Source organism: Phocoena sinus, chromosome 2 (genome assembly GCF_008692025.1).
Source record: "Phocoena sinus isolate mPhoSin1 chromosome 2, mPhoSin1.pri, whole genome shotgun sequence".
In the NCBI taxonomy this organism is placed as follows: Eukaryota; Metazoa; Chordata; class Mammalia; order Artiodactyla; family Phocoenidae; genus Phocoena; species Phocoena sinus.
The window spans coordinates 62,023,143-62,162,148 of NC_045764.1; the positions used below are offsets into that span (position 1 = coordinate 62,023,143).

The 139,006-nt window shown below is 50.6% G+C and overlaps 4 protein-coding genes across 26 annotated transcripts; 1 reads left to right on the forward strand and 3 right to left on the reverse strand.

The window, feature by feature from the left end:
• Positions 1 to 18,864: 18,864 nt before the first annotated feature.
• ISLR2 (immunoglobulin superfamily containing leucine rich repeat 2) lies at positions 18,865 to 25,391 on the reverse strand. 2 transcript variants are annotated; one of them, XM_032624569.1, is made up of 3 exons: positions 25,090 to 25,391; positions 24,003 to 24,116; positions 18,865 to 22,569 (listed from the first exon to the last, which is right to left on the reverse strand). In XM_032624569.1, exon 3 carries the CDS (start codon positions 22,559 to 22,561, stop codon positions 20,318 to 20,320), a length of 2,244 nt encoding a protein of 747 aa, XP_032480460.1. In that variant the 5' UTR covers positions 22,562 to 22,569; positions 24,003 to 24,116; positions 25,090 to 25,391; the 3' UTR covers positions 18,865 to 20,317. The 2 variants fall into 2 exon arrangements, with proteins under 2 accessions (XP_032480460.1, XP_032480459.1); XM_032624568.1 differs by lacking the exon at positions 25,090 to 25,391 and adding an exon at positions 24,560 to 24,650.
• Positions 25,392 to 37,392: 12,001 nt separating this feature from the next.
• PML (promyelocytic leukemia) lies at positions 37,393 to 80,246 on the reverse strand. Of its 6 annotated transcripts, none has more exons than XM_032621095.1 (9): positions 80,030 to 80,246; positions 77,836 to 78,302; positions 59,588 to 60,168; positions 57,989 to 58,059; positions 51,754 to 51,873; positions 51,092 to 51,350; positions 49,327 to 49,379; positions 41,862 to 42,012; positions 37,393 to 40,833 (listed from the first exon to the last, which is right to left on the reverse strand). In XM_032621095.1, exons 1-9 carry the CDS (start codon positions 80,156 to 80,158, stop codon positions 40,079 to 40,081), a joined length of 2,586 nt encoding a protein of 861 aa, XP_032476986.1. In that variant the 5' UTR covers positions 80,159 to 80,246; the 3' UTR covers positions 37,393 to 40,078. The 6 variants fall into 6 exon arrangements, with proteins under 6 accessions (XP_032476986.1, XP_032476991.1, XP_032476990.1 ...); XM_032621100.1 differs by having other exon boundaries at positions 40,685 to 40,828; XM_032621099.1 differs by lacking the exons at positions 37,393 to 40,833; positions 41,862 to 42,012 and adding an exon at positions 47,452 to 48,516.
• Positions 80,247 to 82,666: 2,420 nt separating this feature from the next.
• STOML1 (stomatin like 1) lies at positions 82,667 to 97,739 on the forward strand. 11 transcript variants are annotated; one of them, XM_032621539.1, is made up of 8 exons: positions 82,675 to 83,011; positions 84,551 to 84,657; positions 84,812 to 84,921; positions 85,722 to 85,871; positions 86,152 to 86,355; positions 89,362 to 89,557; positions 90,019 to 90,231; positions 97,468 to 97,739. In XM_032621539.1, the coding sequence occupies exons 1-8, from the start codon at positions 82,794 to 82,796 to the stop codon at positions 97,542 to 97,544; spliced, it is 1,275 nt and encodes a 424-aa protein (XP_032477430.1). In that variant the 5' UTR covers positions 82,675 to 82,793; the 3' UTR covers positions 97,545 to 97,739. The 11 variants fall into 11 exon arrangements, with proteins under 11 accessions (XP_032477438.1, XP_032477436.1, XP_032477430.1 ...); XM_032621536.1 differs by lacking the exon at positions 97,468 to 97,739 and adding an exon at positions 90,760 to 91,685; XM_032621537.1 differs by lacking the exon at positions 97,468 to 97,739 and adding an exon at positions 90,760 to 91,685 and having other exon boundaries at positions 90,022 to 90,231.
• A 12,608-nt stretch (positions 97,740 to 110,347) lies between these two features.
• Positions 110,348 to 133,776, reverse strand: LOXL1 (lysyl oxidase like 1). 7 transcript variants are annotated; one of them, XM_032621530.1, is made up of 8 exons: positions 132,284 to 133,775; positions 118,630 to 118,738; positions 115,720 to 115,857; positions 115,075 to 115,231; positions 114,388 to 114,483; positions 112,665 to 112,780; positions 111,075 to 111,143; positions 110,348 to 110,687 (listed from the first exon to the last, which is right to left on the reverse strand). In XM_032621530.1, the coding sequence occupies exons 1-7, from the start codon at positions 133,434 to 133,436 to the stop codon at positions 111,080 to 111,082; spliced, it is 1,833 nt and encodes a 610-aa protein (XP_032477421.1). In that variant the 5' UTR covers positions 133,437 to 133,775; the 3' UTR covers positions 110,348 to 110,687; positions 111,075 to 111,079. The 7 variants fall into 7 exon arrangements, with proteins under 7 accessions (XP_032477421.1, XP_032477422.1, XP_032477420.1 ...); XM_032621531.1 differs by lacking the exon at positions 111,075 to 111,143; XM_032621529.1 differs by having other exon boundaries at positions 110,348 to 112,464.
• Between the last annotated feature and the right edge of the window lie 5,230 nt (positions 133,777 to 139,006).

Consider the following 139,006-nt stretch of genomic DNA (forward strand, 5'->3'; position numbering starts at 1 on the left):
GAATGACAAACAGGATGACCAACTTTTTAGAAAGACAATGCAAGACAGCGATGCCATGCCGACCAAAATAAGAAAAAAATTCATAATAATATAATATGTAATAAATAGACACAGATGAGCTATTACTCTTTAAATTTTACTATACAAATATAAAAATAGGTGCTTATTTGAAATTATGTATCATTCTGTATTGTTTACTTTCTGCTACCTAAATGCTATTATTTAAACAAAACAATTAATAATAGCAATTAGTGGTAATTAATAGTAGAATTAATTGACATATGTATGAGAAAAAAATAATATTTTCATACTCTTTCTATCCTCTGATACAGCAATTTATTCGAACTTTTAAGCTCTATTATATATTTAAATTTTATAGACTAGGGACTTCCCTGGTGGTGCAGTGGTTAAGAATCCGTCTGCCAATGCAGGGGATACGGGTTCGAGCCCTGGTCCGGGAAGATCCCACATGCTGCGGAGCAACTAAGCATGTGCGCCACAACTACTGAGCCTGTGCTGTAGAGCCCACGAGCCACAACTGCTGAAGCCCGCGTGCCTAGAGCCCATGCTCCACAACAAGAGAAGCCATCACGATGAGAAGCCCGTGCTCCGCAACTAGAGAGTACCCCGCACGCAGCCACAAAGACCCAACGCAGCAAAAATAAATAAATTTATTTTTAAAAATTTTATAGACTAATTATTGTATATTCTTAAGATACATACATGTAACACTTCTAAAAAGGAATATATAAATGTAATAGTATCAGTTAAACAGATATTACCTATATTTAATAAAAAGTAACGACATACTTCCTTCTATCCCATGCTCTGGTGGCATATTTTTACTCTTTCAGCTTTCTTTTCCAGTAACACCTCTCTGAATTGCCTGCAGCCTTTATGACATCATTCTTTTCCTTTATGTAGTGGTAAAATGGAATAGAGACAAATGTACACTTTGACCTGCAGCTCTGCTTTTATCAAGCCCGCACTACACTGGTTCCTAGTGTCAGCTCAATGTGATGACATCGTGCTAGACAGCCTCTCAAGAAAAGTGTTTGAGACTGGAATACTTAGGATTTAACTTATTAGCATCAGCAGATTTTTAGACTTGTAGGAATTAATCTCCACCACTCCAAAAATGCCCATGCTCTTTGTATGTACAGGCTCATTATGGGAGACTAGCTGTTTGCCAATCAGGTCCTTTGTGTCCATAAATTCCTCCTGTAAGCTCTCCATGTCTAAAATGTCCATCATTTTAAAACATCTTGAAGCACATCAAATGTCATTGCAAGTTAAACCTCATTTCTCAGGAAAAAATGGTTTTAAAGCACAGAGGCAATTTGAACTTGTGAAATTGAACTTGGATTTCAAATAAGTGACAGCAAAGGAATCGAGAAAGTCTTCTTCAACTTGGCTGTCCTTTACTGATGATAATTTTTTGAGTTCTGAAGCAGTCTTACTTCCAAGAAATGAGTCATTTTTTTCACTGGATGAGTTTTTGTCCAACCTACACCTGAATGGAACTAGTCAGGTGCCCTCAGTTCATCCTTTTCTGCAGCCTCTTCAAAGATCATCAAACAATTTTGGAGAAATGGCATGTAGACTTCCATTTCACAGTAACCCCTTTCTCCATTCTCATGCTCAGTGTAATTTTTTTTTTCTTGGCCAAGCCAAGTGGCTTATGGGATCTCAGTTCCCCGACCAGAGACTGAACCTGGGCCGTGGCAGTGAAAGCCCAGAATCCTAACCACTAGGCAACCAGGGAACTCCCTCTCAATGTACTTCTAAGTTAGAGAAGGACATCCTTCTGGTCCCATACTTGGAAAATATTATTTTAGAGCAAGCCAGTGTTTTTTTTGCGGTACACGGGTCTGTTACTCTTGTGGCCTCTCCCGTTGCGGAGCAGAGGCTCCGGACGCGCAGGCTCAGCGGCCATGGCTCACAGGCCCAGCCTCTCCGCGGCACGTGGGATCTTCCCGGACTGGGGCACGAACCCGTGTCCCCTGCATCGGCAGGCGGACTCTCAACCACTGCGCCACCAGGGAAGCCCGCAAGCCAATGTTTTAACGTCTATTCTATAAGACATCTTGTAAGCATATGTCTAAGGAGGCTAGCTCCTTCTGCTTCTATAAATTAAAAATGTCATTAAGTGCTTCTTCATGCTTTCAGGAGATGGAAAAGTGACCTAAAATTTCATTATGAAAATCTCAATATCATAGGTAAGCAAATCAGATCTCTTTTTAGCAGTGTTATGTAAAAGGTGTGCAGGACATTTAGCTGGTAAGATTTTTAAATTTTTCTTTGGTGAGAAATTTTTCTTTGGTTCAGAGACTGAATGGAATTTTCCAACATTTACATTTGCACCGTTTGCCAATATGCAGACAGATGAACAAAGTTAGCATTTGGGTAAGATAACAATCTTTTGTTTCATATAATCTGTGATTTCTCTAAGATCTTCAGAGAAACCCAGAAAACACTTTAAAACTCTATCTTTCAACTCAAAATACCTTGGAGCTTGGGAGAACCTGTTTTGGTTGCCATGTTCAGCGCGCTGCTTGATACGCTACAGAATGTGTGCTTGTTGGAACTGCTTGCAGAATCAGTTCTGCTCTGCAAAGGGCCGACACATCTGTTAAGCAAAATTTCCCGGGCTTCCCTGGTGGCGCAGTGGTTGAGAGTCCGCCTGCCGATGCGGGGGACGCGGGTTCATGCCCCCGTCTGGGAAGATCCCACATGCCGCGGAGCGGCTGGGCCCGTGAGCCACGGCCGCTGAGCCTGCGCCTCCGGAGCCTGTGCTCCGCAATGGGAGAGGCCACAACAGTGAGAGGCCCGCATACCGCAAAAAAAAAAAAAAAAAATTTCCCCATTTGTTTCCCCAAAGGACATTTTCGTCACAACCTCTGAATCAGGAAATGTGACTTTACTTAGTTTCACAAGGCAATCGAGAAAACGATACAATAATCAGAGTTCATTTGGGTGATGTGCCCAGTCTAATTCAGTGGCTGCCGTGTTCACCTGTGCATTAGTGTCTTTTGGGATATGAAAAGTTTTGATTGATTTAGAAGTACCTGTCTCATCCCAGACTTGTAAACAGATCCCTCCCTCCCCAGCCAGGCTGCTGCACTCAGCCTGTAAGGTACTCCCCATTGCAAGGACCACAGAAGATCATCTCTTGGAACAAAACAAGAGTGTGTCATCTCCCCAAACTAGAGCTGGGTTTCAGGGTGACTTTCCTAGACTGATGTGCAGCTGGTCAGCTGTGTAGCTGGAAAGGTAGGAGGTGATGCTGTAATCAGTGTAGCTGCTTCTGGGCCTTACACGTGACGGAGAGAAGAGGATTTCACTAACATCGTATCCTCAATTCTCTGCGTGGGGGAGGTGGGCAGGGAGAGTGAACAGATGCAGCTACTGGAATGCAGCCCACATTCATGGAAGAGGGAGCACGTTGGGTGCACAGATCAGTTGCACCTTTGTCATCAGTTACCCATGGGCAGGCCTCTCTCTGCTCCATTCAGCTGCTCCTCCCCTACCATCCCACTGGGGAACAAGAAGATGCTCTGTCAGAGTGAGTTGGACCAGGCAGAGGTCAGCTGTTTGGAAACAGGCTAGGCCACCAGACTACAGGTTAGCTACAAGTGAGGTCAGTGGGAGGAGAAAAGTAAACGCCAGCCTGCGGGCTGATCACAGAGAGCCCACACCAGATGACGGGGAAATAACTCTTGCTGTTAATAATTACATTGTCTCTAGCTGTTCTAGGAACAGCTCAGAGAAGGAATAATCAGCTAAAATGGATTTAAATGATTTTTTTTCATTTAAATCGTCTCATTTAAATCAAGTAAAGGGGAGAGAAAAATCCATCAAAATTAACATCAGAGCATAAAAATGCATGGAGATGGGTGTTTGCAAAACCTCTCCATGGGGAAAACCAGCGATTGGGGATGTTTAGTGACTAGGGACATTCACGTGTGCTCAAATTGCTTTGGACAAATATACTTTTTTGCCACAGCGGAATGCTGGTTCAGTTGGACAATGTCATTTTTCCATGCCTCTCAGAGTTACAGACACCAAGGAGCTGGTGGAAATGTGGGATTTGTCAGAGGACAGATATGGGATCCAGAAATAGTCCAGAGCCAGTCAAGAGAGATGAAAAGATAAACAAGGCCTGACAAAGCCACCAAGGGAATGGGGACTTGCCTTAGCAGCAGCTCTGGGGGAAGGGTGAACAGATTTTAGCCTACGGGGCTTTGTCAAGAGCAGCTGAGACTAACAAACCAGCTTCCTGCCTCAGTCACTAGGTTGGGCCAGGCTGCTCCTGAAACACATACATGCAATCTGGTTGCAAGACGTTGGAGATGGTAAACGTGGAGAAAGCAAGGCAAAGGTGACAGGGAACTCAAGTAAGTGGCAAAAATGTTTGCATCTCTAGCTATTGTTTTGGCTTTACTTGAGACTGTCATCATTAACCGTGTGACTCCACTGTTGTCACCCAGTCACTGTCTCCTGCAGGAGCAAGGACTTTAGAGATCTTCTTCCAAACGATGTAGCTCTTTTAAGTAACAAAATTTCCCACTCTGTGACTACGCGTATTTCCAAGGTAGAGGATATGTTTCCAGATCTCTGGTAGTTACAGCTGTGAACGGGCAGAATCTAGCTTCTAGGGAAAAGAAGGACGAGGGACCAGGCACCAGGTCTCCCAGCCTCCTTCTCTGTCTCCTGAGTTGAGCAACTGTTTGTTCATGCATTCATTCATTCATCCATCCATTCAGGAAACACATATTTAGTACATCATGTTTCAAGAGCAGTCTAAGTTCTTGGAAAGAAAAGTAAGGGGACTATTCCTTCTGCCCTTAAGGAGTATACCTTCCAGGTTTCTGATGCTATCCAGGATTTTGGTCTCAGCAAATGATGACTATATCTTGTCAAATAAACTCAAATCCGTGGGCTTCTCCAGTGGCGCAATGGTTAAGAATCCGCCTGCCAATGCAGGCAACACAGGTTCGAGCCCCGGTCAAGGAAGATCCCACATACCGCGGAGCAACTAAGCCCATGCTCCACAAATACTGAACCCGCATGCCACAACTACTGAACCCGCGTGCCACAACTACTGAAGCCCGTGCGCCTAGAGCCTATGCTCCGCAACAAGAGAAGCCACCACAATGAGAAGCCCACGCACCACAATGAAGAGTAGCCCCCCACTCACTGCAACTAGAGGAAGCCCATGCACAGCAACGAAGACCCAACGCAGCCAAAAATAAAATAAATAAATTTATTAAACAATAAATAAATAAATTAATTAAATATGCAGTTTAAAAAACACACACAAATCCAGACTTAGGTAAGAGACTTAGATAGAGACTTTAATTAGAAAGACTATTGCAATAGGGAGAACACTCGCATCTCAGAAATCTGCAAACGTATTAAAATCAAACAGAAAAAGGGTTTTCCTTTATAGGGTAGAGGAGAGGCAAGTATAGATAAGCATAATCTTTGGAGGGAAAGCTGAACATGCAAGGGGAAATACCAGTGAGGTTTGGCAGGAAAAGTGTTCCGTTGTGGTCGGGCAATTCTCAGGAGAAGCTGATGGTGGGGGGCATATCCCAGTGTTTTTGTGCTTACTCAAGCTTGGGGGAAAGCAGGGTTCAGGGGCCTGGAGTGAAGACAGAAGCCTGCCTAAAGCGTGGTCAAGGTAAAGCAGAGGTTAACCAAGAGGCAATTGTGGATCCTTGGTCCATCTGCAGACACTTTTTTTTTTTAATGTTGGGGGTAGGAGTTTATTAATTAATTAATTAATTTTTGCTGTGTTGAGTCTTCATTTCTGTGCGAGGGCTTTCTCTAGTTGTGGCAAGCGGGGGTCACTCTTCATCGCGGTGTGCGGGCCTCTCGCTATCGCAGCCTCTCTTGTTGCGGAGCACAGGCTCCAGAAGCGCAGCCTCAGTAGTTGTGCCTCACGGGCCTAGTTGTTCCACGGCATGTGGGATCCTCCCAGACCAGGGCTCGAACCCATGTCCCCTGCATTGGCAGGCAGATTCTCAACCACTGCGCCACCAGGGAAGCCCTCTGCAGACACTTTTGATAAGTGTCGGGTGGGTGGCCGAAGTCCAAGACCAGTGCTAATGAGCTGCCCTCCTGCCATTTTCCAATAACCATCCACTCACACACGCACACACGGACAGACCCATAGGGCTCCTCTCCTGTGGTGATTTTGATTGCTTTACTCTATATTTTATATTTTTCTAGGCCACAAGCAGTAGCTTTGCTTCCAATGGGTAAAATTCAACCTAGTTATCCCCAAAGCACACCCTATAGCCAAAGAAAATGAGGAAACAGGTTCAGATATATTCTTCTGTCTCCTGGAGAGAAAAGTCAGAAGAATGAGAATAGAATTTGTAACTTTCAAATCATGAGACGAAAAATAAAATAAATAAAACTTGACCAATCTAACAAAAAGCAAGAAATAAGGAGGGGAAAAAGGCAAGAAAAAAAAAACATGGTAGAGAGAAAACTCAAAATAAGGTATTAGGAAGAGATATGAACATATTAAGTACAATAAATTATGAACAATTTGTTATCAAAGAAAAGAAAGGTGTTCAATCTGGATTTTGAAAATCCAGTTACATGGAATTGTGTGATTTACAAGCGTTCAGTTATCTATTGCTCCATGACAAACCACTCCAAAACTTAGTGGTTAAAGACAAAAATGTTTCTCACAGTCTTGTGGGTTGGCGATCTGGGCAGTTCTGCTGGTCTCACCTGGGATCACTCACGTGGCTGCTGCGTACCGCAAAAAAAAAAAAAGGAGACATAAATAAACAGCATTAGGAGCAATACTGAGGACTTGATCATGTGGATAAATAAATACAAGAATTGGCTATAAAAACAACATTAACACATCACAGAGGAAATCCCAAGGAATCTGCAAAACATTCTTAGAATAATAACTGAGCTCAACAAGGTTGCAGAATGTAAGACTGACACACACAAATCATCACATTTTTATATACTAATAATGAACATGTGCAAACCGAAATTAAAAACACAGTACCTTTAATGATCACCCCAAAGAAAATGAAATACTTATGTATACACTTAGTAAAATATGTACAGAATCCACATGCTGAAAATTACAAAATGCTCATGAAAGAAATCAAAGACAACTGAAACAAATGGAGAGACATATCATGTTCATGGATTAAAAGACTTGACATAGTAAAGATGTCCATAAGTTTAATACCATTCCTATAAAAATCCCAGCAAGTTTTTTTTTTTTTTTAAACATAGACAAGCCTATTCTAAAAATGTTAGGGAAAGGAACAGCCCCTAGAATCATTACAAGGAAAAGTAAAATGGAAAAAAAAATCACTCTACTTGACACTCAGTACTAGTGTCTAGCTACAATAATTCATTGAGTACGGTATCAGTCAGTGGAGGGATAGATACATAGATCAATGGAAGAGAATAGAGAACCCAGAAATAGACCCATTCCAATATGCCCAACTGATTTTTTTTTTTTTTTTTTTTTCCGGTACGCGGGCCTCTCACTGTTGTAGCCTCTCCCGTTGCGGAGCACAGACTCCGGACGCACAGGCCCAGCGGCCATGGCTCACAGGCCCAGCCACTCCACGGCATGTGGGATCTTCCCGGACCGAGGCACGAACCCGTGTCCCCTGCATCGGCAGGCGGACTCTCAACCACTGCGCCGCCAGGGAAGCCCCCCAACTGATTTTTAACAAAGGTGCAAAAGCAGTTCATTGGAGGAAGGATAGCCTTCTCAACAAATGGTGTTGGAGCAATTGGATATTCACAGGCAATGGGCTCTCCGCCTAAACCTCCCACTTTATACAATAATTAACTTAAAATGAATCATAGATGTAAATGTAAAACCTATAACTAGAAAACTTTGGGGGAAAAAATAAAAGAAAATCTTCAGGATCTAAGGCTTGGCAAAGAGTTCTTCAACTTGACAGCAAAAACACGATTCATAAAAGGAAAAATTGCTAAATTTGACCTCATCAAAATTAAAAATATTTGCTGTATAAAAAACTCTGTTAAGAGGATAAAAAGAAAAACTACAGTGTGGGAGAAAATATTTACAAGCCATATATCCAACAGAGGACTAGTATATAGAATATACAAAGAACTTTCAAAATTCCACAGTAAAAAAACCCAAAAACTCTAATTAGAAAATGGGCAGAAGACATGAACAGTTAGCTAAGAAGGATATGTAGATGGCTCATAAACACATAAAAAGATGTTCAGCATCATTCACCACCCAGGGAACTGCAAATTAAAACCATACAATGAGATATCACCACACACATATCAGAATGACTAAAATAAAAAACAGTGACGGCACCAAATCCTTGTGAGGATGCAGAAAAACTGGATCACTCATTACAGTAGGAAGAATAAGGGCCCTCCAAAGACATATATGCCCTAATCCCTAGAACCTGCGCATACGTTAGGTTACATGGCAAAGGGGAACTAAGGTTGCAGATGGAATTAAAATAGTTAATCAGCTGACTTTAAAATGTGGAGATTATCCTGGATTATCTGGGTGGACTCAATGTGATCGCAAGGACCCTTAAAAGTAGAAGGGCACAGAAGAGAGACACAGAGATATGATGACAGAAGTAGGATCAGAGAGTCTAGAAAAACACACACATATATGTATGTGGTCACCTAACCAATGACAAAGGTGTCAAGGCCTTCTACTGAGGGGAAGACCATCTTTTCAATAAAAGATGTAGAGTCAACTGGCTATCCACATAGAAAAATATGCATCTGGACCTCACCTTACTCCATACACAAAAATAACTTCCAGATGACTTGTAGATCTAAATGTAAAAGGCAAAAAATAATGCTTTTAGAAGAAAACATAGGAGAATACTTTCATGATCTTGGGATGTGCAAAGATTTCTTAAACATGGTCCAAAAAAGTTCTAACCCTATAGAAAAAAAATCAATAAATTGGAATACATTAAAATTAAGAACAGCTTTTCATTAAAAAAAAAAAAAAAACCACATGAAAAGAGTGAAAAGAGAAGCCATAAAGAGGGAGAAGACATTTTAAATACAAAGGCTTCCTATCCAGAATATATAAAGAACTCAGGAATCAATAAGAAAAGGATAGACAACCCAACAGAAGAATGAGTAAAAGACATTTTACATAAGAGGATATCCAAATGGACAATTAATAAGTGTTCAACTTATTAATCATCAGCGAAATGCCAGTTATAACCACAGTGCAATGCTGCTGCACATCTAACAGAATATCGAAAACCCAAAGCAGACAGCTCTGAGTGTTGATGCGGACTCACTGCTGGTCCAAGTGTCAGTTGGTACCTATTGCAAAACTGTTTGGCAGTACCCACCAAAGCTAAGTATATGCACACTGTATTGACCTGCAATTCTTTATTTCTTTATTTATTTTGCGGTATGCGGGCCTCTCACTGTGGTGGCCTCTCCCGCTGTGAAGCACAGGCTCCAGACGCGCAGGCTCAGCGGCCATAGCTCACGGGCGCAGCCGCTCCGCGGCACGTGGGATCTTCCCGGACCAGGGCACGAACCGGCGTCCCCTGCATCGGCAGGCGGACTCTCAACCACTGCACCACCAGAGAAGTCGTTTTTGTTTTTTTTTTTTAAAGGAAGTATTCCCTCTGCTTTTTCTTTTCCATTTTTTTAAATTGGAGTGTAATTGTTTACAATGTTGTGTTAGTTTCTGCTGTACAACGAAGTGAATCAGCTATATGTGTACACATATCCCCTCCCTCTTGGACCTCCCTCCCTCCCCATCCCACCCATCTACGTCGTCACAGAGCACCAAACTGAGCTCCCTGCGCTATATAGCAGGTTCCCACTAGCTATCTATTTTACACATGGTAGTGTATAGATGTCAATCCTAATCTCCCATTTGTCCCACCCTCCCCTTCCCCGCTTCCCTGTGTCCACATGTCTGTTCTCTATGTCTCTATTCCTGCCCTGCAAACAGGTTCATCTGTCCCGTTTTTCTAGATTCCATATATATGCACTAATATACGATATTTGTTTTTCTCTCTTTCTTTGCCTTGCAATTCTGCTCCTATAAAAATGTACAAATTCTCCAAAGATATATACAGGAATGTTTATAACAGCACTATTTGTTTTGTTTTCTTTCTTTTTCTTTTTTTTTTTTAACATCTTTATTGGGGTATAATTGCTTTACAATGGTGTGTTAGTTTCTGCTTTATAACAAAGTGAATCAGTTATACATATACATATGTTCCCATATGTCTTCCCTCTTGCGTCTCCCTCCCTTCTTTTTTTTTTTTTACAAAACTAAACTAACTCTCAAAAAGTTTATTCATATTAATTTCTTTTAATTTATTGGAGTACAGTTGATTTACAACATTCTGTCAGTTTCAGGTGTACAGCAAAGAGATTCAGTTATATATATACATATATCCATTCTTTTTTAGATTCTTTTCCCATATAGGTTATTATAGAATATTAAGCAGAGTTCCCTGTGCTATACAGTAGGTCTTTGTTGATTATCCATTTTATATATAGTAGTGTGTATATATAACAGCATTATTTCTAATAGCCCCAAGCTGTTGCATAAATGTCCAGCAACAGTAGTACGAATAAATGAATTGTGGTATATTCACATGATGGAATACTATACAAAAGTGAGAATGAATATATGCAATGATGTGGATGAATCAATCTCACAGACACTATAAATACAGGCAAAACTAATCTATGATGTTAGAAGTTAGGATAGAGGGGGAAGGGGAGTGACTGGAATAGAACATGCGGAGGCTTCTAGGTGCTAATAATTTTCCTTTTGTTGATGTGAGTGCTGGTATACATGGTTTCTCTTTGTGAAAATACATTTCTGTATGCATGTTATACTTCGATAAAAATCTAACTGAAAAAGAATACATCTTCTGACATGCCTCAAAAATACACAATGTGTGCAGCTCTATTTACAATAGCCCGGAGATGGAAAGAACCTAAGCGCCCATCATCGGACGAATGGATAAAGAAGATGTGGCACATATACACAATGGAATATTACTCAGCCTTAGAAAGAAATGAAATTGAGTTATTTGTAATGAGATGGATAGACCTAGAGTCTGTCATACAGAGTGAAGTAAGTCAGAAAGACAAAGACAAATACCGTATGCTAACACATATATATGGAATTTAAGGGGAAAAAATGTCATGAAGAACCTAGGGATAAGACAGGAATAGAGGCGCAGACCTACTGGAGAACGGACTTGAGGATATGGGGAGGGGGAAGGGTGAGTTTTGACAGGGCGAGAAAGAGTCATGGACATATACACACTAACAAACGTAGTAAGGTAGATAGCTAGGGGGAAGCAGCCGCAAGGCACAGGGATATTAGCTCGGGGCTTTGGGACAGCCTGGAGGGGTGGGAGGGGGAGAGTGGGAGGGAGGGAGACGCAAGAGGGAAGACACATGGGAGCACATGTATATGTATAGCTGATTCACTTTGTTATAAATCAGAAACTAACACACTATTGTAAAGCAATTATACCCCAATAAAGATGTTGAAAAAAAAAAAAAAAATACACAATGTGAAATGAGCAAAATACAAGGAAAAATACATAAAGCCACAATCATAGAAGGAGATTTTAATACATCTTTCTCAGAAATTAATAGGACAAGCAAACCAAAAAACTGGTGAGGAAATAGAAGATGTAAACAATAAAATTTAAAAACTTGATCTAATGAACATATAATCATGAACCCAACAATTCAATAGTAAACATTCTTTTCAAATATATATAAACATTTACAAAAATTAACTACATACTATTCCTCAGAGCAAGTTTTAATAATCAAATAACCAACATCATACAGTCCTTATTCTCTGAATATAATACAACTATTAGCATCAAAAACAAAAGTGATGGGGAAAAATATATACATTTGGAAATTTAAAAGCACATGTCTAAATAATTCATGAGTCAAGGAACAAATCTCATGGAAAGAAAATATTTAAAACTAAATGACAACGCAAACGCTCTCTATCAAAAATTGGGAGATGTTGTTAAAGTGGCACTTAGGGGGTCATTAATAGCTATAAATGCATACATTGAAATGAACAATTAAAATATATTAAAATGGAGAAAGTTTTAAAATTAATGAATTAAGAATGGAACTCAAAATGTAAACACCTTGGGACTTCCCTGGTGGCGCAGTGGTTGAGACTCCGTGCTCCCGATGCAGGGGGCCCGGGTTCGATCCCTGCTTAGGAAACTGGATCCCACATGCATGCCGCAACTAAGAGTGCACATGCCACAACTAAGAAGCCCTCAAGCCACAACTAAGAACCCAGAGCAACCAAATAAATGAATAAAATAAATTTTAAAAAATGTAAACACCGAGAGTTGTATTGGTTTGACTCAGAGGAAGCCTGTGCCACGAGTCCCTGCTGTGCTGCTCAGAGAGAAAAGTATGTCGTTGGTACCAACAGGATCCTGGGCAGCCTCACAAGAGAGTTCCGTGCTCCACTGTGGTGTGAAAGCAGCAAAAGACCTTTGTGCGAGGCCTCAGTGGAAGCTGAGTCCTGCCTGCAGACCTCCCAGATTTCACCCTAGCAAGCACCACCATCAATCAGGCTGGCCCTGGGCCACGGGCCAGCTCCCTCTCCTGGGAGCACCTCTGCGCTGAGACTGTGCTTGGTCCCCTGTCTGACTTGCCCCAGGTGACGTTTGTCCTTACAAAACCCTGGGACCACAGTAGCTCAAGATGGAGGGGAGTAGAGCCCTAGACCCCTGGTGGGGTGTGGATAGTGGAGGTAACACCCTTCACATGCACTGGGGGAAACTGAACTGAACGAGATGGAAGCTCCCTGAGCTGGGGTTGTGTTAATGACACTGCTTATATTTCCATACAGATACATACATGTTTACAAATACAAGCAAAAAAGGTCTGAAAAGATACATGCTACCCCAGTAAGAGTGGTTATCAATGGGGAGAGCTCTGAGACTGTGGGTAGTGGTCAAGGGGTTTCAGTTAATCGGCATTTAATTTAGGGCAAGAATGCATTCATATGTCACTTAATTTGTCACTAATTTCATAAAAATTCTTTCAGAATGAGACTGGATGGTTTTCGTTCCATGGGGTACTATAAATAATGCTATTTTTCTATATACTTCTGTATTTTTCAATTTTCTATTGAAACACTACCAATAGAACTTTCTGTGATGATGGAAATGTTCTCTCTCTCTGCTGTCCAATATACAGTAGCCGCTAGCCATGTGTGACTACTGAGTACTTGAAATGTGGCTAGTGTGACTGAGGAACCAAACTTTTCATTTCATATTTTAACTAAGTAAAATTTAAAACTAAATAACCACATGTGGCTAGTGGCTGCTGTATTGGACACTGTGGTTCTATAATGACGTATGACTTTGTTGCTTTATTTCCAAGGGTTATTTTTCCACTTTTAAAACTCGAGGTATAGGGCTTCCCTGGTGGTGCAGTGGTTGAGAGTCCGCCTGCCGATGCAGGGGACACGGGTTCGTGCCCCGGTCCGGGAAGATCCCACGTGCCGCGGAGCGGCTGGGCCCGTGAGCCATGGCCGCTGAGCCTGCGCATCCGGGGCCTGCGCTCCGCAACGGGAGAGGCCACAACAGTGAGAGGCCCGCGTACCGCAAAAAACAAATCGAGGTATAACATACAATAAAGTGCACAAATTTTAAGTTTGTAGCTTGATGAATTTTGACAAACCACCACCCAGATCCAGATAGGAAACATTTCTTGCACCTCAGAACACTCCTGTGATGGCTCCCACTCCTAGTCAGTGCCTTCCAATACTATTCTGACTTCTTTCACCAAAAATTAGTTTGACCCGTGTTTGAACTTCATGTAAATGAGATCATGCATTGCATATTCTTCTTTCGCTCAACATTATGACATCCACGCCATTGTATGTAGTTGTAGCTTTGTTCTTTTTCCTGGTTGTGTGGTATTCCATTGTACAAATGAATATACCACAGTTTCCACTCCCCGCCCCCAAATCTACTCTTGGTGGATAGTTGGGTTATTTCTAATCTGGGGCTATTACAGATAAAGCCACTGTCAACATTCTTGTACTTGTGTCCACCAAAAGACTCGTTTGTCTTTGGTGGACCTAAGCGTTCATTTCTATTGGGTATATGCCCAAGAGAGAAATTGCTGAATCACAAGCTATATGTATCTTTACCTTTAGTATACTGTCAAAATTTTCCCGAAGTGGCTATAACCATTTACATTTAGTCATGCATAACTTTTATAATTGGGGGGAAGCTATTTTGAGAAATGAGAGAGACAGCAAGAGAAACCCTTTTTCTAGACAAACTCCATAATTAGCAGCAAATTTAGCAATACTGTGTAAAATACATCATCCCTCGCTGAAACTGATTTATATAAGTATTGGGAGGGAGTTTGGCTTGGTGTCTAAGAGCTCTGATGTTGGAGTCAGATAACGGAAGTACAAACCTCAACCCTGCAAATCACAGCTGTGTGACCTTCAGCAAATGACTAACCCTCTTTGCTCTTTGGTCTCTTTGCCTATAAGTGGAAATAATATCACCTCACAGGATTATTTTAAGGATTAATAAAATAATGCTTATAAGTTCCATAGTATGTGTCTTAAATATTGTAAGAGTTCAATAAATGTTAGCTACTATTGGTATTATTTGGTTAATTTTTTTTTTTTTTTTTTTTTTTTTTTTTTTTGTGGTACGCGGGCCTCTCACTGTTGTGGCCCCTCCCGTTGTGGAGCACAGGCTCCGGACGCGCAGGCTCAGCGGCCATGGCTCATGGGCCCAGCTGCTCCGCGGCATGTGGGATCTTCCCGCACCGGGGCACGAACCCGTGTCCCCTGCATCGGCAGGCGGACTCTCAATCACTACGCCACCAGGGAAGCCCTGGTTAATATTTTTAACATTTGGTGACCAGTAGCATTTTTAGCCCGTCTTAATACATGATAGGCTACTTTTATTACAAAGCGTTGATAATTAATTCTCCATTCCCATTCTTTCCTCATTTCACCACTGACCAATTCTTATGAAGTTCCTATCTGAGCTCTATGATTGTGGCAGTTTTTCTCTCAAATGGTTGGATGCCTTGAATGGCTTTTAGACTCAATTTAAGGACCAGTTTGCTCGAGTGTTGCTGAGAGAAAATGCATCTAATTTGCCAAAACCAAATTAACTCCTAATACACAAGGGGAAATGTTTAAGTAGTAAACAGTTGATAAAAAATATAAACACTTTTATTCTCCTTATTCCATGCGGGCTTAAACTTAATTATTGAACTTACATTCACATGTCCAGACAAATCATATGCAATTACCACAATTTAAAAAATCATACCATCTTCAAATTACCTAAATTACGTATTCAACCAACGGATGATGCAAAATCTTTCCAACTAATTTAACCCAACAAGTCTTCCCATCATGGGGTCCTTGGATGGCTCTTTTTTTTTTTTTTTTAAATCCATATCAAGTCTCATGAGGAATACTGGCCATATTTTGAAACAAACACTAATATTGTAAGACGTTTTATAATTCAATCTCTTTTATATGCCAGTCACAGTAGATCTTTCATTTTCAATATAACATTATTCTCTATTGAGTCATAAGGCAAAATCTTGTCACTGAACACATACGCGTGGGTGGGAGTGTTGTAAATGCAATCAATTAATTGACACATTACAACTGAAGTGGCTCTGCTTGCTCCATCCTCAATTTTCCAGAATTTCTCTTCTCAGTATCTTTATGTTGGAGATTTACAAGGTAAAGGTATTTGTTAGGTCAGACTTGGCAATTTATGGTCTCTACTTGGGGCCTTTCTTATATCCTAGTACCTGGGCTTGGCTTTTTCAGGAGAAAATGCATCTAATCTCTAAAAGAACAAGGTCTCCCAGTTTCTTTTGCTCAGTGCTCTTGCAGTCATGGCTCTTTCTCTACAGATGATGCCTCCTGTTGTGCAGACAGAAGGTTCCTCTCTCCCTGTGGAGTGTCTCATAACTGGGGCTCTGATATTGACAAACCCGGGGCAAGGCAGTGGTAGCAAGATGCTACCTCACTTTCCTCTATGTACCAAAATGCATCATTCTGATATCCCGGAAGGAAAACCAAGATTAGCATCACAACCAGGGAATAGCAGTCCAAACATTTACTGACCCAAGTAATCTTCAGAGATGTTAGCTTTAGCTGTGGTTGTTATTCAGGTGTCGTGGGCAGGGCTGCATTCCAGACACAAGATCAGGAAGCAGAGGACCCTACACCAGCTGCTTCTTCCTCAAAGAAGCCCTGCCTCCCTTTGTCCTTCTATTAATGGACTTTCTCAAATGATCTTCAAGATGGTTCTCATTCCAGCTGATCTTTAGGAGACACTTGTTGGGGAGGACTCCTTTCAAATCACCTTTCTGCAGACAGTTTTCCAATCTGATTCAAGGCCACATCCTGGGCATCTGGTTTCTGTAGCTCAAAGAATTACTGCTCCTGACAAATTGCTCTGAGTTCCAAGGCTACTGCTGTCATATTGCATTCTCTGACCATTTTCCAGGTCGACTCTCTCTCTCTGTCTCTCTCTCTGTCTTCAACCCATTAGACTCCATTCCCATCCACATAAGTTTTATGACAAAATACACTGGAGAGAGTTAGCTAGCACAGCACCTGAAGCATATAGCAGAGGTTCAAAAATAGGCATTGAATAAAAAGCTTTGGAGCCCTGAAGTGAGGGATGGAGGTGGGGATCACATCTCCACAGCTCTGCAGGTTCTCACAGAGCATGTACCGATTGCAACATCAGGCCCGGGGGGTGGAAGTGAGGAAACACATTTTAAACTGCTCAACAACTGATTCCTTGGCGGGAGGGAGTGAATAGTGAGTCCCCATGTCTGGATAAATATAAACTGAAGTTGCACAACCAGCTGATGGGGACTGTGTAGAAAAGAATTAAACCTCAAGTGGGTAGTTGAATTAGTAAGTATTCAGTGTCCCTTCCAACCCTGGGATTTTATAAGATTCCTTGAGGAAGAAAAAAAGGAGAGGCAGAGAAAAAAGAGAACAGAGAGGCGAGAAGGGGAGGAAATGAAAGAATAAAATTTAAAAGGAGATAAGAAGCAAGGCCAGAGGCTGGGGACCGTTCTGTTCATGATCCAAACATTCGGACAGAAGATACAGAGTTCCTGAGAGGGCTGGTATCTCAATGGGCAGTCGGTAGAGCGTCACAGCACCGTGGTCCTCAGCCTCCGGCACCCACCCATTCCTGCCTATGGGCCAAGCCTTTGGGCCTGGCTTCGTCCAGGGAGCATGAGGTCGAGCAGAGCAGTGATGTGTTCATTAGAAAGCTTGGCCTGGGACAAAGAAGGGGCAGAGCTCTCCACAACTCTGCACAATCCCTGGGGGGCACTCGGGATCCTAGGGGGTCTCCAGGAGGGTTCTCAATCCTTAGGATGGGGGGAACAAGAAGGAGGCCTTCCCTCTACCCCCTCCTCCCATGAGGAGAGGATTGGGTGGGACGGACATTGGTAAGCACTCACCAGCCCAGCCAGGCCTGTGCCCAAATGCAGCTGTGTGGGTGGCTTCCTGAACCACAGGAATTGGGCCAGTCCCTGCCCCCTGCTCAAAGGCAGCATTTCCAGATAGAACAAAGCAGCCCTCTTGCTAAAAGATATTTCTGAGCTATGTCCCTGACAGTGGTGTGGGCTGCAGTGGTGGGGCTTGGGCTGTGGTCCTCAGAGGGGAATTTTTCTCAGAGACAGCTTTGCTGGTCTGGGAAGGGAACCTGGGCTCTGGCCCTGGGAAATGTCCCAGCTACTGCCTCTGCCAGGAGACAAGCTAGGACAGGATGCTGGGTGTCTGGACCTGGGCCTGGTCCCGGGTCCCAGACTGGCCTGGTCCAGTTAGGAAGACCTGCTACCCACAGAGAGGGTGAGGGATGACAAGAGATTAGAAGCAGGAAGAAAAGAGAGTAGAGATGGACTCTTCACCTGCCCCCCTCATTTCTATTCCTTTCCCCTTCCATCACTCTTCCTGGCTGCTCCCCATCCCCTGGGGGGATTCAGCTGAAATACAACCGGCCCAACCCCAGCACTGTAGGCTGGACAGGAGCATCCACTTTGGATCTCTCTGTCTCTCCTGTTCCCCACCCAAGAAGCCCCATTTCTAGGACTATTAAATCAGTGTGCTTCCAACCCTGATGGTACATGCGCACCCACCTCAGCCCACACCAACAGTCACACGCCCTGCCAGGTGTCCATGCATCATTCACTGACCATAATCCCCCAGCACACACACATACACACACAACCACACGCGCACACATGCATGGCTCCTGGGTTAAAAGCGTCAGCTTGTTCTGTGGAATCAACCTTGCCGATTTCCCCCTTTGCTGCTCTCCATCATTTGCCTGCTCTGTAATTTGTGTTACTTGTGACATCTTTTGTGCACAAGTCTTGCCCCATGCATCTTCAGAGAACCAAAGATGGTGTTGAGACACAGAAACTAGGCAGTCCTCACACGCACAGCCACACCCCATCATAGTGACAGTGTCATCACACACACACACTCTGGAGCTCCCCGCGTTCAGTCTGCAGAGAGCCACCCCTCCCTCTCTGCAAGCCCTCCCCACTCACTTCCAGCCTCCCCCATCCCACCTGGTTTCCCCCCTCCATCCCAGAGCTGGAGGCACCAAGAGCAGGCACCAGGTGCAAACACCTGGTAAAATCACAAGCCAGTCAAACAAAAAATCACACAAAGGATCCCAACGGGAGGATCCTATGGGCTCCTTCCTTCTGCTCTTTCCTCCTGCATCCTCCAGGCTTCCTCCCTCTGTCCCCCGACAAAGAGTCACCAAGGCCAGTTCAAATCGATTGTTTTATTGACTGTTTACATACAGACGCCTTTAGAAAAGGGTGCGGACTCCAGGGGGCTATTCTGCCCCGGGCCGCACTTGTGCTGCGCTTCACGGACAGGGCTGGTCCCGATGCCACAAACCCCCCACCCCAACCCAACCCTTAGGCTTTTCTGCAAGAAAGAAAAAAGACCAGCGCCCGAGTCGTCGCGCCGCGTCCCCTCTCCCCGCCCTCCCTCCCGCCCGCCTCCCTACACTACCCTTGACACACTTTTACAGGACACAGACTTTTCTCCTACAGAGCACGCTCGTCTAGGACTACAGCCGCGCAAATGTTACTATTCTCGCGGAAGGAGGGGCGGGGCGGGGGGGTGGCGCGAGGACCGAGGGGCGTTTCTCCATCCGGATCCCGCCGCACGGTCACGCGCAGGCTTTGTGCGAACCGGGACGCTCGCCCCTCACCAGAGACCCGGTCCAGGAGGCCGGGGTTGGCTTCCGGCGCCCCTGGTGCTTCTCGAGCTGAGGTCTGGGCCGCATGCAGCAGCGGAAGAGGAGCTGTCGAGTCTCCAGAAATTCCCGACTAACCTACAACGAAATTGGCCCGGGACCAAGGCCGCACCCTCCGCGGAAACAGGGCGCGTGGTTTTGCGGCGCTTTAAGTTAGGAGAGAGGGCGAGAGAAGACGGATTCCCCCCATCCCCAGAAACACACACACCCAGTTTTCCCAGAGGCTAGCAAGGGAGTGTTAGCACCAGATCCGGAGTGTCACTGTCTTTGAAAACAACGAAAATATGAAAATCGGAGCGCGGAGCTGAAAGGCGCCGCAGGCACCCGGCTCGGCTCCAGCTGGTCAGAAGAGGAGTGGGGGACGGGGGACAGAAGCGTTTGGTTCCCAGTCATAAGGGGGCTTTGAAACTAAAAACTGGGGAGTTGCCACAGAATCCTGGCTTCTGGGATGTGCACCCCGGAAAGGGCGGAGTAGGGGTTGAGGCGGGACCCCATAGCGCTCCACGCTAAGGACATCTCCTGGGGGACCCGGGCTGACCCCCGAGCCACAGCATGCCCATCAGATGTTTCCAAAGTCTTCTCCCATTTCCTCTGGCTTCCGAGCCCACTGTGGAGCGGGTTCGGGGCGGATTTCGCAGATAATTGCAGTGGGAACGGAGAGGCTTGGATTTCGCCTCATGGTCAGCGGGTGGTGTCTTACACAGGGAGGGAGGAGCGGGGAACTGTGCTCGCCATGGAGGGGAATTCAGCCCACGAGGACAATGACCGTCGTGGGTGGGACTGGTAAAATCGTCCCACTCCCCACTAGAAGTCCCCAGTAGTCAAGGTTAGGGGGTGGTAAGGGGGTGGAGTAAGTGAAAGTTGCGGGTCATAAATCCTGCCAGCCCAAGGCTTCTGCTCCCAGGCACCCGAGGTGGGGGATGGGAATGGGCTGCCAGACGGGCTGGGGGTCAGCCCGCTGTCTGCCTGTAGTTGCCGTTAATCTCCTGGGCGATGTTGACCGCTTCGGCGCCCAGGGGCAGCCGATCATTGTACTCGGAGCCCGCCTCGAACTCCTCTTGGTTGGCCTTGGACTGGGATTCCACCAGCGAGCAGGCCGCCAGGCTCTCCTCCCTCTGCAGGTCCCCACCTGGGTCCCCCTGCTCTGCTTCTTCGTCAAGGCCCTCCCCGGGGGTCTCCTCTGGCTCCTCGCCGCCCGCCTCGCCGCCTGCAGGGTAGCTTTTCTCGGACTCGAGGTAGGAGGCACGTGGGTCGAAATCGGCGGCGATGCGCTTCTCCATGGGATCCGGGGCCTGCGGCCTCAGGATAAGACGGTAGGGCTTGCCCGGGTGTTTGGCCAGCAGATGGCAGCAGGCGGCGCCCAGCAGGGGCACGGTGGCCAGCACCAGGAGGAACACGCTCACCGCCACGATAACCAGCAGTGAGGGCAACTCTTTCTTGGTGGCGAACACCACTTGCACGTGGCAGGCCTCGCCTGCCAACGCCAGGCACACGGAGTAGTTGGTGCCGGGCCGCAGGCCACGGAACCAGTAGGCGTTGACGCCCTCCTCTACACGCGACCACTGCACGGCTGCGCCGCCCCCCGCCGGGCACAGATAGAGCAGGCGCAATGGCCGCCGTCCGGGCCGCCCTGCTCCCGCAGCCCCGCCGGGCCCAGGGCCCCATCTTGCCGCCAGTGGCGTCAGCTGCACCCGCGCCTCGCGCTCCGCCACGTCCAGCGCGATGACGCCCAGCTCAAAGACATGCGGCTTGAGCTCGGCGCTCTGGTTGAACGCGTGGTTGGACACGTACCGCGAGGGGTCCCCGTGGCCACAGCGCTGCTCCTCCACCGGGTCAGCAGAGACCTGGTCTTCCGTCTCTTCACCCTCACCTGCCTCCTCGTCCCCCTCCGGCCCCGCCTGTGTCTCCCCGAGGACGCTAGCCCGGCCCAGGCCTTGGCTTTTGATTTTGCCCTCGGGCTTGGAAGGTAGGACACTGTTGCCCCGGGCTTTGGCTGTGGACTTACGCTCAGAGGTTGGAGCCTGCCCATCAGGGTCTCCCCCTGCGCCAGGAGCGTGCTTTGGGGGCCCTGCAGCTGCCACTGCCACGCGAACTGACGTGGAGTTGGCACCCAGCTCGTTGTGCGCACGGCATGTGTAGATGCCTGCCTCCTTGGCACTCAGGAGGGGCACCAACAGGGAGCCGTTTGTAAGGGCCAGGAAGCGCGGGGTAGCTGGGGGCGCGGGCCAAGCGGGTGCTGGAGTCGGGGTTGGAGCCTCTGTCTGCGTTGGCCCGTCCTCATCTCCTTCCTTCTCACCGTCTTCCCCTCCGTCCCCGTCGTCCTCCCCGCTCAGGATCGGCGGCACTAACACTACGGTGCCCCCCGGAATCTGAAGCTGCCATTGCAGGCGGGGCGTGGGGTGTCCTTCGGCGACGCAGTGTAGCATGAGCGTTAGGCCGGAGCGCAGGGGGCTGCCCGGCGCCTCAGGCGGCGGCTCAACACTCAGATGCACACTGGGAGGTGCACAGGACAGGGCGGGCAGGCGGTGCACCGGCACCCCCTGCAGAGCAGGAGGAGAGGCGCACGCGATGGAGTCGGGCTCTGGTAACGAGACCCGGGTGCTCGCCGCCCAGGCCTGTAGCCACACAAGGCTGCAACCGCAGTGGAAGGGGTTGTGATAGAGTTGCAGATGTGACAGCGCGCTTAGCGCATCGAAGGTGCCAGGAGCCAGTGTACGAAGCCGGTTGTTGTTGATGCGTAGGGAGCGCAGGTCGGGCAGTGCACCGAGTGCGTCCCGGGGCAATGAGCCCAAGCGGTTGTGGTTCATCTTGAGTAGCTGTAGAGCGCTCAGGTTACGCAGGTCGCTCCATGGGAAGCTGGATATGAGGTTGTGGCTCAGGTCGAGGTTCTTGAGCTGGCTCAGCACCGCCAGCGAGCCCAGCTCCACGGTGCGCACCTCATTGTGCGCCAGCCACAGCGACGTGACCTGCGTGACGTCGGCGAAGGCCCCACGCCGCAGCACGGTGATTTTGTTCGCCGACAGACTAAGCGTGGTCACGTTGGCCGGTAGTCCTTCCGGCACCTCGCGCAGCTCCTTGTAGGCGCAGTCGGCGAACTGGTGCGCGTACTTGTCCACACAGGCGCACGGCTCTGGGCACGCTCTGGCCACTCCTAGCAGCGCCCAAGCCAGCCACAGGGCCCTCAAGGGCACCATCGCGGATCCTGCAGGTGGAAGCCGGGGGAAGAGAGGAGAAGGTGACTCACTGAGCCCCAGCTTCCCTTCCTTATCCATCTGCCTCCTCCGTAAACCCGTCTAGGGCAGGTCCCAGGGCTGCGGTAACTTTCTCCTCTGTGCCCAGGAGCCTCTCTTAGACACGAGTTGGAGCTCAGTAAAAGTCTTGGGATTCAATGCTTGCTCCCTCTCAGGGCCCTGACTTCCTCTTCTAGCCGCCTCGTATCTTGCTCTTTTTTCTCTACCTATCCCATCAGCCTGGGGCTGAGCCCTTCACAGAATGGGCCGCTAGCAGGTCTGCCCTGGGCTTTGCATCGAGCCCTGACTATGTTTCTAAGCCTTCGTTTAACTCAGTGAAAGGGATACATAGAAAGGGTATTTTTGTCCGTGACCGCCTGTCTTCCCTTGAACTCTTTGTCCCATGGCACGGCACTCGCCCACACACGCCCATACACGCCCATACAAGCGCACAACAATACAAACACACGCCCAGGCACCTGCCGTCAAACCAACAACAACTGCAGGGGCTTAGGGGTTCACAACACATTTCCTAGACATACAAACACAAAGACGCCCAGACACAGACACAATATATCTGGAGACCTCATTGTTCTCTCAACTGAACACAGCATTTGTCCAGCGTTCGGGGCAAAGTGCTTTCCTGTTCATTGTGAGAATTGACAGACACCAGGGCACAAGTCCTCACACAGACCAGCCCACACAGAGGGACACAGGCGAGCACTTGCGCCTGTACACAGCCCTCTCAGACTGAAATCCCAGCGGATCAGCAAATGCTGAGAACTTGCTGCAGGTGGCAAGAGGCTCGTGACCGGGGAAACAGACTAGTCAGGTCCCTTTTCGGCCGCAACTGAAGCCGCCTGCCCTGGGCTGCAACTCCTAGGAGGGGAAAACCATCAGGGCCCCTCGATCAACCTTCCTTCTGAGGAAGGAGGTCCTCCGAGCTGGGACCAAGAGCAATGGAGGAGGTCACTAAAGATTCTCGCTCCCCCCTCTGCATCTTCCCAGACGGCTCCCATGGGGGCAGGGGAGTCCCTAGCCGATGGGTCAAGGGGGCTGCCACTGGCTAATCAAGTAGAAGTTTCAAGATTCTGCCTCTTTTCTGCAGCCCACAATGCCTGAGGACAAATCCCCCCCCCCCCAATAAAAGATTCGTATCCGCAGTCATACAAACGCACTTACAAACAGATTCTCCGCTCCCACTTAGGGCTCCTGGCAGGTTCGGCAGAGCCCCTCCCACCCTCTGGTCTTTGGAACCCGCGTTCCCCACTCCCTCTCGCTCCGGAGGGAAGGCCCCTCCCCTCTTCTCCCCGGTCTCGCCTAGAGAGAGCCGGCAGGGTCTGGCGCCCTGGACGGGATTTACCCCCATCTGGGTCAGCGTTACGGGGTGGTCTCCGCTGCTTACCCGCTGCTCGCCGACTCTCCGTGCGCTGCCCTCGGGCTGCAACCCCTTCTCCAGACTTGAGGTCGCGGAGCCAGGACGACAGCTTAAGGGCGCTTCCCACATCTGTTGCTGCGACTGTGGGGAAGATGGGGGAGAGGCAGAGAAAGGGACAGGTAAGTTGTGGACTCCCCTGGCCCTGAGGTCCCACTTCAGTTTTTCCTTTCGCCTCTGTTCCCCCCACCTCTCACTGGCTGCAGATTGAAGAGTCCTTGCGCGCTCCCGGGCTCAGCAGGGACGCGCACAGCCTCTCCCACCTCCCGCATCATCTACATTTGTTAAAGCCATAGAGACTTCCCCTGGCCAAGAGACGTTGGTCACAAAGGGGCACCCCCACGCCCAGCGCCCCGGCTTGGCTCTTTCCAGTTCACCACACTCCCATAACCCTCGCCCCCCCATTCACACATCTGCAGACATTGTCACTATCCCTAATCACACGACTCCCTCCCCATTCAAACGCGTTGGCACAGACACAGACCCTCGCACCCTCCACACAGTCGCTCTTCATATGTTAGAATTACCCATCATCATGTAATAATCGCATCAATGTGTTGAGATCTCGCTACGTTCACACACATTTTCAAAGGCACACCTTCACCCGGGACGCTCAGCATTCCCCCCTCCTGCACGCACACACATTCATGCGCACTCACCCTCACGCGCGGGTCCCGCCAGAGCCCGTTAGCTTTGCTGCTTAATTGAATGCGAGCCTCTTTTACGCCCCGCAACACGTGAGACAAACCATCTTTAAGGAATTTGGGGGAAGGAAGAGCTCACGCCTGAAGGGGGAAAGCGTGTCTTTGCCTTAAAACTCTTTTTGCAAAGGCAGGCGGTGGGGCAGAGAGTCCTCGCGCGGGACCGGGTGAGCTGCGCGCCGCAGGGGTCGCGCGGACTCTTCCTTCCCGCACCCCCGCTGCTATCCGCCTCCTCCCCGAAGCCACGTTCAACACGATGCATAATTGATAGTGTTAGCAGAGCGCCTCACCCTCCCTGCTATTTTTGCCTGGCTCTGGTCAGCTACGAGCCCTGGTTTCCCCAGCTCCCACCTCACCTCTTGCCAGTCCAACCTGAGGACTAGAACGCACCGCCCTACTGGGCTCTGCCCTGCCCAGCCTCCTCAGGTCGACTCTGTACGTCTCGCCTTTTGTGGCTTAAACCAGCGCTGGAAGCCCACCGCCCAGCTCGAGGGCCCGTGCGCACCGCTGGGTGGGGCAGGGCGCGTTGGTACCAGCCTCCGCTCCCAGGAAGCCGGCCCGGGCGCAGCCAAGCGCCTCGCCCTCAGGACTTGCCAACTAGGGGCGAATGGGGCTCCGGGGCTGCAGCAGGCGGCGGTATGGAAAGGGATGGTTACAAAACGTCTGCTCCTTTTGAGCACTGTGGGTTGGAGACTTCAGGCTTGAGCATCTCTCTCCCTCCTCCGCCCCCGCCATCATCTTCACGGTCTAACGAGCAAACACACCATCAACCCCACACACTATCCCGCAAAGCCTCTGCGGCCCGATACCGCCCTAATGTTTCACACCCTCACACAACAACGGGCCCCAGCAGACTCGAATATTTGCTATTCCGGACTCTCGCTTCCTGTCTCTGGTGAAACCCCGATATTTCTTTTGGCGACAAAGAAGTGGAAGCCCAGGGATGTCGAGGCATTTGTATAAAATACGATTTCTGTTCCCCCTCAGTGCCCACGGCAGCCCTGGAGACAGAGTTGCTGACCAGCATCGGAAAAGGGGTGCAGGCTTCGGGAAACACGCAGAGCGCCTGCCTTCTCCGTTTTTTCCATAGACACTGAGCGCTCCGGGCGCACGTGTCCCCCCAGCCCTCACTCGGGCCGTGGCGGTCTCTGGAGGTGGGTCGGTCTGGGGCCTCTGAGATCAATCTTCCGATTTCAGTGTTGAGCATTTTAATGAGCTGGGGAGGTGGGGGAGAGAGACGCGTGAGGAGCTCTGCCTCTAAAGAGACCACCCGATCGGGGTTCTGAGGAGCCTTTATAAATTAAATATGAACAGACTGGCGCACACACACTTCGCGTCCTTCCCTCTCTTCTATTCCTGCGGTCGCTACAGGCAGCCCAGCCATCTGGGACCAGCGCATCTCGCTCAACCCAGAATTCAGAACCCAGAACTTCATTCCACCTGCCTGTGCCTGTAGTTCCCACAGACGCCCCGGGGGAGGGGCGCGGGGGCGCCCTGAGGGAGAAGGTGTCTTCGAGGAGTAAGGAGGAGTAAGAGGATCTTGACCGTGCGGTGGGGGCAACGAGAGCAGGTCCCGGGCGGTTTGGGCCTGACTGGGCGGGGGAATGGCGCGGCCGGCTAGCCTGGCACAGACTCTTTGTCTGCGGAGCAAGGGGGGCGTCCTGGGTGTGTTGTCCACGCGTCTTGGTAATCCTGAAGGGCAAATTCGAGGAGCCTTGGCCGAGGAAGAGGGATCTGGGGAGCCGGGAGCCCAGCAGCGAGGTTAGAGAATAGGGTCCTGTATAGGGTCCTGGAGACTTTCCCTGGCGGGGGGAGGGGAGCCTGGCGTAAAGGCAGTGACCGAGGCTCAGGCACGGAGGCGCGCGACTTGTGGACCCTCCACCCATTTTTCACCTCCCTTTATTTTGTGTGTTGGGGGGTTCTCTTTGCTTTCGGCTAGGAGGCGTACAGGGAGGCAAGCAGGGGATAACTTGGAAGGGTTGAAGGACTGGAAGACAGAGGCTGGGGAATGGAAGGAAAAATGAGCTCGCTCACTCTCAGCGGAGAACTTCCCGGACCACAGGGACCCCATCCGCCCGAGTCCTGGGAACCTTTGGGGCCCGAGAGCCAAGAAAGACCCACTTTCCTTGCTCTTTTGCCGGGGATGCAGAAGCCAGGGGAATTCTGCAGGGAGACAGGGCGTCAGGCGCCTGGAGGGCGACTTAGGGCGCAGTGGTCACCCAGGCGAGTGCGCCGACTCCCGCGGACCCCCGCAGCTCCCGCCCACTCTCCAGCAAGCGCTTTTGTTCCCCAAGCCTGCCCTGGGGGAAAGACAACCCTTACCCCCGCCTTGGACCCCGAAGAGGTCAGTGCCCGCCCTAGCAGGGCTAGACCCCGAGTCGCCCCGGGCAGAATCCGCCGAGGTCTGGGACGGGAGGTACGACTCCAGGATCAGCCTCCGAGCTCAGCTAGAAGACTGAGAGCATCTCGACTGGCGCCGCCGGGCGCGCAGGGGCCTCTAATGTCTGTAATGTTGATAATGGTACAGTTACTGAAGGGCTGGGGAACCGGGAACGAAGATAGCACCCCCACCGCCGCCCAAGCCTTTGATGGTTAAAGAAACAGACACCTAATTAGGTGTGTGGAAGTAGGGGAAAGGAGGGATATGAGGTTCCACCAGCGTGGAGGGCCCAGATTTGGAATCTACAGAATCCGGGCTAAGGCTTTTTGACCAGGCGGGGGTGCCGACCCTAGATACACCCAGGGCGGAGAGCTGGAGCTCTGGGCAGATTTTTGTGGACCTCTAACTTCGACCTTGCCGACCCGCACGGTCCCGAGAGTAGGGCGGGTTAAAACCCCCGGATCCCGGCACCAGCTACCCGGGTTCTGTCTATTCAAAGTCTCGGGCCCAGGCCTGGTTCGCGCGCTCCCCCTGCTGGAAACCGCCTGCCGGGCTCAGAGGCGCGGGGCAATGGCTGGGGTACCCTGGGCCCCGAGGATGGGCGGCTTGAGCCCGGGACCCAGGCGTGCACTGCTCCCGGCTCTGCATCCTGTGACGCAAAGTTCCGAAGTGGGAGACGCTAAACCAAGGCACCGAAGCTTTCCTTCCCATGCCCACCCAGAGTGTGTCCCAGGAATCTGCAGCCTCCTCACCCCTGCCCAACACAGGCACAGCCCCGGCTTCACACCCCATTGTGTTTTCAACGCCCAGGGCACAGGAGGCACCCTCTGGATGCTCGTTGAGCAAAGCCAGTAAGTTTAGTTCTCCTGGGACGAAACCGGCCTGTACTCCTCCCCAACCTTCCCTGTGCGGCGTGAGCGCTTTCTCTTTGAGTCCAGTACCCAGGCCTAGAAGGCAGTCCTTAAGTCTTCTGACTTTGCCAGGGACTTATAAAATGCCCGAGATCCGAAAAGGAAAATCTTTTTCAGTCTCTAAGAGGGGAATAGAAAACTGCAAAGTTGGAAGTAATAGATGTTTGATTAAAGGTTTAGGACACGTAACACTGTGCAGACAATTCAGTTGCACCTGTGCTCAGAGCTGTACGTGCCCTTGTATTTAACGTGCCAGGTGGGTGATTTAATCAATGAGGGAGAGCCCCTGAGAGTAAGGAAGCCAGGACCCAGAAGGGCGTCACAGATCCCCAGCATAGCAGCCTACTCAGCAGACCCTTCCCACCTGCCCTCCAGCCAGAATCTCCTAAACACACAGCTTGCCACCTTTCAGCTTCTGAAGTCCCCGTTTATAAACACCGCCCCCGACCCCTGCCAACTTCCATCTCTCCTTTCCCTCATACACATGCTACATAGTGGTTAAGAGGGAAGGTTCTAGCATGAGGCTCCACCATGTACTCACTGTGTGACCTTGGCCAAGTTACTTAACCTCTCTGTGCCTGGGGGTGGGGAAGGGGTATAAATAAGAATACCCATTTTATTGGGTTGCTTGAGGATTAAATGAGTCAATGCATGCAAAGCACCTAGTACCTGGTGCTTAGGTAGTGCTCAGAAATGAGCTTTTTTTTTTTTTCAACAATAGCTAGAATTAGCCATCATTATTACCTTGCAGCATTGGGTACAGGTATGATGAGATGTTCTGCTGAACCTGCTCCTACATGCTTGTGTCCTTCTTCCCCAGTAGGGGGAAAGACCTTGGCCCTTCCCCCAAATATCTCTCTTCACGCCCCCCTACACCTCCCACACACCATGGCATAGGTAAAAATCAGAATTACTATTATTATTTGTAAAGATCTCTAGTCTCAGATACTTAAACCCAGATTCTGACGTTTGCAGCTGTCACCAGTGTGCCTCTTTGGGAAGAGAGACCTGCAGCTGCGGGCTTGGAGAAAGGTTTTTAATTAAAACCGCAATCTGTTTGAGTATTTATTGGGCTCTGTAACTTTAATTATTTTCTAGGGAAAAACAGAAAACTCCACATCTGCATATGGGAAGACTGTTGATTTCTGAGGAGAGTAGCAACCTGTGGCAGTTTGCTGGAGGCAACTGGGAGGAATTTCCTGAATGGTTCAAACGAAGCTCCACATTATTAATAAGCTGGCATCCAGATCATGACCTTCCTCCCAGTGCTTTCATGAAATTAGCTTAACTTTCTGGCAAGGCTCTTTATTGCCATCAAAATTAAAGACAGCTCTTCCAGTGGCATCTCATGTAATTATCTGGCTCTGTGCTTGTCTCACCAAAGATGGGGAACTCCTGCCTGGAAGAGGCAACACTCCTGCCTGGGCAACGTGCTTAGCTATTCTACCCAGCCCAGGCAGGACTGGTTCCCCCAGAGTGGGAGTCCTGGGCAGCCAGCCCCTCCATGGCAGGGGGAAGCAGGGGAAGGGAGGTCAGGGAATTATTTACGATGCTTCCATCTGCAGATAACAAAATTCCTATCTCAGTGTTTTAAACTATTAAGTGTATCATCTCACAAGCAGGAAGCCAGTCTGGCGGCTTCAGGGCTGGTTGATTCAGTAGCTCAATGACATCGGCAGGCTCGGGTTCTTTCTGTCTCTCTCCTCTCCTTTAACAGGGCTTCAGCTTGAGACTCATGTCCCTCAGTGTCATTGGAGGGCTTCAGCAGCAGCTGGAGTAGCAGATTAGTGGAAGAGAGAGACTCGATTCCCTTTCCAGAAGCCATCACCTCTCCTGAGGTCTTCTTGATACATACTGGCTTAGGACTCCCCATCTCTGAGCCAATCACTGGCAAAGGGGATGGAATTGATTGGCTTAGAGTAATCATCTAGCCCTGAAATGGATGTTGAGGAGTCAATCCCCAGATTCACTACAAGAAAGAAATCCCCTTGAAATAGAGGTTGGGGAATTGCAGGATCAGAGTAATCTAACGTTGTATCAAAATGAGTTGAGAGTGACATAATTATAATGAACTGTAGTAGATACCCCCTTACTTGGAAGTTAGACCAGTCTACGGCCACAGTCCGTGACGAGGGTCAGGGCTCAGTGTGTGACCAGGATCAGGGAGCTCTTTTGGGTAGACATACAAACGATTCTCTGCTTTCATAGAATTCTTGAAAGGATAAAAATCTGTTCTTGGAAATGCCTGTGCTGGGATCCAAAGCTATTTTGGGAGCAGTGGAAGTTTCAGTCGTTAGTTGGATATTTATGAACAGGAGACTTTTCTGAATTCAGAGATGTTCCTACATGACTTCACATCCTGAACATGTCACCGGGTCCCATGGCAGAGGAGAGAGGCACGTTACTGTCGAGGTGGAAAACAGGAGGAAGAATTCTACTGGTCTTATGAAGAATGCAGAGACAGCACAAAGGTGCCAGCTTCACAAATTTGCTGCGTGATCTTAAGCAACCCCTTGGCCTCTCTCATTCTAAGTCTCTACCATCGCGAAGGTAGAAGAATGGGCTAGATGTGCTCTGGGGCCCTTCCAGGGCTGCTGTCCTGGGGTGCTGTGGCTTGAGAAGCAGGTTTGCAGGTTGAATTGGGGCCTCTAGGGAGCGTCTGCCGGGGGCTTCCTGCAGGAGGAGGTCTTCAGAAAGTCTGCGGATCACCGCTTACCCTCCTCCTCATGCCCCTGGGCGGTTTCTTTGTTTTCCCCACCACACTGCAGCCTGCCTCATCTCTTGAGACCATCAGCACACCTGGGCCCAGGAGCTAACCACCCCCTTCCCCAAACTGCTGCGTACAACTCTGTGGGTAGGGGGAGTCCTGCTACAAAACACTTCCTTCACATAGTAGGAGTGGGGGGGGGGGGGCAGAGCAGGTGATGTGATTAGAGATTAAATCTGACCAATGAATGTTTCAGGAGCCTGGTGTGTAGGCCCAGGAAGAAAGGCCAAAGCTGCCAGGAGCTCCCTGGCTGCTGGGGTGGGGTATGGGGGGGCGTGATGCAGAAGGGAGACACAACTCTTCCAGAAGCTGAGGCCACTCCTCTCTGTTCTGGGGCCCTCGACTGTCCATTGCCTGGTGCCATCAGAGGACATGGAGAGAGGTCATAATAGATATGTAGTCAGAGACTCCCTCCCCGCAACCCAGTGTGGTCCCCAGCAGAGCCCACAAGGGCAGGGCCCAGGGAATCTCTTCCTCCATCCCTCAGACTCAGAGCTCTTGGAGGGTCACCCAAGGTCTCTGCATCCACCGTCCCCATCAAAGCCCATGGGGGCACATGGCGGCATGGACTAAATTGAATTTCCTCCTGGATATCTTCAGTCTCTTGCTGTCACCAGGCTTTTCATTTGTTTTTGGATGTGGTTTCCCAGAAGCAGAGCTGAGACAAGGATTCACCCACCAGTGATCTATTAAGGAAATGCTTTAGCAGAAACCAGCAAGGGAAAAGGGAAGCCACGGAAGGGGAGGAAGCCAAGCCAGGGTGTGATTTCAGGCAGTCTCAGCCTGACCCCAGGAAGCTCTAGGCATAATCACACCTCAGTTTGCCCTGATTTAGGTAGGGAAGCTTGGCTTCCACAGACGCACAGCAACCGGACATTCGCTAGGGGCTGCCCTCGGGGATGGAAACTTCCAGGCATTTCCCTCTCTCTGTGCCTGTAGGCAATCAGTTCCAGTAGCTGAAGGACAGGCCTCGGAAGAAACTCACAGGTATGAGCTGTCAGAAGTAAAGCACACAGAAGCAGAGGGATGGGCATGCAGAAACAGGTCTGCTACGCCATTCATTCCACAAATAGTAATTCAGTACCACCCCCCAACCCCCCCAACCCATGTTACCAGGTGCCCTGATTGGCCTGGGTGCCGCTGTGAACCAGGCAGAGAATGTCTCTGCCCTAAGAGAGCTTACAGGCTCCCGCATCTCCCAACATGTTCAGACATGCTGTGTGCGTGAACCTTGGGGCTTCTGAAAGGCTAGCGTCCCTTGGACAGGCTCCATCTCCTCCATCAGGTCACCTGGGGCCAAAGCCGGAAGGACTCTCTGAAACCTACACTTGTCTTAGACAAAGGACAGACAGGGAGTTGTCCAGAGTTGCAGAACATCAGAGCTCAGGGCCTGGAGGTCTTCTCTCCCTACCCCTCCGCTTTATTGGAGAGAAGACAGGCCAAGAGGGAGGTCACAGAGCAGGTAGGGCCAGGAAATGCCCCCAGCACTCAGCTTCTCTGAGATGCCCTCCCCAGGGCAGTCTGGTCAAAGGCAAGCTGACCTCAGTGGCCATCGCTGACCTTGCTGGTTAGGAAGCCCTTGAGACTCTCTGGAGATGTGGCCTCTCCAATGGCAGAGGGCAGCTGTTTCTGGAGTGGGACGGGTGCCCCTACTTCAGGTCTCTTGTATTAGCCCGCTGCAGTCCTCCTCCAGGGCTCGTGGGCACCAGAAGCAGAGCCATGCACATGTCTGGGAGGGACGAGGTTGTGCCCTGGATTGGAGCAGCCCTAATCGCAGCACGCTGCTCCCCAGCCAGGCCTCCAGCTGGGGCAGAGGTTTGGAGGAAGGAGAGCCCCGCCTAGGGTGGGTCTTGGCCCGATGCAGACGTGCCTTCAATCTGCACCCGGGCAAATCCAGTTCTAATGGCCACATCTTGGTAACAACCAGGCAGAGTTCAGTGTAAGGGGATCCAGAGCAGGAGATCAGGGGTTGGGGGCTTTTCCACTGACTTCCTGTGAGACTTTTGGAAAAGATTCTCTCCCTTCTTGGTTCCAGTTTCCTCTTCTGTGCCTTGGCGCTAACAATCCCTCCCCACTGGTCAGCTGGGACAGTAGCTCAGATCTGTCACATTCTCCCTCATCAGGCCTAACCCTACCCAAATTCATCCCCAGGAGGGACAGCCTCCCCGCAGTTCTCTGCAATGTCCTCTTTGAAGTTCCCCCGATAGGCTTTCCTGCCGCCTGCAAAACCAGCATGGACAGGCTGGGAAGGGCGAACCGGTGCAGTGCCTGAGATACCTCAGCCTGTCTCCCCATCCCCACCGCCCCCCAGCCCTTATCTCCAGACCCAGCTGGAAACTTGATGTGTTTATTTGCTTCTCCCAGGACCTCCTCTGTTCAACCCACATCTTTGTTGGTGCTGCCAGAAAGTGACCTGCTTGTAGATGGCTGTGTCTGGTACCCAGGTCGGGGCTGAGGAGGGAGGGGACCGTAAATCCCTCCAGCCTGTAGGGTGACCCCGTCGGGGTAGAGGAGACAGTGGAGGAGGTTTGGAGAGATGGGGACAGAGGCACCTGGAGAAGGATTTAGGGACAGAGTTGCCCAAATCCTAAATGGACTGGAACCAGAAGGGAGGGAGGGGAGGGAGGAGAGGAGGGGAGAAGCCTTGCAGTGCTTTCCGGGAGTCAGCAAATGCCTTCTCCTCTGTGGCGTTGGATGTATAGAGTTATTTTTTTTTATTGAGGATTGCCAAGTCACAAATTTTAGTGCTTTATGTATCTCATTTAATCTTCACAATTTTCTAAGTTGGGGGTATTGTCACCCCCAGTTTGCCTATGAGACCACAGAGGCTAAGTAGTTTGTTCAAGGTCACACAGCAGAGCTGGGATTTGAACCAGGTCCCTCCAAAGCCCACGTCCTAACTACTACTCGGCATCCTTGCCCACCCCAAGCAGACTCAACGAGGGCACCACCACCGTGGGCCCAGCCTCACCTACCCACTGCCTCCTCTTTGGTTGGTCTGATTTACTCTAGAATCAGTCCACTGTGGTGTCAAGCCAGGGCTTTATGGCTGTAGAACTCCAGGAGAGCGTCAGCCCTCTGGTTAATTCTACCCCCGGGCCCTCTGAATTTGGTCCGCACAAAGAACTCAGTTTTAGACAATCAGACAAGCGACACAGGATTTCACAATATTTCCCATCACACTGGTTTGGCTGGATAACTTTCTGGAAAATTTCTGTGGTTTGCTAGCTAGCTTTTGTAATCTGCTTGGCTATCAAGTTTGGGATATTTATAATATTTATAAACTGACTTTAGCAAAGTCCAGGCAGCTGGTCTTTAAAGAATTCTTCTGGGCTGAGTTTAAGGAAGTTCCTTGAGCCAAGAATGAAGGAATTTTTCCCTGTGTTGGCAGCAAATGCATTTTGTAGGAGTGGGTAGAGATTTTCAAACTTTTTGTTTTGTTTTTCGAGAGGGGGAGTCAGTTGAAATTCTTGATCCTTCTCTCAGTAGAGTCCCCACAGGCATTTGCTTTATTCAGGTCCAAAAGGTTTGGAGCTGACACCTGGTTTCCGAGACAAAAATAAGTGATGGTGCTGACCCCGTCCCTCCCTGTCCCCAGGCTCATCCTGGACCTGGGCCTGAGACTGAGTCCAGGACCAAGGCCACCCCGGGGAAGCATGTCTTCAGAGACCTTTGCCCACGTTCCCTCCCAGCTCCCTGTAGCCTACTCTCACCTCACCGCGACCTGTGAACTGAGCCACATGGAGGGGCTAACACCTACCATGACACTTCTTACTTGCATTATAACTGGGGATAGGCTTTTACCCTAAATCATGCATTCTCAACGGGGACATTGCCCCAGAGAGGATGAAAATTGGTCCAGGGTGGAGAGGGCACTAACAACCTTAGATAGTCCAGTGGTTTCTGACCCTCCAAAGGACCACAGAACATAAACAGATATACAGTACATCTGTGTAAGGAAGAAGCAAAATGATCTCTATTTGCAGATGACCTAATCTTGTATATAGAAAATCCTAAGGAATCACAGTACTAAAATTTCATTGGGGGAGTCATGACTAGGAAAAAATTTGTCTAAAAAGGCTCCTCAGGGGGGGCAGTAATGGGCAAAAAAGTTGGAGAAGCACAGTCCTTAAAGAAAAAAATAGAATTAGGATAAGTTCAAATTCTGGGACACTGGGACCAGAAGGTTGGGGTGTGAGTTTGCTGGGCCCTGCATCATGTGAGATCAACAGACCAGGAGGGCATGGGAAGGAGAGGGTGGAAACCCACCACCCCCAAATGCATGGCAACTCATCGGGCAGTGTGGCCCACAGAGGGCTCCAATGTAGGCACAGTCTCCCTGTGGGGCAAATCCCAACTCTGCCACATTCAAGCTGAATGACCTAGAGCAAGGTACTCCACCTTCCTGCCCTAACCCCCATCCCATGTCCTGGACAGAACGAGGATGACGATGTAACCGCATAGGGTGTCTGGGGAGACTAAATGAGGTTAGCTGTGCTAAATGAGAAGAGTGCCCAGCACGTAGTTATCTTTCAGTCGTGTTAGCTGGGAGCTTTATTCACCTGGTTGTCCAGGAGGCTTTCACACCTGGATGGGATGGGTCATTGTGCTCTCTCCAGGGTTCAGTGAGCTCAGGTGGAACCCCTGCTGGATGCTTCTAGAAGAGGATAGGGAGGGAGTCTGACTACGCTTGAGGCTCTGTATTAGGGGTCCTCCTCAGAAGCTCCTGCCCATCTGTCCACAGTTTCATGGACTTTTCTGTTGCTAAAGTGACACCTGTATCTTGAAGAGTGACTCTAACTCCGTTCCTTTTTTTTTTTTTTTTAAATATATATTTTGGCCATGCCACGAAGCTTGCAGGATCTCAGTTAGTTCCCCGACCAGGGATTGAACCCAGGCCACAGCAGTGATGGCACCGAATCCTAACCATTAGGCCACCAGGGAACTCCCTATCTAACTCCATTCCTAATTAAATTCCTAACTCAGTTCGTAACCTTAATGACCAAATATGACCCTAAATTTGATATAACCCCAAATCTTAACCTTAGGCCTCACCCCAACTCCTAACCCCACCCCATCCTATTCCGGTTCTAATGTGGGCCCTAACCTTAGCTCTAATTCTCACTCGAATGCCCCTGGTAACCCAGTATGTCCCAAAATTAAGTCCCGCACTTCCACAGTCACAAGTTTTGCTATACCTGTGCTCCTTCTAGCTTCTAGTTACTTCATATTTGTCTTTGAATTAGACCTGTAAAGAATCCCATTTTAGCATCATTCTGAGCAACCATGTTCCAGAAATCACGGTGTTGATAGGCTGGCTCTATTTTTTCTAATAGATGTTAAAATAAATACAAATATATTTATATTATAAATATAAATAAAATAAATACAAATACACGTTAAGAATGTTTCTCCAGGGCTTCCCTGGTGGCGCAGTGGTTGAGAGTCCGCCTGCCGATGCAGGGGACACGGGTTCGTGCCCCGGTCCGGGAAGATCCCATATGCCGCGGAGCGGCTGGGCCCGTGAGCCATGGCCGCTGAGCCTGCGCGTCCGGAGCCTGTACTCCGCAACGGGAGAGGCCACAACAATGAGAGGCCCGCGTACTGCAAAAATTAAAAAAAAAAAAAAAAAAAAAAAAAAAGTTTCTCCATGCACCATCTACCTAAAGATATCTCCCACACCACCGGAAGTATGCGTGGCACTTTGAAAAAGACTGCTGCTACCCAGAGCCTTTATCTGACATCACACCCCTCGCCCTCCGCGGGGAACAGCAGCCTCGACACCAGGTCCTGTGGGGCTGCAGCGCCCTCTGCTGGTAAGTCTGGGAGCTGCTCTAGCTCAGCTCCCCTTCCATCTGGGCAGGATCCGCAAGGGAGGACTCTCTCTGACTTGACATTTCACGTCACTAGCTGTGTAGTTCCCTTAATTGTGAGGACTGAAGAGAGGTGAGAAAGGATCCCTTCCTCTAGGCATAGGGCAGTCGGGGTGTGAGGTGGAGACAAGCCTAGGGTCAGAGGAGGTGGAGGGGGGAGCGGCGGGGGGGGGGGCGGGCGGGGCCTGCGGGAGGTGTAGGGTGAAGGGTCAACTCTGAATTATGGAGAATTGTCAAGGTTGGGACTAGGGGTCAGAGTGAGTCTAGGGTAGGAATAAGGGTGGAGGTGGGGCCGGCCAGGGCTGGATGAGGGGAGGGTGCAGGGTGGGGGAACAGCAGGGCCAAGCACTGGAGCAGGGGCTGAGTTTTGTGCAGTTAAAAGGAAGAGCACGGTTGAAGTTAAAGCAGATTTTCAAGCGGCCTTCCTGGGGGTGTCACTGAGCTCTTGGGCCTCAATAAGGGGCCTGAGAGTAGGGGAGGGCTGGGAAGGGCTGAGCTGGGCTGCCACAGGAAAGCTGTTGTCTGCTCCAGGTCTGCGTGGCTGAAACCTCCCATCTGGGTATTTTGGGACACAAAGCCACCTACTGCTCAACCACTCCAAGGCAGACTCCCCTGCTCTCCTTCCTGGCTCCCTGGGACCCAGGACCCTCCAGCCCCACTAAGTTGTCTGCTGCATGACAGATCTTGTTCTTTATTCCCCTGAAGACAAGCCGAAGTCCTCTGTTTGCTAAGATCCAATATCTGTTTATTTTTCTATAACTTATAAAGCAATAACACTGTCATCTTTGTTGTCAGTAAAATAAGATCTTACATTTGTGTCGTTCTTCACACATTAAAAGGCTACTTTCAGAAACATTTTCTCATTGGTTCACACAAGATCCTATGAGGTAAAAACAACCCATATTATATACCATTTTACAGAGTCAGAGCCTAAGCATCGACGAGTTTGATGCACCAGACTAGAGTCAGAGGCAACTAAGTGAGGATTGAAACTCAGCGTCCTGACTTCTAGCCCAGCAAGCTTGTGGTTAGTTGACATGGATAAACCTGAGATAGAATTCAAAGATGAAGCACAAGAGACATATTTGGATTTGCAATTAGACGCTAAAACTCCAGCACTGGAATTTGGGCACCTGGGACAGGTAGGTGGGGCTAAGGGCAGTGGCACTGCTCAAATCACATTACCTGGCTCGTCACCCAGTCCAGGGGGGTTGCTAATTCCTACACTGCCTGTGCCAGGGGAATCCCTGCAGGCACTAATGAGAACTCCATCTGTGACAACCAGGGTACAGGATTTTCCAGCAGAGGTAAAGTTCCTACAGACCCTGGTCTCTGGTCCCTGACTCCCTCTAGCGGGTAATTCTTGAAGTTGGTGCTTCTTTCCCTCCAGGTGGCTCCCCGCTTTGGACATGATCCCAGACAGGCCCACCCTGGTCTGCCCACTTGGAATGGGGTTTCTTATCCTTGAGGCCCATACCTGAGCAACAAGGGCCTCTCAGCTCTGCTAAGTCCTGAAAGACACCCCACAAAGAACAGCTATGCCAGCAAGTGCCCCCTTCGCCAGGCAAGAGGCTGCTCAGTGGCTCCTGGGGTGGGTTGAGCAGAGTTTGTGATTGGTGCATCAGGCTTTGACGATTCACATCTTAATTAGAGGCTGTGACAGTGGAGAGAGGGCAGAACAGCCCTTTGCTGTAAAACCTGTGAGCAACTCCATCTGAAGGTAGAAAGCATTGTGAGGCTGGGCTTGGCAGGCTCAGTCCCGAGGTGGGGCTGAGGGGAAGATGCTGTGAGGGGTGGTCCAAGCGCTGCCTTGCTGTTGCCAAGATGGTCATCACAGCCAGACTGAGGCTCCAGCCCCCTCCTCCCCTCACCCACCAGCCTGTTTTACTGAGCTTCAGAGCCAGCGCCTACTTTAAATCGGAATCTTATTTGAAATGCATCAGAGTTCACTGTTAGAGCCAGCACTCTCAACGTGGCGGCACGTTCCTGTGTGATCCCTCAGTGGGTCTTCAGGGGCCCCCCGCTGGATGGGGGCAGGGGTGTGGGCGCAAAGCCTTCACCCACGTGAAAGCTGAAGCCATGGAGGCATCCCAGGATCAGGGGGCCAAGGAAGAGGGATGGGAGAGGGGCAGAGGGGAAGGAACAGTGGTTCTGCTAGTCAGACGAGACTGGCCTGACCTGCCTGTGTTCTGCTGCTGACCTCTAGTGTGACCACAAGGTTGGGGACCTTAGCTTAGGGCTGGGACCAAGGGTTCAAGAATGAAAACCTCCTGACCATTGCCTCAGAGGCCTGCTGTCCATTCCTAAAACCCCAGAATGGCAGAGCTGGATGCGAGCTCTAGGACCATGCTGGCTAACCAGCCCTTTTTATAGGTGGGGATGTGCGGGCTCAGGAAGGGGCCCTTCCCTGGGTTCCACTCAATGCACACAGTCAGGGCCAGGGCCAGGACCTTCTCTGCTTCTCCCTGGAGGAGCAGTCTATCAGAGCAATGGTTCTGAAACTTGGCAGGCATCAGAATTGTCTGGAGAATGCACTAAAGCAGCTTGCTGGGAGATTCCAATGCTGTGGGTCCCTGGAGTCCACTGAAAGCGGCGCTGGGTTGGAGGACACACCTCAGGAGGGCTGGGGGCCGGGGACAGTGCAGAGAACGTGAAGGGCAAAGCCTCGACTAAGGGGAGGCATCTGTGTGGGCAGGAGGAGGGAAGCAGGCTTGGAAGGGTCACAGTCTGGAAGCACGGACAGGCATGGAGCAGCAGCCCCTGTCTCTGCTGATAGGAGGCCCTTTGTGGGTGAAAATACTCCAGAGGGGAGGTGAACAGAGCTGTCCTCCGGGCAGGCAAAAGCTAGGAGAACCCAAATCCCTAAGGGGTGGTTTGGTTTGAAAGGCACTTATGTACCCATGGAACCACTGGTGTTGCAGGCAGTGTCTGTGGGTGCTGTCAGAAGGTCCCCCCTGGGGCCACGGCCAGGGGTCAGGGAGGAGCGGCAAGGACACCCTTGGGAGTGGGAATCGGGTGGCTGGGGCAATACGGGGGCCACTTCGAGAGCCCAGCGGCCAGGCCTTCTTCACCAGGGACCTCCCTGGTTCTGGCACCTGGAGGAGAGGGGCCAGGGGTCTGGTGAGTTAACTTTCCCGTGCTCCCAGGGCCGCACAGGGATCTGTGCGGTGGCTGCTTGGCAGGTGGCTGCTTGGCCTTGGAACCTTCTCTGTGGGATTTTTAGAGAAGAGGAATTTGGTCCCAGAGAAGGAAACTGATTCTGGACCAAATGACAAAGGAGAACTGGGGACCAGGACCTGGGAATGCTGTGATGGGCAGGGCCTGGCTCAGGGACACCATCCCTCTCTGTCCCCAGAAGGGTCTGAGCCAGTCATCCCTTCCTCTCAGCTCTGCTGGGAAGCCCTTTCTGCCAAGCTACGGCCAGCCAGAGGGGGCAGCAATGCCTTCTGCCCCCGCTGAGGCCGGCCCTTCCAGCAGACCTTCGAAGTAGGTGCCCAGAGCCTGCAGGTTGAGTGCAGGCTGGCTTGCGGGCAACGAGTGGGTCTGTAGGCTCAGGAAGCGGTTGTACTTCTTCAGGCCCCCCTGCGGGTCATGGCGGTGTGCGGTCAGCAGCTCCTTGAAGCTGACCAGGTGGAGGGCCAGCAGGCGGGCCTCAGCCCGGGGCAGGACAGCCGCCCGCACCAGGGGCTGCAGGGACGCAAAGCACTGCAGGCTGCTGAAGGAGTGGACGTGCGGGGCCAGCTGGGGGCCCGGGGACACCTCGAGGAGGCGGCACAGGTCGCGCATGGTCAGCACGGCTGCCAGGGCGCTGCGTTCGCTCATGTTTCTCGCCAGGTAGGTCTTGGCCAGACTCTTGAGTTTGAAGCTGCTGGCCCCGGGCACGCACTCCCGGATGAGGGGCAGGGTGGCCAGGAAGCCTGAGATGGCGCTCTGGAACTCCCCCAGCTTGTTCATGTTCTCCAGGGCCTGGAAGAAGTTGGGGAGGCCGGGCCCCCACAGCCTATAGCAGGCCAGGATGGGCCGGCGCATGCTGCCCAGGAAGCACAGGAAGTGCTGCAGCCCCACCTCCAGGGAGACGGCCTTGGAGTAGATGTTGAAGGCCTTGGGCTTGATGATCACGCGGAACTGGCTTTCCTGGTTCACGGCTGCCAGCTGGCTAATCTTCTGGGCTGGGCAGGAGAAAAGGGCAGCGTGAGGCCCCAAGGGCACCGCGAGGTACCACCGGGAGCAGGGGGTCCTCTAGGGCTGCCGATCCCCCCATCCAGAGACCCCACCTTGGGGCCTGCTGGCAGGAAGCAAACATCAGCCTCACGTGCGGCTCTGACCCTGGCTCAGAAGGGGAGGTGGGGCTGCACTCCACGCCCTGCCCCCTTGCTCCCCTGCTGGGAGTCCAGCTCCCTCCTGCCCTGCCACCTTCCCGAGCTCACCAAACGCTTTCACTCCGGGCCCCTCCTGTCTGTCTTCTGCCAGCCTCCCCCCACCTGCACTCGAGACCCATCGCTGCCTCTGCCTAGCCCTCCACTCCCTTTCCCCTGGCCTCCAATCCCATCAGTCACATAGCTAAGGCCCTCGGCTGTCAGAGCACTGGGTCAGACAGCACACCTGCCCAGTCCACTCCATGCAAAGCATGGCCCAGAATCTTCCAGTGAGGTCTGCAAACTGCTTCTCCGTCCTATGGAAACACCTGCTGCTTCCGCCTGCCTGGGCTGGCACGACATTGAGTCCAGGCCGCAGGACAGGGCCTGGCCTTCTGCAGGGCCAGGGCAAGCATTGTGGAGTTGAGGGAGAAGGGGTCATACTTCTCTGGGACCTTGGCTCTGCTGGCCTCCCCATGCAGCTACCGTGGAACGAATGGGCCCTGTATTCAGAAATGTACAGTCATGGCCTGAAGCTCTGCTTGGACTGCTGGTCTCACAGCAGCGACTTTTCCCAAGGCTCCCTAAGATGGGGGTGGGGTGGGCGGGAACCCCTGGAGGCTCTTGCCTTAAGCCTTTAGGCACTGGTCAGAGCCGATGTCCTTATTCAAAGAACCAAGTTCAAATACCTGGGAGGCCCAGTGCTCTGCCCACTCTCTGGCTGCAGCCATCGGCCAGAGCTCAGGGCTCTCCCGGACTCGCAGATGGCTCTGTCTGCACTTATCCCGGGAACTCAGGGACTAAGCTAGAAAGGGGTGGGGCGTGGTCATTGGAGAACCCACTTTCATTGTCAATCTTGAGGTCAAAGAAAACCAGGGGCCTGTCTTCTGCTCGGGAGTCCTCAAGGCTCTTGTCCAGGACCCCAAGGGATGTGGGGCCCTCCAGCTGGAGGTCACTGGACTCGCTGCTGCTGTCGGCCAGCTCTCGGGAGGACTGCAACACAGAAAAACCAACAGGTCAGGGGTCTGCGGGGGGCGAGAGGGAGTGCAGTGACGATGTGAGCCTGCGCCCGTGAGCGGGTGTGCATGCTTGTGCGTGCATGAGTGTGGCAGGGGGGACTCAAGCACATGGGTATGGTGGGGGCATCTGTGTGCACCTGAGGGAGGGCATGGTACTGGGAAAGGGAAGATGGGTCTCCAGGTGAGCGCGTGAAAGGATGTGAACGTGCACGTGTGAGGGCTGTGCTCGGGAACCAGGACATGTGCGTTAGTGCGTGAGTAGGATGAGATCACGTGAGCGTGAGTGTGCGTGAAAAATGTGTGGGAATGAATGCAAATATCGTGTGTGTGTGCGTCTGGGTGTGCACGAGGGGTGTGGGGCTGTGGACCTGTGTTGACACAAGTGTGTGTGAAAGTGTGATACTTTGTGGGTGAGTGCATGTGCGAGCAGGGCTGGGTGTGGAGGATTAGGGAAGGTGCCAGGGCCGAGGCTGGCAGGGCCCGACGTGTCTGCTCCTGACGTCGTCTCTCTGAGCAGACTCAGAGCAAACATCATAAACCTGGGACAGGGGGAAGGAGGCTCATCTCGAACCTCAGGTGTTTCTCTGGAAGGGGCAAGGTACCTGGCTTTTCCTGTCCCCCAAGCGAGCTGAGGTCCCAGTGTCCTGCACAAAGGAGAGGGGAGGGCTGCTGGGCCTCTGGGACGCCAGCCACATCTAGGGGGACACACAGAGCCTGGCTGTGAGAACAGTCGAGAGAAGACTCCCCAGGTTTGGCGTCCAGGAGATGGTGCTTAGGGAAGCCGGAGGCCAGGCCTCCTCCAGGCTGGCACCCGAGGGTCTGTTCTCTCCCGCGCCAAGGCAAGAACACTGTTGAAAGGCCTTGGGGCTGGGGAAGAGCTCTGGCTATAAGAGTTTAAACCCCGGGGCTGGAACTAAAGAGAGAGGTGGAGTCTTTCATAATGTAGAGTTAATCGCTTATCATTTGCACACCTGCCAAAGCCAGACGTTCAGTCTTTGGTGGCCTGCTCAGAACCTCCTGTGAATGCCACCTGTGGACACTAACCAGACACTGGGAGGGACATGGCCAATGTCACAGGGCCAGCTGGGGGCACTGCTGGGACAGAGTCCAGAGAAAGCCTCCATCGTTCCCCCTTAGGGACTGTCCCTGGTGGCTGATGGAGTCAGCCTCACGTGGGGCCATCTGAGGCCTCCCTGAACTCCGGCCTCTGGCTAACGTCCCTGGTCTGGGGCAGAATTAGCATACTTTCTTAGGCCCTTCCACCCTCCAGGTGAAACATTTGTTTTACCAAAACTTCAGCCAAGGGCAAAGTCTTTACTAATCACAATTAAAATGTGCTTCCTGAGAGGGGCTGATCTGTATTTGGCTTTCACAGCCCTACCCCAGGCTCACCAACTTCCTCCTACTCACTGATAGAAACAGACATTCACTACGAGTCCGTCTAGAGCTGGTGTTTCTTACAGCAGCCTGTGAGTTCTGGGACTTTATACCTGAGGCCCTAATTTGACAAAAGATATGCCTTGCATATCTGTATTCTCGATTTGACCATACATCCACTTGGCCTGTCTTGCTCTGAGTCTCTGTCTCGCTGTCACGGCTCCCTTGCCTCCCTATGAGGAACCTTCTCCAGGAGTCTTCCTTCAAGTTGCTAGCCTGTAGACAGGAGACGCCGCCTTCTTCCCCCATGGGAGAATCAAGTTGTTTTCTATCTCCAATCTTCCAGTGCCTGTTCTGATCACAAGGCTGGGGTGCTCTCACACTTGGGCTGGTGGAAAGAGCTGGACTCCCCTTGCTATGGCCTCCCCTGGGCTTCGGCTGAAGAGCTGTCCCCTTGGCCAAGTCCTCTCTGCCACCCACTGACACAGTACGCTGGGCTTTCCCTTCTTCCTTCTTCTCTTTGCTCTAAACTGCAGAAGTCCTTGCAGTGGCCCAGGGTGCTTCCATCTGTCTTCTGGTACTGTCTTCTTGGTACAGACCAAGTCAGTTAGAATCTCTCGGGGGTGGGACCCAGGAATCTGTCCTGGGTAAAACCCCCCAAGTGACACCAGTGTGCAGCCAGGATTGGCAACCACTGTCCTAATGACCGATTTATTCCACGTTCGGCATCAGCAAATCAGACAGGAGCCAAACTCTTTGATATTTAACATCCTCACCTGAAGATACCTATCTAGTATCTGACATTAATACTAATCAAGAGTCCGCAGCTCCTGAGGAACTTTCTTAGCACCCGAGCTTAAGCAACAGCTGGGATCAGTGTGGCAAGACACACACTGGTGTATTTTGCAGACACAAAACCACAGCTCTTGCAAAGCCTGAAGGCCCCAGAGATACTTCACGTGTTATCTGTTAACCTAAATGATCCCATTAGCCAGCCGGTGGCCCCTACTGCCCTCTGCCCACTGCTCTGCAGGCTGCTGGTGCCCATTGGAGGACACGGCTCCCATCGTCGCAGCTGAGCACCTGTTTACTTTTCTGATACACTCATTCACCAGCATCACGGTCCCTCACCTGGATCAGGTGCTCCCCACAGGCCTCCCTTCCACCGCCGGTCACCACTGCCACTTCTGCCAGGGGCTGCCCCCTCGGCTAGGCCTCCTGCTGATTCCACTTGGTCCTGCTGCTATCGGGCACTGGGGTGAGTCTTCCGTCCGAAGAGTGGATGAGAGCATCTATCTTTTTCTGCTTCGGATCCGTTAACACAGGGCCCGCAGCAGACATGTGTCTGACCCACCTCATTTTTAAGCACAGTCCTCACTCCAGGTCTCCAGCATCAGACCTGTGTCTCGCCCCTCCACCCCAAGACTACAGCCCCACTGCCTCTCCCAGCAGGGGCGAGGTCTCCTACAGAGCACTCCTGCTGCCCAGGCAGCCTCTCCCCAGCCCTGCCCACCACGCCAGGTCTGTGCCAGAACCGACCTGCCCCCCGCGTCTCGATTCCAGCCACTGACACAGCTGCAGCCCGAGCAGGGGGCCTACACACCCTGGTACACTTGGAAACACACTATCTTAGCAGACCAGTTTTCTACAGCTCTCACACACTGGCAGGTTAGATAAAGGCTGCAGGGAGGGGAGGACAGGGGAGTCTGGAGCACCCTGCAAATGTTGCCCTGCTCCCTTCCTCCAAAGAACTCTGGGAGCACCAGGGATCTGGAAGGGGGTATGGAAGGTGGGTGAAAGATGCACCTACTTAGGGGGATCTAATTTGTGTTCTTTTTAATTTTTTTTTTCCCCAACAAGTTTTGGACTCGTGTAATGGTTGATTTGAAAAACTTGTCTGAAGAAGCCCTACACAAGGCAGTGATCCTCTGGCTCTCTTGCCTCCCGACTGGCTCTCCAAAGGTGAGCAGCTGCTTCTAATCGTCTAATTCTTCCTAACCTGAAATGTGCTTCTCCTTCCTGAGTTGATCAACCTCAGATAGCATCCAGTGGCTCCTTGCTGACAGCTGAGCACTAGACTAACCACCCCTGTCCACCCCACCCCCAAAATATTGCTGGTTTCAGTGCCTCCACCTGGCACTCATGACGTCTGGCAGGACTAAGGGCGTTCCAATCCTTTTCTCGCTCTTTCCTTCCCAGGCTTCTGTCTCTACCCAAGGTCAGTCTTATTTTATCAAGATTATGGAATAGAAAGAAGTGTCCGGATTTCAGAGGAATTTAGAACATGGACAGACTCAAAAAGTGATTGGCTGTGAGGAATAATAAAAAGCACAGGGGGAGTCCTGGGCAGCTCTGGGGTCTTGGCTTCTGTAACTAGGCAGATGGCGCAATTTACTGAGAGGAGAGGAGGAGAGGCGAGTTCGAGGCTTCTGTGGAGCATCTGAGTGGAGCTGTCAGGACGCCATTGGCTCTGTTGGTCCTGCGGGCATGAGCCTATAGTGAAGACGTGGGTGTGGCTGAGATCACGGGGAGTGGTGGTGGTGGGGGGGGGGGGGGGAGTACACAGACTGGAAAGAGAAGAAGGCCCAGACCTAAGCCAGAGAACAACAGTTAAAAGAACACGGAGACCTGAAGGGGGAGTAGGGAGGAGCAGCCAGAGCTGCAGGAGGAAGTGTCCTGAACCCAAGGGAAGCAGAGGCTTTCGGGGAGTTAGGACTGAAGGCGACCACTGGACTAGGAGGTGTGGAGGTTATCTTGGCGCTGGTGGCAGGGCTCACTGGCATGGTGGGGAAGGGCAGGGGAGTGGAGTGAGGAAGGAGCACCAAGGGGGTGAACGTCTGGGGTGGGGGTTGCCGAGATAGGAAAGACTTTCTTCAGGGTGCCTAGCTGTAGCCCATAGAAAGTGTTTGAAGACACAAATGAGCATGGGGAGATGCAGTAGGCTCCCAAGGAGACAGGAGGGCGGAGAGAGTCCTACAGGGAGGTGGCCATCCCCACCACCCTAACAGAAGGAACGGGGGAAGGATGTAACCAGGTCGGGTCAACCTGTCATCAGAGAGCGAGACGGGGGCTGCTCCCATGCCACCTGTCAACCTCCGAGGGCAGAAGGTGCAGCCACCTGGCAAGAGCAAGCGGGGCGGGGATGAGGGACCAGAGCTAGGGCAGTGGAGGTGCGGCGAGGGGCCTTGGAGAGCAGAGGGGCGTGCTGAGGCAGGAAGCCAGGGAGCCCAGGAGACAATCATTTGTAGCTTTCCTCGCCTTGACTTTTCTCCAACACAAGTCGGCCTCCTGGTGGCGGCGTGGAGCAGGGGAACGCTACCAAATCCTTCCAGGGTTGTCTTTGGAGGGCAGGCTACCAGGACGCCGGCGGGTGGGGGAGGCAGGGCACTGAGATCCTGGTGAAAGGTTGGCTGAAATGGGGGACCTTGCCGGTTGGTGGGCAGGAGGCAGAGGCAGAAGGAGCTGGGAGGGAGAGGGCAGAGGTCCTGGAAGGAACGGGTTGAGAGCTCAAGCAGGAGGCTGTGGTCAGAGTCTGCATGGGACAGTTTAGAGATGGAAAGTTCTCAGTGATGGCGAGGTCTGGTGGGAGGGGGCATGGGGGATGGGATTGGCAGCTGCAGGGGAATGGGGCAAAGATCCCTGAAAGCTCAAGGTGAGGAGAGACCAGGGTGGCGGATGTTGAAGTCACCCAGGAAGGCTGGACCTGCGTGGGGAGAGGAAACCTAGGAGGCAGTCTTCCTACGTGGGGGAAGGCAGGAGGATGTCTGATATGAGCTGGGGCAAGTGGGGTTCACCTGGAGAGCCCAAGCCTCAAAGGCACAGGGGATCTTGCCAGACGGTGGGACCCAAACAGGAGGCACAGAGGGCCTGGAACCTACCTCCCACCTCTGATGCTCCCAGGGTGTGGGGGAAAGAGGGACATAGCAGCCCTACAGGTGAACCAAGCGTCAGTGCAGGGAGGAGACAAAAAACACCTGCAGGGAAGGGCTAAGCCCAGCAGGGAATGTGATGGTCATGGAAGAAGGGTTTGCAAGGGTGATCGTTCAACAAGTATTTATTGAGCAGCCGTACCTGCCAGGGCCTGGGAGCGACACAGTCCCTGCCCTCAGTGGGCTTACATCCTGGCAGAGGCCCAGTGGGAAGGCTTGGGGTGGGGGGATGGGGCAGTGGGAGGTGCAAAGCGTGAGAGAAGCTTCCTTGTCTTGGGCAAAGAGGCCTGAGGATGTGAGGAACAAGGGCCTGAATCTCAGTCACAACCCCCTGGCTGGGGAGGACTTGTCTCTTTACCCAGAGGTCCATGGAGCCATTCATTCCCTTGTTCACTCTCTGATGATGTATTGGATGCCTACTGTGTGTAGGGCCTTTAGGTGCGTGGGCTGGGCTGGGTAGCAGGGTGGAGGGGCTTGGGGAGCAGAGGGGGGTGTGTTGGCCACATGGTTACAAGAGGAAGGTGACCAGGGTCAGGGCTGCAGAGGAGGGAGGCACTTGGGCTCTCAGAGGCTTGTCTGCGAGGGGCCCGTGCTTGTGGGAGGCCTATTTGGAGGGTGGGGTGGTGGGAATGCATTTGGAGGGACTTCCAGTGGGACTTGGACTTGAGGATTCTCCATGGGGGCTCTGCCAGAGTCCCCAGGAGAGACTCCTGCTCCAAGAGTCTGGGGTGCTCTGCCTCTCCCGAGCCCCCCCCTGAGAGAGGCATCAAGTTGGGAAGACACAGAGGAGAGCGGAAGGGCAAAGAAGTTGTTGAGCCACTGGGCCACACGCGGGGCGCCCCGGAGGGAGCGGCCGCGGGATCGTGCTGCCCGTCCCGCCCGGCGGGGTTGGCTGTTGGCCGTTGTGAGGCGGGCGGGACACTCCTGGGGACCCGCAGGTTGGCTGGGAGTCCCGGTGGTGGCCGGGGTGGTGGCCTGGACCGGCCCTTGGGAGGGAGAACAAGTCCACATGGGGGCACAATACACTCTGAGGGGCAGGCGGAAGATATGGCGAAGGCGCGGGTTTCTTTGTGCTCTGCGTGATAGGAAGTTGATCCCACGGTGGACGGCAGCTTGCTCCTGGTGAGCGGCAGGCTGTCCGGGACACTCAGCATCAGGGACGGCAGCTTGCTCTGCAGGATGATGGGGAGGCCAAGCGGGGGGTCGGCATGTGCCACGGGGCAGATGAGAGGCCCAGCAGGGGCGGGACGCTCGGCGAGCTCTCGGCGTAGGCTGGGCTGGCGAGGAGGGAGGGGCGACGGTCTCCGTGGGCTCCATACGCTTTCCAACACAGAACCTCAGACTGAGGGCTGGAAGGGACCTCAGGGGCCACCCAGTCCAACCTTCCACTCTATTCCGATCCCTTTTGCCCCTGGACAGGTGACAGCCCAGCCTCCATTAACAAACCTCCAGGGACAGAAGGGTCACAACCCGTAAGGTCACTTGTTCCATTGTGGGATGGCTTTAAAGAAGTTCTTCTTACATGGAGTCACCACGTGCTTGTTTGGGCCCTGCATGGGGCTGCCCTGCGCCCTCACACCCCCAGAGAGCCCTCAACAGCTGCCATTAACCAGGGAATGAACGCTTGTCCGCCCTCCTCACCGAGGACTTAAGAGCGCAGAAAATGCATAAGGAAGCTCCAGACACAGGCATTGGCTAGTCCAGAAATGAGACAGAGCCCTGGAAGGAAGCCCTCTCCCAGCTTTTCAGAAGAGTACATGTGATTACTGAAGGCTCCTGCCCTGGTATGGAGGGAGGGTCAGAGTGATCCAGACCACAGCTGGCATTTGGAGACTATCCTCTGGACAGCTCAGGACTCACTGCCTTGCTGGTAAATTCCCCAGGCGCAACGCGAGTCTGAGAGTCACCTGCTGTGGCTGCGCCCCCTGGGACCTGGAATGGGGGGAGGCAGGAGTCCTAGGCCGAACTTCTGAGCCACTCACCGAGTTTTCGGCATCTGAGTCTTCCGAGCTGCTGATCACCACGACACGCTCCTCTGAAACGGGGTAGGGGAGACAATGTTAGGGCCTGCCAGGGATGCCCGTGGATGGGGCCCAGGGTGTTCTCCCGTGGGAATCCTTGCAGGCCAGTGAACTGGGTGGGTGACGTGTGCCCTGCAACGGGGGATGTGAACGTTCAGCATGTGTGCCAGTGTGGCTCTGCTTGTGCAGAGGGGTTATTCAAGGTGGCTTTCCATCACTGCGTACTGTGCCTTGCCTGTGAACACTTAACTCAGCTGTTGGCCCTGGAGTGATTCAGAATTTACTACCTGTGGAGGGGGCGTGACAAGCACCACCTGGTTTGGAACCTTTTGCCGTCCTAAAGCGGCACACTGGTTCGTTCACTTCTCAGCTCCGTAAGCCACAAGATGTTTGAGTTAAAAGATACTTTATCGGGCTTCCCTGGTGGCGCAGTGGTTAAGAATCTGCCTGCCAAGGCAGGGGATACAGGTTTGGAGCCCTGGTCCGAGAAGATCCCACATGCCCCAGAGCAACTAAGCCCGTGCAACACAACTACTGAGCCTGCGCTCTAGAGCCCACGAGCCACAGCTACTGAGCCCGCGTGCCACAACTACTGAAGCCTGCGCACAGAGAGCCCGTGCTCCGCAATAAGAGAAGCCACCGCGGGCTTCCCTGGTGGCGCAGTGGTTGAGAGTCTGCCTGCCGATGCAGGGGACACGGGTTCATGCCCCGGTCCGGGAAGATCCCACATGCCGCAGAGCGGCTGGGCCCGTGAGCCATGGCCGCTGAGCCTGTGCGTCCGGAGCCTGCGCGTCCGGAGCCTGTGCTCCGCAACGGGAGAGGCCACAGCAGTGAGAGGCCCGCGTACCAAAAAAAAAAAAAAAAAAAGAGAAGCCACCGCAATGAGAAGCCCGCGCACCAGAACAAAGAGTAGCCCCCGCTCGCCGCAACTAGAGAAAGCCTGTGTGCAGCGACAAAGACCCAACGCAGCCAATAAATAAAGAAACAACTTAATTAGTTTTTAAAAAAGATACTTTATCTAGGTTAATCAAAACCTTCTGATTACCAATAGTATTTGTGAGCAAGGATTAACAGTCAGGGCTGAGTGTGTGACCAGGGTCGGGGTTCAGTGTGACCAGGAACAGGGGTCAGTGTGGGACCTAGAATGAAAATAAAGCTGGACTCTGGGTAAAACAGATCCAGGAAGAACTGTCTTGAACATTCCAGAATTCTGTGAGTTGACCTCAACTCACATGAAAGGACTCCCTCTCTGGCAGGGGCCGTAAAAGGTACCTAGGACAAACGAGGTACCTTAGGCAGGTGGCAGAAAAATTTGGGAACTGATGGGTGTGGACTTTACCCAAGTCCTCTCTGGGTACATACCAGGCACCCACCAACAAACATTGCTTGGGGAGACCCACCCCATGCAGAGGCACAGTGCTGGGTTCTGTAAGAGTGCGAAGACTGTGTTAGGGGAAGGAACTAAGGAGATGTGGTCTTTGGCCCGTCACGCTCGTCTCACTGGCATCCCAGCAAAACACAGGCTAGCTAAACTATCTACTCTCATCCCCCAGACAAACCCTGGGCTTTCCCTTCCCCGTTTGGTGGCAGCTGAGGGCAGGACACACAGGGAATGCTGTTGGCTTTGGGCTCCGTGGGTAGGGTCAGGATGCAGAAGAGGGGTCCCACCCAGCCCCTGGAGGACAGCGTGCAGGCCTCAGCCTCTGCTGCCCACCCACCTCCCTACCTGCCTCCCCAGGGTCGTTGGTCGCATGGTTGCTGTCGGGCAGGAAGGTCTCATTTCCTATGACGGGGGTCTTGGGGCTGGGGGACCTGTCCAGGTGGGGTGGCGAGACTGCCTTGGAGGTGCTGGGCCTGGGCTGCTCAGGGGAGCTCCGAGCCAACCTTGACTCTTTCTCCTCCTCAGACTCCATCTTGATGACCTTCCTGGGGCACTCGGTCTGGCAGGACTTCCTCTTCTGTGGTGTGGCTGTGTTGGAGACCTCCTGTGCAGCGGGGAGTCACAGGGTAGGGTCAGGAGCCTCCCACTGGGGCAGCGGGCAGAGACCAAACCTGGATGGCAGGAACATGTGCCCCCCGTGCCCTTTGCTCCTGCTCTTCTCTCTGCTATCTGCCACTCAGATCACGCCTCTCTATAAAGGATGCCCTCCCAGGTCAGCATGCACACTGGCCCTGCTGGTGACCACTGACCACCGACCTCTGCTGGCCTCTGACTGCCCTGGGAGGGGCTCATGCTTGGAGAGGAGCTTCCTGACAGGGCAACCAAGAGCAGGGAGAACGTAGAGTAGGTGCCTATTGAGGTCTGGATTCTCACTTCAGCTCCACCTCTTACCGCCTAGGAGGACCTGGGCCCTCGGGAGGGGAGGGGAGGGCGGGGGAGAACCTTACCTCTCTGCAGGAGGGGTCTTTGATGGAGTAGGCGTACACTGGCACAGGGTGTGCCCCTGGCACCGGCTGTACCACACTCAATCCTGGGGCCTGCACCTGGGCCTTCTGCGCCTCCTCTGGCTGCAAAGTCAGGAAATGAGGGTAGTCAGAAATGACCAGGCAGCAGGACAAGGGCCAGGTTCCCAGGCCTGGGGTCAGCCCAGTCCCCAAGGCCTCACCCAGAAACAGGTGCAGGCTGCCCAGTCCAAAGCCCAGAGCCTATTGGGCACCAGAAATCCTCCCCACAGCCTCCATGACTTCACTCCCTTGTGACCCTGAGATGCTGGCATCCAGGGACCACTTCAATGCCTGCGCATCCTAACGGGGCTGAAAGATGACCGCAGGGATCACACTGCCCAACAACTCAAGGCTCGTGTGACAACAGGCCCAGCCTAGACAACTCCAGGGACAAAGTGCTCACTACTAATGGAAGCAGTTCGTCTCCAGCTGCAAAGTCATAACAGGGAGGAAATCCTTCCACTGAGCTGACACTGGCCTCCCTGTCACCTGTTCACAATAGCCAAAAGGTGGAAACAACCCAAATGTCCATCAGCTGATGAATGGATAAACAAAATGTGGGATAGCCATTCAGGGGAATATTATCCAGCCACAAAAAGGAATAAAGTTCTGACACACACAACGTGGATGAACCTTGAACACATCAGGCTAAGTGAAAAGCCAGCCACAGAAGAATACATACTGTATGATTCCATTTATATGAAATATTCAGAGGTGCCAATGCACGGAGACAGCAGATTGGTGGTTGCCAGGGGCTGGGGGAGGGGAAGTGAGGAGTGACTGCTTCATGGGTACTGGGTTTCCTTTTGTGGTAATGAAAGTACTCTGGAACTAGAGGTCGGATGGTTGTACCAGACTGTGAGTGTACTAAATGTCACTGGATTGTACACTTTAAAATAGTTAAAACGGTGAATTTTCTTATGTGAATTTTACAATAAAATTATCGTTAGAAAAAGAGGATGGTACTATATTACGATTATTGCCTATCTACAGAGAAGGAAACCGAGGCACAAAGAGGTGAAGTGATTTCCTAAGGTCACATACCTAATAAGGGCCTGGACCAGGGCTTGAATCGTGTTTTTGAAATGCAAGTTCCCTTCCTGCACCCACTGTATCCTTTAACATCCCTCTGTACCATCTTTCTCTACCGTGTGACACTGAAGAATAAGCCGGACCTTTTGCTGGAACCAAGTGGGTGACGTGGCGAGTGTCCCTCCGAAAGGGGAGGCCCGGCCTCCGGGGCTCAATCCAGGGGCCCTGGCCTGCCACTCCTGCCTGCAATCCTGACCCCTTGGCACCTCACAGGCCCTGTGCGCTCAGTGGATGACCATCCATCAGTAGCCTGCGGTCGGCCCACCCAGTGAAGGAAGGGGATTCCCACACAGCTGGAGGGGGCTCTGGGTTGAGCAGAGAAAAGCCAGGCACTGGGCTGTAAGAGGATGAGGCCAGGGATGTGCCTTCCTCGGGACAAGCTCTGTCCCTCCCATGTGGTGGGCGACATGGTCAGGCCCACCCTCACGGGGCGAACAGCAGGGATTACCTGGCCGAGCCCAGGCTGGGGAAGGCAGGGAAAGCCCCGCACGACAGGCCATGTGCTGGGGACCGGGACCCTGAGGTGGGGCTCTTCTTGGTGTCGAGTGCTTTCATGTGAAATGTGGGCTCCCAAATCATTGGCTATAATGGACTGATTTCCTTCCCTCCTCCTTGTTTCCCGGGTTTCTTTTTCTCAACATCTTTACAGAAAGGGAGGAGAGCTGGATCAGAGAGCGCACCTGTGTGTGGGAAGGGGCGAGGGGATGATCTCCCAGGTCATATTCTCCCAGGCCTCTAGGGAAAGTACACAATCTCCACAGCACTCCCTGTGCCAGTGTTCTGCGAGCTACAGTTGTGACCCATGAGTGGATCATGAAAGCAATGTCATGACTAGCATTTTTTTGTATTACATAGACTAGTACAGAACAGAAAATTAGAGTACCTCCCATGTTTATAAGCGTAATTTGTTTTGCAAAACTTCTGTTTCAGCTACAGGTATGTGCATGTATATACCCTGTAGGTTAGATGTAAACTATATTTTTTACAGTGGGTGGTGGTCAAAAAAGTTTAAACCACTCTTCACATTCATTAAGACGGCCACTATTAAAAAAACAGTGTGAATGAGAAATGTAGAGAAGTTGGAACCGCTGTGCACTGTCGGTGGTCACGCAGAATATGACGCAGCCACTAAGGAAAACCGTATGGTGGTTCCTCAAAAATTAAAAACAGAATTAGTATATGATCCAGCAATTCCACTTCTAGGCAAATTTTATGTTGTATGTATTTGATCACCATTAAAAATGAAAGAGTTGAAAAGGTCCTGGTCTGTCCTTCGTGTGTGTCTCCGCAAACTGCTGGCATGTAAGAGAACCTCTTTCCACCTGGGCCGTGAACTCCCCCAAGACAGGGCTGGGCTCCTCTCCACCTCTGTCCCATCCTCCCTGACACCCCCTGCAATGTTAATGAAGCAGGGGACACACATGGGGGCTCAGTAAAGAAAAAAAATCATGATGCCTGATTTATAGTTGTTTTACAGTTTTAAAACAATTTATTTTTTTTCCATTGTATTGTGACGTCACTGCAAAAAGAGCCTGTGAGAAATAGAGGAGGGAAAATGTCCGAGCCACTGTCCCACCCACGTGCTCCTAGTTAAGCCTGTTGGTGTTTTTCATCCTCTCTGCCTACAGGCACAGGGTGGCGATGAAAGTACACCAGCAGTTTCAAGAGGGATGAGTGTTGGCCCTAGGAGCCCAGTTCCTGCCTCCTAAGGCAGGAATGTGGGTCCAAGAGTTGCCTTTCTTCTGGCACAACCAGACCATGCCTGCCACCCTCAAGCGGCCACACCTGTCCTTTGCACGCGTGGCACGTGACCCACTTCCATTCCCCAGCTCTATCCACCCTCACCCCCAAGCCTATTACCAAAGTGAAAGCAAGAGACTTTTCAGGAAGAGGATTCTTCTGAGGCTCCAAGTTCAAACTGCTTAGTAGGTGGTAGTGAGAGGTCACAAGACAAGACCTGGCAAAACGCCTAGACCTTATTCACACAAGAGTACGGGCTCTCTTGCTGTTCATTAACCAGCGACTGGCACCTGGAAGACAGTGCACTCTGTGGACCCAGGGCACTTTCAACTATCATTCATATGATTTCTTTGGGGACATTTTTCATTCTAGCACTGTTTGTAATGCCAAAACAACCTAAATAGCCAAGGAGTCAGCTAAAAATAAACCATGCTACATCCGCCTAATGGACCACTGTACAGATGCAAAAAGGCATCAGGAAGCTCCCTGTCTACTGATAAGGTAAGAATTCCCAAATACTGGGGCTTCCCTGATGGCACAGTGGTTAAGAATCCGCCTGCCAATGCAGGGGACACGGGTTTGAGCCCTGGTTCGGGAAGATCCCACATGCCGCGGAGCAACTAAGCCCGTGCGCCACAACTACTGAAGCCCGCGCCCTAGAGCCCGTGCTCCGCAACAGGAGAAGCCACTGCAATGAGAAGCCCGTGCACTGCAACGAAGAGTAGCCCCCGCTCGCCGCAACCAGAGAAAAGCCCACACGCAGCAATGAAGACCCAACGCAGCCAAAAAAATTAAATTAAATTAAATTAAATTAAAAAAAAAAAAGAATTCCCAAATACTATTATGCCTAGGGCACAATACTATGTATATGTGGTACTGTGCTACTTTTGGATAAAAAAAAAAAAGGAAAGCAAATATATATAGTCATATTTGCTTGTAATTACATAAAGAAATTTTGGAAGGATATGTAAAAATTAATAAAGATAGGAATATGGGTATAAGAACTGGACAGACAGGGGACAAGGTGGGAGAGAGACATTATTACTTTTAGGTTTTTGTTTCTGACCATGTGATTGTATTGCTTATCCAAAAAATGGGCTAACTGAAACTTGAACCATCTGTGCCTCTAAGAGGCTGAGAATGGGAGAGTTTCAGAAAATAAGGAGTGAAGTATGCCTGCAAGTAAAGAATTGAGTGTGTGTGCAAAGCTTACTTTCTTTTATCTGGGCAAAAATTAAAACACATTCCTTGGAACAGAGCTGTTGCCGCCTGTTCTGCAGAGAAACTTTTCTTTTTGAGGGCTGTGGTGAATGGATGAACATACATAATAAAACTCACAAAATATTTTAAAAGTATATAAAACAAAGTTAAGTTGCTGGTCAGTCTTAGTGTTTTACAGTGTTTGGGAAAACAACTGTTACAGTTTTATTGCTCTGAGTAACTGACAAAGCAGAAACTACCCAGTTTTTGTAGCAAAGGCGTCACACGCAAACAAGCAAAATGAATGAAAAAGTCAAATGGTTTGCCTCATTCTCCAAGAGCCACAACTCAAGCTGAACTGTGAAAGTGGTTTAACACTATCCTAGGTGATCTTTTTTTTCCCTCTTCTGGTTTATTTTTTTGTTTTATTTATAGTCGGATTTAAAACAATCAGATTCAAGTTGGTTAATTTTAGTTATGTAACAACCTGACATGATGGAGGAAAACAACCTTTAAAGGGATTGTGTCTATGGTTTGGTTCACTTAGAAATTTTATTTTCTTATAACTTAAGTGCAATAAAATGTGTTTTTTCATGTTAAAAAAAATGGGCTAAAATGTCCTTTTTTAACTTTTTTTTTTTTGGCTGCACCATGTGGCTTGCGGGATGTTGAACCCAGGTCACGGCAGTGAAAGCCTGGAATCCTAACCACTAGATCACCAGAGAACTCCCCTGGTGTTTTTTTGTTTTATTTATTTTTTTAATGGTTTTTATTTTATTTATTTATTTATTTTTATCGTTGTTTTATTATTTTTTTTAATGCACCATCTTATTTTATTTTTATTTATTTATTTTTTTAGGGTGTGCTGCGAGGTACATGCAATCTTAGTTCCCCAACTAGGGATCGAACTTGCACCCCCTGTAGTGGAAGTGTGGAGTCTTTACCACTGGACCACCAGGGAGGTTCCCCCCTGGTGTTTTTTACTTTTGTATATGGGTATATGGGAATGCAGTACCCAAGGCAGTTAGGAAGTGGCTTCAAGTCCTGCCCCTAGCTTGCTGTGTGGCCTCAGGTTAAGTCACACCCTCTCTGGGAGCCTTAGCTTCATTCTCTGTACAAGAGAAGGTCAGAATCCAAGATACCTCCTAGCTTTGAAACTCTCAGATCCTAAGTTCTGCCTCCTAACAGGAAGCCTCTCCTGATTGCCTCAGCGTACAGCAATCTCTCTCTCCTATAGGCCATGCCATGGCAAAGCTAGAAAGGCTGAACACCCTCACCATAAGACTTGCTTTCCACGGAGGACCAGTCAGTCCTGGGCCCAGATCCTCGATAGGCACGTACACCTGCATGACCAGGATGGGGAGCAGACCAGATGCCCGGTCCAAGAAGAAACTGAAGAAGCTTATCCTGGCAGAGAGGAGCCATGCATGCAAGCACCCAAGAGGACAGGCTAAAGGGATGCCGTTGCATTTCCACCCAGGGACGCACTCTAAGTCAGAGCAGTCCAGCGATGGGAGTGGCTGCCTCAACAATGAGTGAGCTTCCTGTCCCTGGAGGGTGTGCATGATAGCTGGACAGCCACAGGTCAGGGGTGCTGCAGAGGTAATGCCAACATTAGAGGGAGTGTGGGCACTTCCAAACCCTGAAAACTATGGTCCTTGGAACTATGCTGGCCCTGAAATCACACCGATAGAACCCAGGCTGCTGTGATCACTGTCTGACTCCTGGCCCCATTCTCCATTTGTCTCCAAGATCCATGTGTGGGGGGAGACGAGGGGAAGGTCCACATACCTGGGGTGGGGCACACGGAGGGGAGGGTCATCTGCCGCATCTATCAAGGGCCTGCCTACCAGCGACCACCTCCTTTATCTCCTGTCCATCCCTGGGCCTAACCCCTCCTGAACCCATCAAGAGCTACTTTGGCATTTAGGAGCCCAGAGCCAGCCAGCCAGCCCTTCCTTTGTTCCCTCCCACTGAAGGCTCCAGTCCAGGTCCTTGCTGTCCCTCTCTCAGGTGCTCTCTCTCCTCTACTGCCTGCAGACACAGGGAGAGCAAGACTCAGTTTCCTTCCTTACACAGGGGAACTCCCAACCCACCTGACCGGCAGGACATACCACCTCCCCTTCAGACCTCAAGCCCATCTCACCAGGGGAACGTCAGAAGTGTCTCTGGGAGTGCGGGCAGCTTCTGGGCTGGCTCTCCTGTTAACAGCTGCATCTGGAGAACACAGAGAAGGTCACAGGCAGGTCAGAGACATCCCTGGTGAGAAGCATCCTGTCTCAGGACAGTGACAAAGGAAACATTCCCGTTGCTTTTCCTGGAGACCCATTCTCCAGGGCCTCTGGCAGCACTGAGGAAGCTCCATGGAGGGGCTGTAACTGGAAAGAAAGCTCCCTGACTATAATGGGCATGAACTCAGCCAGAAGGAAGAGAAAGGTAGCACTAGAGAGTGCTTGCCTTTGGCTCCAAGCCCCAAGCACAGCTCTCTCCATCTTGGGGCTACCACCAAGGCAAAGCATGGACAATCCTAACACCGTTTGCTGCTCACTGATTTCTCTGCATAGTGAGAGCTCCGTGATACTCTTCTGACCTGCACCCTGTTTTTATTAAATCTAAATCTCTCATGCTTCAGAATAAAATAACTCCTTTCTCTGCCACTTCCCGGTTACAACACCCAAGGCAAGCTGTTTAAACTCTATGCAGGTCATTTCCTGTACATGGGGTAACAGTCACCACCTAGGTGGAGAAGGCATAAGTCCATGCTCACTCTAGTACTGCACTTTTATAAGCCCACGTCCACTGTCTCCAAGGGCAGGAGTGAGCAAGGTCTCCATCACTGGCACCTACCTGAGAACTCTCAGATTCTGCAGCCTCCCTCCCCTTACCCAGTAAGGGCATCCTCACACCAGCTGACCAGACCTCAGAGTCCAGCCTAGAGATTTTGTCAAAGAGCCATTAAAGCCTCCCCACCCTGGAGACCCTCTAGTGTACCCCCTGTGTCTCTTGGAACCCCCCTGATATCTCCAGCTCCTATAAAGGTGCTGCAACTCCTGGATTTGTATTACAGAGCCAAGCACTGTCTCATTCCTCAGCTATGTAATGTGCCCCACCCAACCTTGTCTCCCAGTTGGACTGGACAACTCCAGGTCAGGAACTGGTGTGCTGTCTCCATACTTCCCAAGTGCCCAGTACAAGGCAGGGCCCATAAAGGTTGGCAGCTGGTCCAGATGGCGGGCCATCCCAGGGGAAAAAGGTCTCCTCCGCTGAGCCCCAGCATGGTTCTGGGTAAGCACCCAACCACAGGGGATAGGGGGAGTGGTTTTCAGCTCCTCTGCCCATACCTCATGTTCAAGTTAACTTCTCTGTTGCTGGACACAGGTGGCTTAAGAGAACCTCCTAAAGTGGTTGGTCCCTCTGGGGCTAAAATGATACAGGGTCTGGTTCTCAGCTTTGTCGTTTCTTAACTTCCTCTAGGGTCACAAGATCGCAGCTAATCCATAGGACCTTGTTAATCAGTCAAACGTGACCCCTCTGGGTGGCTTCAGCCTCATGTCAGTGCCTCCTCTCCCCCAGATTTATCCTGCACCCTGTAACCTATGATGTGATCAAACCCAAGAGACAATAAAAACCCCAGTTTCCTTTCCTGTCATACGGAACTGATCTTCTCTACCCCGCCTTTCCCAAGGGACAGTGGCAAGGCCCAAGCCCTTAAACGATAAACAGGCCAGCCATGAGGGTGGCTTACCTGTGCCCTGGGTGATACAAGAGGCGAGATCCTGCAGGCGCACCTTGAATTCGTCGAAGCTGTCCGTGCGCACAGCAGCTTGCAGGCTCTGGGGCTCCTCGTGGCGCAGCTGGTGGAGTGCCTCACGCAGGAAGCCGTGCATGTCCAGCACCTCCTGGTCGGAAGCATAGAGCCTCATCCTCTGCACAAGCATGCTGCCCGTACGGATGCGCTGCAGCACAGCATCCAGGCGGCCCAGTTGGCCTGCTATCTCTTGGTAATCACGCTGGTACCGTGCATTCACCCCCTCCAGCAGTTGACGCTCCAGCTCCAGCACGTGCTCCACCACCTGGCGCACGCGCGCGCGGATCAGCTCCTCGATGTCCGCGCGCACTTGGCCCAGCTGGCTGATGGCCGAGGTCATCTGCGCCTGCGCCGCGCCAAAGGCGCGGTCCTGCTCCTGCAGGTCCTGGGTCATGACGTCCAGCTCCTCCTGCCGCTGCTGGATCTCCGTCCTGATGTCGCACTTGAGCTCGCTGTGGCCCCTATCCAGGAGCGCACACGAGCAGCAAAGCGGCTTGGAGCAGCCTCGGCAGTAGATGCTGCGGACACATAGGGCTGGCCTGATTTAGGGCTCGCCTGCTTTTTTTCTCTTTATATTTGTTATTAAATTCCTCTTCAAAAATTACAAAACTTTGAATCATGGTATGTTTCTACGTTCGTGCTTTTCTCAATTCAGCGTTTGTGGTTATGGTGATAGTATCCAAACTACCAATAAAACGTATTAGAACATCAAAAGTTACTAAAGTAATAATAGCTAGCCTCCATCCGTGGAACAATGCAAAGACGTACAACAAGAAAGTGAATCATCTCTTCCCAGCCTTTCCGAATTTCCTTTCCTTTCCCCACCTCACCTCGGAGGCAACCAGGTGAGCACCCTGGGTGCATCCTTCACACCTCTCTCTATTCAAACAGCTTTACATAGATATGCAGATTATGGGGCTGCTAGCAGAATTCTAAAGACTTGATACATTTCATTCCACTTAATCCTCCGTAGAGTTTCTTAAGGGAGAATTACTGTTATCCTCATTTCACAGATAAAGAAACCAAGACATTCAGAGTTTAAATAATTGGCTCAAATATCTACAACACTTTTGGGCAGGTTGATGTTCTTAAAAACAAAAATATGAGCATGCTAAACCTTTGTAACTTCCTCCTTTAATTGAACTTTTGTTCAGGACACTCCTCTAGGTCTACAAGTATGGATCTGATGTATTCTCCTTAATAGCTTCTTTACATTCCAGATGGACCACACTGATTCATTCATCCTGTTAATGGACATTCCAGTGATTTCCTGTTTGTGCATTTCTCCCCAATATGCACAATGCTTTCTGTAGCCTAATGCATGCATCCTTTTGTTTCTATGAAATACATTACAAAATAATAGGATTGCTAGATCAAAGAGTATGTATATTTTTATCTATTTAATATATTTTAGCCAGCAGACACTTCCATAGCATTTACTATGTGTCAGACCCTATTATGAGCATTTGACAAATATCAACTCATTTAATCCTTCTAACAATCCTATGGAGTGGGGATTATTATTATCCCTATTTTAAGGATGGGGAAACTGAGCAAGAGGTACAATAACTTGTCCAAGGTCACACAATTAGTAAGCGGTAGAGTCCAGGTGCAAATTGTAGTAGGCAGAATAATGGCCCCCATCCAAGTACTAATTCCTGGAACCTGAATATGGTACCTTACATAAAAGAGACTTGACAGGTGTGATTACATTAAGGATCTTGAGATAGGGAGATTATCCTGGATTATCTGGGTAGACCCAATGTAAGCACAAGAGTCCTCATAAAGGAAAGAGGCAGGAGGCAGGAGAGTGAGAGAAGGGAGAGGTGATGATGGAAGTAGAGGTCACAGTGACACTACCCAGCTGGCTTTGAAGACGGAAGGGGATCATGAAATACAGAACGCAGGCAGCCTCTAGAAGCTGGAAAAGGCAAGACAATGGATTCTCCTCAAGAGCCTCCAGAAGGAACACAGCCCTACTGACGTCTTGATTTTAGCTCAATGAGACCCATTTCAGACTTCTGACCTCCAGAGGTACAAAACGATATATCTCTAATGGTTTAGGTCCCTAAATTGGTGGTAAATGTTACAGCAGCAACAGGGAACTAATATAAAAACCCAAGCAGCCTGGCTCAGAGTCCATGCTCTGAAACACTGCAGTGCTGCTTCTTCAAATATTACCAGGAAAAATATTAGTTACTTCCCTAGAAATACTGCTGTAATTTACTCTCACCAGGAATGAAAATAATAAGTTAGCTCACCTGAGGCCAGGAGAAAGGATTTTAGCTGGGGCCACTTCGGCTTGAATTACTGAGATCAACTTGTCCCAGAGAGCCTGCTGGCCGACCCAATTCTAAAATCTTGAAACCAGGTACTAAGTCCCTCAGCTTTGCCAGCTCTCAACCTTCCCAAGTCACCCAATGTGGTAAGGTCCCAGGGCTTGACCCTCCTGCTCAAACACAGGAGACTTATGCCACGCTAGCAAAGCTTTTCTGGAGACAGAGAAGTGTGTGGAAAGTGGGATGGGGGTTGCCACTGGGTCATGAGCCTGGAGCTCCTCCAGCCTCAGGAAATCGGATCTAAGTAACAGAGACCCACATCACCCAGAGGCAGGGCCAGTGGCTGTGGTAAGCGGCAGGTGGAACAGAGAAAAAAGCTGGGCAGATGTGGATCTGACCTCAGCTCTGTGCCCTTCCTTGGCAGGTCATTTAACCTCTCTGCACCTCAGTTTTCTTACCTGTAAAATAGGGATAATTCCTACCTCATATGGGAGTGCTGGAGAGGATCAAATGAGGTAAGCCCTACATGAATGTTTTTTTAGAAGACTATGATTATAATTGCCTGAAATATTAGTGCTCCCTAATTAGACACTACTAATGAGAAATGTTAAGCAATTATGAAAGGAAATGAATAACTCTACAGAGGGCAATTTGGCAGTATTCATCAAAATTACAAATGTATTTATCCTTTGACCCAGCACTCTCCCTTCTGGATATCTTTTCTGCAGCTCTATCTCCATACATAAAAAATAACATTTGTACAACGTAACACAGTCCATAATAGCAAAGAATAGAAACAACCTAAGTGCCCATCATAGGCAATGACTTACATAAATGACAATGCACCTGTACAATGGAGTACTATGAAGCTGAAAAAAACTGAGAAAGTTCATTATATGGAAAAATCTCTCTGGCAAAACAAGGATGATAATAGGAGTATTAGGAGGATTCGATGAGTTCATATATATAAAAGGTTAGAACAGTGACTACCATATAATGTGTTCAATTATGACAATGTATATTTTAAGTAAAAAAATCAAGGCGTAGAAGTGTATTATAGGGGACCTCTCCTGGTGGCGCAGTGGTTAAGAATCTGCCTGCCAAAGCAGGGGAGGACACAGGTTCGATCCCTGGGCCGGGAAGATCCCACATGCCGTGGAGCAACTAAGCCTGGGCGCCACAACTACTGAGCCTGCGTGCCACAACTACTAAAGCCCGTGCGCCCTAGAGCCCGCACACCACAACTACTGAAGCCTGTGTGCCTAGAGCCCATTCCCCACAACAAGAGAAGCCACTGCAATGAGATGCCCGCGCACCACAATGAAGAGTAGCCCCCGCTCGCCGCAACTAGAGAAAGCCCGCGTGCAGCAACGAAGACCCAATGCAGCCAAAAAACAACACAAAAGTGCATTATAGGATGCTGCTTTTTGTGTAAGAATGGAAAAAAATAAGAATATATTCATATTTGATTGCATTTGAATAAAGAAACCTTGAAAGGATACAAATTAATAAAAGTATTTACAGGATGGGACAGGGAAGAGGTGGAGTGAGGCATTTCACTGTATGCCTTTTAGGTTGCTCTCGCGTTTGAACCTTGTGAATGTATTGATATTACCTATGTTTTTAATTAAAGAACAGAATTCTAATAGATGTGGGCAATTAGATACGCTATAGAAATAAAGGGAGAACTAGAACCAGTTGTCATTTTCCTAGCTTTGGATCCATGGGAGAGGGGCTGAGACCGAGGTGAGTGACCCTTCCTTAGAAAGAGTGTTCCAGGCCTGGGAAGGGGACCCCTAGGGTGGCCTGGCTGGAGGGAGAGCAAGACTTGCTGGGGGGACCACAGTCTCTGCTGGGTCCTCTTCTTAAGCCCCTTCTGCCCCAAATGGGGTCTCCCCAGGGAAACCAGCCACCCCTGCCCCTCTGGATGGAAGGAGACAATTGGCTTCAGGTCTCTATTGAGGGGCCTGCATCAGACGCCCTGGGGTCCAAAGCCCCCAACTTTCTGATAAGACTGAGATGCAAACCCTGAATCAGAATGACCCATTGTGGGCCTGCACCCAAGACCAAGGATGACCTCCTTGGCCTACGGTTCCTTCACCCTCATTCAAAGGACACTTACTGAGCACCCACTGTGTGCTTGGCACTTTTCGGGGAGACAGAGGTGAGGTGGGCACCTACCCACAAGGAGCTCCATGACAAGGACCCAGACTTAACACAGACAGAGAGGTGTAGCTCTGGAAAGCAAAAGGGCACTTATTTGCTTCTGGAACACTCGAAAGAATGAACTAAAACACCACAGAATCAATAAGAAGTTGCTCAGCAAAGTGGCTGGATTGTACGAGAATTAAGAGAAGAAAACAGCTTAATTCTATTCCAGCAAAGCAAATGAAAAGACATATGGAAAAATTTTCCATGTTTTCATTCACAACAGCAATTTTAAAAATGCTAAAAAAAAAAAAAAAAAATACCTAGACATAATCCTAGCAAGAAATACATAGAACTTATATGGAGTAAATGACAAAAACCCACTAAGAGAGAAAGTCTAAAAACAGAAAATTGTATCAAGGTCCCGACTGGAGAGACTACATAGTATAATATTAATTTTCCTCAAGTTAATATAAAGGTTTAAAGCAATTTGAGCCAAATTAAGAATGAGATCTTAAAACTTAACCAACTGATTCTAAATTTCACATGATGAAAAAAAAGAAAAAAAGAAATATGAATAAATTTCACATGAAGGAGTAAACAGATCAAACAGCGAAGAAATTGTTTGAAAAATCAGCATAAGGAAGGGGATTTTCTCTGCCACTGACAACATTATAGAGCTACCATTATTAAAAGTGTATATACTAGTCTAATAGTCAAGAGAACAATCAGCACAACAGACCAGATAGTCCTGAGAGAGGCCCTGGCACCTATCAGAATGTAATATTTTATATAATAAAGAAATGTCCAAACTAATGGACATTAAAGGATTTTCAACAATTAGATCATGAAAACTGGCTACAGGGGGGGAAATAAATCAAGTTAGAGCTTTGCTTCATACACTACACCAAGATATATTTTTTGTTTTGTTTTGTTTTTTGGGTTTTTTTTGCGGTACGCGGGCCTCTCACGGTTGTGGCCTCTCCCGTTGCGGAGCACAGGCTCCGGACGCGCAGGCTCAGCGGCCGTGGCTCACGGGCCCAGCCGCTCCGCGGCATGTGGGATCTTCCCGGACCGGGGCACGAACCTGCGTCCCCCGCATCGGCAGGCGGACTCTCAACCACTACGCCACCAGGGAAGCGCCAACAAGATATATTTTTGATGAATCAGAGTTAAATATGAAAAATAACACCATGGAGATATAATAGTTGACTATTTACTCTCATGACGGTAAAGACCTTATAACCACTGAAGACGTGGAAGAAATCATACTATTAACAGGTGCAGCTGCATGAAAATTCAAAACTATTTTTTGGAAAGACGTTCATGACCTCCTATTATAAGAAAAGCGCACTTTGTGACGCTAAGTGTTGTTCATTGTTTTAGATGATTACAGAGACAGCAGGAAGGAAAGGAAAAAGTCTAGACTGATGGTAGTTACTTATCTCTTTCTCTTCCTCCCTCCCCCTTTTTATTTATTGAGATTTTCCAAAAGTTTCCGTAATCAATTCTAAACAAATGAGTTTGGACTTTAAATAGGAGGCAATGGGGAACGGTAAAAGAACATCCCCTCTAGGAATTACAACAAGCTCTTTCTCTTCTGCCTTGTGATATATTGTTTTGTTTATCCCTTTATGACTGTTCGGCGAATTGACTGCATGATTAATATTTTAATAGAAACCCCAACATGTTTCCTGGGTTCTCGGTCTTCCCATCCAAAAGCTGCCTGTGTCTAAACCACCATTCCAGAGGCCACGTGACAGCAGACAGGATATGGAGTTCTGGAGGCAGCCCGACCTAGGCCTGAATCTGAGCTCTTCCACAATTCCTAGCTATGAGGCCTTGAGTAAATTACTTTCTCTCTCTGAGTCTTAATTTCCCCATCTATACAATGGGCATAAGGATGCTCTCTCACAGACTGTTACAAAGACAAGGGGCTGGTGTATGTGAAGTGACCAGCACAGTGCCAGATACACATTGGACATTCTGGAGCTGTGAAAGAAGAGGGGGCATTAACCACATATGTACACGTGGCAGGGGAGAGCCCTGCTGCTGGTGGGTGAGCCTCTCAACCTCAGGCAGTAAGGAAACATCACCACTGAGTGTGGTCTCTGGGCTGTTCCCTTCCCAGTAGGGACATGCCGCCCTAGACCAGCCACACTTCCCAGTAGGACCAGAGCAGCATGGCACTTCTGCTGTACTAGGAAACAGGGTAACTCAGAATGCAGGAAGCAAAAATCCTATGAGAACAGGACTAGTGGAGGAGAGATGGCCCCAGAGCAAAACTCCAGGGCAGGGCCTGGCTTGCCTGAATGGTGACGGAAAAACTCTCCACTTCACTGCCCCCATCTCAACAAGGGTTGATGGGAGCTCTCACTTTGGTGGAGTATGGAAAGGAGTAGCCTCCTTTGGAAATTCAAATAATTAGCTAGAGGGTAATTAAAGGGATCCCTGTCAGTCATTTACACAGTAGTAATGGATGCATTTAATGAGGCTGGTTTCCTGCCATCTCCAGGGTGACACAGTTGAGGAAATAAGATTTCTGAAACCAGGAGAGGAGATGAGTAATTGTAGAGACTGGGATGCTCAAAGAGAGTGAAAGCATTATTCCTGTTGATCTCCCCTCCTCCAACTATTCATTAATTGAGAAGGTGGTGACAGAGATAGGAAAACCTGCCGTCTCAGAGAGGAAGATAACAGAAGTTAAGAGAAGCAGCAAAGAGGGGCTTCTCTGGTGGCGCAGTGGTTAAGAATCCGCCTGCCAATGCAGGGGACATGGGTTCGAGCCCTGGTCCAGGAAGATCCCACATGTCGCGGAGCAACTAAGTCCGTGCGCCACAACTACTGAGCCTGCACTCTAGAGACCACGAGCCACAACTACTGAGCCCACGCGCCGCAGCTACTGAAGCCTGCACACCTAGAGCCTGTGTTCCTCAACAGGAAAAGCCACCACAGTGAGAAGCCCGCGCACCACAACGAAGAGAAGCCCCCGCTCGCCGCAGCTAAAGCCCACAAGCAGCAACAAAGACCCAACACAAACAAAAGTAAATAAATAAAATAAATTTAAAAAAAAAAGAGAGAAGCGGCAAAGAAAGGAAAGCAGGAAGCCTTGTCTATTTCACACTATGGTCTTATGCTGGTCCCACACCCAAGAAAGAAGAGAAAGTTTGTAGTTTTCCTTCCCCACTCTTTTCTATGTAGGTCTCTGCTTTCAAGACTGGCACATCCATGGTGGACAGTGTTCTGCTGGGCCACGTCACTCATTCAGTAGGTAGCAGGTGCACTGCTGCATGGGTGCCCTGCCTCTCCTGCCCTCTCTATGGCAGTGAATGGCACTACTGTTCAAAGGTCACTCAAGCCAAAGATCAAGGGGAATTCCAGATTCCTCCCCTCTTCGACTGCTTCAACAATAACTCATTATTAAGTCTTGTTAAGGTCTACCGTCATTTACTTAAAAAAGATTACTGAGTACCAGCTAGGTACAGGTATGGGGCTAGAATGCAGAGATGATTAAGGTAGAATTCTGGTTCCTAAATCTGTCACATCAGTTCCCATTGATACTGCCTTTGTTCTTGCCCCAATTATGGCTTATCTCCTTTAGCACTGTCCCCTAATAGGCCTCCTTGCCTCTAGTCTCTCCAATCAGCCTTTCCCAGTGCCACCACATGGTATTTCTAAAATGTGATCATCTGGGAATTCCCTGGCGGTCCAGTGGTTAGGACTCCGTGCTTTCACTGCCAAGGGCCCTGGTCTGATCCCTGGTCGGGGAACTGAGATCCTACAAGCCGCGTGGAGCAGCCAAAAAAAAAAAAAAAAAAAAAAAAGTTATCATCACCATACACTGAGGTGACTGCAATGATGCCCCTTGGAAGTACAGTCAGAAGAGAATCAAGTGCAAGAAATATCTTAAATAACACATAAGTAATATGTTAATGCAGGCGATTCAATTTTTGAACAAAGTTAGATCACTTGGGCAAATTCACTGAGTTTTATAATAATGCACTATAATTATATAGTATTGGATATTAGTGAACATGAACACAATTTGGATTTACATGCCAGTAAATGTTGCAAGAGGACAAGGCAAAGTTTACATACAGTGATTACTTATTAATCTGATTAAGCTATTTCATTTAAATCCAACCTAATTTCAATAAATAAAACGGCAAAAGAGATGGAAATAGCTGAAACAATCAATTAACTAAAGCCATGAATAAGAAAAATGCTATTGGATATTAAGGTAACATTAACGTAATACTGTATTAAATAACATATGGTATAAACAGACAGCTCTTCTATTTAGTTGTACCTATCTCAAAATACCTCCCCAACTCTAACAGCTTTGGCAGAACAAATCCAAACTGTAAAACATGCCAAAGCGGGCTTCCCTGGTGGCGCAGTGGCTGAGAATCTGCCTGCCAATTCAGGGGACACGGGTTCGATCCTTGGTCCAGGAAGATCCCACACGTCGTGGAGCAACTAAGCCCATGTGCCACAACTACTGAGCCTGTGCTCTAGAGCCCGTGAGCCACAACTAGTGAGCCCACGTGCCACAACTACTCAAGCCTGTGCGCCTAGAGCCCGTGCTCCACAACAAGAGAAGCCACCGCAACGAGAAGCTCACGCACTGCAACGAAGAGTAGCCCCCGCTCGCCGCCAACTAGAGAAAGCCCACGCACAGCAACGAAGACCCAACACAGCCAAAAATTTAAAAATTAAATAAATAAATTTATTTTAAAATAAAAAGCCAAAGCAGGCATTTGTTACAAAATTCAATGACTATAAAGTTAATCATTAAATGTTAATAGAATCTGGTGACATAGGAAACAAGTTTGTGTCCTTATGTGACACAAACAATTTTGATATTCTCCAGAAGTACTTTTATTAAAATAGGTATAAAATGATTTTATGTAGCTCTGAGAATATACTGTGGTTCTGATCTCTGTTACTCATTCAATACTCACTAAATATTTAAGTTTCCCCCAAACTGTGGTAATACTCTTAAGATTACTAATAAGAAAAAAAATAAAATCAGAAATTAAAAACTGTAATACTAATGGTAATAGAGCAAGAGGAAAATGAGAAGGAAAGGAAGAGGAAGGAAGAGGAGGAGGGGTTATGTAAGAAAATTTCACTGAAACAAACAGAATTTTTAAACTAAAGGAGCAAGCCCGGTTTCAGAATAATTTGATACAATACGCTCCACACCAAGACAGCTTGGTTAAATTGATAAACTTAAGGAATGAAAAATATCTTTAGGCATTGAGACAGAAAAAGCAAATAAATTTGGCCTCAGGCCTCTCCTGGTAGACGTTTGATGCTGGAAGATAATACAGCAAAGTCTACAAAGCTCTAAAGGAAAGACGGTGACCAGGTATATTACACCCAGCCAAGATGTCATGCAAGCCTAACTGACAGACATTCTCAACACCACTCTAGGAATTCAGAACACAGAAGTCCTTCTTGAGAAAAACTGCTAATTGACAGCATCCGTCCAACCAAGAGCTGAATCAAAACAAAGAAGCCATGAAAAGTGGTGTTAAAGTGAAAGGACCAGTGCTGTGCGTTAGAGCCATTGTGACATGGAACCAAGACTACAAACATGGGAGTGGACCATCCTGATCTTTCACGGCAAAGACTTTGTTACTGTCTAAAATGGATTCATTTCATTAAAAACAAACTATAATGACTCCAGCCTCTTGATGCCTTAGTCATTTTTTTGCTTAATCTTAGAGAGGTCTTTTAGGAAATGTTTTAGGATGAAGAAATATTTCTTTGAAGTTTAGCAAGTCTAATTTTACTTTAGTATCTTTTTCTTTCATCAAAGTCAAGGAAAATTAAATTTAACATTGCTTAAATAGCATGCTTCCTTTGAATAAGCTAATTGTAAGGGAAGATACACTCTGAGCTTGAAACAAGTAACTTGTAGAATCCTTTTTTTTGCAACTCGGCCAGGTTGTTAGTTGAAAACTACCTGTATGTGGAGGCCGGCAGCACCAGGACAGACTCTGCAGAGTGCAGTCAGGAAATCCTGAGTCCTGTCCTGGCCCTGGCTCAGACAAGATCTCCTATTTGGGGATGAGCTCCCATTAATGTTTGGGCCTCTTGCAACAATTCTCTCTTCCTCAATAATCTTATAGGAGGGTCTGGGAAGTAAGGTAATAGCACAGGAAAAAACAACTCAAAAGACAGGAAAGTGCTTTATTGTGTTAAGAAGAGGTCAGATCCAACCAGAAGAGCCCATTCTCTGACAATATTGGAAAAGGTTTCAGTTTCCTATTGAAAGGCGCTGCCCAGGTACCAAGGGATCGGGAAGCGTCACTCAAGGCCGGTTTCAAGCCTGTCCCCTGCACTCTGGTTCCTGCCACCACTGCGTGATGTCCACCTCTGCCCTGAACCCTCCCCTGGGCTGCCCAGGATGCCTCTCCCCACCTGTTGCCAATCATTCCAACTTCTGGTCTTGGGATCTCTTTTCCCAGTTTATGATCTCATCATACGTCTCAAACTTGAATAATAGATCTTTCATTTTCCCCACTCAAGTGTAACTAAAGCTCTTACCGCTACAAGTTTTGATGGTCCTGGATTAATTCCCCTACCCCATCCAGCCAAGCTTTGGGATCTGACACCCCAACATGGGTCTCAGCTCCATCAATAGTCCTAAACCCCCATTACCCTTGGCTGCAAGGCACTCCCGAGCGTTCCCCAGCACATGTGATGAAAAGGCTGGCAGCCACCTTGACCTCCAGGTCAGGCAGGCCATGGCCGTGTGACACTGCCATGGCCGTGTGACACTCTGGCCTTCTCCCCATGCTGCCACCTCTGCATTCTTGCAGGCCTCACCCCTAATGTGGCTCCCTTTCCCCAGGTCCAGATTCTTTGCTTCAGTTCCGCTTGGGTCATATATCCAACAGTAAGGTGGTAAAATCTCAAATTCTTTACGGAATAGGGGAAAATGTAAATAAGCATGCAGCCAAAGAAAAAAAATCCTGGTCTCCTTGCTCCTAAACTTGCCCAGTTCAATCAAAGTACCAGAGTGCAGAAAGAGGATCTGAACATTATCCCACTCTCTGCCTTAGTACCACCAGTGGGTTTCCAACAGAGTCCCCGAAGGTCCATTCACACCGTGTTCTACAGGATACTCGCTGGTACAAGAGTAAACTGCAGGAAAACGGAGCAAACTGAGAACATTCTTTGTCCCGGAAATTGTAGGACAGAGTCCAAACTCCAACTCTCCCATGTTTGACCCTAGCTCACCCTTCCAGCCCCTGACCTCCTGCACAGCCTTTACTTGCAGTTCCTGAAATGCAGCAGACTTGCTGATGCCTCTGCCTTTGCACATGCTCCCTCCCCTTTCTGCTTCCTTACAGGCCAGGCTAAGTGTGACACCCCCTTGGAAGCTGCCATCCCCAGACAATCAAGGCTGGGCAGGTGGCCTTTTCTGAGATCACATGCCTGGTGCCAGCCTTCCTTCTTCCTTCTGCCCTTAAATAACTGAGCACACATGGGATGTCAGCCATCTGGTAAGGGAAAATATGAGGGAGAGGATGGTGTCTTATCACACTGTCCTAAGGGCTACTATTAGCACAGAGTGACGATGGTGAGCAGGCTTCCTTGAAGCACTTTACAGCCTTGATTGTTAACTGCAGATCTGGTTCCTCCACCAGACTGTGACCTCAGAGGGCCAGGGCTGTATCTGTCTGTATTTATACCCTAGCACCAAGCAGAGGGCTTGCTACATAGTAGGAATGTGGGCTGAAAGAATGGACTCCACAGGTGTGGTGATCAAATGCCAATGGCCCCAGGGAGGACACTCCCAGGGTGAGTTTGAAAGTTTAAAGCCACTTCTGATGCTGCTCCCCACTGTGAACCCTAAGTCAGCTCAATGTCAAAGGATGGAACGGTTTATGACTGACTTGTAACTTGCAGGAAGTTGTGGGTTATTTATGACACTGAGGTTTTGTGCAGAAGAAACGAGTTTTTCCAGTAACCACCGGTAGATTGTGAAACAACTGTGAATTGTGACTGTGTGCGTACAATTTTTAAGCAATACTGTCAGGTTTTTGAAGCCATCTACCATGCTCAAGGGAAAAGAATCCTGTCCTCTTGCTGGCTGGACCTCCTTGCCCCTTGTACCTTGCCGACTGTGGAGAAATCCACCCCCCACACTAGAGGTGAAGCACTCTGCAAGCTACCACCATCTGGGGCTCTGGGAGAGGCCCCATCCTCACTGCAGGGTAGGAGATGTAAACTGTGGTTTATACAGTTGCTGCCAGCCCCTATCAGCTACTAAGACTGTGCAGTCTAGATGTCCACATTTACATGTGAGCAGACAACACAGAACTACAGGACCTATAAAGAGAATCAGCAGGCAAAATGGGGACCAAACTGATTCCTGGCTCACACTGAAAAAAAGGGTAATATAGGAAACATAAACCTTCTAAAAATTATAAGTTTGTTTTTCAGGGAGATTTAAGAACATACACTGAGAAAACAAGAACAGGCTGACAAGAAAAAGCATCCTGAGAACACTGACCTTGTTTGGCAATTAAAAAAACATGATTGTAATTGGTCTCACGGATGGACCTAGAGACTGTCATACTGAGTGAAATAAGTCAGGCAGAGAAAGGTAAGTATCATATGATCTCACTTATATGTGGAATCTAAAAAAAATGATACAAATGAACTTATTTACAAAGTAGAAACAGAGTCACAGATGTAAAACACAAACTTAAGGGTTATGGGGGAAAGTGGGGGAGGAGGGATAAATAGGGAGATTGGGATTGACATATACACAGTACAATATGTAAAACAGATAACTAATAAGGACCTCCTGTATAGCACAGGGAACACTACTCAATACCCTGTAATGACCTGTATGGGAAAAGAATCTAAAAAAGAATGGATATATGTATATGTATAACTGATTCACTTTGCTGTACAGCAGAAACTAACACAACATTGTAAATCAACTCTACTCCAATAAAAAGTTCATTTAAAAAAAGCCACACACACACAAAAACAATAGTTATAAAAAGAAAAAATAAGCAAATGAACAGAAATCAATATATAAAAAAGTAGAAGAGAATTTCTTTGAGCTGAAGAAAGACTTGAATTTTCAGTTCAACAATGTCAGAGAGGATTACTGAAAAAAGAAAAGACCTATAGCTTGATCAATCATTTGCAAGAATAAAGAAAAATTATATAAACATCCTTAGCAAACAAAAACAGATTACCCACAGGGGCAAAATAATTAGATAATAATTAAATTTCTCATCTGCAGCACTGGAGGCCACAAATTTATGAAGCAATGTGTATATACTCCAAGATGAAAGATTTGTGATTGTGACCTCAGAATTTTTACACCTAGCTAAACTTTCCTTTAAATGTGACAGCAGAGAACTCCCTGGCGGTCCAGTGGTTAGGACTCCACGCTCTCATTGCTGAGGGTCCAGGTTTGATCCCTAGTCAGGGAACTAAAATCCCACAAGCTGCGTGGCATGGCCAAAAATAAAAATAAAAAATAAATTAAAAAATAAATGTGACAGCAAATGAAGGACATGCAAGTTAAGACAATCAAGATTCCAGAAAGTAAACTCTGAAAAGCAACCAAAAAAAATTACTTGAAGTATTCCAGCCAAATGGGAAATTAATAACATTAAATAATTGAAGAGGAAGATATGTTATAGAAAAAATTACTGTGAGCAATGAAACTAATTAAAATCTAAGATTATAGATAACAAGTGGGTTATAATGTGATGATGACACTTAATAACTGTCAAAAAAGGATGCTTAAAAAAAGGATGCTTAGAATAGAAAAGACATAAAATTTGGTAATATCTAGAACTAAAATTTCATGTTATTTCAACTATATCTGAATGTGGGAAGAGAAAGAGGGGAGAACAAAAAGTATGCTAAAAGTTTTATCTTATCTGGAAGAACAGTTGTAATCTACTCTTGATGGTGAGAGATACAGACACACACACACATGTGTGCGCGCGCGCGCGCGCGAGCACGCGTTCTAATATGTTTGTTAAAAATTTAAACCAGAATAGGAAGAGGAGAGATATATATGATATATCTCTACAAAGAATACACATTTAAAAAAAATCCTAGGAATATGCTAGTCCACAGAATATGGTCCAAGGCCCCAAAGAAAACATCAGTATAGTAGTCCCAGATATAACTCAAATACTAGGTGACCATACTGTAGAAATTAACATCAAATATTTAAATCAAACATCACAAGCCACCTGAAAATTTTAGAAAACTCCCTCCCCCAAACTCTTCTATCAAAGAAAAAATGTTTAAGAAAAGAATGAAATTATAGATATTTGAGAAATGACTGACTATGATTACACTACATCAAAGTTATGGGATGCAGCCAATGTCATACTCACAGGAGAATGTATTAAACAATAAGGATAACAAATAAATGAATTAAATGTTCAGTTAGATGATGAATAATGAGACACAAGTAGAAGAGAGAAAATAATGATGATAAAAACAAAATGATTAATTAGAAAAAAGGAAAACATTAATATCAGTAAGCCATAAAAGGAAAGACCAAAAAGCTAGTGCTTTGAAAAGATCACTAAAATAACCACAAATATACAACACTAGAAATAAGAAAGGGGACACAATTACAGGTATAGAGGGGATTTTTTATTTATAAAAGATAACTCAGGATGAACTAGAAAACATTCCAAACAACCTGATTCAAGATCCAAAAAAAAAAGGGGAAAAAACCCTACTCTTCAAAAAAGGTACCTGTATCAGATAGTTTTTCAAGAAACTTCTATAAGCTTGAATTGCTATGTTCTTTAAACTAGTCTACAGCAGAGAAATTCTCAGAGTAGCATTTTAACATTTATTGAGTATTTAATAGGTGCCAGGCACTATGCTAAGTAATTTATACATATCATCACGTTCAAAAAAGCTTGCAAACGCATTGAAAGAGTTGTCTTATCAAATGAATAAGAAAACTTGACAAGGAAATCATACATATTCATAAAATTTGATCACATTTATAAAAATAGATAAGAGCCTAAATAATAGGCTGAACAGTACTAAATGGAATCTAGCTAGAAATTAAAATAATAGTATATCATGACCAAACAGACTTTTTCCTCCCAGGACTTAAAGAATGGTTCAACATAAAGAAACCTATTGATATAATTCATCATACTGAAAGGTGAAAGGACATCTTCAGGGTCCAAAAGAACACCTATTCCTGAGTTAAAAATAAAACAAAATAACAGCAACAACAAAACTCTAAGAAAACGAGAAGTGGGAGGCAACTTTCTTAACGTGATTTTTAAAAGTCACCTAAGGAAATCAATAACAAGCACCATACTGAATAAGAAACTTTCTCATGAAAGATAGCTACAAGACAAAGTTGCCTTTTCTAACCACTGCTTCACATTATTCAATACTGTCCTGGCAGTTCTGGCCAATCCAATGAAACAAAGCTACAAAGAGGTAACATGTATAAATACTGGAAAGAAAAAAGGTTTCATTATTTGTAGGTGATACGACTGTTTACCTAGAAAATCCAAAACATCAACTGAAAATCTTACAAGAATAAAAGAGCCCAATAAGATGGCTAGATGTAATATAAATATACATAAATTAATAGCAGTAGTGAATGTTAATGATAACCAGTTAGAAAGTATAATGGAAAAAGATTCCATTCATAATATTATTACATATTATAAAGTTAGCTATAATTTAAAAGTTCAAGATGTTTGTGAATAAAACTATAAAACCCAAAGATATAACCAGAGATGAGGACAATTCTTCCAAGATTTAATGTCATCTCTGTCAAAATCTCAATGAATATGTAACTTCTGAAACTGCATGAATTGTAAGAGCAAAAGCAACTGTACAAATTATGAAAGTAAAATTATTTCTGAAAAAGAATGGGAATTCACCCTATCAAATATAAAGCTACAGAACTCCTTACAGTAGTAAGGATTAGCATAAGAATAGTTTGGTGCAGAACAGAGATTTACAAACATATTCATGACTACATGGACATTTAGTACAAGATTAAAAGGGCATTTCAGATCAAAGCAAGAGTGGAGTATTCATAAGCTACAAGGATATATTGTACAACATGGGGAATATAGCCAATATTTTATAATAACTATAAATGAAGTATAACCTTTAAAAATTGTGAATCACTATATTATACACCTGTAACAAAATATTGTACATCAACTATACTTCGATTTTAAAAAATGGGAAAAAAACAAAAAGAGTGAATTATTCAATAAAAGTTGTCGAGAGAACTGGCTTTCCATTTGGAGAGAAATGCAAAGCAAGGGTTCTTACCTTATACCACACACAAAAATAAATTCCATGGGAATGAAAATTTTTACTATAAAAACAAATTATTAAAATAGAGTATAAGTAAATATTTTCAACATTGGCATAGGAAAAATCTTTCCTAGGATGATCAAAGCCAGATACCATAAAGGAAGAGATTGAGGGATTGGACTACATAGAACTAAAAACTTAAAACACAACACCTCATATTCAATGAATGACAAAGGTCAACACAGGAAAAATATCTGCACTATAACAAGCTCTTACAATTAAAGACTAATTCCTAAAAGTAAACAAACAAACAAGCAAAGGACCTCAGGAGGCAATTTACAAATGAAGAAGCTCAATGGCCAAAAAACATATGAAAAGCCACGGGACCTCAACCTTAACAATAAACAAAGAAATCCAAATTCAAACAATAGTATCCGCTGTGGAGGAATCTGGTAGTACAGGTGGTAAATCTCCAAGCAGGAAGTAAGCAAGCCACAGTCAGTTTAGCAGGAATGGAGCTCTGTCTGAGTGTGCCCCCAACCGGCAAAGAATACTTTCACTTTGCAAGCAGATCCCCAAGAATCTTATACAAGCTATCTATGCGGGGGAGGGAGGATTAAAAGTTCACATAGGTATGCTACCTTTTTGCTTAAAGCGGGAAAAATAAGACCTGTAAGACTATATACTCCTACCTGTGTGTATATTCACAAACTCTGGAAACATTCAAAACTGGTAACCATGGTTAAACGCGGATGGGGGAGGGAGAAGTGGTGGGTATTAGGCAGATGGGGGACAGAGTGGAATGGAGACTTTGTTCTCTCTATAAATTTTGTTTGTAATTTTTTGCACCACATAAATGTATTATCTATCCAAAAAATCCTGAATTAAAATCCTGTGCTGTTTAGTAAAAATCATTAATATTGGACATGACATTTTTTTTTCTCATACAGACACTCCCAGGAAGTGCATTGTTCCGGTTTTGACTTTTCAGACAGAAACCAACTACCCACATCTCATCCTAGAATCCAGCTATACTGAGACTCCATGGCAATGCTTCTGGAAAATTCCACTATAAGACTTTCTAAAGGGCAGTTTGGCAACATGTATCGAAATGTAAAACTTTCATAACCCTTCACCTAGAAATGGCATTTCTAAAAATTTATCCTGAAGAAATGACTGGATATGGGTGAAAAGATGTTTCTGCAGCATTATTTCTTATAAGGGGAAATTGGAAACTACTGCTATCCATCCATTCGCACGGGACAGCATAAATTGCGGTCATCGCTATCGATGCTGCTGGTCTGTGGACCTTATTTTGAGTTGCAAGACGTTAGAAGCTCCTTGACCCACGTTGCCGGCTGTGAGACTTTGGATCTCTGCTCCCCGCAGCCTCTACCTCGCTCTTAGAAGCTTCACCCCACCCTGGGCAGGCCTGCTTACCTGGTCAGCATAGGGTCGCGGTGGTTAGGGTTGGAACAGAAGATGTTGTTGGACTTGCGCGTGCCATCCAGAAACTCCCGCGCCGACTGGCTGCGGAGTTCCGCCAGTGGCCGGGCCTCGTGCTTGAGGAACCACTGGTGCGCCTCGGTGCACTTGGCACAGAGGAGCTGCTCGCACTCGAAGCACCAGTAGTCGGCCGGCTCTTTGCAGCGGGTGCAAAAGGCCTGCGCGTCCACGATTTTCCGGTACACATGCAGGCGCCGCTGCAAGCTTTCGAAGAAGACGTTGTCCAAGGCCTGCGCATCAGGGCCTGGGGGCCAGGGCGCCTGGCAGATGGGGCACTGCCTGCATGGCTCCTCCAGGCATCCTGAACACAGCGTGTGCAGACAAGGCAGCAGCTTGGGGCACTTGGCTTCTGCCCGGCAGCCCTGGCAGTGCAAGAACTGGAACTCTTCCTCTGTGGCTTGCTGGGGGATCAGAGAGGGAGGTGAGATCTGAAGTCCCAGGAGTCCCCACCCAATGGACACCCGCCCCTATGGCTGGAGGCTCAGAGTGGGACTTCCTATGCCATACCAGGCTGTCATTGGATGATGCAAAACCCAGGCTTATCAGTACCCCAATCCTCCACTTACTCAGGCCTTCCCACTCTCACTCCACAATTTACTGAGCATCTACTTCTCCTAAGACACAGTACTAGGCCCTGAGATAAAAGGATGTATAGGACAAATCCCTGCCTTCAAGGAACTTAAGTTTCAAAATGAGATTCATTAAGTGTACATCATACAACCGCACATAAAGTACTTAATACACTTTGATACTTCCTCAGAAAGTTAAACATAGAACTACCATATGATCCAGCAATTCCACACCTAGCTATATACCCAAAAGAACTGGAAAGAAGTACCCAGATCCTTGGACACTCATTATTCTGTACACAGCATTATTCACAATAGCCAAAAGGTGGAAACGACCCCAGTGTCCATCAACAGATGAATGGATAAACAAAATGTGGTATATACACACAATGGAATATCATTCAGCCTTAAAAAGGATATTCTGACACGTGCTACAACATGAATGAACCTTGAAGACTTTATGCTAAGTAAGATCATGCAGAGACAAAGGGGCAAATATTGTAGGGATCCACTTATAGGAAATATCTAGACTAGGCAAATTCACAGAGAAAGTAGATTAGAGGTTACCAGCCACTGGGGGAAGAGGGGAATGAGGAGCTATTGCTTAAAGGGTACAGACTTTGTTTGGATAAAAAAATTCTGTAAATAGACAGCGGTGAGGGCTACACAACATTGTGAACGTCGTTAATGCCACTGAATTGTGTACACTTAGAAATGGAGAAAACATACATAATATATACATTTGATAACATTTTACCACCAGAAAAGTGCTTAATACAGTACCTGGCCCATGAGAAATATTCATAAATCTTAACCAGTATTGTTAATATTATTCTCAGGTGTAAATGCAAATAATGAAAGTTACTGCAATATGGTGTTATTTGTACTTTCATGAAGGACAGTAAAAAGGGCCTGGAAGAACGTAGAGCAACTGATCTAAGTAGTTCCTTTGGGGGTCGGGGGTGGCTAGGGAGTTTGTGCAGGAGAAGACTAATAAACCCCTAATAAACCCCTTGGGGATGGGGGTTAGGGAAGCAGGGTGCTCCAAGAAAAGGATCCAAGAAGCTTCCTAAAGGTGAGACCACGGGAACTCTGAGGCCTTAGCCAAGGCAAGACACCTCTCTCCCACTTTCTGATCTGGGAACTAGGGTTCTTGTTTTTCCACACCTGGGACATGTTGGGGGTTCCCAGGCCGGTGCAATATGGCTACTACTCTCCCTAACAGGTGGTCCTTCGTCTGAGGCAGGGGATAAGAGGCAGGTCCCAGCGTGGGGGCAGAAGAGTCCGGTCCGGGGTGCCACTGACCCTCAGCATCTTACCCCCCTGCTCGTGGAGAATCGCAGCCCAGAGAGGCCCCCCCCCACTAACTTATCCTCGTCCCATTTTCTACTTTCCGTGACCGCTACCCCAAACCGAGAAGGTCAGGACCTCATGCCTGGTCTTCCTTCTTTATGTCACTCTTTAAGGTGCTTGGCCAAGTTCCCCTGTCCCTCCCCACATCTCCCCCAACCAAAATCAACAAAGCCTGAACCCCATCTCCCCAAACGCAGTACTAGTACCTCTGTGGGGCTGTGGCTGGGCTCGTGGCCTTCGGAGAGGGACTCCGGGGGAGGCATGGTGGGGGCGTGGGTCGGTGCGGGGTCCTGCTGGGGCCCCGGAGATCCGGCGGGTTTAGGCTCCTGCTGCATGGAATCCAGCGCAGTTTCGATTCTCGGTTTTGATGCTGAAGGGCGGGAGAAGCTGAACCAGAGGCTTGCGCCTGACGTCTGAGCTCCCGAAGCGTCCAAAAGGGGAGGGGCCCCCAAGCGTCCGCCTCCCGAGAGGAAGTGAGACACTAGCTGTGGGCGGTTCTAGGGGCGGAGAAGTCGACTGTGGGTTCTGAAGACTCGCCTCGAGCAGGGAGGAGGGAGAGGGAGGAGAGGAGTAGCCGCACAGCTGGACAGTGTCAGAGCTGACCAGGAAGGAGGCAGCCCCCCGCCCTCGGTTTTGAAACATTCATTCATCTCACACTGGCACAGCTTTGTGCCAGCCCTCAGCTGGGAGCCGGAGACGCAGAGGTGAGCCACAGGTGGCTCCTACTTTGGAAGAACCCCAGGTCTAATGGAGGAGCAGGCCCCCAAAAGGAGATTTTCACACAGTATTGAGACTGGCTGGAAAGGAGATCCCTCAGCTGGGACATGAAGGAATGGTGGGAATTCGCCAGGGATTCAGAAATTGGAGGGACACTTTAAGCAGAGAGAACAGCACATGCAAAGGCATGGAGGTTTGAAACAGGAGAGGTTGTTTAGAAACTAGTTTTGAGAAAAAACAACTAGTTTTCAGTTTCAGTTTTGGTTATTTTCAGGTTTAAGAGGGGACCCATGAGTAATGTTGACCCAGGAGTGCGCTGGGGCAAGGTGATAGCTAAGCAGATGGACAAGTACTGTGGGCGATAGAGAGTCGGTGAAGGGTTTGGAAACGAGGAACAACATGATCTGTAGTGTATATTGGGACAGTCATTCTGACAACCTAGGGGCAGGTGGCCTGGTCTAGGATAGTGGCCATGGGATGTGGGGAGAGACCAGTGTCAGAGACACTAGGAGGACACTGAGTGGAGATGAGGGGAACAAGACGATGCCTTGTGTGACAGTTGGAAGGGCTGGTGAATCTGAGGCAGTAGGGAGTGGGGAGGGAATGGGAAGAGCTGGTGGGCAGGTATGAGAAGAGTGAGGAGAGACGCAGTGGTTAAGAATCCTCCTGCCAATGCAGGGGACAGGGGTTCGAGCCCTGGTCTGGGAACATCCCACATGCCACGGAGCAGCTAAGCCCATGTGCCACAACTACTAAAGCCCGCGCCTAGAGCCTGTGCTCTGGAACAAGAGAAGCCACCGCAATGAGAAGCTGGCGCACCGCAACGAAGAGTAGACCCCGCTCACCGCAACTAGAGAAAGCCCGTGCACAGCAACAAAGACTCAACGCAGCCAAAAATAAATAAATAAATTTATTTATTAAAAAAAAAAAATGAGGAGAGAGCAAGTTAGCTCTTGGCCAAAGGAGAAGCCCAGCTCCAAGCTGGTGAGGGGAGAAAGCACAACTCCAGGTGGCATCACTGGGCCAATACCCCTGTCTTCAAACTTCAAAGCATCCCAGTCATTGTGCTGACTCCCGTGTACCCATTTTGTGCTCAGTTCCAGTCCGGGACAGACTAGAGGGATGGTAATGGGGCCTATCTCTTGTAAAGTTTATAGTCTGGGGTGGGGGTGGGGGGATGCGGGGAGAACTAACTTCCCAGGGACAGTGCAAAGCCTCAGGAGCCTACCCTACCCTGCAGCTTGATCAGTGCCCCCAGAGGTTTAGAATCAGGCCATCAAACCAGTAAAAGCCAAAGATGGTAAGCAGCCATCTGCAGAAGGGACCTGGAAGTGGACTGAGGGGCCTGAGGGCTGGCATGTGTGAGACAAGGAAAGCTTTATTAATTTCTTTGCCCGCTTTGGAAGACAGCCTGCCCAACACCTTGTTGGAAATGAATGCTTCTCAGAGTAAATTCACCATTTGCATTTGGGTTTTCTCAAGCCATGGAGAGACAAGTTACCTCTGGGTACCTGGATCAAGGGGCATGCTGCTTCTGCAACTGCAAGACTGAGGATCTCACCTCTGTGATGCTCTGGAGGGCTGCCCTGGGTCCCCTCCTTCCTTACTCTACCATGCTCCCTGAGGTCTGCACATGAAATGTCTTTCTTTTTGTGCCCACGTTCAGGCCCTCCTGCCCCACCTTGACCCACAATGATCTGGCTACTCCTTCATTCAACAGATAAGCACTGAGATCCACTCTTTGCCAGGCCCTGCTTGCTGGGCTGAGGGGACACAAAGAGGAATAATTTGTTTATCATGCCTTGGAGACAACCTAATTCCATATAAGGGCAACCTTCCCAAAATCCGTCCCTAGTTTTTGAGTTCGTGCTGAGAAGGCTGGTAGCATTTCCTTGCTTCTGGAGAAGATTCAGCTCCTGAAAACCCCCTTACAAAGCTCAACTTCTCTTCCTGCTCCTTTTCTAAGGCCTAGTGGGAGCAGGGTGTAGGAGGACGGACGCCTGCGGGCTTCCAGGAACACAGACTACCCTCCCTCCCTGCCCCGCGGCCGCATTTCAGTCCTCCCAGTGCAGGGGGCGCTGTGCGACGGTGAGAGCCGAGCCCGTCCTGCCTCCTTCTTCTGCGCCAGGGCCACCGCCCATGGCCGCGCAGGCGAAACCGGCAACGGCGACCAGCATGGGTGGGGTGGTGTAGCGGCCCTCTGGTCAGGCTGCGTACAGTGCTGGGGCGCGGGGCGTACCCCCGTTAGGAGTCATGCTCGGCAGGTCTGGGTACCGAGCGCTGCCCTTGGGGGACTTTGACCGTTTCCAGCAGTCGAGCTTCGGCTTCCTGGGCTCGCAGAAGGGTTGCTTGTCCCCGGAGCCGGGCGGCGTGGGGCCTGGGGCCGGTGAGTGGCCGCCCAGCACAGCGGACCCGGGAGAGATCGGCTGGCAACCCTGGGCCCAAACCCTCTGCCTCTCGGGAGTCAGCAGGTCTTGCGCGCTCACATCCTTAGAGGAGGGACCGAGAGAGGGTCTCCACAATGTGGAGAAGGGCTTGCCTCAGGCGCTGGGAAGCTACTGCTAATCCAGCCCTCCTAGGGCCACGGGGCTGCAGCACCAGAGGTTTCTCATCTTCCAAGAAGCCTCGGCTCACCTCGTTTCTCCTCGGCTTTTATCAGCCCAGAGATTTCAGGTTTCCATTTTGCCTAGAAAGAAACTAAGGTCTAGGCATAGGAGGTCACCAGCACGCCAAGGGCACTTGGCTGCAGAGAAATGGCAGAATCTTCACCTCAGGGGGCACCTCTAGACTCCCTAAGCTTGAGCATCTCCCTGTTTCCTGGTGGAGATGTGTAGGCCCTCAGGTGCCTGTCATGTCTTCCAGGCCCTGTCTTGCTCCAAAATCCTTGAGTAATTCCCTTGGCCCATAGGCCAGATCCCACATGCCACAGCCTAACAACCAAAACCCCAGAGGATGTGGCCCCTCTGTGATCCTCCTCTAATGACAGCTGCCCCTATCCAAGGGTTCCTTTCCTGCAGGGGCCACATGGGTCAGAATGAGGCAGGAAAGGAGATTTAGCATTCTGGGGCTCAGAGAGCCCAGAAGTATAGGGTTCCTGGAAGTGTGGAGCCGAGGCTCCTGTCTGCTCTCTGTTCAGGGTTGGGAGAGGAAAGAGAGCAGAAAATAACCTCTCCCAGATTCTGGAGTTTTCTCAGCTTTCTCTCCCATTCTGGGCTTCTGGTTCACGGGGGCAGGGACCTGTGGTTCAGATGAATCTCATTTTCCTAGCTCTCTGTCCCCCACCTCTCACCTGAAGCTGCTTCAAGCGAGGCATGGCCCAGAGGGCATTAAAGGGGGGTGAAGAACTGTGAGCTAGGAAAGAACATCTTTGCCCTCATCTCTGGCATCTGTTGAAGAGCAATTGATGCTTTAGCCCTTTAAGCTAAGGTCCAGTGATGCCACCCTCACCAGATAGCCTTAGGCTGTCTCCAAAAGGACTCCTTGAAAGCACACTTCTGGGGCTGATAGTAGAGGAGGTGTTATGCCAGCAGCATTCAGTTCAACCCAGCATGTGCTTACAGATGCCCAGGTACTCCTGGCTTTGCCAGCTATGGGAGGCAATATAAATCAGACAAAAGGATTGACTCCTGCTCAGCCCAGTGAGGAGAGCATCGTGTGATTGGCTTCTCAATTCCAATGACTACTGTCTCGCAGAGAATAGGCCTTGTGAGGGTGGGACTTGGGACAGATTTGTTTTGGTGTATGGGAGGGAGGAACAGTCCTTAACTAGCACCTGCCCAAAGATATGGGAGTAGTATTAGGCAAGGCGAGTATTTGATGGTCCTTAGGGCACGGCACTAAAGTGGAGTGAAGAACTGTGAGCTAGGAAAGAACATCTTAGCCCTGAAAAGGAAGGAGCCACTGAAAGGGGAGGTGGGCAAAAGGTACACTTGACTGAGTTCACCCAGCCAGCAGCTGTCCTGCCAGACCCAGTCGGCATTCCTTGACTACCTCTGCTCTCTTGTCCCCAGATGCACCTCAGAGCTGGCCTTCCTGCCTCTGCCATGGCCTCATCAGTTTCCTGGGGTTCTTGCTGCTGCTGATCACCTTCCCCATTTCTGGTTGGTTTGCCCTGAAGGTAAGGCTGGCTGGATCAGCCCCCAGAATGGTTGGGCCATGTGGAGAGCTTTGGCATTGGTGGGTGAATTCCCCATCCTCTGCCCCCTTCCCCCAAATATTATCACAGCTCTGTGAAATGGGCTGGAAAATAATTGTTCATTCTCACCTTTCAGATGAGGAAACTGAAGCTCAGACTTGTCCAAAGTCATACTGGGAGCCAATAAGTGGCAGAAACAAGTCTTCCCAAACTCCCAAGTTTGGGGGTCTGAACACTGGCTTTAAGGTGCACACAAATATCTTCCTCCCTTTGGGTTAGGCTAAATTAGAAATGAAAAACACTCAACCTGGCCCAGCAGGTGATGAGTAATAGGAAGTTCAGGCCTCGTTTTCAACAAGGGATGGTGCAGATGGGAAGGATGAACTAGAGTTGAGGATTGCACCTGAGAGCTGCAGTGAAGGTGGAAGCCTACCCTCGTGCGGCCCCAGGCAACAGCCAGTGTCTCTAGAAAGCTTGGGGTTTGGCGTGGTCTCGAAGGGAGTCCTTAGAAGGTCCTAAATCCTAGTCCCCAAACTGCCACTGAAACAAGTATTATGTGACCTTGGGCAAGTCACTGCTTCTCTAAGACTTCATTTCTCAATTTGGACATATTTCCTTGTTTGAGGATTCCAGGAACCTGAAGTTGGCAAAGCCCTTTGCTCGAGGCTGCTATTAGAGCAGCCCAGCTTTTCCCTTAACTAAGACAAGGGCAGACAGCTTCCTGGTTTGAGTCATGTCTAGCTTCAGATCACGCAGGTGAAAGGTTTCACGGAGGATCAAGTCAATACGGTATGGCAGTTGAGAGCGTGGCTTTTGGAGTCATTCAGAAATGTGTTCAGATCTTGCGTGTTTCACTTGGGGGCTTTGTGATTTTTGAGCACGTCAGTTAACCTCTCAGAGCTTTGTTGTTTTCATCGGAAGACAGAGCTCAGGATACCTGACACTGAACAAGGCCAGAGGGAGAGAGGTGGGGGAGGGACCTGGCGAGACATCATTGCCAGCAGCAGCTCAGTGCTCTCAACCCTTTCCCTTGCTGCTGTGGACAGATCGTGCCCACCTATGAGCGCATGATCGTGTTTCGACTGGGCCGGATCCGCACTCCTCAAGGACCCGGTGTGGTTCTGCTCCTGCCCTTCATTGACTCCTTTCAGAGGGTGGATCTGCGGACACGAGCCTTCAGTGTCCCTCCTTGCAAGGTGAGGGGCTTCTTGGCTCCTGTGGACAGAGGGAGTGGGGGCTTATGCTGGGTGGATTGGCCTGTGAGTAGCCATTAGGGGTGAGGAATGAGGAAGATACCAGAAAAGGGGGGAGGGGGCTGGGAGGACATCCTTGATCCATATACCTAAGCCCACGCACTTGGGGATACCATTTTGCTCCTGAGGAGCTAGTGACCAGGCGAGTGGGTCAGGTTGGGTGGTCTCAGTGGGCCTGGCCTCCCTGCGCCCCCAGCCCCTCTTTCATGGCCTCCCCCAACAGTTGGCCTCTAAGGATGGGGCTGTGCTGTCTGTGGGGGCTGACGTCCAGTTCCGCATCTGGGACCCGGTACTGTCGGTGATGACAGTGAAGGACCTGAACACAGCCACACGCATGACGGCCCAGAATGCCATGACCAAGGCTCTGCTCAAGAGGCCTCTGCGGGAGATCCAGATGGAGAAGCCCAAGATCAGCGACCAGCTCCTGGTAGGCAGCTCCACACGGCAGAGTTCGGGGGCCGGCACCTCGGCCCAGCTCTGCCTGCCAGGGCACTTTAGCAGAGCACCAGATCGCTCTGGGCCTCAGTTTGCCTTATGTCCCAAGAGTGTAACGACTTTTGAAGAGTCAGTGGTCTGGGTGGGACTGTGAGTTGAGGAACAGAAGATGGCACAGACCGTAGCAATCTTGGGCAAATCTATCCCTGAGAGGTGAAGGGGCTGGGACAGGGGAGTGGCCTGACAAAAATTCTTGGGTCCTGCCCCGACTGCCTGAGGTTTTACTCTTCACTGCTCTGCAGGCATTGCCATGACAACACTGGGCCTCGGGGGCACTCAGCCGCCTCATGGGGCAGGCAGGTGGGTGAAAGGAGCAGGGGCCTTCCTGGCCCAGTCACCTTCAGGGGAATTCCATGCTCCCCGAGGCAGCATGTGCATTTTTGTGGGTTTGTGTTCTTTGTTCTGAAGAGAACAAAGGGACATGAGGGCATTTGGGCCTTTTTCCTGCCTCTTCTCTGAGTGTGAGCAGTTACCCTTGAATTCACCTCAGATCCCTCCTGTGACAAGATGGGGTTGAAATACATGTTTGAAGGCGTGTCCCCTGCTCCTCACGTTCACCTTGTGCTTCCTCCCATGTCCTGGCAGGGGACCGTGGATGAAGTTTCCCCTCGTTCCCCTAAGATCTGCTTTCCCCAGGGTTAGAGGACAGGAAGGGGAGTGGGGTAATGCCAGTCCTGGAGGTCGCAGTCCCTTCAGGAAATAAATCAACTGGGTGAAATTCCCAAGAGGAGCTCTCATATGCATAGCATTTTGCCTGGCTCAGTGTATCTCTGCTTTACATTTTGCTGCAAAGGCTGGTATTATTGTTTTATTTTGGAGGAAGGAAACTAAGGCTCAGAAATTATTTGACTTGCCCCTAAGACCTGTGGTCAGGGCAGAGCTGGACCAGAGCCAGGTCACCTGCCCCCCAGCCCCCAATCCAGTGCTCAGTCCTATACAACTCAGATCACAATTTGATAATTTTTTTTCATGAAACCACATTCTGTTTTGATCTACCTTTAGGAAGAGAAAATTGTTCTCGGCCTTGTTGCACATGGCTTTGGTACAGCAAAGCCAAGAGAGGCCATCTGAGGGAGTGAGTCCCATACCAGGACATTAGAGTCATGTAGGGCCATTGCCCAGATTGAGTTGGCTCCTGGTAAAGTGGGGTCATTGCCTGGCTAAAATGAAATCTCAGGAAATCCAGCACACCTCCCTAAGGCCCGTTTCAGGCATACGTTTCTCATTCTCACCGCGCCCCTGCTTCTGAGTACTTTTCCTCTAGAGGGATTGCACGCTCCCCACCTCTCACTTGCTGGGCCCTCCTTAGCTGCTCCAGGCCAGCCTCCCCCATTGCCACCCCACCCGTCCCTCTGCCACAGGCCTTGCCTCTTAATCCTCAGGAGAAAACACTCTAGGGTGAGAACTCTCTCAGCTTCCTCCAGCATCACCCCTTCAAACTCATCTACATCTGTGCTGTTTCCCTGTCTCACTGGAAGCATCTGCTTCCTCTGCACCGGGCAGTGCTCTGGGCCCAGGACTCGGCTCCCTCCCTCAGTTCAGCCTCTTCTTGCCTTTTTGCGAGGACACACGTTTTCCCTTTGTCCCAGACCCCCTCTAGCTCTTAGCCCCTCTCTCCCCTTTCCTTCCTCCCCTCCTGTCCTTAATCTAGGCTCCCCCCACGCTCCTAAGACTGACGTCACTGCCGACCTCATGGTGACCTCCCTCTTGCTAGCACAGGGGCACTTCTCAGTCCTTCCCTTACTTCACCTGGAGGCAGCCTTTGACTCCATGGACCCATCCTTCTGTTATTCTTGGATCCTCTGCTTCCATTATTCCACACTCCTGGTTACTCCCTGTTCTTCTGCCCTTCTGTTTCCAGGTTTCCCTCAGTGGTCTCTTCTCACCTGTGACCTCCCAGGAGAGCTTACCCACCTGGGGCTTTCTGCTAACTCTAGACACTAATTATTCTCAACACTCCGATCCAGTCCCACTCTGCCCTGCGCCCTGGCCCCACTTATCCAATTGCGGTTGGCCGTCCCGTAGACACCTCAAGCTTAACGTGTTTAAAAAGTCACCATTCCTTCCCTACCCACCCCCAAATCTGTGTCTTCCTCTGTGTATGCTCTCTGGATAAACGCCCGCGTTCCTGATCCGTGCAGGCAGCCATACTAGAAACGTGGCTCCTCCAACTCCTCACCGCCCTCCTTGTTTTCGCACATCCGGGCAGCCGATAAGTCCAGCGGTTCTATTTCTCTAGTGTCCTTCTGTAGCTTAATAGAGTTTACAGAGTTGTGCCCCTCCCCTGGTGTGTCTCGGCTCACAGCCGCCTCTCTGCCTGACAGTCCATCTGCATCACTTTTGCCTGCGGTTTGAAACAATGTCCAACCTGGTCTCCATGCCTCTACCCTCAGCCCCTCCAATCCAGTGTCCACATAGCAGCCAAGAGAATCTTTGCAACAAGCAAGACTGCCCTGTCACTTGCCTGCTAAACTCATCTCCGGGACTCCTTGTGCCTCAGAATAAATCCAAGTGAGCGGGAGCAACCTCCTCTGAGCCCTCGGCTGTCTCTGGTGTCCCAGGCCACAACTGAGGGTCCAGCTAAATGGAACTGTCGTTCCTCACGGTTCCCCGAACATTCGAGGTGCTCCTTTCTGCATTTTTGCACCTGCTCTTCCCATTGCCTGGAAAGACCCTTCTTTGATGCCCCTTCACCTGGATGATTCCTCCTCCTCCTGGCATCACCCCCTCCTCCCTGCCCCACACCGTCTCCTGATTGCTCACTACCAGCTGCCCACGGCTGGGTTGTAATTGCCCTCTGCCTCCGTCCCAGGCTGGGAACTTCTCAAGGGCAGGCCTGGTGCCTCATGTGCCACCGTGGCCATACCAGCCTGCCTAAAGAACGTGCTCTGGAAAGGTTTGTTGAATGGGTGCCATTTCTCCCCACACCATCCTCCAGCTGGAGATCAACGATGTGACCAGGGCCTGGGGGCTGGAGGTGGACCGCGTGGAGCTGGCAGTGGAGGCCGTGCTCCAGCTGCCCCAGGACAGTCCAGCTGGGCCCAGCCTGGACAGCACCCTGCAGCAGCTGGCCCTCCACTTCCTGGGAGGAGGCATGGCTTCGGTGGCAGGAGGTGCCCCACTCCCCGAGCCAGGTAAGGAGCCTCGGGGAAAGAGTGAGGGTGCTCCCCAGGGCGCTCAGTTTGGTGTCCAGCACAGACTGAACTTTGCTACTTGTTCCCTTAACCAAGCAGCTTGTGCAGTGCACACCCCGCCCAGCTGTTCAGGCCACCCCGATTCTAGAGCTGACCAGAGCTAAGGCAGTGAGAAGAGTCCAGGTGTCTGAGTGTGTGGAGGCCTATGGGAGCCTCCATGGGAGGAAGCAACAGCATCCAGCAGAGTTTTGGATTCAAGGCTGGAGTAGCTCAGAAATGGCATTTGGGGTTATGGTAAAAACTCAAGGGCAGCTTCTTAGGAAACTGAGGAGGAAACTGAACGTGGGCCTGAAGAGGGTGTAAGACGGAACTGCCACGAAGGTACGGAGGCCACACGTTGACCTTGGCAGCACATTGACCTTCTCTCTGCCTCCCTCCCCAATCCCCTCGGCCGCCCCCAGCAGATACCTTGGATATGGTGAACGAGGTTGAGCCGTCTGCCCCTCATGGTGGTGCCGGGTCCAGCCCCAAGCAGCCTGTGGCCGAGGGGCTGCTGACGGCTCTGAAGCCCTTCCTGTCTGAGGCCCTGGTCAGCCAGGTCGGGGCCTGCTACCAGTTCAATGTCGTCCTGCCCAGTGGCACCCAGAGCATCTACTTCTTGGACCTCACTACAGGTGCAGCTGCCCTCCCTGCTGTCTTCCTTCCACCTGGGTTGCTCGTAGCCCCGACCACCCACGGTCCTTTTTCAGACTGGGCCCTGCTCCTGCCCCCAGTTTAGGGCAAACCCATAGCAGTCAGGGGCTCAGATGCTATTTGCAGACAGTGACTACCCAGGCCTCGGTCTCCCTGCCCTGTCCTCGTCAGCAGGACAACTCAGATGGCCGAGCTTCCTGTACCAAGCGCCCCACACACGTTGCGGTCCTGTTCATGGCGGGCTCAGCGCTGAGCATATTTTGTGCGTTATCCCACCTACTTCTCATCATCAGCATATGATTTAGGGATTATCATCATCATCCCCATTTCACCAGTTTGGAAACTGAGGCTCTGAGCGGTCACATAGCCAATGGAACTTGAACCCAGGGTATTAGAATTTGAACGCTTAACCACTATTTCCACCCCTCCCAGTGGGACATGCTAACCTCTCCTACCCCCTGCAGCATAGTCGTCCCCCTACTAACGCTCAGTTTTCTTTCTCCCCACAGGGCAAGGGAGGGTGGGGCATGGGGAGCCTGATGCCATCCCTGATGTGGTGGTGGAGATGGCCGAGGAGGACCTGCAGGCCCTGTTGTGCAGGGAGCTGCGGCCCCTGGGAGCCTACATGAGCGGGCGGCTGAAGGTGAAGGGCGACCTGGCCGTGGCCATGAAGCTGGAGGCTGTCCTCAGGGCCTTGAAGTAGCAGGTTTGGCTGACTGTCCATAGCCCAGCCCCGAGCCTGGCACCAAGCCAGGGGGGCATCTTGGAGGAGGAGTCATTGACACTGCACCTTGGATTGTTGAGGCCCTGAGAAGTTTCAGGCCCAGCAAGAGCCAATGAGTGGAGGCTGGGAGACCCTGGAGACCGGGAAAGGCCGAGTCAGGCGGCCCTGCCCTTCTCCACAGTGGTTCTCTGGACAAGCCTTTGCTGATCCTGGTCCCCTGCCGAGTACCCGGTCTGAGCTGGGTACACAGTGCGATGACGGGAGAGCCAGGCCTGCTGTGCTCCGCTGCCTACCTGACTGGCGAGCCAGGGCTGACAGAAACAGCCCGACAGCAGCTGGCTTGGTCCCAGTGTGAGGGAGCAATGCATGCAGCTCAGGCTCCAAGCTCCAGAAGCGGGCTCAGAGAGGCTGGAGGAGGGAGAGGGAAGGCGGCCACCCAGAAGAGGTCCCTGCAGTGGGAGGGATCTGGGGGTCGGCTGGATCTGCCCTGCTGATTGCAGTCCAGGCCCAGGCTGGGGGGATGGGGACAGGGAAGAGTGGGGCTGGCTGCTCCCCGGCTCTGCTCTTGAAGACGTCTGTCTTGACTCATCTCCCAGCTCGGTCTTGCATGCCTGACAGACTGGAGCCCGGGGCAGCATGAAGGAGAGCCCTGCTGTTCCTGTGCTTTCCGGAGGTTTGAAAACCTCAAATAAATGTGATGTTTACAATGTATTTGGAGAGAAATAGGGGTAATGGAGGTGGGTCGGAGGGTCTCTGAGGTGATGCCCCTGCTGCCGGACCGGGGCCCAGGCCCTGAAGGGTGACACAAGCCCTAACAGTGCTCTTCAATCACCCACAGTTCCGCTTCCTGCCAAAGGTCTCAAAGCAGGCAGCAGCAGGGCACTCTGTTTCCCTTTATAGTCAGGGTAGAGGTTTGGCAGGAAAGAGGGGGTGTGGGTGTGACAGAGCTGGTCTGGCAAACATTAACCTAATGAAGGCAGGGCTGGGGGCTCGTATCACATTCAAGAGAGGGGTAGGAGCTGCTATCAGCTGCCCCTCCTGTTATACCCCTGGTCACTGTTTCCCTACTGTTCTGGCCCAAACCTCAGGGACCCCAGAGAAGGGGGGCCTTAGACATCTCGGGTTCTGAGAAATGATGAATCTCACATCCTGGAGAGACTTGTTAAAAAAAGCAAAAAAACCACAGAAATGTGAGGCTCCTCTTTGAGGAGCAGCCTCTGGCTGTGATCTGGCACCAGGCCTTCCCCCTCAGGGCCCTCTCCAGCTGCCTTGGCACCAGGCTCCATCCAGTTTGCCCTTTTGTTCCTGCCAGTGCCTGCCTTGGCCTCCTGTAGGTCCTCCCAGCGTAGACCAAACCACCATTGGGTTCAGGTTTCAGCCCCAGGGCCCCTTCCTGGAGGACCAGAGCCCCAGGTTGCTGCCCCTGCTCTGTCCCTCTCTCCACTCCTGGAGGCCACCCAGCCAGGGCTGCCTGTTCAAAAGCCTTCCCTCCAATCCCCACCGGCCACACTCCCGCTGCCCGTGAGCCCTGGTGGGGCATGATCTCTGCTTGGCCTGGGCTCCCCCTCTACTTTGGCGCTGTCGTTGTGCCTATTCCCCACTGTGTCTGTCACTGTTCTTGGGTAAGTGCCTGCCCTCCCTGCTGGACCATGAGCTACATGCCCGAGCCATCGCTGGACCATGAGCTACATGCCCGAGCCATCCATCGCTGTTCCCTCCATTGCTACTGCACACAGTGCCCCAGGGGGAAGAGGGGAAACCCCACGCGTCTTCCTCATGAAAGCTTAAGGGAAACCAAAACTCAGATCTTCTTTGTGGCTGTTGGAGGATCAGCATCACGGGGGAAGCAAACTTCTAGATGTCTGTGTGGGTGGAGAACAAAGCCTGCTGCCAGTGGTTAATACCCTCCTGTCCAGGGGAACTCATTCCTTGGGGAGGCCAGCACTCCAGGAAAGGGAGCCCACAGGTTCAAGGCCTCTGAGTTTTGGAGGACCCAGCAGACTTTGTAGTCCCCAGTGGGGGACGAGGGGCACCTAATGGGGCCAGGGTGTGGGGAGGGAGGGAGAAGGGTGTCCATCAAAGAAGGCTTCCCGAGGAGATGATGCTTGAGACTCACAGCTACAGGGAGATGAGAGAAGAAAGGAAATGGGGGAAAGACATTCGGTAGAGGGGAAAGTCCCTGTGAGAGCACAGGAAGAGGTAGTGGGCACCTCCGATTTGGGAAACTGGAACCTAAAGTCTGAAGGGGGATGTATGCAGGGATTTTGGGGGGAGCGGGTAACAGTAGTAACTGACGCTGTGCCAAGTACGCCCCTGTACTGCACTAGGCACTTCCTATATTTGTTTTCCTCAAGATAACCTGATGAATAGTGATAAAGAGTTATATTATTATGCTATATTGATATATAATGTATTATTCTGATGTTATTTTAAAATAAGTATTTAATTTTGAATAGAGAATTTTAAAAAGGCATGCTATGAAAATTGTCCCTCACACTCCTGATTCCATCCACATATTTTCAAACAGGTATCCCATGGTATTAGTTTCTTGGTTATTCTTCCAGAAGTTGAAGTTTAAAAAAAATACATTTACAAGAAAATCCAAATATATTATTCTCTGGACGGGGGTTGCTTGTTTTTTGTTTTTTTTACAGAAATGGCAGCATAGCAAATACGATGTTGATTTGTTCACTTAACCTTACAGTTGAGGATCTTTCCGTATTAGCACACCTAGATTTTCCCTATTCAGTTTTGTAGTTACATAGGATTCCATTGAATGGGCGTATCATAGTTTATTTAACCTGGTTTGCATTGATGGACATTCAGATTTTTTGTGTGTGTTTTGCTATTTCAAACAATGTTGCAGTAATAATCTTTCACGTACGCTATTTCACCTGTGGTTGAAGTTCATCTGTGGGATAAAGTCCTAGGAAGGAAATTGGTAGGTCAAAGCGTTTCTAATTTAATATTGCCCAAATGCCTTCTCTGGGGGTTATTCTAATTTACACTCCCATTATCAGTGAGTGAGGGTCTGTTTTTCCTCATAGCCATGCCAACACAATGTGTTTTTAAACTTTTGGATTTTTTGACAGTCTAGTAAGTGAAAAATTGCATCTCAGTATAATTTTTTAAAGTTGTTCTATTGCTTATTGCTTTTTTTTTTTTTTTTTTTTTTTTGCTTATTGCTTTTTAAGACTTGGATTTTCAGTCCCAGCAAAAGCAAAGGGTTTTTGCTGTCTTTCTCCAGCATTTACTTTTTAAAGTATGATATGATAAAAATGCACCCATTTTAAATGTGCTTGATGTGTTTTGACGAATGTGAACACCGTGTAACCACCAGCCACCGCAATCAAGATATAGAACATTTCCATCAACTCACGTAGTTCCCTTGTGTCCCTTCCCATTCAAGCCTCACTGTCCCCGCCCCCGCTCTCCCAGGTCCAGGTCACCACTGGTCTGCTTTGTGTAACTTCGGTTAAATTTCATTTTTCTAGAGTTTCATACAAGTGAAACTATACCGTGTGTACCCTTCTCTGTCTAGCTTCTTTCCCTTTAGTGTTTTTGAATCATCTGTGTTATCATGTGTATTTGTAGTTTGTTCTTTTTTATTTTTAGTGATATTCTGTTGTATGGATAGATGTGTACAATTTATATATTCATCTGTTCATGGACATTTGAGTAGTCTTCAGTTTTGATTATCAGACCTCCTCTGAACATCTGTCTGTGTACAAGTCTTCGTATGGATATGTGTTTTCATTTGGGTAAATACTCAGGAGTAGAATTTCTGGGTCAAGAAACTAACAAACCAATTCCAAGATAGTCGTGCCAACACTTGGTGCTGTCAGTCTTTTTCACCGGGTGTGACTGATGACTTTGAGCCTCCTTTGTGCTTATTGGGCATATGTCTTCTTTTGTGAAGTGTCTGTCCAATATTTTTTCTCACTTTAAAAAATGGCTTATTTATCTTATCAGTATAGATTCGTATTAGCTTTAAGACTTCCTAGGAAATCCTGGATACATGTTTTTTAGCACATACTTGGAATATTTTCTCTCAGTCTGTAGCTTGCCTTTCTAACTTCTTAGTGCTTTATCTTGAAAAGCAGTAGATTTTAATTTTGATAAAGTCCAGTCTATAACTTTTTTTTATCCAGTTTTTTTCCCTAAATTTATTTATTTAATTTATTTTTGGCTGCGTTGGGTCTTCATTGGTGCGCGTGGGCTCTCTCTCGTTGCGGCGAGTGGGGGCTTCTCTTGTTGCAGTGCACGGGGCTCTAGGTGCGTAAGCTTCAGTAGCTGTGGCTTGCAGGCTTTAGAGTGCAGGCTCAGTAGTTGTGGCACACGGGCTTAGTTGCTCTGCGGCATGTGGGATCTTCCCGGAGCAGGGCTCGAACCTGTGTCCCCTGCATTGGCAGGCGGATTCTTAACCACTGCACCACCAGGGAAGCCCTATAACTTTTCAATGGTTAGAGGTTTTGTGTCATTTCCTGGATGTCTTTGCTCATCTTTGCTCACGGTCTTGAAGATTTTCCCCTATGTTTTCTTCTAAAGTCTAAAAGTTTATAGATTCAGCTATTACTTTTAGGCTTGTGATCCATTTTGAGTTACTTTTTGTGTATGGTATGAGATAAAAGGCTGAGGTGTTCCCCACCCCGCCCTCTCCCCCCATGGGTGTCCACTTATTCTAGCACTTCTGGTTGAAAAGATATATTTTCCCCATTGAATTACCTCGAAACTTAAATTTTTTCATTTCTCTTATTTTGTGTGAAGTTGAATATTTTGTAATATGTTTAAGAGCCATTGTGTTTCTTTTTTTGTGAACTGTTATTTCATCTACTTTGTCCATTTTTTAGTGTTGGTTGTTGCTAGTTTTGTTTTGACACCTGGGAGCTCTTTAAATGCTAGGGAGATTAGCTGTTTTTTATATGAGTTGTAAAATTTTTTTAACCCAATTTGTTGTTTGTATTTTGACTTTGCTTATACTTTTCCATGAAATTTGACAAATGTATTTGAAATGACATATATTTTATTTTATGGCTTTTAGGTTTAAAGTCATAAAAACTTCCATTCTGAGATCATAAAGGAATTCCATGTACTCCCATGATTTTATTTTTTACATGTAGCTGTTTGACCCACTCAGGATTTAAATGAGCATAAAATATAGAACCACATTTTTTTTTAATGCCATGTATTTCTGTTTTTCTTGGGGTCCATATCTGGGTTTTCTGTTGTGTTCCACTGGACTAATGTTTGTCCATGCACTGGGGCCACATGGTTTTAATGATTGAGGCTTCATAAAATGTTTAATATCTGTAAGATTAATTCTTCTTAATGCTTCTTAAGAAATTCTTCCTGGGAATTCCCTGGTGGTCCAGTGGTTAGGACTCCGCGCTTTCACTGCAGAGTGCGTGGGTTCAGTCCCTGGTAGGGGAAGTAAGATCCTGCAAGCCGCGCAGCCCGGCCAAATTAAAAAAGAAAAGAGAAGAAAAAGAAAAAAAAAATTTTCCTGCCTGTTCTTCTTTTGTTTTTTTAAAAATAAACTTTAGAATTACCCAGTCTAGTTAAAATAAATTGTTTATATCTTTATTGAGATCATGTTAAATGTGTGAAGTAACTCAGAAAATTGCGATCTTTATGATACTGACTCTTCCTATCTGTGAACTTGGCATGTTTTTATGTCTTTTTTTAAATGTTCTTCAGAAGTTTTACAGTGTTCATATTGGTCTTGAACATTTCTTATCAAGCTTATTCCCAGGTACTTTACCTTTTCTGATACTATTACTATAAATAAGGTCTTTCCTTTCATTATATTATCTGATCAGAATGCAATTTACTGCTCTGTAGGAATTCTGTACGGTACTAACTTAATTCTTACCTTACTAGCTGTATTTTTATTCATAGTACTTCATCTTCAGTATACAATCACCTGCAAACGTCACCTCATTTCAGTGCTTTAAAATGCTTTCTCTTGGTAATTGCATTGGTTAGCAGAGAGGTGGGTATTTTTAAGGTGGAAGTGAGAGGGTATTATGCTGAGGGGAAAGATCCAGTAGGAAGAGAGAAAGGGAGACTCTAGAGGAAGAGACGGGAATGGTATCCTGAGCCCCCTGATGGAGGGATTAGCTTGTGGACGAAGACTGACACCTCCCTCAACCCTGGAGAAAGAAGGGAGGAAATAAGGATGGGGGCAAACCCCACCCCTCCCCCCACGCACAGCCTAGCACATGGGGACGGGATGGGGTAGGGGTGTGGCTCTGGGATGTTTATTAACTGTAACAATTTCAAGGGAAAGAAGTACTAGTGGTAAAATGTTAGTCATTGGGTCATTCACACAGGTCTCGCAGGGTTAGCCTTTCGGTGGGTCCTCTAAGCCAAAAACCACGAAATGAGAGTGTTGAGGGGGTGGGGACTTGGGGAGATTTGCGTGTTGGAGGGGTAGCCGGAAGGAGAAGTTCTCTGGCTCATCGTGGTGAGTGGTTCTTGATTCCCATCCTAGGCCAAGTGGAGTCCAGCTCCCCAGCCAGGACAGCAAGTCGTTTAGTGATGGCCACAGGCCAATGTCTTCAAGACTGACAAAGAGAAACTGGGAGTGCGAGGTGATCCTAGAAGGTGGCCAGGTAAGGACAGTCCTGTAGAACTAGGGTGCAGAGCTGGAAGGGAGCAGGAGATGATTGGTCCACAGATGGGAAGACCAAGGCCCAGAGAAAGCCTTCCCAGAGGGATTGTGGCATGGCTGGGCCCAGAACCTATGTCTCATACCTCCTAGCCCATGACTCTTCCTCTACGTCAGTGGGGGCCATGGGGCAGTGGGAATGGTTTAGAATAAAGGGGGTCTCAAGATCCTGGGGCTTTGTGTTGCTCTGCTAAGCCCTACTCCACTGTATGGGGATGGGTGTGGACTGTGTAGGGGTAGACAGAGAGGGGCACGTTCCCCATCTGCTGCCCCAGATTCTCTGCCACTCAGCCAGGAGAGAGGCTGGAAAGAGAGAGAGGAAAGGAGAGAAGACGGGGAAAGAACAGAGAGGAAAGGGAGGGGCGAGGAGAGGGAGGAGGCTGAGGATAAAAGGGACTTGCCCACCACAGTCCTCTGCTGGGAGTCTCTGCCCCTGGACTGTGCTGTCATTGACTTTCCAGAGCCTGGCACAGTGTCTGCCATATAATGGGCACCAGCAACTGGTTTTTATTTTTTTAATAGTTATTTCTCTTTTTTCCCTTTATTTTTAAATTTTTTGGCACATCGGGTCTTAGTTGAGGCACGTGTGATCTTTCGTTGTGGCGCGAGCTCTTCGTTGTGGCGCATGGGCTACTCTTTAGTTGTGGCGCCTGGGTTTTCTCTCTCCAGTTGTGGCACACAGGCTCCAGGGCGCTGTAGATTGCGGCCTGCGGGCTCAGTCAGTAGTTGCCGCGCCTGGGCTTAGTTGCCCCGCAGCATGTGAGATCTTAGTTCCCCGACCAGGGATTGAACTGCGTCTCCTGCATTGGAAGGCGGATTCTTAACCACTGGATGACCAGGGAAGTCCCAGCAGCTGGTTTTTAAAATGGACTTGTTGAGTAAGATGAAGCAGCATTAGATTTACCGAGGAAGATGGAGGTAGAGAGAGACAGACAGGACAGAGGGAGACAGGTGGGGATAGGGAGAGAGGAGAGACGGAGGGAGAGATGGAGGGAGAGACTGAGGGAGAGGGAAAGATAGAGACAGAGGGAGGCTGGAAGATGAACAAGGAGAGACAAAACAACAGGGAGACAGGGACAGCAAGAGGAGGTAGGAGCCAAACCACTGTGCCTGCCACAGGGCCCAGAACAGGGCCCTGAGAGTCACCCCTGAGGAGCAGAAGATGCTTGTGAGGAGGACACTCAAGTGGTCTCCCGGCGCTTGTCCTCCTGGTCTGAGTTTCCTCTCCTTGAAGGGAGCCCACAGAAGCCCAGTCATACGCTTGTGGCACCATCTTGTGGCAGTTTGGGAGATGGCTGGTTTTCTCTTTCCAGATGTGCTTTCAAGGGCTGGGAAGGATCTTGGGGACAGAGGAGTTGCCACTGTGGAGAAAAAGTGCAGAGCAGAACCAGAGCCTGAGGTGCAGGCCTAGGAGATGCTCACCTTGCCTGACAGTTCCCATACACATTCACACATACACACATCCCTGTGTGCACCCAGGCCCAGGGCGGGCTGAGCGGTGATGGGGTTAGGGAGGGAAGTGAGGGACAGGAAAGTGTGAGAATTTGGCCCGGAGAATTGGGGGAGGTTGACCAGAGTAACCAGGAAACTGCATATCATGGAGCTAAATCTGCCAAACGGGGCTAATTATATCAAAGGCCATTTTAAGACCTTCCTAGGATAAGGTGCTATTAGTTTTGGAGGTTCCTCCCCCAAATCAATTATTAAAGTACACAGAATTGCTACATTAAATATATTACTGTAAAATAATATGAAGTGATTTTCGTAAGTTTGCCTTGGAAATTATTTGGCTAAGAGTAATTCATTCACAGTATAATTATCTGCAAGTTCTCAGCACTCCGTGGGCATTCGTTTGCATTCTGGAAGTCCTTGCAGAGTTTTAAAAAATCTAATCTACAAATTATTTTCAAATAGAATGAAATTCTTACGAACACTACATTTAATGATTAAAGAAATTGGCACAGAATTAATGACATAAATTAACAATTGATGACAGTCTGTAGACATTTGATTAAACATTTATTAATTTGGGTTATTCTGTAGTTTTTGTATTTTGGAGTCAGACTTTTCTCAGGTTTTAATCATTTATGTAGGTTCCTGAGAAGCCCTGGAACTCTGGGCACTGTGTCCCTTGGGACTTACCTTACCTGAACAATTAAGTGGCCCTGATAATACCTACCCTATAGGAGAGCTACAAAGAATAAAAATGGGATAATATATGAAAGCATTAAGCACAATGCCCAGTAAACTCCAAGCACCCAATAAGAATTAGTAGATGTCATTACATATATCTGCACACACGCATAATCCCCTATTCTTTTAATCATTCATTCTAAAAAATTGTATTGGGCACTCACTCTGTGCTACACAAGGCAATGTCATAGGTGTTGGAACAGTAGTGAATGAATAAACCAAGATGCCTATCCTTGTGGAATTTACATTCTAGTTTGGAGAGCCAGACATAAACAACAAGCATTAAGAATAAGAAAGGGGACTTCCCTGGTGGCGCAGTGGTTGAGAGTCCGCCTGCCGATGCAGGGCACACAGGTTCATGCCCCGCTCCGGGAAGATCCCACATGCCGCGGAGCGGCTGCGCCCGTGAGCCATGGCCGCTGAGCCTGCGCATCCGGAGCCTGTGCTCCGCAATGGGAGAGGCCACAGCGGTGAAAGGCCCGCGTACCGCAAAAAAAAAAAAAAAAAAAAAAGAATAAGAAAGGACATGGGTACCGCACGAGGGCCTGCTCATCCGGAACGGATTTTTACACCCATGCTGATCGGGATACTGGGCTGGGAGGAACTGCAAACAGCCTGGATTATCCAAACTCAGCTTTGGCACCTTAAAAACCGAGTCTGCGACTCAGGCACAGAGGATGAAGGTTCCAGAGGGCAGCTTATGTTGATACCAGCTCCCCTGATCACTGCCCTTTCGCCTAAATATACATTATTTTTATAAAAAAAGTCATACAGTCTGTTAGAAGGCCACCGGTGCCTTGGGAGAGGGCCTGGCATGTTTTGGAACAGCACGGAGGCCAGTGTGCCTGGAGTGGAGAGCGAGGGAGAGTGGGAGATGAGGCTACAGGTGAAAATGGGGCCAGTTCATGTGGAGCCTTGTAGCCATTGTAAGGACTCTGTGCAGTGGGATGCTGCTGGAGAGTTCTAGGAGAGGAACTGACTGTACAAACAGACAAGGGCCAGACCACATATAAAAACAACTCTGATCCTCAACCTGCAGCAACCTGCCAGGAAACCAACCCCTTATATGCAACAGTCAGCCCCGAAAGCCAGCCTGCCGGAAGTCAGACTCGCAGGAAGCCAGCCTGCTATCTCGAGTGACGATCCAGGAAGCAAAACGATAACTTCCGTAACAATCAGCCCCCAGTGGTCAGGACTCGATTAATAACTCACAGCTTCACTAATTTTTGTCCCTGCTTCCAACTTGGGACCAACCAGAGAAAGCCAAATATGCATCCCCAACCAATCACATAGGCTGCCCCCTTCTGGTCAGCCCGCCTCCAGCTCCTGGGGCTCGCAGCCCCCGGTCAGGGCACACCTGAAGCCTTCCCTGTTTTCCACTATAGAGCTTTCCACTCCTCTGCCTGTCTTTGAGTCTCTGCCAAAACAGAACGATAGTGGCTGACTCCCTTGCAAGCTCCGAAAAAGTAGAGACCCATTAAGAGGCCGTTGTAATAATCCAGGCAAGAGATGATAGTGGCTTGGACCAGGCTGGTAGTAGGGCAGGCGATTAGAAGGGGTTGGATTATAGCTATGCATATTTTATTATTTTTATTTTGAAATTATAGATTCACTAGCAGTTGCAAAGAAATGCACAGAGAAGTCCCATGTGCCCCACTCCCAGCCATCTTAGCATCTCATATAACCACAGAACCACATCAAAACCAAGGAACTGACATTGGCCTAATCAATCGAGTTTACTCAGATTTCACTGGTTATACGTGCACTTATTTGTGTGTGTGTGTGTGTAGCTCTACACAATTTTGTCACGTGTGTAGCCTGGAATAACCACCACAGCAATCAAGATGCTCGATGGTACCATCACCATGAGATCCCTGGTGTCACCCCTTTATAGCCACACCCCTCCTTCCTGTTCCTAACCCTGGCAGCCACTAATCTGCACTCTATCTCTGTGATTATGTTACTCAGGATTGTTGCATAAATGGCATCGCTCAGTATGTACTCTTTTGAGGTTGGCTTTTTCACTCAGCATAATTCCCTGGAGATGCATCCTAGGTGTTGCCTGTGTCAGCAGTTCACCCCTTTATTGCCGAGTGCTATTCTGTGGTGTGGATGCACCACAGTTGGTTTCACCTTTGCCCCTCTGAAGGACGTCTGGGTAATTTCCAGGTTTGGGCTCTTACAAGTAAAGCTGCTGTGAACAATTGTGTACAAGTTCCTCCATGAAAGTAAGTCTTCATTTCTCTGGCATATGGCTGGGCCCTTGTTAAGTCTGTTTTTAGTTTTGAACTGGGTATATTTTAAGGATAGAGCCAAAGGATCGCCTGATAGATTGGATGTGAGCGTGAGAGAAAAAGAGAGGGGTGGTTAGAAATGGGCGAATGCACTTAGTGCTGGAACATAGTAAGGGCTCAGTAAATGCCAGTCAGCTACACAAGTGACAGCAAATACAACAGACCGTGGGGAAATACAAAAACTCGTGAGATATATGCCACAAATGTCGCCCGAGAAAGCGTTAGGAATCACTCAGAGGGCACTTAATGTACAGAAACCCCTTTGATTATTTGCACGTAGACGTGAAAGAGGGGAGTTTCGCTCCCTCTAGGATGTCGAAAGCCACAAGAAAATGTTACTCCCATTCCCACAAAAAGAAGAAGCCAGGTAATTTGCAAAATTTTTTAAACCCATCAGAGAACTGAGGTCATCACAGACAACCAAGAGAACTGAATTCCAAAGAGCCCCAGGGTTTTGCCTTGGGGAGAGCACGTATGGGGGTGGGGAGTTTTCCCCACCTCCCAGCTCTTTCCCAGGAGGAGGATTGGAGGCAGAGCAGTAGTAGGAGAGGGAAGAGACCCCCCTTGGTGGCACAGACGTGCAAGAGGTGAATGGCTGCTGCTGGAGGGCAGGCTCACAACCTCACCTTCTTCCTGAAGGAAGTTCTCCCAAAGCCACTGTGTGAGAGGGGGGCGAGGGCAGGCCACAGCAGACTTGGTCCCAGGGCTGCTGAAAGAGAGGCAGAAACTAAGATCCACTGCTTCTGGGGGAAGGGTAAGTCAACGCACCCACTTGTCCCTGTGGGAGGGGCAGGAAAGGTTCTCCTGTCCAAGACCCACAGGTGACGGTCAGGAACACTGCCAAGGCCCACCCTCTGAGCCCCAGGTGCGCAGGCTCAGTGAGGCTGGGCCAGAAGGACCGAGAGACAGCAACAGCAGTCTACCACCAAGGGGCGAGGAAGAGCATCTAGAGGGACCCGCTCCGAGGTGGAGGCAGGCAGGGACCTCTGCAGGCAAACGGGGGGGGAAAAACCCTCCAGAACCCAAGGCTGTCTACAAGAAACCCATCTTAAATATAAAGAGCTAGTTAAAAGTAAAAGAATGAAGAAAAGACGTGCACTGATCCAAAGCTCAAGTGTCCATATTAACACGAGACAAAGTAGACTACGGAACAGAGAATATTTCCAGGAATAAAGAGGAGCAGTACATAGTGATAAAGAGGTCAAGTTCATCAAGAAGAAAAACAACTTCAAAGTATATGCACTGGAGAACAGACCATCAGGATACATACAAGTACGACTGATAGAGCTCAAAGGAGAAATAGGCAAATCCACTTGTCTCTCAATATTTGTTAGAATGAGTGACTAAACAGAAAATCAGCCTGGCTATGGATAACTTGAATAAAACTATTAGCCAGCTTAATCCGAATGACATTTATAGGATTGACTCCACCCAACAACAGCAGGATACACATTCTTTTCAAGGCATATGGAACTGCACCAAGTTAGACCATATGCTGAGCCATAAAACAAGTCTCAACAAATTAAAAATAATTAAAATCACGCAAGTTTGTTCTCTCACCATAATAAAATTAAACTATAAATCAATAACCAAAAGATATCTGGAAAAACCCCAAATAGTTGCAAATTAAACAACACATTTTTAAATAACTCATGATTCAAAGAAGAAAAAACCATGAGAGTAATTAGAAACATTTTAATTAAAGTGAAAACACAACATATCAAAATTTAAAGCAGCACTTAGAGGGAAATTATAGCGTTACATGCTTTATATTAGAAAATAGAAGAGAATATGACTGTTTAGGTAGAGATTTCTTAGATAAGATAAACAGTACAATCCATAAAAGAAATAAAAAACATGATTATATTGGCTTTCACCAAAATCAAAAACTTCTGCTCTTCCAAAGGTACTGGTAGGAAAATGAAAATACAAACCACAGATTGGGAAAAAATATTTGCAAAACATATAACTGATAAAGGATTTGTATCCGGAATAGATAACTCTTCCAACTCTATAATGACAGACAAGTCAATTAAAAATGGGCAAAGGATTTGAACAGAAACTAATTCAAGCATGAGATACGATGGAAAATATGTATGTGAACAGATGCTCAACATGGTTAGTCATCAGGGAAATGAAAATTAAAACCACAATGAAATACCACTACATACTTACTAGAATGGTTTAGAAAACACACACAGGATGCGAAGTGCTGGCAACAGCCACTTCGTGGAGCAATAGCCACTTTGGAAAACATTTTTGGCAGTTTTTTGTACAGTTAAACATAACACTTATATGACTAAGAACCTAATTCCTAGGTATTTACCCAAGAAAAATATATGTCCACTCAAAGACCCGTAGGTGAATATTGACAGCAGGTTTTTTTTTTTTCATAATGGCCCCAAACCGGAAACAACCCAAAGACATATCTTCTGATAAATGGAAAAACAAATTGTGGTCCACACAGTGGAATACTACTTAGCAATAAAAAGGAACAAACTGTTGGTACATACAACAACATGGAGGAGTTTCAAAAGCATTATGTCGAGAAAAAGAAGACAGATACAAAAGGCCACATACTGAATGATTCCATGTGTATGAGCTTCTGGAAAAGACAAAACTGTAGGGACGGAGAGCAGATTAATGGTTGCCAGGGGATGGTGGGTGAGGGGAGAAAATTGACTACAAAGAGGCATAAGAAAACAAGGTGATGGAATATTTTACATCTTGATTGTGGGGGGTTTTCTACAACTGCACATACTTGTCAAAACTCGTCAAAATGTATGCCTAAAATGGGTGAATTTTACTGGATGCGGATTATTCTTTAAAATGCCTGAATTATATTGCAAACGTGAAAGAGACAATAGCTGTGAATCAGAAATAAGATGGGCTGGGGCTTCCCTGGTGGCACAGTGGTTAAGAATCTGCCTGCCAAAGCAGGGGACGCGGGTTGGATCCCTGGTCCGAGAAGATCCCACATGCCACGGAGTAACTAAGTCCCCGTGCCACAACTACTGAGCCTGTGCTTTAGAGCCCGCGAGCCACAACTGCTGAAGCCCGTGCACCTAGAGCCCGTGCTCCACAAGAGAAGCCACTGCAGTGAGAAGCCCGCGCAGCGCAACAAAGAGTAGCTCCTGCTCGTCGCAACTAGAGAAAGCCCGCGTGCAGCAACAAAGACCCAACGCAGCCAAAAATAAATGAATAAATAAAGTAATTTTAAAAAATTATCCTAAAGAAATATTTCTTAAAAAATAGAAATAAGATGGCCTTTGATGTCACATATTCTGGAAATAGAGTCCTGTGCTATCTGGTGGCCTCCAGGGGCAGTGACAGTCCTATTTGCTGGCTGAGAAACTCCCAGGCTACTGGGACCCCAGACAGAGGCCAAGGACCCACCTCTCTTGTCTGCCAGGGGTGCGCTGCCAGCTGGATCAAGCCCCTTGGGCCCAGGGTTCTGTTGCCCAGGTCCCCACAGTCACTGTCCCCAAGTTTTTTGGGGGAATGCATATTGATACAGCCAAGAGGGAATTCCGCCAGGACTTAACTATTGAATCAGACGTTGCCAAGCCCAGCAGGGAGAAAGCAGAGAATGTAACATTTAAAAACAAACAAACACTTAAGAACTTCTCAAAAAGGAAAAGAAATGACAAATTATCAACCTAACAGTATTCTAGCTGACCGCAAATTTCCAAGTGGCAATTATTCAAGCTGTAGCCTTTTTGTATTTTTGCAAGCTTTGCACACCTGCTCCATTTTATTTTCTCTGCTTCCTGAGAGGGGCACTTAGGACCATAAAAAGGCAATGTTGTGTCCAAATTGCCTGGATCCAAATATCGGGTCCAGTTTTGCCCCAGCACCGATCTGGGGCACGGGGAAGCATGCCAAACACTGGGTGCTGGACAATTGTGGGCAACGCTGACTGCATTAGGCAACACCATAATACGGGGTTCTATTTGCTGGCCTTTTATCCAGGGTTTTGTATCCATTGCCAAAGTAAAACTGGTCTGTGGTTATCATCACGAAGGTGGGTAGGGTAGCATGCTTATCTTTGTCAGATTTGAGTGTCAGGATTACGTGAGCTTCGTAAAATCAATTCGGAAGCATAAAATCCATCTATCATTTCCTCCATATGCTTGGGAAAAGTTTTAATAGAGAAGTAGAAATGACCTGTTTTTCCAGTTTGAAAGAATTCATGCGAATACTCTCTGCATCTCGGATCTATTTTAGAGATGACCTGTAAAATTTCTTCTGTAGTTATAGGTGTTTCACTCACTGAGTCAATTTTGGCAATTTACAAATATATTCCTAGAATATTTTTATTTAATGTTGAAACACTAATTAATAAGCATGGAGAATGTATGTACTATTCTCTTAAATTTCAAAAGTCAGGGACTTCCCTGGTGATCCAGTGGTTAAGAATCCATCTTCCAATGCAGGGAACACGGGTTCGATCCCTGGTCGGGGAACTAAGATCCCACATGCCGCGGGGCAAATAAGATCCCGCGTACCGCAACTAAGACCCGACGCAGCCAAATAAATAAATATTTTTTAAAAAGTACATTAACAAAAGTCATCTCCATAGCTGTGTTAATATTTCCTTTCTAACCTTACATTTTGTAGTATTTTTCTTGATTAGACCACTTGATGGGTTGTCTATTTTAATTTGCTTCTTCCCATAAAGAACACTCTGAATTTGAATTCCACTACTTCTAGGAGGAATTATGCTTCTCCTTGCCCAGCCACTTTTTGAGCTGCTGTTTCCAGGAGTCATGAATCCAGAGAGCTGAGGAGGAAGGAGATGAAAGTTTGAACAGTGACCTGGCTGTGCTTCAAGGCACCGGCATGGGGCTTTTTGTCTGGTTTCAGATACCTTTGAGGATCTGGTGGAAGCCACGCCCCTGTCTCCAGAAATTTGCCTGCGTTTGAACCCTGGCTCTCCTATTTACTTAGCTGAGGGAACTGGGGCAAGTTACATGACTCTCTATGCCTCAGCTTCCCCGTCTGCAAAATGGGAATAATAACAGTGCCTTCCTTGTAGGGTCATTGTGAGGATTAAATAGGATAACCTTTGTATAGCATTTAGGGCAGAGACTGGCACATGGCTAACTGTTCAAGAAGTTAAGCGTCATCATCATCATCATTAGTGGTATCTCCTGCTGGCTCTTTTTCTCCCTCCACCCCCGGGACGTACTTGTGCTTCCCCACGCCAAGGGCCAGATCTGAGGTGGCTTTGGTGAGCCAAGGCACACTGTGGGGTGATGGAAGGTTGCCCCAACTAGGAGGAGGAAAGGAGTGAGGAGTTAGGGAGGTTGTGGTGGAAGCAGGCAGAGGAAAGAGGTCGAGACAGCTTCCCCCAGACTTGGGACATGGGGGCCATGGCTCTGCTAGTAGCAAGGGGGGTGTCCTGCTCCTGGTCATGCCCTGAGCAGGTATGAACCTTGAGGGACACGCTGCTTGGGTGTCCTTGTGCCCAAGCTTTGCAGGAAGTGGAGACACCTGCCCTCGGGGGTTCAGTCAACAAGCCTGCATGCAGTGACTAGATGGGACCGAAGACCGCAGGGCCCCTCTCTGATGTTCTGGGCCTTTTGAGGCCTCCAGGGTGGGAGTAAAATTACTCAGGACATTGAATTTCCCACCTGGTAGCCAGTGGCTCAAAGTGGATTAAATTTTATTTAGAAATTTTTAAAAAATAAGTGATTTCACATAGCCAGGGCATATGGGAACCAAAATCCATACCTGCTTCCCCTGCCTTCCATACCTGAGTTTCTTTGTTAAAGCTTTTTCAGGACTTTCTCACTCTTAGAAAGTTCTACTGCTATTTCCAGGGTGATGTGTGTCAGATGCACCCTTGGGTCCCCGGTTCTAGCTGCTCTCCTCACCCAAATCCCCGGACTTCAGTGAGGTTTCCAGGGTGCGGGCACTACCTCTCATTCTCCTTGGCCAGCTGGTGCCAACCCTGCCTGCAGACACTGCCTGTAAGACTAACTCTGGGGGACGGCAGGGGTTGGTGGGGAGGCGTGCAGGGCTTCCCAACAAATGCTGTGGTTGGGTATGTACCTGATGCAGCCACAGTGCGGAGCAACTGGGGAGGCCCCATCCCTGGACGTGACCAGCAGGGCTCAGAGGCTTTGGAGGACGGCCTTGGTATCTTGACCATGGAGGGGAGATGCCCGGTGGGAGCTGGGGAGTGATCCCCCTGCCCCAAGCTGGAAGGGCAGATGTTGTTAAGCTCACTCAGCCTGATTCAGCAGGGCAAGCAGGAACCTTCCTCAGGAGGCTGGCCCAAGGGGTGGGCATCAGGTGTGGGGCTGGTGCAGGGGCCGTGGTAGCAGGCTGAGGGACCTCCAGCACAGAGGGGAGGGGCTGGGTGCACAGGCACTGCTGTGGACCAAGAGAGACCCTTTTTGGCACCCAGGCCCCCACCGCCCAGGAAAGCCCCATACTGTTTTCTTGGAATACGGCTTCCAAGGAACAATGCTTTTTGGGTTCAGGCACGAAGGTGGTCTGTTTCTCCTCCCCTTCTGTTCCTCCTGCTGTGGTCTCGCTCATCCCCACCCTCTAGCCCTTCCAGAGCCAGAGCACCTCCTCCCCGAACCAAGAGCACTGTGCCTCCCCAGGAGCCTCCCTTGAGCATCTGCTGAAGCCTGTGCCCTCAGTGGGATAGGCTCCCATTCTAGGCTTCAGCTTTCTGACCTGGGAACTGGGGACCTTTGACTCTACCTCCTAGGTAGACAGTCTGGAATTTGGTGACCTTGTCTCAGCCCTCCCCTTCCCTCCTGGGGGCACCTAGAAAGGAGAGAGGTGGGGCTGGAATCAGGACAGCACCCCTGAGGCACACATGGGTACAGGGTGCAGCAGAACGGGGACCTCTGGATGACAGGCTTCTGCCCCCACCCCTTCTCAGTCCTGCCACCCGGCCCCAGATGGAGAGGGGCGGAGCCGCAGCACTCACCCCACGCCAGCACAGACTCAGTGAGGGAAGGCTAGAGGGGCTGCAGCTACATTCCGCTCCATCCCCTGCCTGGGCTGGTGAGTGGCCCAGGGGCTCCAGTAGGCTGGGGCCAGATCCTTCTGGAGGCACAGCACGGCTCCAAGAAGCCCTCCTTCTCCACCCTGGCAGAGTACCTACTTGCTGCCAGGGACCCTGAGGCATGAATCGTGTGAGAGCCAAAAGGGGGGACCCCCTTCTCCTTGGAGGACTCTGAGTGCTGAGTGCAATGGGCTGGGGAGACCACAGTGATGTGGAGGGGTGGGTCCAACACCCAGCAGCTCACCCAGTACCTGACTCTGCAGGAGTAGCTTACTGGCTCTCCAGGTCAGCATGTGGGCCAGGCAGGAGAGCATTCCTGTCTTACTGATGGGGAAACTGAGACCCGGAGGTGTAGTATGCCTTGGCCAAAGTCACACATCTCACACAGTGAGCAGGAGGACTGGCCCTGGAACCCAGTACCCTGGTTCTTGGACCAAGTTTTTCTCACTAGTGTTACTCCCCTGGGAAGGAAGGGAGCTGGCAGGAGGCAGGTGGGTGCAAAGGTGTCCTGAGGGCATCTGGGAGGGGAAGGAACAGGAGAGGTGCCTTCTTTCTCCTTCTCCCTGCCCCGATCCGGTGTCCAGGAGCTCGGGGTACCACTGCCAGGACAGGGGCTAGAGGGCCACCGCCCCCATCAGCCTCTCCCAAGTAAACTCTTCTCCCTTCCTTTCCTGGGAGACGCTGCCTCCCAGATGAAGGCTCCACGGTTGCCCCCAGGGGCTGTCTCACTAGGTATGGGGTTCACACTGGTGGGTGCACCCGCCCCGCTGTGAGCAGGAAATGTGTCTGATTCTCCTGTGTGCGCTCAGTCCCGCCACAGGCCTGGCATTCAGTAGGTGCTCAATAGGAGAGTAAGGGAGCAAGTGGCAGGTGGAGTTGGTGACTGTGAGTGAGCAGGGGGGCGGGAGTGGGAGGCTGCAGGGTGGGTAGTAGTGGAGGGTAAGATACCCAGGGCCCCTCCCCCAGCAGGATGTGGGCTTCTTCCCACGCAGCAGGCTGGGCCCTGAGATAAACCCTGTGGGGTTTCCACAGTGGGTTTGATGCCCTCTTGGTCAAGCTGTGGTCCTCAGACGGTGGTGGCTGCCCTTTCCACATTCTGCTAGGGAAGGACGAAGCCCAAGGATGTCCTCTGAGCCCAACCTAGCATTGGTCAACCCGGCTGGCAGGCTACGTGCAGAACCACAGAGTAGAAAAACCTTGTTTTATTCAGCCCAGGCCTGGGCAATCTTGCTCTGTGGTATGGCCAAAATATAAAAAATAAAAACCAACAACCAACAAAATCACGTTGTAGGGGAAAGTTAAGTACACAATTGGGCCTGGCATCCGGAATCCCTGTGGGTTTGGTCCACGTTCGCTCCCTGAGGCAGGCAGGGAAGGATGCTCCCAGCGTCCAGCTGCCCCTGCCTGTGGGTGGTGGCTGGGCCCCTTGAGCTGGGCTTGTCCTGGCGGGAGGCTGCCTGGGGAGCAGGGCCTGCTTTGGGAGGTGGGGAGGTTGGCCATCTGCACACCCTCTCCTAGATCAGGATCTAAGGAAAGAAAGAGAGGAGGTCAAAGGCAGGCTGAGGCGTGGGCCCCTCGTTCAACTGTCAGCAAGGCACCCACTGCCTCCCCAGCTGAGTGCTTCCCTTCCACAGCCTGGATCCCAAGTGGGAGGGCAGGCACGGGCCTCCATTTCCATCAGTAATCTGGGCTCAGGAAAAGGGGCTCCATAAAGAGGGGTTTCATGGACTCCCATGCAGGGCACGGTCTCGGCACCACCCCTCCCCATGCCCTGAGTTCCAGATTCTTTTCTAGGCCATTAGCAGAGCTGCTACTGTCTGGAAATACTTTCTTGTTTTCTCTAACTCAGTACTTTTGGAAAAAAAAAAAAAAAGGCCTCCTTTTTCCTCTTCAGAAACATGATTGAAACCCACAGGCGTCAGTCCCGTGGCCTTTCTGGGAACGCTCCGTCCGGCTTCCTGCGCGCTGGCCCAGCTGCCCGCCTGTGGTCAGGGTCGAGGAGACGCACTAATGAGACCTGAGCCTCTCCAAGCACTTATGTAAAGGGCTCGGGAGGAAGGGCCTCGGCATGCCTTGCGCTCACAGGCCCCAGGGTAGCTGGAGGGGGGCGCAGGACAACTTCTCTGTCTGCCCTGCTGAGGGGCCCAGCTCATGGTGCCACCTGGGGAAGTGGGAGGCTATTTGGATGTACCTTTCCCAGCAGCAGGGGGTACAAGAGGGCATGTAGGCTCCCCACCTCCCTTGCACCCCTCAGCCCTTGTATGCCCCTGCCTCCCTTCCTCCTGCCCTCCTTCTCCTTCCCTAGAACTGCTTCCCAGAAAACCTCTACCGTTTAGGTGACTCCTGGATTTTTAATGGCTGAACAAGACAAGTCCTGAGGAGCGAGAAGGTGCTGCAAACCCAGGCCTGCCGAAGGGCTAAGTTGCCAGGGATGGGGCGGGAGTCAGTCGTTTCAAACACACTCTGTGACCTGGATAATTCTGATCGAATTCTGTGAATGAGGAACCTAATCTCTGAATTGAACCAGAGGCTACTGTTCTCACGGTGTGGTGGAGGGCTGTGAACATCAGCTTAGTGGTAGCAGCGAAGGGTGCAAGGGCTCTCTCTAAACACACACTGCGCCCTCGCACACCAAGCTCTGAGCCTGGTCACACGCTGAGCCCTGACCCTGGTGATAGCCTAAACCTCTCATACCTATCAACCATTAATAAGCGGGGAAAGACGAACTAAAGCTCTAGGAGACTACTCTTTTTTTCTTTACTTTTTAAATGGAAAAGAGTTGCTTTGACCTGTTCAAGCATTTAAAATTCACATGGAGTGGGATGGGGTTTTTAATGAGTTCGTAAGCAGGGGGGTGTCTCTGCAAAGTACTTCATGTGAGGAATCAGGAGAGAGGCTGAGGACAGCCAGTGCAGGGCAGCAACAGCTGAGGCGCCACGTGCCAAAGGCCTGGGAGTTTATCAACTCCCTCCACATCTGGGCCCAGGGACTGATGACTGTTAGAAGTGATTCCAACCAGAATCAGTTCTAATCTGAGACTGCTTAATTCAATCCACCTGATACGGACGCTAATGATCACACAGCTGCCATTCATTGAGCACCAGTGTGAAGGGTCCTGGAACACACACAGATGCCAGGCCTTTAAATCCTCTTCACAAGTCTGCGTGGGAAGTGCTGAAGAGAAAAGTAGTTCAGAGAGGTGAGGTGAACTGCCCGATGTCACAGAGTGAGGGAGTCACAGAAGCAGGAGTGCAGAGCCCATGCATCTCCACCCAACGACGCAGCCTGCTGCTGGGTCTCCACCTGAGGAGAGATCGGGAACCGCGCCCCGGATCAATGCCCGCAGCCTGAGCACTCCGCTTGGGGTGGCCGGTCCAGCCGCAGCTGTGTGCGGCCATCAAGGTGACCCACAGGGCAGGTATCCTACGTGTTTCACGTGGCCTTGCCTGCTCCTCAGGTAGGAGAGGGGCTGGGGTACGGAGAGTTGGAGGAAGGGCACTTACTGGACAATTTTGCAGTTTGTTGTAGAAACATAGCGACCTGTATAGTGGATGTTGCATCTCACCACATTGTTGGTGAAGTCAGACTCCAAAACAATGTACTTTGGGTTCACGTGAACCTGAAGAAGGAAAGGAACAGAAGGAAAAGGGATCTGGTCATGAGGCTGGGCTTCACTTGGTCACCAGGGAAGGTGGAGAGGCAGACAGGCAGACATAGAGGAGCCAGAGAGAGGGAGACAGGGAGATGGAGAAAGACCATGAGAGACCAAGAGACACAGAGACAGAGACACACGGATGGAGAGATGGGGGAAGATGCAGAGAGACAGAGAGAGGAATGAAGAGAGAGGCAGCTTATAGTCAAAGGAAGCATCACTGGATCATCCTTCTTGGAAGACAGGTTTCCCCAGAGTCAGAGCCCAGGCCAGGGGGCCTCGCATGGGGCATTCAGAGCCACTGCCCCAGGGAACCCAGCAGTGAGTGAGAGGCCGAGCAGGGATCCCATGCCTGGTCTCCCTGACTCCGAGGCTCGCACCCTTTCACCTCGCATGCCTGTCTAGGTGACCCGTGGAAGGCCTGTCTGATGCCAGGTAGCGTCTCCTGCCCTGGAGCCCAAGGTACCTGACACTCATTGAGATGACCCAAGCATAACCTGTCTGAAGAGGAGCTGTCCGGACACAAGGAAATCATTGAAATGCTGGATTGATAGGGGAGGGCTTCGCTGGGGTGGGCTACACCCAGCCTTATTTGCAGAACATTTAAGAAGAGAGGAAACAATGTTATATTTAAGTTACATTCCTTAGGGGCAGGAACTGTGCATTACTTATGTGTCTGGAATCCTCGGAACCTGGAACTCAGAAAGGCCTTTGTACGAGTTTGTTGAGAGTGGATGAATAAGGGAAGGAAAAGAACACCCTTGACAATCTCGGCCCTTGGGTGAGGCTGAGCAGAGGCCTCACCGAGCCCATGGAGAGGTGCCCAGGATGGGGCGCAACCAACTGCTTCCAGGCTGCCGTGTTCTGAATGCAGCCACCCAGCGGCCCGTCCTCATGCAGGTTAAAGACGCCTCCCAGGCCCACCTTCTCTGCTCTTCCTTTACTCCAGCATAGAGCGGTGGGCCCAGGGGGCCTCGTAGAGTGAGCCCTACCCTCGCTTTACACCTGCAAAGAGGAGGCTAAGATTTGTCTTCCCCAGGTGAGGTCATGATGACCGGCCCCCGCTCGGCCTGCATGGATGTTCCATGTTGGGCTGTGTGTCCTTAACGTGCTCTTCTACTTGTCTCCGCAAGGGACGGGGCACTGGAGTGAGTGTACATGGAGGAGGGATTCGGGCCACATGGAAAAGCCATGGTCACAAGTGCCCTTGGCTTTGCAGGGGTCCTATGAGGAGCTGAGGGTCTCTCTCAGGGAGGGCAGTGTCCTCTCCCAGATGGCACAGAGCCTGCCCTGCTCACAGACAGGGGAATGGACCCCATGGCTCTCCAAGTCCTCTGCCACTTAGGGAAGACAGAGTCACCGCCTCCTCTAGGATCACCACACTTGGGCCGAAGGTTCCTCGGTGTTTTTACGGGAAGAGGCTGTGTCTGCCTGAGGCTAAAACCTTCAGGTGGGAAGTGCAGACCTCAGGGACCTCATCAGCTGATACGCCCAGAGGGTGAAGCTTATGTCAGAGGCGGGGACACCAAGGGTGAGCATCAGGTTGGAGGAGTGCCTCCAACCAGGGGCCCCACCTTGAGGATGTAGTTCCCGGGCTGCACATCGGTTATGTCAATCCACTGGCAGTCGATGTCCGCATTGTACGTGTCATAGCAGCCTGGGCTCAGGCCCTAGGAAAAGGGACAGGAAGAGAGGCTGGGGTGCTGTGCACTCCTCAGAGCCACCCCATGCCCACTTCAGCAGCCTGGGGCCCTCCTTCCTCTGTGATTCGTCCTGACCCTGGCCTGGGGTAGCTGCTCAGAGTGGGTCTGCCCCGTCCTAAGCCCACTGGGTGGATGGACCAGAGAGATGATAGATATAATAGTCAGATGGAGGGATGAAATGAAGGTGGGAGAATGACTGGGAGAGATGGATGGAGGAATGGATAGAGAGACAGGCAGGCAGGATAGATGGACACTTTCTGGATGTTTGGACAGAAAGATGGATTCGGGTGGACAGCTAGGCAAATGGAGTAGCACGCCATCCAGAATTCGCTGGAATGTTCCGCTCCTTCCATGAGCAGACACCCCTGGGAATGGAGGTGGAGGGTAGCCCCGAGGGGCTCTCTGGCGGCTTCAGGACTGGCAAGAAGACCTGCACTCTCTGAGCTGAGCGGCCAGGAGCCTTGGCACTAGCCCGTCTTTAGCTTGGCTTAGCCTCCCCATCCCAGGCGGGCTTCCCCCCCGTCCTTCAGAGCCCCTGCCCTGCCTCTCCAGCCCAACCTGCGTGTGAGAGGTGCACGCATAGCGCTTGAGGTTGCCGAAGTCGCAGGTGCTGTCCTCCAGGCAGAAGCTGGCCTTGTGGCCCTCGGCTACCTTCTTGCCTGTGACTGCATCCAGCAGGTCGTAGTGGCTGAACTCGTCCATGCTGTGGTAGTGCCTGGGGACAGGAGAAGAGGGAGAAGAGGGCCTAGTCACACCTGGCTTCCAAGCCTGTTCCCCTCCTGAGACGGGCCCATGTGGCCCTGCTGTGACACCGCCTCCTGAGAGCTCCTGGGGCTCCTTGGTCACTGTGTCCCACAGGCAGCATCTCTAGTGTCCTCACCGAGCCAGTCACCCTAGGAGGGCACCTCCTCAGGACCCCTCACTTCCTCTTGGGCTCCCACCTGTACCGGCCTCCCTTGGGTGATGCCCTGTATTCTAGATACTTCTGTCCCCTATCAAGACGGATCCTTCTGTGTCCCATCTTCCATTGCGGCTTTTGCTAAGGCTCCTCTGAGAAATCCTTGCCCCAGTGATGGATCCTTGGCAGAAAACAACTCACGGGGCCCTCCCACCAGCACTGCCCCTCCGGAGTGCTCCTGGGGAGGGGCACTCAGGCCCAGGGCCCTGGCCCAGAACGGGGGGCGGGCCAGGCAGCCCACTCACTGGTGGCAGCTGTGCCACTCCCAGGTGTGCCGCGGCCGGTTCGGAAGGAAGTCTGCGGTGCCCTGGTTCTTCACGCGCTGGGGGAAACGCAGCAGCACCCGCACGTCATAGTCGGTGGCCTCAGGGGCATAGGCTGTGCTGTGGGGACAGGCGGGGAGACCAGAGTGGGCTTGGGTACCAGACGCAAACACCCAGCATAGGTCGGCTTGTTCCTGAAGAATCTCACATCTGACCCCTGCCCTGCAGCCAAGGCTCAGGCCTCTGTTCCTCTCTGCGGGCCATCCCCTCCTTTCTGGCCTCTGCCATGTGGCTGGCAGCTGCCAAAGGAGTCTTTCTAAAGAAGCATTTGGCTTGATAATGACCCTCTGAGGGTCCCTGATGCCTGCAGGTGACTCTCAGCTGGGGACAGCCCCTGAGGGTGGAGGCAAGTCAAAATCTTCAGAGGGCTTTTATAAAATAGCCCTATCCAGGAGATTCTGACCTTCTCCCTCCCCCTACACCTGGGTTCCAGCTTCAAACACTGTCTCCCAAACAGACTTAACTCTTTCACTGATCTGCACTTTTGCATGTGCCGTTCACTTGACCCAGAACTCGCGCAGCCTCCTAGACCCAACTCAGGTCCTCTCCTCCAGGAAGTCTGCCTCGATTGCCCCACTTAGAGGAATCGTGACTGCCTGTGAGATCTAACAGTGCTGCCTACAACACACCCTGATACCATACACGACCTGAGCTGGGTCAGTGTGAGCAGACCACCTCTCCCTGATTGTGTGGCTTCAAGGCCAGCGACATGCCCTTTTTTACTCAGGAAGCATTGGTCTGGTATAGATTGCCTGTTCACAATTCACTTGCTGACCCCCAGTTGCCAGCTGAGATGGACCTTGTGAGGTGAGAAGGGAAAAGAGAGAAAACTGAGGGGCAGCAGTGAGGGGACACACATCACACATCCCATAGGTAGGAACGAGGGCTAGCTGAAGGCTCCTTCCTCTTCAGCTGACTGTGGACAGCTGTCTTGGCCAGACTCAGGGGCACTTCCCTGGCAATCATTAAGGTCTGGGCCCTAAGGCTTGAGGCAGGAGGTGGCCAGTCATGGGGATTAGCTCTCTCTGAGAGGATGTCTGGACAACAGGCAGTGTAGGCTCCTGTCTGCCAGGACGTAAGGCCCTTGGCCTTGTCTGAGGGAGGCTTGGAATCTGTCTTTGTCTGTGTTGGAACTAAACATCCTCCTTCCCTCTGTTCAGTTAAGTCCTACCCCTCTGCCGGGCTCAGCACACCGTGGGAAACCATTAGGGTCTGGGTTCTAGGCCCAGCTTGGCCACAAACTCGTGGTAAGACTTGGAACAAGTCCCTTTCCTCATCTGAGTTCTGCCTGCTGTCTGTGAACTGGCACCGGTCCGCAGCCCACACTTTCGATAATCTCCGAGGGCCCTGCTGCTCCAGGGCTTCAGTTCTGCTGCATTTTCTAGGTCTGTATCCCACACCCAACCTCCGCTGATGCCTCAGCCCTTGCCAACCTCTCCCTCTTCTGGCCGCCCACAGTTCCAGCCTGCCAACCGCTCCTTCTAGCTCTCCTTCCACTCCCTGTCACTTGGTTCTGGGTAAGAGGCCACTTTCTCCAGCTAGACCAGGATAGCCCTGGGATGGAGCCCCACTGCCTCCGCCCCAGCCCATCTGGGAGCTCAGGTGTGGGCACACGGGGTATTCCATGAAGACGGAATAACAGTTTGGTTTTGACTCAAACTCCTCAAAATTCAGCCTCAACGGACGGCTGTGGAGGCTGAGTTCCTCCCCACTGGAGGAACTGTAGCAGGAGAAGTACATCATGCTCTCTTCCCAGAGAAGAGACCTGAGTGGGCAGGCCGACTCAGTGGACCTCTCATGTGGTCCCTGGACTGGTGCCAGTTCGCACACTGTCCGTTGCCGGTCTGTTGTGAGATAAGGAACTTGCACCAGCGTGTAAACCAACGACATCACGAATCACACTGTCTAGTTCAGCTGATACTTCTTTTTTTTTGAAGCAAGACTTTCTCGATGAAGGAAGCAGTGAGTTGAGTTACATTCCAGTGCAAGCTCCTTATCTTGTTACAGATGGATAACAATTTGTGGTCAGCTATTCTGAGTGGCAGTGAACGAGGTTTCATTAGTGAGAAAATGTTGAGATTCTAAAGGGCTTCCCAGATACTCAAAAGTAAAAGTAAATAGAGTTCAAATGTTTTAAAAAAGCAAATAATTAAGAAAAATAGGAGCTTTCAACATAGACAGCTGTCAATAAAAGAAGTACGTCAATATAATCTTTAACTAGCTCTTTTAGCACAGGGAGATGTCCCCAAAGCATACATATTTGAACAGAACATTCACTGTCAACAAATTCTGAAGCAAGCTCTGCAAGAGGCAGAATAACCCAGGAATAATGGAGAGTTGGCTGTGCTCACCTCCCGGGTTCAAGTAAACTGGCGTCCTTCCCTTCTCTCTAGTGCAACACATAACCGAGGCCTCATTGTTACCCATGCCCACAGCCCCTGCTGGACAACCCACACCTGTCCTCTGTGGAGATGGCTCCATAATCCTGCCCTCTATCCTGAAGGCGTCTGTAAGACTTCCCTGGGCTCCCCACGAGGAACCTTCTCACGAGACACCTCAGATCTGAAGGTTTTAGTTCCTCTCACTGCTCCTCAGTTACTGACAGGGCAACACAGACCTTTGGGGCTGGTGTGAAGATTAAATACCATTAAGTTCCTCATATAGTGATATATACAGAAATGCTGGATCACTCTCATTCCCCTCCCCACCTGACTGCCTTGGGGCAGGCAAGGCCCACCGATGAAGAGGCCAGGGTCGTGCAGCCTTCAGGCAGCCTGGCCGCCACGAACACAGGTTCTGGGGACTGTCCACGCTTCATCCTCATCTCCTTACCTGGCCAGACACTTCTCCTCTGCAGCACAGCGCAGGGAGTACAGATGGGCTCTCTGGACATAAGTGGACGCTTGCACGTAGTTGGGGTCCGGGACCAAGTCAGGGAGACCTGGAGTGGGGAGAGGGAGAGAGGGAGGTGGGAGGAATAGTTGGCATTGAGGAGGGTCAGGCTGGTCAGGTTTAAAGCCCAGAGACCTCTCCAACCCCGAACGCCCTGTGCTGTTCTCCTTCCTCTACACAGGCTGTCACTTCCTCCTGGAAACCTCCCAGCGTGAGCAAGGTGTGTGATTTGAACCATTCTCCCTAGGCTCAGGTGTGGGGGCAGGGAGGTCAGGGGGCAGGGGCTCACCTCTGTAATTCCATGCTGTTGGGACCGCTGAGTCTCCTGGGACATGAGCCAGATCTGGGAGACTGGGTGGAATTTGGAGAGCAGGAGAAGACAAAAGGGTATTCTCAGCAGGGGGAGTAGCATGAACAAGGGCCTGGAGGGAGGACTGAGGGACCCAAGTAATTTCCTGACAGAGACACTCCCCTTGGTGTCCTTATTTCCCAGGCCTCTGGTCACCAGACCCCACACACCCTCTGCTCTTCTCACCCCTGCAGCTGGCATTCTTTGTGAGCCGCCAAGAGAGAACCCTGGGCTTCTGACCCCGAGTGGGTCCCAGAAGGCTCCTGGGCAGAGCCAGGTGAACGCTGGTTGGCAGAAGTGGGGGTGATGAGGAAGGGAGGGGCTCACAGGAAAACATGTCCCCAGAGCAGGCTGCTGACCGGGCAGGATTCTCAGCCTGGGCGCCCAGCCCGCCCTTCTCAGGATTCCTTTCATCCTGTCATTGGCCCCCAGACCTGACCACACCTTCCCCTGTCTGGGGCCTCAGGCCTCCAATCTGAGGAGGGCCTGGCTCCCTGCCCTGCAGGGCCTAGGGCCCAGTGCCCAGGGGAAGTCTGGAATCTGCTCCAGCCCCTGGATCACTTGTTCCCCAGGTTATGCTAGAGCCAGGGGTCTGTCCATTCTGCCTCCCACCCCGACCCCGTCCCCGTACATATCTTAGTCCCAGTGAGAATGATTAGGAATAAGCAGAAACCAAACTCAGGTGTCCAGACCCTATCCACATGGAATAAAGAAGGAAAGATCTTGATGTTGGGTGTGTGGAAGGGGTGGGGCACGTGGTGGGGTGGGAGGTGGGCAGGGGGACTCCAGAGCCCTGGGCTCCATCTCAGCTCAGCCACCAGCTTAGACGGGAATGGGCCTGGACCTCCATGTACCCTCCCCTCTCAGGCTGCAGGGATTCTGGCAGATAAATGATAAAATGAAGCTGTAGGTTCCTCTTAGCTTCTTTCAAGCCCTCTGTTCTTGGGGGGCAGGCACAGCGAAGGGGCTTGAGTCATGCAGACAGGCTTCTAGCCCCTTCTTGCTGCCAAAACCCTCTTGTCAGCTTATAGGTCCAGAAGATGAGGCAGAGGAGGGGAACTCTGGCTTCTAAGCCTTTCCCAGAGGTGTCTGCTACACGCCACCCCTCACAAACACATGCCTGGGGTTCCCAGACCCTACCCCTGCTCGCCCTGGGGCTCCGGCCTCATGCAGGAGCAGCCGGTGTGATCTCACCTACTCGGAATGAAGAGGAAGCTTGGAACACAAGGGTGGGTGAGGATGAGGTGGCTCCTGGCTGATGGGGGCTGTCCTGGCCAGCCTAGGCCCCATTACTCAAGCCCCCAGGAATGCCTGTAGTCATTTCCCAAGGGATCCTCAGGCCTTGAAAGCAAGGGCCACCTCCGTATCAAGCTGTTTCTCACCCTCTGGTCCCTAGAAGCTTGTGTTGGGGGGAGGGGGGAGGTGAAGAAGACAGGAATGGTCCCCTTTCCCATTACCAGAGAGACTTTCCCTCAGCAACATGTGGTGGTGGGTCAGCTGGGCCTGAAGCTTCATGACACCCAGCATTTGGCACCAGATGGCCTACCACCCCCCACCCCAGGCCCGGTTTCAATAAACACTGCACAGATGGCTCTACAAAGCTTTTCTGGCCCGACCCTTCCTCTCTAGGCCATTTCATGAGTTGGCTATGCAGTCCAGGGAAGCTGGAAGAGCCAGCTAAGAGGCCAGGGGTATTCAGGGCCAGCAAGGGTTGGTACCACTCCTGGCCTCTGACTGCAGCCTGGCTATGATCACATACTGAGTCCTGATCCTGGTCCTATACTGAGCCAAAGATGACCATCTTCCTTCTACTGTGGAGGAATCTCAGGTTCAGGCAGGTGCCTCCTGCTCCAGGAAGTCTTCCCTGATTGGCAGTGACATTCCAAGCTGCACACACTTCTCACTACTTGATCTGTATCGATCTATAATTAGATTCTATCGTATTTACCGGTGTCTACTCCCCTCCAGACTATGCACTCTCTGAGGGCAGGGCCTGGGCCCCACTCACCCCCTCAGTGGGGCAACCCACCGTGCTTCAGGGCTGACTGACCGTTAGGCAGTCAGTCTCTGTCAGGCAGGCTTCTTTAATGATTAGTGGCTTCATACTTTACTGTTCCAATCATCCACGAGCATGCTCCTCACCCTGTCTCCCTCAGGACACCAGGGCACACAGAGGTGCTGGAGGGAACGGAGGCTCAGAGAGGGCAATGAATTTGCCCACAGACACACAGCAAGTCAGGGAAGCCCCAGTAGGAGCTCTTAGGTCCCAACCTCCTTCCAGGACTCTACTTGTTATTCTTCTTTTTATAAAAATAATTTCTTTTAGTTATAATTTACATGCAGTCAAATGCACAGATTTTAGGCATACAGTTTGATAAGTTTTGACAAATGTATACACGGTGTAGCTACCACCACAATCAAGCTATGGATTGTTTCCATCCTCCCTGAAAGTTCCCTCCAGCCCCTTCCCAGTAAATCCCCCCTCCCTCCTTCCCAGGTAACCACTGATCTTTTTTTAAATCACTTTAGATGCTATGCCTTTTCCAGAACTTGAATGGAATCACCCTGATCATTATTTTATGTTCTTTGTTCTGCATCTCTAACCATCAGAGGTCCTGTGACTCCCCTAACCAGCTCCCCCTGGCCCGCCCTCCACCCCTCCCTGTCACACCCTCACTGCCCAGGGATAAGCTGCTGGAAAAGAGAGCAGCCTTGGGAGTTCAGGCTGGGTCCCCCCCACCCACTTCAGGATCCCTGCAGAGGTCCCTGGGAACAGCAGACCCCCTCCCTCAGCTGGTATGTTTTCCCAGGAAGGAACAATGCCTCCTTCTCCACTGCTCTCCCAGGAGGCATTCCATTAGCAGCCAGGCCTGCAGGCTTGGGCTTTCAGCCCCTCCATAGGGGCCTGGGTGTGTGGGTGGGTTGTGTGATGTTGGAAGGAGGATAAGGGAAGGCTTGAGTGGGGGCTTGTGGATGTAGGGTACCAGTTTGCTGTCTCTGGCTTGTGGGGTACAACCAGGCCCTCCAGGCAGGGTGGCCAATGTTGGGTGAAGTCTGGTTACAACCAGACCCGTGCTCCCCTCCCCTCCCCACCATCCCAAGAAGTGTGCATTTTAAAGGAAGATCCTGGAGAGAGGATAAAGCTTACTCAAAGGCAGGGAGAACCATCAGTCACGGGATATAATTTTGTGTGTTGGGGGGCTGCGATCTCTTATCCAGAATATACGGAGTCATGCAGCCCTTGGACCTGGCACTGGAGACATTATAAAGTAGGTTCCAGTGGGCAGTTTTCCCAGAGACTCCTGTTTTCATAAATGCAGAGAACTGAATTTATCATAATTCTCATTTCAGAGCAAACTAACAAACTAAACTGGTCTATGCAAGGCCCCTCTTGTCATTATTTTTTTTTAACCTTTATCCTTACCCTGACCCTCAGACATATCTTTGAACATCTGTGTCTCTGTGTAAAATCTGCAGTGTGTTGGAAGTGGGTATGTATCCTTGAAGTATATAAATGACATTGTCTTATAGTCTCATTCTGTTTCTTGATTTCCAATGTAAACTTTTAAGATATGTCAAGTTCATTGCTTGTCATTGCTAGTGGGATTCCACAGTATGCAACCTCCATGGCCCATCTAGCCAGTCTCCCGGGGATGGACCCCTGTGGATGGGGCCGACCACTCAAAGGCTGGGTGGACGGTCTTGCTCAGGCTACCCAGGGAGGCCTGGTCACCATCAGCATCCTGCCTTCCATGCCCAAGAGGTAGGCAGGAGCCATACTTCTTACCCTGCTGTCATGGACCTTCTGCGTGGCCCTGGGTTGGCCTGGCCCCCCTCTAGGCCTCACTGCTTCCATCAGTGCAGACTGATTGTTCTCTACCTCACTCATGCTCTAGAGCCTGGGGCCGGCCTGCTGTGAGAACTCTTCCCCAGAAGCAATGTGCTGACCACGGGGGTTTAGGCTACACAGAACCCGGACCAGGATTGGGGGCACACTGAGTCAGAGGGTAGCAAAGACCCCTGGGATGACCAAAGCCAGGCTATTTGGCTGGGGAGGGGCTGGATGTGAGTGAATCGGGTCCCAAGGCCATTCTGCAGGCAGCCTCTGGTCTGGAGGAAGCGCTTCAACCTTGGGGGGCCCCATCAGACCCTCCAGGGCAGTGAAGACACCGAGCTGCGGGACAAGGACCAGCACTCTGCATTCCCACTCTGCCCCTGGAGCTTCCTCTGTGGGGGATCCAGGGCCCCCTCCCAAGGCCGATGTCCTCCCACCTCACCCAGGCTGGGCCTGGAGCTGCCAGCTGGCCCACGTGCCAGCCCGTGAAAAGCCGAGGACTGTCCTCCCCTCCCCTGGCAGGACTCAGCCGGGGCCTTCTTGTGGGGAAAGACTCCAGCAGGCCGTTGTGCCATCTCACCCAACGCCCTACTGTCCAGGTCCCTTCCCTTTCTTAGGCTCAATCTCCCATGTGGACGATGGGGAGATCAGCCTAACTGCCCCTTGAGCGCAGTTTCGATGGCTCCATAAACACTTGGAGATTAAAATACTTTCAGGAGCTATTCAGTCCATTCCCCAGCCTTGGGCAAGAGCCCAAGACCTCTCACAACCTCTGCAGACGATACTTTCGCTGCCAGGAAATTCTCCCACCGTCTGACCTAAATCCTTCCTGCTTTAGGAGGAATCTGTTCCTTTCTGCTCAGCCGTTCCTGGAAGCTGCCCGGAGTGGAGGGTCTGAGGTTACATTCCTGTTGCTTTGCCCACACCTCACCTGTTTTCCCTTTGGCTTCCCTTTTCCTGTGGGTTCCTTAAACCTCGTCTCCTTTGAAATCTTTCCTCCCCAGGCCTCCTGCTCACAAGAAGCAGATGAAGGAAAACAGAATGCAAAAGAGCCCTAATCTCTTGAGCCTGGGGCTGGAGGATAAACAATGTCCAGCAGGAACCGGTCAGTGGGTTGTGAAATATGTGCAGAGCGGGATATTTTGGCTCCAGCGGCCAGACTCCAGAGGAGCCCCTAGGTGGGGAAAGCGGAAAGCTCGCAGAACATGGCCTGAATAAAGATGAGCTGGGAGGGCCTCCAGGGCGGGAGCCAGCGCTCTGGGTCCTGAGAAATTATTATCTAATAATCAGGACATTAAATTGTCAGCATCAGCCTGGCAGTGCCACACCTGAGTGACGAGCAGGCAGGCGAGGTGGCTGCAGGACCTGCTGCGGTCCACCGTGAAGGGCAATACAGCCCAGGCAAAGGAGCTAGGATGGTCATAAAGCCTGGCCCAGAACCTTCATTGGCTCCCCGTCACCTACGGAATCAAGCCCAGACTTCTCAGAGTGGCAGCTAAGGCCTTCCGTGGTCTGGCCTTCCAGATCTCTTAACCCTAAGGATCAGTAGGCAGCTCCTAACACAACTGACATTTTCTGCCCCTGGCCTCTGACCCCTAGTGCCCTTGTCCTGGAATTCCTTGCTACACACACACACACCCTTATCGGGTACAGTCTTTAGGCCCCAAAGCCTACCTTGTAGGCCCTCCTCTGCCACCACCCGGTGCTCCTCCCTCTTCCCTCTTCCAGCAAGGGCCTGCTGCCCCCACCAGGCTGGGAGAGGCAGTTCACGGGCAGCGATGGCCTTGCTCCTCTGAGTGGCAGGACCAGAGTCAGAGGAGGGGATGTGTGTTTGTTCAATTGAGCAAACTGCCCAGGAAGTAGCCGGGGCTGGGCTGGGAGGAGGCTGCCGCTCACCTTTGCGGAGGTAAGCTACCTTCCTCTCTGTTCAAGCCTTCTGCCACCTCCTTGCACACCTCACTCACTCACACTCTTCCCAATGTGAAGACAGCCCCTACCTTCCCGCCAGCCCACCCTTGCAGGCCCTGCTTAGTGCCCCTCTCTCCACCTCCAGAAGCCCCTGAGGATCGTATGGTCTCCTGGGTTCCCTCCCTGCTCCTCAGACCCTTCACAGTGACCTGAACTTTTTATCTTTCTTACAAAACCCACTCACTCGGCCCATGGCCTTCCCATCTCAGCTTATGGCAACTTCATCCTTTCAGCTGCACAGGACATAACCCTTTCTGTTATGCCTGACCCCTCTCTTTCTCTTCCACCCCACATCCAATCCATCAGGAAATCCCATCAGCTCTACCTCCAAAATATAGCCCGAAACTGACTGCCCACCACCTCTGTTGTTACCCCTGGCCCGGCCACCGATATCTCCGCCTGGATCTCTGTACAGGCCTCCTCTCGGACTCCCCCTGCCTGCCCCCGCACTGTCCATTCCCAGCATAGCAGTCAGAGACCCTGTTTAAATGTCACTGCAGGAGCTCCCCAATGCATGGAGAGTAAAAGCCAAAGTCCTCACAGTGGCCTACAGGCTCTCCATGGTCTGGACCCAGTTGCCTCTCTGACCTGTCTCCCGTAATGCACCCACACCCATGCCATGCTGCTCTAACCACACTGGAACACACTTGAAAGCCCCAGGGAATTCCTGCCTTGGGGCCTTTGCACTGGCTGTTTCTTCTGTCTGGAATGCTCCACCTGCAGATAGCTGCATGAATCACTCATGTGCCTCCTTCAAATCTTTGCTCAGATGCCACCTTCATGAAGCCCACCCTGACTACCTTTGCAACCTCTCCCAACACTCCAGATCTCCCTGACTTATCTCTATTTTTTCCACAGTACTTACCCCTTCTATTATTTACTTATTATGTTTACCCATGAAAATACAAGATCCACAAGGACAAGGATTTTGTCTCTTTTCTAAAACTAGTGAATACCCAGCTCTAGACCAGCATCAGCACAAAGTAAGGCACTCCATGAATATTTGCTGAATGGCTGAATTTCCTCATGAGATGATATCTGCTCTCCTCAGCCAGGCGAGAGCCCCTGGGGGAAGAGGAGGGTGGGATTGTCCTTTGCCTGCCGCCCAGCTGCACAGCGTGTTCTGAGAGCTGGCGAGTTGGGTGAGATGGAAGTGGGTCTGGGCCGCGGCATCCTGCCTGCCTGGTCTCTTGCTGCTGGGCTGAGACCTCGGTGAGAACAGGGATGGGTCCAGGGCGCCCCTGAATTCCCTGTACCCAGCTCAGGGCCTGGCACCTGTAAGCCCTCAGCGAGCACAAACACAAATACTGGCATCCCACAAAGGGTCTGCTGGCACTGCCTGTGTGAGCACAGCCTTCATTATCAGGCAGAGGCTGGGACAGACTCCAAAAGCCCTTTCTTTTGAAAAAGGATTAGCTTTGGGGTTGGAAAACCCATGGTTCCAGTTGGCCCACAAGGGGGAGGAAGGGTGGGTTGTCTCCTGAGACTGGTGGCAAAGGCCCCTCAGGCCTCGACTTCCGCATTTGTGTACCTTCCTGCTCTGGTGTTCTGACACCCTCTTCCCATTTTCAGGTGATACCTAAATGCCCAGTTTCTGGGTATCCATGAGTAAGGGGGAGAGGGACCCAGGTGCAGCCCCAGCCCTGTAATCCTGAATCCAGACAAAAAGGCCCGCTGGGTCCAACCGCCTGTGGTGAGGAGGCTGTTAGGTCAGGGCAGGGGAGACACGAGACCCAGCCTCTCCTTCCAGCCTCCTCCCAAGCGGATTGCTACTCCACAGGAATGCCGGGCACAGAATTGGAAGCAGGTGTGGGCTGCCTGGGCGGACCACCCGCTCCTCCCCCACCCCTTCCTGTCCTGCCATTCCAGCCACTGCCCTGGGGAGTTTTCCATGTGCTCTTGGCTTGGACAGGAGTGGGGTGGACTTGGGCTGGGACTACTAGGGAGAAGTGCCCCTTTGGAGGTGACAGGAGATTGAGATGGGGGTCCCTGGGGAGGGGAGAGAGGGAGGAGAGGAGACGAAAGGCCGGGATGAAAGGCCAGAATTCCTGGGCCAAGTGCGGCAGTAGCCTGGTGCCTGTAAGTCCCGAAGGACTCCCCACCCTGCTCAGCCACCATCCCAAAAGGCTCTGTGGGGCCTGTGAACTCAAGGCAAAAAATAATCCAACTTTTTGTGTCCTAGGGGGTTTAGACCTGAGAGAAACAATGAACGCGGAGACATACCCTTCCCTGAGGGGCAGAAGCAGAGGGAAGGCCGGGATGGTTCGTTCAGTGGGGGAGAGAGTCAGCCTAGGTCCGAGCTTGGCTGCTGATGAATTCTGAGACCTTGGATGAGTTACTGAACTTCTCTAGCCTCAGTTGCCTCCTCTGTAAAATGGGGGTATAATATCATCTACCTCACAAGCTTGCTGGGGGTACTAAACGAGGAAATAAAAACAAAATGCTTGGCATAGTGTCTGGTGCATATTAAGGGTTCAATAATAGCAGTGGCTATTATGATTATTTAAAATGGGAGCTGTCTCTTCTTGCAGGGATGGTCCAGTTTGAGAACAGGGGAGAGAGGATGTGGCCTTGCAACTAAATGATACGAGAGGAGACGGGAAATCTGCCTGCGATGAGGTTGCTTCGGACATGACTTGTTTGTTCTGACACTAGTGACCTTCCATTGCCAAATAGGGGAGTAACAAGAGGACCCAGGTCCCTCTATCTCCATAGTTGTCTGACCCTTTACCCCAAGTTCCTTGGCCTGAAGACTCCATTTCTTTCTGAAGGAGCAACTTGAGACAACTTCTGGGAAGGAAGGAGGGATGCTGAGCTGTGATTCTGCCTCCACCAGTCACCAGTTATGCAACCTTGGGCTTAACCTCCGAGGGCCTCAGTTTCCTCATCTGCAAAATGGGGGTAATAACAATACCGAGGGTTGTTATGAGAATTAAGCGACTAGTTGTAAAGCTCCAAGAACAGTGTCAGGTGCTGTAGATGTGCTTGTTAAACAAATGTTCTGGAGTCTATGGAGTGGGAATGACAAGGCTTCACGCTAACACCTCACTGGGGAGGTGCTCAAAGCTGTGCACTCTCTCTGTTTCATCTCACTCTGTCGCAACCAGTGCCCAGAACATGGTAGGAGTCAAGTATCTGCTGAATGACCAAATGGATGTGCAAGGTAAGCCTTAATACGTGAAAATTTAGAAAAAAAAATAATGCATGGGGGTTAAAAACTCAGGATGGAGAGCCATGCAGACTCAAATTCTGGTTTCACTACTAAGAGGCCGTGTGACAATCAGCAAGTGAGCCTGTCACCTTATCTATGAAACGGGATAGATAACAGCATCTGGCTGGTGGGGTTGCTGTGGGAATTAAGAGATGATGTATAAAATGTCCAACGTATGCTAACAGAATTATCCCTCTGGAGGTGGCTGGGGGGCAACTGAGGTCCAGGTTCAAGTCCTGCCCCAGCTGGCTTGCAGGTGGTGTGAGGGTCCTCCTGGGTCAACTGAGTGCAATGCAGAGATGACAGGCTCAGTTTGAATTCTGGCTCGGCTGCATCCAGCTGTGAGACCTCCCCGGGTCTCTGTTTTCTCATCTGTACCAGAGGACCATAATCCCCACCTCTCTAGGAGGCTGTGCGGGTAAATGAAGTTGCACATTCAAGCCACAAAGCTCAGCAAGTGTTCCTCTGCAATGGCTGAACTCGTGGTCATCAACCTCGCCTGGAGGCTGTAACTCTGGATGCTCTGGGTGGCCAGGCCTCCTGCATCTACTCCAAGCCTTGTGGAGGTGGGTGGGCGACCTGAGTCATGGGGGCAGGAAGTAGGGGTTGCAGCAGCAGGGAGCCAGGGCTGCTCTCAAGGACTAAGGGGCCCCGTCTGGCCTCTTGGGTGCAGGAGGCTGGATGGAGAGGGACGTACCCTAGAAACACCACTGTGTGAGCGCAGGGACATGAAACACCTGGGCCTAGGAGCAGCACGATCCTCGTGGGGGCTGTGGAGGCCTGAGAGAGGGAGAAGGAGGAGAGGAGAGGAAGGAGGTGCCTCAAGTTCTGGTGCAAAAGGCTAAGGCGCTGAGATTTTGTCCTGAAGGCCTTGGGAGCCACAGAGCCTTCTTGAGCAGGAGAGTAATATGGTCAGCAATGAAAGGGTGTATCTGCCCCATGCGTAGGATGGACTGGAAGGGACCAGGGAGGAGGCAGTCACAGCTCCGATTGGTTGTGTGAGGACAGGGAAGGAGGACCCATGCCAGGCAAGGTGGGCATAGCCATCAGAGATGCCCTGGGAGGACAGCCAGGGTGGCTGCTCCACGTTACTTTCATAGGGTGGCCAGAGGCAGTGAATCAGGCTGAGGGTGTAAGGGGGAGCCCCTGAGAGAAAAGTCGTGGTCTTCTAGGGCCAGAAGTCATCTTAGCCTGCACCGGTACCGCCAGCTCAGAGAAGCTGAGGCTGTGAGGAGGCAGGAACAGGGACAAGGAGGCTAGGAGAAGAGGGTCCGGCTTGGGAGAGGGAGGGGCACAGCACAGGGGCCTGGGAAGCAGGCAGCCACCCTCCAGGCCTCTGCATGGATCTGCTGTGACAGGCAGACCAGGTATGTGACCCGGGCCTCTGTTTCCTCGCCTTCCCTCCCGTTACACATTTCAGAGACAACGGTACTGCAGGAGGCCTTGGGCAGCCCCCCTCCCCGGGGTGGGAGGGAAGGGGGTGCAGGCACCCAAGGAAGAAACCAGGCTCTGGACAGGCGCTTGGAAACTGCCCAAACGTGGAGGACGTGGGTGGTGCGCACATGTGTTTGGTGTTGTGAGGACATGTCCACGTCCACGCCCACACGCACGCGGGCTGCCAGCGCCCAGCCTCAGACCCCTGGGTGTGCGGCCAGGAGGAATGAGGTCAGTCTCGGAGAATCCGCTCTGGACTCCCACACCAGGCCTGGGGGTCTGATCTCAAGCACAAGGCTTGGCCTTCCCCAAACCGGGATTTTCCATGGTCCCAGCCTAGCACGGTGGGAAGGGGAACAAGTGATGGGGGAGAAGGTACTGCTCCCTCTCTGGCCTCTCTGTGAGCCCCGATTTAGCCTGCACTGCCCCCCACACACCTTTCCCCCCATGACGAGGGAAGGGGCACTTGGAGGGTGCTGACAGCTTGCGGCAATGCTTGGGCACCTCCTCCTCTCGGAAGTCCTCCCTGAGTTCCTAGTGCCCCCGACTGGGGAGGCCCCTCCCCTGGGTCCCCTAACCCATCCCCCCAGTGCCTGCCCAATCACAGCACTGAGGTGCCCCCTTTTCTATTCCTTCCTCAGGGCAGGGCCTGGATTCAGCTTGGCATCTAGTACACTGCGCTCCGGGGAGAAATGTCTTTAATCCCAACTGAACACTGGGGCTCAGGGGCAACGGCCAGAGGCCCTGCTAAGCACCAAGCACCCCTCGCTCCAAACATAGCCTTGCTCTGGCCAATCTCCCTCTGAACCTTAAGAACTGAGAGGCTAAAGAAGGACCTTAGAAAACCCACTGGCTTGGGGCGTAGATGTCAAGTCCCAGGCCTGGCTCTGCCAGCACTGCTATTTGAGGCCTCGGTTTTCTCCTCTGCCCAGAGGTGGAGTGCTTCTGGCTGAGCCCCACTCTGTGGTCTTGCATTCTAAGAAAAGCTACCACAAAAGTTTAGCTTATAGGTAAAACATGCTCTCCTCCACGGAGCTCTGGGAGCTGTTGATGCAGAGCTGTAACACACCCTGCTACAGGGATGCTGCAAGCCCTGGTGCGGATCAGATCCGGGTGAGGCCATGGTGGCAGGAGGATGCATCCTTCATCACATCACAGAAGGGCCTTCCATCTTGCTCCTGTCCTAGCTCCTGCAGGTTCTCAAAGTGGGATTCAGCACCCAACTTGAGTGCTACGCCTTGAATATGAGGGAGTGAGTACTGCCAGTGTGGACACTCCTCTCCCGTAGCCTTGGGCTCCAGCAGCCCCTAGAGAGACGGGAGTCCCCACCCCTGCACCCCAGCGGCAGCCTCTCTCACCCAAGGTCATTATGGCTGGAGACAAGGAAGCGTCCCCGTGTGGACAGAGGCAGAGGAGCAAAGGCTGGGGGTACACTACCTGTGCCCCTGAGCCCTGCAGTGCTCAGCCCTCACCTGGTGCGCCAGGCACAGAAACACTGTTGTGGAGCAGAGAGTCGGGAGTAAAGAATCATGGTATTAATCGCAGCCTGAAAGAGGCAAGGCTGGGGTGGAACGCATATGCATTGGGGACTGAATGGAAAACCTTGACCAAAGCTGACTTTGGACTTGCAAAGACAGAAGCAGGAAGGGGAATTCTAGGACAGCAGGACCAATGGCCGTTCAGCCCTGGCCAGACCACTAGCGGGCCCTTGCCAAGGTAGTCCGCCTGCTATCAGCATATGTGAAGTTGCTCATCTGAAGAAGGAAGGCTGCCCCTTCCACTGAGTCCTCGTGTGTAGATGGCTTGGGCTTTCCCAAAGCTAGGTCATATCTTCAACACCCCCTGCACCCCTGTCCACAGCTGCCTCCTGGGACTCTCCCCCAGGGCCAGGACTAGGGTGAATTGAGTGAAGTGACTGAGGCCCTGGCCTGGGGTGCAAAATTTAAGAGGGCGCCTAAAAACTCAGTAGCTAAGAGAAGTAACATTTCAGGCAATAGTTTTAAAAATCAAAATTAACACACAAAAAAATCTGTGATGAACAAAACATCAAAATTTCAAATAAAGATGATCAGTATTGCTGATTTTTCAGTTTGCCTCAGGCTTGAATACAGTTTGGCATGGCACCATAACTGATTCTATTTAAAATTTTTTGCATTTTTTTGCATTATTTTTGATTTAAAAATGCATTAAAATATTACTTATCTCGATTAGTAAGTTTTTCGGTGCCCAGGCTGGTGCCCCACTCGCCTCTCTAGTCTGGGCCTTGCAGTGTGCCCCTGAAGGAACTCTGGGTTATCTAGTCTGCACTCCTGTCAGCCCAGATTCTCTCTTCTAACCTCCTGTTCATTCAGGCCAAGCTCACAGATGCCCAGTGACCGGGAACTTGCCACACGTCCAGAGGCGTCCCCTAAGGCCTTTCTGACCCTGATGCTCCCTGCTTCACCCTGTGAGGCTGGCAGAGGGGCACCTCCAAGCGTGGAGGACATGCCCTGATGGGAATGAGGGAGAGGCGGGGTGGGGGGCTCCTTTACTTTGTCCTCAGATGACCCAAGCCACGTCTGGAAGGCGTCTCTTTACAAAGCCTGTCCAGTCCCTCCACCCCCTACCCCCCCAAGTCAGAGCCCCGGCCTGCCTGGCCAAATCCTGGCACCGATGATGACGCGTGGACAGGGCCAAGGCCGGGAGGTGGGAAACACTGGGGCTGCCTATGGGGAGGAGGGTGGGGGTCCTTACTTAGCAGCTGGGGGAGGCCTTCGGTAAAGGATGGAGGAGGGCCTGGGCGTCGGGACGTACTCACCTCTACCGTTTTGGCTGGGCCGGTACACGCTGCCCACACTCAGGCGGCCCTGCTGCGCGCCATTGCGCTCCGAACCCGGCGGGGGCGCGTCGGAGCTGCGCACCGGCAGGTAGGGAGGCTCCACCACGCGGAAGGAGGGCTGCGGCTCCACGGCCCGCGGCGGGCTATAGGCCTCGGGTGGCATGTTGCCGTAGGGCGGGTACCAGCCGAGGCGGGGGTCGCCGCCGTAGGCGCCACCGTTGGACTGCGCGGCGTCGGGGGCCGGGTCGGGGTAGGCCTGCTCGAGGCCCGCGGTGCCCTCGTTGTACAGGCTGTGCGAGTAGCGGCGGTCCAGGCCGTCGGCTGGCTGCGGCTGCGGCTGCTGCGGCGCGTACGGCCTCTCCGGGGCCGGATAGAAGCCCTGCGGCGGGTACTCGGGCTGCTCCTCGCCGCCGCCGTACTCCTCGTAGCGCGCCCGGGGCTGGAAGGGGTAGATGACCCCTGCCGCGGCCACGGCCGCCGTCCCTGCGCCCAGACCGCCGCCCACGCCGCGGTAGTACACGTAGCCCTGGTCGTAGGTCCGCGACGCGGGGTCGTATGTCTCGTACTGGCTGACGAAGGGCGCCTGCGGATAGGGGAACTGCTGCGGAAAAGAGGACGGCTGGCGGTAGGTGGTGGCGAAGGCCGAGGCCGAGGCCGAGGCCGAGGAGGCGGAGCCCCCATGCCGTTGCTGGGAGACGGAGGTGCGGGCCCGGGCCATGGCCGTGCTGTCCCCGACGGCCACCTCGCGCCAGTTGTCGGGCACCTGGCCGAAGCCGAATGGGTGCCGCGCTTGGCCGCGCACGGTGTCCGAGCCGATGCGCCCGGGCAGGGGTAGCGACGGGGCCTGCCGACGCCGGAGGCCCCCGTGGCTGCGCCGATGCGGGGCCTGGGGGGCGCCCGCCAGCAGCACCCGGGAGTTACTCTCGGAGTGCTGAGTCCCCGCAGGCACATACTCTGAGCCCGAGTTGAGCAGGCTGTACACCTGCCCGTTGTTCTCCCACTGGATCAGCTGCCGCCAGCGTCCCTGGTCCGAGCCCTGCCGTGGCTGCGCCTGCTGCCCGTGCACCAGGACGCAGACGCAGGCGCCCCACACCAGGGCCCCCAGCTGCCAACCGGCTGGGGCCAGAGCCATGGTGGCCCTTCTGCAGAGGCCTGGTGGACTGAGAGGCTCTCAGGAGTGGCCCCCTGTGCGTGCTTCTCTTCCCACGGCCTCGAGGACAGGACGGCTCCTTGCCTGCCCCAGCTCTAGCTTTGTCCATCCTGGCCTTGTCCCGAGCGGGACGTCTCCTCCGATGACAGCATTTCGAGGCCAAGGGGTCAGGGCAGGGCAGGGGCGGTGCCCAGGGCTGCACGAGGCTCTCTGCAGGGCACCGGGCAGGCAGGACCGCCTGGGGGCCTTACATGGCCAGCCCGGCACTGGCTGGCCGCTGGGCTGGCGCTTTCCCACTCTGAATGAATAAGCAACAGGCTGGGAGCGTAGGGAGGTTTTGGGCAGCCTGGTCCGCCTGCTGGGGCCTCCTCCGCGGGGCCCTATGGCCCGCCGGGTTTTAGCTATGTGGCCTGTCCCACAGCTGCTGTGCTCCCTCAGTCCCTGGAGCTCCCAGCCAAGCCCCAGACCTGCCTCTGAGGAAGGGAATGAAGAAGGGAGTAGGACGGGGCCTCTGGGGACTCAGGCCCGGTGAGTGGGGCCCTGGCAGGTATAACGGGGCTGAGGTGTCAGCACCATTCTGACCATTTCTCTCTGCTTTGGACCCAGCATCCTTGGTCTCACCTTACCGGCTTCTTGTTCGGGCTTGAATAAGCCCCTGACTCGTGTCCACTCCAGCCTCTCCCCAGGATTCCTGGGCTCCCATTCTCCAAAGCCAGTGATCAGACACCCTCCTTGTTGGTGGGCCTTCCTGGGCAAGATGCTGAATCCCAGCTGATCCATTCTCTAATTCTGGACCTCGGGTGTACCTTAGTTCATTGGGCCTGAGCACAAAGCATATGGAGCTTCAGCTTTTCCCCTCTTGGCACATCCTTGGGCCTTAACTCTCCCAGCCTGTAGAACGGATGTATGGCCCTGTGCTGAACAGAACTTGTGAAATCATGGGAGAGGTCAACTTCCTGCCCACCCTGTGTGGTTTCTGTCCCGTATAACCTAGAAATAACCTGAGTGTACACATGGATAAAGTGAAACTCAGGGGCTGCCTTTGATATGGGATTGGCGTCATTGGGAGGCACTATGTGCTATAAGCACATAGCAGAAAGGGGGAGTCAGGAGAATGGGACTAGTCCAGTTGCTGTGATTAGGTTGCTGGGTGATCTTGGGCAAGTCCTTTCCCCATTCTGATCCCGTCACATCTGATCAGTGGAGGATCAGACCAGATGGTCCCCAAGAGTGCTTTGGCAGGTTCTCTATTCTCTCAGCAGAAATAAGAGGGGCCTCAGAAGTTTGAACACTTTGGCATCCAAGAAATCACTCTGATTGCCTCCCCTGGACTGCCTTCTCCAGCCTTGGTCATGGGAACTGGAGGACAGAAATTTCCCTCTTGTGCTTATACACTAAGGAGGAAGAACCTGCCCTTAACTTGGTCTCTCCAGATTCCCCTTCTACTTTGGAAATGCCTGGAGACCACCTTGGGAGGGGACAGCCAGAGTGGACATTCCTCAGACACCCTGGACCCCTGCCTCCTCATCCTTGCCAGCCGGCATTTGTTCCCCCATCGCACTGCGCTTCAGGATGAGGCTCGGGTCAGGTGACTCGGTGCATCTGTCTACCCTCATAGTCCAGCCAGCAACAGTTCAACACAAGCCCCTTAGCTCCCCGGTATGGGGTTTGATCTCAGACTCCAGACAGGAATCCTGCAAAGAGCAACTGGTTTGGTTCAGGACGTTGAACCAGATGCTGAGGGCCGGGACCAGGAGGGTTAAGCTTTCCCTCCCGCCTGCCTGCCCCCTGCAGGGCTGGCCTCAGCTGCTTGGAATCCCTGGGGTCCTGTAGGGCCCTCCCGCCAGCCAGATGGGCAGCAGCGCCAGGAAAGGAGGAGGAGCAGTGGAAACAGGCCTCAGGGTACCCCCCAGGCAGGGAGGGGAAGGGAAGAGGAGGAACAGAGGAAGGATATGGGATGGCTGTGAGGTAGGGGAGCCCCACTGGCAGAGTGGAGCAGGCAGAACCCTTCTTCCTGAGCCAGGCAGGGGACAGGGGCTGCCTCAGGGCTTTGGAGCTGTGGGGAGATCAGGGCACAGGCTGTTGTGCTCAGCCGGCCTCTGCCTGGGAGCCAGCTCTTGGCGTGAAACCCTACCCAGTGCTGGCTCCTGCTGCTCTTTCTTGTTTCTTAATAAGGTCGAATCAGAGTGAGTCAGAGGAGCCAAGTTTCCTGTTAGGCTCTGTTTGAATAAACTCTGCTCTGAGCATAGCTTGGGCCTCTGCGCAGGCTCCTGGGGCCAGGGCTGCGGCCCTGCCAGCCATCTCTGCTGAGACTGGAGACCTGGGGTCTTGGCCTGGCCTCCAGATGCTCCCCGGGGAAGCCCGTTAGGCTCTCGGAGCCACAGTCTTGCATCTATAACTTGGGGGTAATAATACCTTTCTTGTGGTGTATTTGGGAGGATGAAATAAGAGGTTTTATGAAAAGTACCCAGCACAGTACCAGGCATGTGGCCACTATTTTTTCTTTCCTCTGGACTGGTGAGAGAAGGGAGGGGTTCATCCTCAAAGGTGTTCCCCCCTTCCCCATTTTCTCTGTCCCTTTCATATGTTTTATCTGTCTTCAGCATCCTTCGTTGTGCCCAGCTCAGGGTGAACCCCTGGGACCTGTCCTCTTTCCTCCTTTCCACTCCCTCCCTCGTCCTCCTTCTCTCTTCCAGTCTGGGTCTCCCAAAGTTACTGGCAACACCCCCTCAGATCTCTGAGCCCAGGGGAGCCTGCCTGGTTCCACCTCTCCACGCACAGGGCAAGGCCTTGCCCAAGGAGCTGGAGGTGTCCTGGCATCCTTTGACTGGAAGCTGCAGAGTGGGGATCTGAGAGAGACCTGGGAAGGCTGTAAAGGATGCAGAGCTAAGGTCAAATGAGGGCTTCCAGTCACCAGGCTAGGCTGGGCCTGAGCTGTCTGGAGGTGATGGGGTGGTGGGCAGCTCCTTACTAGGCCCAGTCCCTACAGGCTGTGTTCACACCCACAGTTTTAAGACCTAGCCATGTGCTTGAGGCTTGTTGCCAGTCCCTGGCACTAGGAGCCAGGTTCAGGCGTTCTTGGAGGGCTGGGGTATAGGGCTGAAAGGGCTTGTTGGTAGTGTGTGACTTTATTAAGAATCTAATATGTTCTGGACCGGGCTGCTCTACTGCTGGGCTTCCATGGGACAGCCAGTGTCCTTTGGCTCTGTGCTAGAACTCTAGGCTCTGGAAAATCTGTGGGGGAATGAGGAGGCCTTAGAGCCAATCAGCAGAGGGTTTGGGAAGCTGAGAAAGGACAGGAGCAGTGGGATGCCTTATTGCTTTGCAGAGGAAAGGACCAGGAGGCCCACCGTGGGTCAGAATGTTTCTATGGCTGGGGGAAAACGATGAGACAAGCTCCGGGGAGCCTCTGCCCTCTGTCCCCCACATGGGACAGGCCTGGGTCTCCTCCACCCACCCTGATCCCTGGCTGCTGGGTCCGGTACCCGGCGCCTGGGTGGGCAGCTCAGGAAAGGCCATTGACGGGATTTGTGCTGAACTGGGGACGGAAGCCCCAGCCCAGCCAGCACTGGACCGTGTAGGCCCCAGCCGCTGCCTCTAGGAATTGGGCTGGAGGAAGCGCTGAGTGAGGAGGCCTGGCAAGCTGGCACAGAACACGCTGACTCTGCAGGGAAAGGACCACCAAGTGACCACTGCCAGCTGGGCCCTGTGCCCACCCCTCCCCCGAAGCCACATCTGGTGCAATGGTCGGGGAGGCAGGGGGGCTTTGGTCCCCAGAACCAAGGAAGGCATCCGTGGAAGGGCCCTCAGAGGGGGCTGGGGGCCTTTGGTTTGGAAGCGCCTCTCTTCAGGGCTGGAACTCTGGAGAAGCCCGGAAATGGGGGAGGTGAGGTCAGAGTCTTTTGAGGGACAAATGGGGTGAGGGGAGGGGGGGAAGGAAGGAACCCACCCTTCTCTAGGACCCAGGGGAATTCGGTGGCTCTGGCCACCTCCTACTCTGTTTTTCCTTGTAGCTTCCAAGGTTCCCTGGGGAATTGGAAATACCAGCGTTGATAAAATCGTCTGGGCATCAAGGCAAAGCTCTGTGAGGCAGGAAGCCTCCTCGATCCCCTGATCCCCTCGGCCACCAGCCCAGCCAGCTTCTCCCCTTCCTGACTTTCTCCCCCTCGGGAGAGGCAGGCGGGGCTCCGGGGCCTGCTGAATGGTAACATTCCCTGTCCACCCCACCCCCACCCCCCATCCCTCCATCCCAGGGTCCAGAGCTGGCAGAGGCAGGGAAGATCATTATTACAGGAACAGGAGAGGGGATATCGTCCCAGGGGCCTTCCTTGCAGGGAGGGATTTTGCCGAAGGTGTTGGGTGTGGCCTGCTGGGTAGGAGAGCCCCTTATGTCAAGGTTGTGGGGTGGGTAGCACTCAGCCAGCATGCGGTAGGGAGGAGCTAACAGAGCCCCCAGCCCGAAGGAGAGAGCTGGTGAGACCAAGCAGGATGCCAGTCCTTTGGGCTGCTGCATGGCAAACTCTGGAGAACTGGCAGAGAAACTGAGGCAGGAACCCAGTGCTTCTAATAGCAGCCTGGCAAGGTTAAGGGAAGCTCTCTTTTCTCTCTCTGTCTCTCTGCTTTTGTTTTCCTGCCTCTATATCTTTAACTTCCATTGGGGTCTTTCTGGGTTACTCTATCTTTTTTTGTTTCTTTTTTCAATACTCCCCATTTTCTCATTCATTCTTTCATTCATTCATTTTCTCCGTCTCCCTCCGTTACAGTGGCTTGCAGTCTCTACTATTCGTTTCTGTTCTTTCACAGCTCTCTTACTCCGCCTCATCTGTTTCTCCCAATTATTCCTCCATTTGTCCACTCATTCAGTCAGCATGTTCCCTGGGTGCCTGCCGCCTGCAGGCCCCGTGCTGGCTGCGGGATCCCCAAAGAGCTCACAGTCTAGTGAGAGTGATACACGTAAACAGACAAGAACAGAGTGACTGTCCTGAATAGAGGTGAATCATTGTGCTGACTCTGTGACCTTTGAGTCACTCAGTAAACATTTGTTGAATAGATGGTGAATTTCCTGTTCCTATTCTTTGACTATTTTCTGTTGTAACATTCATCTGCTTAGTATTGATTTATAAAATGTAGTATATTTAGCATCCTTTTGGATATCACTTTGTCACATATTGTGCAAGTAATTTTTGAAGTTTGTCATTTGCATCAGTATTTTTAATACTTTCCTGATATACTGAAGTGCTTCATTTTTAACCTGTCAAATTATTGATTTTTCCTTTATGATCTCAGACTTTATCGTTGTATGACCTTTGCCTTCATCAAGAATGTATACATTTTCGATTAAATTTCAAGATTTTATAATTTCATTTCACTTTTTTATTTAACTCTTTAATCTATTTTATCTTCATATGTGGTGAGAGGTAAGAACACAACTTTGAAACAAATTAAGCCACTGTCCCAACATGAATCATAAATTAATCCATAAATGAATTCCTAGTGACCTGAAAGTCCATTTCATCACATACTGAATATTCTTCTGTTTGACTGGGCTTTCT

Bases quoted from the DNA above. Each gene is read 5' to 3' on its own strand.
- LOXL1 (XM_032621529.1), bottom strand. From the start codon at position 133,436: ATGGCTCTGGCCCCAGCCGGTTGGCAGCTGGGGGCCCTGGTGTGGGGC. The intron at 115,232-115,719 runs GTGAGTGGGCTG...TCCTGTCCCCAG, and splicing joins GAGTGGCACAGCTGCCACCA to GCACTACCACAGCATGGACG. The intron at 112,781-114,387 runs GTGGGGCCCCTG...TTCCTTCTTCAG, and splicing joins CCGGGAACTACATCCTCAAG to GTTCACGTGAACCCAAAGTA.
- STOML1 (XM_032621536.1), top strand. From the start codon at position 82,794: ATGCTCGGCAGGTCTGGGTACCGAGCGCTGCCCTTGGGGGACTTTGAC. The intron at 83,012-84,550 runs GTCTTGCGCGCT...TCTTGTCCCCAG, and splicing joins TGCCTCTCGGGAGTCAGCAG to ATGCACCTCAGAGCTGGCCT. The intron at 84,922-85,721 runs GTGCACACAAAT...TGCTGTGGACAG, and splicing joins GTCTGAACACTGGCTTTAAG to ATCGTGCCCACCTATGAGCG.
- PML (XM_032621095.1), bottom strand. From the start codon at position 80,158: ATGCAGCAGGAGCCTAAACCCGCCGGATCTCCGGGGCCCCAGCAGGAC. The intron at 58,060-59,587 runs GTAAGCCACCCT...TGTGTTCTCCAG, and splicing joins TTGTATCACCCAGGGCACAG to ATGCAGCTGTTAACAGGAGA. The intron at 42,013-49,326 runs GTGAGTGGCTCA...TCTGTGTTGCAG, and splicing joins ACTCAGATGCCGAAAACTCG to TCCTCCCGAGAGCTGGCCGA.
- ISLR2 (XM_032624568.1), bottom strand. The intron at 22,570-24,002 runs GTAAGCAGCGGA...TTCCACCTGCAG, and splicing joins GGAGAGTCGGCGAGCAGCGG to GATCCGCGATGGTGCCCTTG.